The sequence below is a fragment of the Falco peregrinus genome, chromosome 4 (genome assembly GCF_023634155.1).
Source record: "Falco peregrinus isolate bFalPer1 chromosome 4, bFalPer1.pri, whole genome shotgun sequence".
In the NCBI taxonomy this organism is placed as follows: Eukaryota; Metazoa; Chordata; class Aves; order Falconiformes; family Falconidae; genus Falco; species Falco peregrinus.
In genome coordinates this window covers 42,221,536-42,363,458 of record NC_073724.1, presented here as the reverse complement: position 1 = coordinate 42,363,458, position 141,923 = coordinate 42,221,536, and the positions used below count along the sequence as shown (strand labels likewise).

The 141,923-nt window shown below is 46.9% G+C and overlaps 4 protein-coding genes across 19 annotated transcripts; 1 reads left to right on the top strand and 3 right to left on the bottom strand.

Moving 5' to 3' along the window:
• Positions 1-6,222: 6,222 nt before the first annotated feature.
• LOC101917543 (cystathionine beta-synthase-like) lies at positions 6,223-30,421 on the bottom strand. The gene is made up of 16 exons (XM_013299070.3): positions 30,410-30,421; positions 28,564-28,718; positions 24,574-24,680; positions 22,110-22,244; positions 20,598-20,677; positions 19,218-19,349; positions 17,884-17,953; positions 16,527-16,618; positions 15,290-15,415; positions 14,166-14,250; positions 12,428-12,533; positions 11,759-11,830; positions 10,386-10,520; positions 9,712-9,820; positions 8,890-8,974; positions 6,223-6,380 (listed from the first exon to the last, which is right to left on the bottom strand). Exons 1-16 carry the CDS (start codon positions 30,419-30,421, stop codon positions 6,283-6,285), a joined length of 1,599 nt encoding a protein of 532 aa, XP_013154524.2. The 3' UTR covers positions 6,223-6,282.
• A 9,274-nt stretch (positions 30,422-39,695) lies between these two features.
• LOC101911367 (cystathionine beta-synthase-like protein) lies at positions 39,696-75,640 on the bottom strand. Of its 10 annotated transcripts, XM_055802909.1 has the most exons (21): positions 74,658-75,640; positions 71,442-71,589; positions 70,377-70,444; positions 64,427-64,574; positions 62,402-62,532; positions 61,141-61,349; positions 60,453-60,559; positions 59,404-59,538; positions 56,759-56,838; positions 55,341-55,475; positions 54,720-54,789; positions 53,044-53,135; positions 52,040-52,165; positions 51,319-51,403; positions 51,016-51,121; positions 50,116-50,193; positions 49,279-49,413; positions 48,281-48,389; positions 47,498-47,527; positions 45,469-45,553; positions 39,696-44,078 (listed from the first exon to the last, which is right to left on the bottom strand). In XM_055802909.1, exons 5-21 carry the CDS (start codon positions 62,441-62,443, stop codon positions 43,969-43,971), a joined length of 1,734 nt encoding a protein of 577 aa, XP_055658884.1. In that variant the 5' UTR covers positions 62,444-62,532; positions 64,427-64,574; positions 70,377-70,444; positions 71,442-71,589; positions 74,658-75,640; the 3' UTR covers positions 39,696-43,968. The 10 variants fall into 10 exon arrangements, 9 of the variants coding, with proteins under 9 accessions (XP_055658884.1, XP_055658883.1, XP_055658885.1 ...); XM_055802908.1 differs by lacking the exon at positions 64,427-64,574; XM_055802910.1 differs by lacking the exons at positions 64,427-64,574; positions 70,377-70,444.
• Positions 75,641-79,211: 3,571 nt separating this feature from the next.
• U2AF1 (U2 small nuclear RNA auxiliary factor 1) lies at positions 79,212-94,245 on the bottom strand. Of its 7 annotated transcripts, XM_055802913.1 has the most exons (11): positions 94,086-94,235; positions 92,731-93,264; positions 91,563-91,650; positions 91,271-91,327; positions 89,297-89,327; positions 88,639-88,705; positions 84,343-84,392; positions 83,656-83,754; positions 82,339-82,472; positions 81,928-82,020; positions 79,212-79,464 (listed from the first exon to the last, which is right to left on the bottom strand). In XM_055802913.1, the coding sequence occupies exons 3-11, from the start codon at positions 91,607-91,609 to the stop codon at positions 79,329-79,331; spliced, it is 714 nt and encodes a 237-aa protein (XP_055658888.1). In that variant the 5' UTR covers positions 91,610-91,650; positions 92,731-93,264; positions 94,086-94,235; the 3' UTR covers positions 79,212-79,328. The 7 variants fall into 7 exon arrangements, with proteins under 7 accessions (XP_055658888.1, XP_055658891.1, XP_055658890.1 ...); XM_055802916.1 differs by lacking the exons at positions 88,639-88,705; positions 89,297-89,327; positions 91,271-91,327 and adding an exon at positions 87,770-87,836 and having other exon boundaries at positions 94,086-94,230; XM_055802915.1 differs by lacking the exons at positions 89,297-89,327; positions 91,271-91,327; positions 92,731-93,264 and having other exon boundaries at positions 94,086-94,245.
• A 29,650-nt stretch (positions 94,246-123,895) lies between these two features.
• Positions 123,896-126,539, top strand: CRYAA (crystallin alpha A). The gene is made up of 3 exons (XM_005229461.3): positions 123,896-124,109; positions 125,047-125,169; positions 126,252-126,539. The coding sequence occupies exons 1-3, from the start codon at positions 123,921-123,923 to the stop codon at positions 126,459-126,461; spliced, it is 522 nt and encodes a 173-aa protein (XP_005229518.1). The 5' UTR covers positions 123,896-123,920; the 3' UTR covers positions 126,462-126,539.
• The last annotated feature ends 15,384 nt before the right edge of the window (positions 126,540-141,923 follow it).

Here is a 141,923-nt window from a genome sequence, read left to right as displayed (position 1 = left end):
AAGCCTTGCATCTCGCAATCGCTCTCCAGGTAGGGGGGGCAGGTGCAGGGTGGGGGGCAGGGGGGGCAGCAGCCCCCAGCTGTGGTGGTGGCCAGCTCTTCCACATCCCTCTCAGGGCACAGCGTGCAAGTCCTGGGGTCGCACATGGGTTTTGGAGCCACGCCGCAGAGAAGGAGGCAGACGAGCAAGAGGTGAAAAGCACCAGCAAGAGCCATGATTCTGGGGAGAGAAAGGGGGAGATGGGTGCAGGCATCACACTTGGCACAGGCATACCAAAACCCAAAGTCTGGACCCACCCCACCCCCACCCGCACCGACCTGAGGTTTGAAGCGAGGGGGATACAGCCGCCACTCCCTGACATGCTTTGGTTTGTAGCTTTGTAGTTTGTGGCTTTGGTTATCTGCGGATTCCTGGGACTAGGATGGTTTGCTCTAAAACATAAAATCTTGTGCCTGAACAGTCATCCTGGCTTGACCAAGGTGTCCTCCACCCACCGGCTGTTCAGATGGCTGCAACATGGGCACTGGGTCAGCAAAGTCCACATTGCAGCACACACCGAGCTTTGGCACAGCTGCCCTGGCTGGCAAACGGCACTTGTTCACCCCTATATAGATGCTAAAGTTTACGTTTCAGTGACTAAATGCTCCTGGCAGGCATTTGGCCACAGACACATGAAGGGCTCAGAGAAGCACTGTCTGCTTTGGTGGCTCACCCTGTGGCTATTACTGCAGTTGGGACCCTGCTCCTCCACAGACTGGGTCTGGGTGTCCTGCCTCTCCCAGCTGCCTCAGTCCCTCACGGGAAGCCAAGCGGGTCACCTCAGGCTTGTTTCAGCTTGTGAAGCTTTTGCTTCATAAGCAAGATGCTTCTGATGTTGGGCACTCCTGTGTGACTCTGCTCTTTGCCTCCTTCAGTTTTTTTTGGCCAGCCCGTTTTTAAGTGGAGAGTTGTTCATGGACATGAAATCCCCTCCCCGTGCCTGCTCTCTCCTCCACTTACACCTCCTAGGAGGCACAGCACTGCCTGGCAGCCTACGCTGACTCCCCTCTTTGTTTTATGGCTAAGGACCCTTTTTTTAGACTTCCACCTTTTCAAGACCCAACATTTTCCCTAAATGGTGTATTTGTTAACCCCGATTTCCTACTCTTGCAGACATGCAACTACTTGCAATTACTTCTTAACGTTTCTTTTAAACAAGAATATTTCCAAATTGCATAACTATAAAGAAAAAGCTTGAAAGCATGAACTCCATCCATCTTCAATTTGAAGAACTATGGACTTTAAAGCTTTCCTCTTTTTAAAGCAAACTCTTTGTTTGTTGAGAGTTCCTGGTAGCTGCTTGATTCATCCTTGTTGTAAGTTACTGTTCTGCCCCTTTGTTTCATTCACACATTTTAATCTACCATTACTTTACCACCGTTCCCAGCAGACTGGTCGCTGTGCCGAGCAGCACGGAGCCCAGACCCGCTCCTGGTGGAAAGCCTGTGCCATGCGAGGATGCCCCTTCCACAGCCCCCCCGAGAGCTCCCTCCCGGCTGCTCCAGCTTCAGCTGCCGGGTCCCTCTGGGCTTCGCACACAGACAGAGCAGGGCACCACTGCCAGGCACCATTAAATCAAAGGTTTTGCACACCTGAACCTCTGTCCAGCCCTGGTGGCCCCACTCACCGCCGAAACCCCTGACCCCCACCTAGCAATGAAATCAGGCTTCTTCAGCAGAGCCCATTTCCAGCAAAGCCACAACGTGGAGTTTGATGTTTAGCAGCTGCAGTGGCAACAGCCTCCTGCTTGCGCCAGGCCACTTGTCCTAGTGAAATGTTCGCCCTCGCCCTTAGCGCTGGAGAACCAGGCTGCAGGCTGGCCACGGTGCTCCCCTTCTGCCCCACGCCAGGTCCCGGCCGTGGCCGCGGCTCGAGGCGCGGCACAGCGCTGGTTACCTGCAGGGTGGCCGGGCAGCTGGGGTGGGTGCTGGGGTGGGTGCTGGGGTGCGGAGCAGGACCCGGCGCGGCAACTCCGGTCTTCGGTCTTCACCCTACAGACTGCCCGAGCCCTCTATTTATCTACTGCTGGTGGTGCGGTGCGGCTCCACCAGATGAAACACTGGCGGGGGGGGGGGGGGGGGGGGGGGGTAGGAGGTGGAGGGGGTGGAGGGGGTGGAGGGGGTGGAGGCGGGGAAGCCTCCCTAACACAAAAGGTGGCTGGGCAGGGCCAGCAAGATGCTTATCTTGCTAGGGTTGTTGCATTGGTCTGTCTGACCGCAGACTAATCCGGCATCTCCCAGCCGTCTGCAGGTCTGGCATCTCCCCACACACCCTTCTTTGCAGACTTCAGCCAGGGTTTCTGAAGCATCAGGTTCTCCCTGAGCTCTGCAGACTCAGGGGGACATGGAAGCTAGTGTCCAGAAGGAAAACAAAATTAGATAAAAGCTCTAGCACAGTAGCACAGGTGGAAGGACAGCCAGCTCTGGGGTAGTGCACCCCACAGTGCTCCCCCTCAGGATCCAGAGGCTGGCATGGACCTTCTCAGAGCACACATTTTATCCTTGTCTCCATGCAGCTTCCCAGGGCAGGGCAGCCCTCACACACCGCTTGACACACACCGTTTGAAGCACTTTGGGCCCTGCATGGCTGTTCTCCTCTGGATTAAGCTGCGGGGAGCCAAGGCCAATGTATCTTAGTGGGGGAGATAAATGTGAGCATAACCCCTGTGCCCTGACTGTCGTGGGCAGCCCAAGCTCCCCTGGGGCCATTTGCTCCCTGGTATGATAATGTCTTAGCCTGAAGTACTAATTGAGCTTGTTGGAAATGTGCCCCTCAGTCTTGCAGAGCAATGGGATGAAGAGCAAAGACATCTTGCAGCAGATGGGACTGTGGGGAGCAGCAAGAGTTTTGGAAACATGCACTCCCCCATATACGCGCGCACACACGCGTACCCCTCAGAGCAGGGGGTGTTTGGGAGAAGAGCATGGGTTGATGCTGCAGGACTGGGCTCCATCTCCTGCACCAGAGCTGGGCACTGCTGCCCGGCCCTTGGCCTCCTCCTGTGGCACCACCCCCCCCCCGCCCCCTCCCCCCCCAGCTCCTTAAGCCTGAAAATCCCCGTTCCTCTAGTAGGTATGTGGGAGCCCCGTACCCCACAGAGCCCAAGAGCACTGAGTTGGGTGGCCGCCTCTCCCTGGACACATGAAATACTGATATGGCCTTGGTATAGCCTGGATAGCACCAGCTGTCCCTCCTGCCACCCCGAATGCCCAACTCAGGGGTGCCAGTGGGGCAGTGCTCTGTCCTGCTGAGTGCTGCAGGCTGCATTTGCATCCTCAGGGTCACAGCTTATGGCAAACTACAGCAGATACCATTCTGACATCCCTGGCCAGGGCAATGCCACCACCATCAGATGTGCCTGCTGGAGGCAGCCCCCAGGGTCAGGGGCTGGAGGGCCTTGGGAGTGCACCCCGGTGAGCCTGGCTCCAGCCCAGGTGGTGCAACCCTGAAATGTCCAGAGCTCACACTCAACTTTATTAGTTGCCAGTTCATAGATAACATACAGAATCTATTGTAAATATTCATAGTTAATATTCAGCAGTTACTTCACCCCTGCTGGGATGCAGCTGCCTGTCCCGTAGCCTGCCTGCAGCTAGCAGCCACTGCCCCACATGCTGCTGCTGCTGCTGCTGCTGCTGCTGCTGCTGCTGCTGCTGCTGCTGGGAGCACTGGGGTTTGGGCTGAGCCGTAGGGGCCACGCAGACTGCAAAGAGGTTGAGAGCGGCAGAAGCCTGGGCTGTCATTACATGCTGCTGGCCTGTCTGTCATCTGGGGTTTCAGCTGGCTGTTTTTTGAGAGCTGCTGGATTTTGCCCACCCGGGTAAAAGCACAGCCCCCCACACTACATGCTCAGCACGCCGGGCAGCAGCCTGCTCTGCAAGCAAACATTCAGCTCAGATGCATCAAATACTGTATTTGTTCCTGTTCAAACTCACAGTAGTGGAACATCTTTTGCATAAACATACGCCGTTTCTGAGAGTCCAGCCCATTAGCATGGCTAGTCCCCCACAGTCTTGGGTACTTCCAGACCACTGAGAGAGCTGTCTTAGGCTCTGGTTTGCACACACACGCACATGCAGCAGCAGCAGCCTGGAGCTCTCATTCCAGCTGCAAAGCTCTCCGGTGTGACCCCAGGCACCCTAAAGCTTCCCTAACCCCCTGGGAGAGACCTGCTGTGCATGCAGGGACTTATTTCCGTGTGCACTTAAAGCAGCCTGTTCTGGGGCAGGGTGGCAGCAGTCTCCAGGCGCAGGCAGGTCACCCTCTTTGAAGGTGCCCACGTGTCTGGAGCAGCCCACGGACCTGTGTCACACCTAACCTTAAAACTCATGAGCCGCCTTCGGGGCAAGAGCTATCAGATTGGGGTGCTTGCTTAGGAGGTGGGGGATCTGGGAGCTGGAGAGGAGCATCCCAACCCCCAGTGACGGGGAGGTCCCTGTGGAGAGATGTGCCCTTGACTGTCGGGTGTAGGCAAATCTTCTCTATCAGTCAGGTCTACTGCATATTACAATCAGGGTTGTCAGGAAGGGTCTGGCATGTCCTGGGCTTCAAAGTGGTCCAGATTCAGACTCAGTTCTGGTCTTCATGGGGCACTTCAAGACTTCTTCATGTGAGTTTGGAATACCTGCGGGGACTAATATCCTTCAGTTTGCAACAGAGTTGCTAAAAGAAATACAATATAATGAGGTTGAGCTAATCAGTTTTTACTTTTTCTGGGCAAATGTGATTATTACTCAAGCAAAAACTTGCAGGTGGTCTGATACAGCTTGTGTCACTCAGGAAACAAAAGACAGCAGAGACACTCTTCCTGAAAATAAATACTTCAGCATTCTATAACCTAGTAACAGTCTCATACAAACTAGATTAGATGGAAAGTACGGACTAGCCACTTAACAGCAAGCCAAAACTGAGATTGGTTGTTGCAACCTTGGAGCAGCTCCTGAGACTTACGGAAAGACTGCAAAGCTTTTCACATCCTTTGAGAGCAACTCCCCCAAACCAGGTCTCAATGGCACTTCAGTTTGGTCCCACAGGCTGCCTTTCACATTTGCTTTCATTTATGTTTTTACGCAGCCATGGCAAATTGCTCTTCTGACCTTCATTATCACTCCTGAGACATAATACCCTGACAGCAAAATTAAGACCAACCCTGCCTTCCCCTCAGCCCCTCCATAATGAGCTCTCAGGATGCATATTCATGAGATGACTGTTCCAGGGTGCAGGGATGAAGCCATATCCCCTTTCCCAGTCACCATGTTGCGAGAATGAGTCTTCACTTCTTGAACGGGTTTGGTTCATTGTCGCCTCCTGTGGGACTGTGGGTGAGGCACCTGGTGCCACCAGCTCCCCCAGAGATGAGGAAGGTGCTTCCCAAAGGCCAGTTGCCACTGCAGGAGCGGTCATCCCACACCGGCTCAGCACCTCGTTTCCCTGCCCATCACAGCCCTCAGCTGTCCCTTCCCATCCCTCCTACCCAGCTCCCCACCTTTTGCACACTGGGGCGCTGCATCCCACCCATTCCCTGCTCCTCATCACTCCCCCAGGGTCCTGCCTCTCCTGCTGCCTCTCTGGCCCCCAGAGCCAGAGGTGAGGAGGAGGGTCTCCTGAACTTGGGGCCTCCAAAACCCACCGTGTGTAAATGAGGGGTGAACTGGGGCAGGCACGTGCAGCTGTGACGTAGCTTGTCCCTTGCCCTGCTTCTCTCAGGGCAGAGTCAGGCTCTGGCCCTGGTGGGACCAGAGAGGCTCATGGCACCTGCAACACCAGCAGTGCGTAGGAACTACTGCTAGCAAGCACACCAACCCTGCCCCTGCTAAAATCTGAGCAATAACATCCCCCCCCACGCATGCACACACACAGACACACACAGAGAGACACAGACACAGACACACGCAGACACACAGACACACTCTCTCTCTCTCTCTCTCTCTCTCTCTCTCTCTCTCTCTCTCTCACACACACACACACACACACTCTCTCTCTCTCTCTCCCTCTCCAGCCCTGGGAAGCTCCACATAACCACATATGGCTATTAAACGCAATTTCTTTAGTTATCTTCTCTTTAGTGATATTCTGGGTGGCATATAGCAGACAAATGGTTATTACATTACAATTTTCACCTAGTCATTTTGAGAAACTATCAGCTGGATGAGCCCAGAAGGTGCCCTGGGCCGGGGGGCTGGAGCTGGGGGCAGCTGCCTGTGCCGGGGGGTGGGGGGAGGTGGGTGCAGCCAAGCTACTGCGCTACTTCTTGTCATTTCTGCTGACAAAGTTGAGGAGGTCCATCGCTGTGACCACACCAAACACCATCTGCTTCATGAAGGAACTGCCATTTCCATTGACTGTAAGCACAGAAAATGCCAGTTTAGTGGGGGGAAAAAAAAAGAATACACACACCACCCCCCACCAGCTGTGCAGAGGTTGCTGTTGGTTTATTAAAAGAAAACCTTAACGGGGACAGCAGCTGGCTCCACTCTGCCTCAACAGAAATGACTGATGCAGCCTTGGGTGTGTTGCTGGGATCACATAAGGGAGGTTTTAGCTGCAAAAATTGCACATTTACCAGAGCAGGAAACTTAATTTCCCAGTTGTTTTCATCAAATCTCTGTTCCAGTCCTGCTTCTATCACCACAAAATTTTTCAGGCCAAACTAATGAGACTCTTTAAGAGCAGCAGCGAGACCCTTTCTACTCTGTTCTTATCCTACACCATCATTAATAAAACAGCATTGCAACAATTGCTTTAACTATCTGATAAATGTTTTCTTAAATAAAAGTAAAACTAGCCACCAGAGTCCAAACACGAGATAAAATGCAAGCTCCAGAGGTATGGGAAGAAAACTACAAATAAGTGGGTAACTGTGACAGTGTTAAGACAGCAGCTCTGGAAAAGAAAATGAGTGTTGTGTGAACAACAGAGCAAGAAGCACTGCATACAGCTGGCTGATAGTTTTTGGTGGGTATCATTTAATTTGAGCCTCCTATTTATTTTATATTGAAATGTGACACAAAACAGATTTTCATTATTTTATGGCAGCATGGCTGAGAAAGGGAATTCTGCCTAGCATTATTTTTGTAAGACAATTGGAAATGGACATCAAAGGCAGTTTTGAATGACAGACTTTTGTCTGCGACATTTTGTGGGAACGTGGCTGGGCTTGCAAGCCAGCTTTAGAGTTGATGGAGCTTCAGGGCAGCAGGCCACGGAGATACAAGCAGAGGGGCTGGGCTGTTTACACACGGTGGATTTCAGACACCCCGAGTTCAGCAGGCAGCCCTTTGATGGCAGTCAATACAGCGCAATATTGTATGCTGCTTACCATAGGAATGCTTTGCATGTTCAATGCATAATCCCATACAATCAGTATAATTACACCCTTCAGCTCTAATTTAGAAGAACTAAGCATGGGTCTTCTGACTGCTTTTTTTTTTAGTGTTGCTAACATCTTAAACAAAGCAACTCCCTCAAGATAAGGCCAAATTTGTACCTCTAGAAGTTCTACAGTATAATGGTACTGGAAAGGTGTGTTAGGTCAGATTTGCAGAACAGTGTCTGCCACCATACCTGTTTTGGTCAGAGGAGCAACAAGGCGTGATCCCTGCTGCCATGGATGTGTCAGCAACCCTCATGCTAATGCGGTCCTACGGCATGTGACTGTGACTCTATTGGGTCGGTTTGCTTCACAGAGGAGGGGGTGGCCGTACAGTGGTTTGAGAATAAGTCAAAGCTGCTGGTACGGCTGCTTTATTGGACTAGCCTAACGGTGCTCCCGAATTGGCAGAGCATTCATATACCCAGTCGGGGTCCAGGTAAGGCTCAAACACAGATGCCCCATGCTGCGTGCATCAGTGAGCATTGTGCCTCCCGACTCATGCCCCTGCCACAAGGCTTGCTTAGGATCCCACACATTTGTTCTCAGCTTTCTCAACTTACCCTGGGCCTCCAGGGTAGGTGTCTGATAGCACCCAGCAGGAAAGATCCCTTAGCATATCAATTTACCCAGACCCCTTGGGGCACACAGGCATAAGGACAGCTCTTGGCTGCACCTCCAGGGGTGGCGGGTGGGAATACGGGCATTCAGAGGAGATGGCGCAGCCTCTGGGCATGCACAGCAGGTCTTTAAGCAGTCAGATAAAGACTGTGTTGTCTGTTCCCTTACATTTTCATGCCTTAATTCCACCTAGGCATGATGTAATGTGCCCAAATGCTCCTTTCGACCTTGCCCTTGGGATACTAAGTCTATGAAGGTCCCAAACTTCCCCCTTGTTTCCTCTGTTGCCCACAACCAGCAAGGCACTGATTTGAATTCAAAGTCAAGAGATTAAACAAGTATTGGAGGCCTGAGCCTACAGCTGCACAGCAAAGGAACTGCACCCCAAGCTGCTTCCAGTCCACCTTGGCTGTCAGAGGGGACGAGATGAATTCCCACAATGAAAACATTCCCATCCCCAAAGGTGGGTTTCCACGGGAAACTATAAGGTGAGGGGAAGGGATGGAGCTGATGGGTGCTTCAGCATCACCCCTGCATGGGGGGACAGCACAGATCCCATGGCCATGATCTGGGAAGTACTCCTGCAGGACACACATCCAGAAGTGTGCTGGTCCCCGGCTCCTGGGGCTAAGGCTTCCTCCCTCTCCCCTCATCCCTGTGGTGTCAGGAAAGGAAGCGGGTGAAAAGCCAGCAGTTCCTGGGCTTTGCAGGGCCACGGGGCAGAAATCCTTCCTGCAAAGGCTCAGGGGCTGCGCGTGTGGAGCAGCTGCACTGATACCTGTCAAGCTCAGTTTGAGAATTTCCCTTTCCACTCTCAAACATTCGTACAAAGCCTGTACAGTGCTTCTGCAGATACCTACACTGCATTTGCTCGTGTACAACGATAGCAAAATGATCATTCTCCAGGATGCAGGAAAGCTTTCCAAGGCTGTCCTCCAGGCCAATCTAAACAGGATAAAAAGAGAGATTTTATGTTTCACTTCACATTTAGAGGACAGTGGTGCGAAGCCTGACTCCTGCCTCTGACTGTAGCAGCGAGCGGGCAGAGTGGCACCCGACTGGACCATGATCAGGTGTGCCTCACTCATCCGTGCTATTTCTGGAGAGATGGGAGGGGATGCAGGCAGCCTGAAAACCCAGCTTTGCTGTAGCTGAAATACAGCACTGTCTGCCTCCAGCCCAAAGGGCCTCCAGGGGCCAACAGGAGGTGATGGCTCCAGCTCCCCTAAAACACCATTCATTTACCTCACTCCATCTCTGGACAGGCACCCCTCCCCTGCGCGCCCACAGGACCTGCTCAGTGTCCTGGCAGTCCATGCCTGTTGCCCCAGCCCTGCTGAGCACTGGCAATGGCTGGGCTCTGATTTCAGAGGGTGTCGGTTCCCCAGCTGGATGAAATCCTCTGGCAATGTAAGATTGGGAGTGGACGGTCACACACTTTGCTCCTGGCAGGAAAACTCCCACCTCTGAACGCCACAGGCTCAGCAGCATTTTTGCAGGTGCCTGTCCTTATTCTCATTTCCATGACGTCACCATCACCTTCCCACCTCTCTCTCCCTTCACCTCTGTCTTTTCATTGACCTCTTCTCCCAGCTGTTGTCACACCTCAGGGTGGTGGTGCACCTCTCCCCCTCTCCCCATCCCTGGACAGTGGTTGTCACCAGCCACAGCCTTAGTGGTACCTTTGAGAACTGGTCATAGATGACCTTCGTAACAGGGTCTGAGAACTGTGCGTTTCCAGCCAGCACTGAGGTGAGGGTGTTGCTGAGGGTCACCATTCCCAAAATAAGTCTGTAAGGGAACAGGGAGTTTTCCAAAAGGTCAGACCTAAGCTAGGGCACATGCTTTATGTAGGGGCTGAACTGCTCCCCTTGAAGTCAGTGACTAAATTGCTGCTGCCATCAGCAGGAGGCACCAGATTTCTCCTCATCTGAGCAGGACAGGAAGATCATTGTCCTGACCAAACTGTTGGTTTGACAGTAGTTAAAGTCTGGCATTGTAGTCCAGGGCTCAGCAGCCGGGAGAAAGAAAAGTTGTGGGGTCTCCAGCTGCTTATTTGTATGGGTTTCCCACCCAGGCTTCACCTTTCCTCTGACCTCCTCTTGCCTGTGCACTGATCCAACCTCTGCTGAGTCTGATGGGCACTGGATTTGTCTTTCACTTTAACTAGCTCATTTACAGGGAGTTTTCTTAATGAATATTCACAAGGAAGCAGATGATATCTTAAAAATATGCGTTGCAGATTCCAATGCAAGAGCCCTGTTAATGGATCAGTAAACGGGACTTTCTCTTTAGCTTCATCATAGCTGCTTTGTCTATGTGAATGGCCATCTCTGTAATGAGTAAAAATAGTTACCCTGATTCAGCAACAACAGGAGCTTGGTCATATCCCTTCTCCTGGAGGATCTCGATTGCCTTTTGACAGCTGACTTCTGGGAGGAGAATGAGAGGGGCTGAGAGATTCAGTTTCTGCACCTTGATGTTCCACCACCTGTTGAAAGACAAATGTCAGCACTAAGCTGTTAACTTGCCGTGCTCAGGGAGGCAAGGCCAGGAGGGATGAGATCAACCACGCAGAGATATTCCGCCTGCCTGCAAAGCTCACCCCACTCCTGTCCCCAAAGCAGTAATGCTACAAGTCCATCATGGCCAGGTCTTGTTGCAGCCAAGCTCTTTCCCTACACCCAGTGTTCATGCAACTCCAGCAGTGGGACTGAGGCCAGAAGCTGGCAAGGTGCTGAGCTGTCCTGAATCCAAGCAAGTTGCTGAGGGCTTCATTTTGCAAGCCTGTGAGTGGGGCGGCCTACCAGTTCTGCCTCTTTGGTTTGCATCCTTGCTTCTCAAAATGCAGCATTTGCAGCCTCTCCAGGAAACGGCCTGGCAGAGATGCTCATGTGACTTATGAGGGACAAGCTATGCTTGTTTGCTGGGGACGATGGGCAATTCCCAACTCATCTCAGCCCTTCGTCCTTGCAGAAAAGGCAGGGCAACGCTACAGGCTGGAAGGGCCAAGAGCAATTCTAGCTGGGAACAAGAGGCCTTGGAAATGAAGTTTTTAGGAAATATTTTGGAATAACCATTGGTTATATTAACCCAAAGGACCAGTGACATCAGTAATAAATGCTGTCTTTAAGGTGAGACTAGGTGCTTTCTAAACAACTGGCATTTGCCCAGCCACGTGTCAACTGGCATCAGCAGTTTCCCTGCCTTGAAGGGACTCTTCCCATGGCATCCAAAAGATAGCTGAGTTGGTCATCTTTCCTGGCCCGCAGCTCTGGAAAATGAAAATCTACTGTTCCCTGTCCCTGGAAAGACCTCCAGACCTGTTTGAATGGGTGTTTGCTACATGAGGGACCCATCTCCCCACTGTCCTGATGTTCCTTTGCACATCAGCTGTGGAGTAGAGAGAGGAGGTTGTGAGTGGAGCTAGGTGTCCACCTTATCTGTTCTTCTCTGCAGGGTTTAGGTGGCCTGGACAGTAACTGCTATGTGGGAGCAGACTGGCAACTTTAGGATGGAGACTTGTCCTTTATAGACTTTGATTGGAGAACGGAGATACCTAACCACTCAAAAGAGAGGAGCTGCTATTGCAGCCTCCCCAGAGGAATCTGGACTTAATGGTGTTTTTTCTAAATACTAAAAGATCATACTTTCCTTTGAAGATAATAATTTCCAGACGCAGAAAGCTGATCCCCTTAGCACAGTTTATACCAGTGGAAGTTGTCTTACCAAGGCTTGTGCTCCTGGACGTCATTCAGGAAACCATTTTTTGTCATCCACTTATCATTCAAAAATTTGGACCTAGAAATCACCAACAAAGAGCGAGTCTGTGAGCCTTCCAGAAGAAGTCGTGCTTTGTTTCATGTACTAGACCACAGCACTGCCCTGGGGCTCCCATGATTTTTGCAGCTGGCTGCTCTTAGCCCCTTTTAAGGTCAATGGGAGCTGCGGGTGCTCAGTAACTCTTAGAAGCATGCCAGCTATTTGCCTTCCTAATTTTAGGCATGCAAGTTCAAAAACTGTAGCTTGACTGATTCCTGCTCCGTGCAGCAAGTCAGTGACAAGAGGAAATAAAACCCAAGTGTCCCAACACCCAGCCCTTGATGTTTGCCATAGCGGTATGAGATTTCTCCCTTTTGTTTTGGTTTTTTTTTTTTATTTATTCTTGTAAGCTGCTCAAGGGAGGCTCCCAGCTCTGGGCTCAGTCTGGGCACCATGGTACCAGAATTATCAGGGTGGTTCTCCAGCAGCCCACATCACCTGGGCTCAGCAGTGCTAAGCTCATGCCACTAAAAGACCCCATGGCCCCGACCCAGGCCATATGCAGAGAGTGAGGGGGAGGGCTATGGGAGCTCCCGTCATGATGCTGGAAAGCAGGCGAGGAAGCGAGAAACTCACATGTAGTTCCTGACAGAGTCGGGCAGGATGACGACACAACGCTGACCTTCCTTCAGGTCCTTGGCAGCCCGCACGGCGACCGACATGGCACTGCCCGAGCTGCCACCTGGGTGGATACGAAGAAGAGATAGAAAAGCGTTGGGGCTGCCCAGGGTGTAGGGCCACGGTCCTGACGTGTGGGGCACAGTGCTGCCCTGGCTAACGGCACAGGGGTGCCCAGGCAAAGCTGTAGCAGAGGTGGCACCTTGTACACCAGGGCAGCTCAAGACACTGGGAGAGGGAGGACAATCAGCTCCTCTGCCTTGTAGGCTTTAGGGTCAGGAAGATGCAGGGACTGAAGGGACGTGCTCATATGGTGGCTCTTGGTGACAGGCCTTTGAGGCGGCCTAAGAGTGACCTTATGAACTTCATGAACCACTTCTTGTGGTGGCTCTGCAGACTGGCTAAGTGCCATTCAATACAGGGACATTCATACCACTGCTGCCCATGCCGCACCCTTCCTCTGGGTGAGGAGAAGACCATGCCAAACCTGGAGCTTCTGGCTGACATATTTGACAATAAAAGATTGGCTTTAAATGCATTGTAAAGACTGAAAAAAACATAAACATTACATTCATGCTTGGAATACCAGGCCAACGTGATGCGAAGACTTAAACACTCCCTGTGTCTGTGTGCACGCATGTGGTTTGCTGCACGTAGGGAAAGCAGGTCCCTGCTTTACAGAGGCAATTCTTCCACCAGTAGTTTGAGTACTGGAAGTCAAACACATTCCACTATCTGTGTGCCAATTACACACTGCATTCAAGGCAGCACGTATTTTACAGCAGGTTAATTAGCACCAGGTCACATTTTTCAAACAAATGAGGAAAGGCCCTGAAAAATGCAGTTCAGGGAACATGAAGCTATTCACGAATCATAGTTGAGTTCAGCAAGTGGTTTCTGTTGAAACACAGTGACGCTGTGCCTGCGAGGTTAAACCAATGTTTAAGCATTTCATTACAAATGACCAGATCTTTTTCAAAACTCCTTCGATGTGAGTGCTCAGGACTTTTATCAGCTGTAACCACAAGCCTACATATTGTCTGTCTGGTCCTGGATGCAAACCTATAGCTATCTGCCTGGTGGCAGGGAAGGCTGAAAAAGTGCTGATGCTCTATAGAGGTTCTTAGGGTACAGGCAGGGCTTGTCTGAGGGCACCTGTTCATTTTGGAAAGTTGGTGGGATCACTTACAGCTTGTTGTCACAGGGAGAAATACCCAGTAAGAACACCTTACACTTTCTTGACTTTCAAACCTTCCTGGTCCAAACCTGGCACTTCTAGTGTGGCAACCGTTTAACAACAGAGTATAGCTTCACAGTGTTGTTAGCAGAATGACAGTTTTAGCCCACCCGTCCTGCCGTGAGTCCCATTAATCCTCTCTTTAGCCTGTGTAACACTACACTGCCAAGAAGAGGTCTTCGGCCTGAAGATCCAGTTCCATGTGCAAAAGTGCTCCAGTAAGAGGAGAGTTATTGCTTCTATAATTATTGTGGCCGATGAGTCAGATCCCAGACCACACGTCTACTGCCACACCTCTGAAGTCTACAGTGACCTACACACCAGCCTGAGGTTCGGCTACCCAGCCCTGTTAACTTAGCAGACACAAAATGCAGAGAGCACCTACCCTGAAGTGTTTTGATCCCAAAAAGATGAGGTTCAGAAAGTTTAAGAGAAGCAACTGTTGTCATTGGTACTTACCACACAACAATCCCTCCTCTCTGATCAGCCTGCGAGACATGAGGAACGAGTCTCTGTCATTGCATTTATACCACTGATCAACCACCTGAAGAGAAAGCAGGAAGGTAGGTTCTTGGCGATGTTATTTCAGGCTGTCCCGACCCTCTGAGGCATGCTGTGGTGCTGACGCCTATCACATCTGGCAGCTTTGAGCTGCTTTCCACACTTGTTGAAAGCAAATATATTTGTCAGGGCATCCTTGGTCTGGAGGATGTCTCCTTGCTTGCAGGCACCCACTCTAGCTTTTCCAGCCAGCGCTCTTTCCTTGGAGAGTTAGGGATGTCTGGCAGGTCCAGAGTCAGGATGAGGAGAGGGAATGGTGTTCATGATGTTCCGGGCTAAGCTACACCAATGGTCAAGATTTTGCTAGACAAAATCAGATCCAACTACAGAAAGAGTGTGGGGTTATTACAGGCCACAGCTCTAAAGCCACATGCCAACAGCAGAGGTGCAGTTAACATCTGAAAGCAAAATGAGTCTGGGGTCTGAGATTGTGGGGAACCTTTCTAACAATGAGGCCAGGGGAAACAGGCAGCTTGAATTAGGGCTTTAAAGCTCTGTGCCTGGTGGCAAGTGATACAATGAGAAGAAATTTGTCAAGAAGTGGTATGAGGTTCATTGTCTTATGCAGCTTGCATCTTGTCTTCCAGCCCATAAATGGCACAAGGTTTCTATTGTGTGCATGTGGTGCCTGCGGCAGCGAAGGCTTGGGAAATGCTAGCGTGATGAAGAGCAGCCTCAGCACTGACCGCTTCTGTCTTCTGCGTTAGCACAGTGAAAAAGGTGCGCTCCGAGCGTTGGTGAGGCTGAGCTGAGGAGGCTGGTACTCTGACATACTCCTCGCTTGCCCCTGTATTTGCCTTCTCCTTTTAGATCAGCCATACCCAGATCTACTCGGAGAGATGCTTTACTGCCAGTGTCCCAGTCCCCCCCCTCCAACAAGCTTATTCTGCACTAGCAAGGTTTACAAGTAGCCTTAGGGCTGGGCCACAGCCGGGTGCCAGAGCTGGTACCTCTGAACCTGGGAGTAGGCTGTATGCGAAGCTAAAGATGAGAGAGAGGCCACTCACCACACAGCTACTTACTGATCTGTCGAGGACAGTAGGGATGAAGTCATGCCCAATGCCCTCCACTTCGATGGTTGTGGTGTTTGTCCTATTCATCTCACTGGGCAGAGCGACGATGGAGCCATCGGGATCTACACCGATGATCTTTGATGGAAGGAATTTTTGTTAAACCACAAAGGGAGTTCAGAAATAGTCAAATATACAAGTCAAAGCAAAAATTACCCACACCCTTATCACCAATGTTTTTCTTCCCGTGATACTCATTGATATTCCTATCCACTGGCAGTATGGAGAGCTTCCAGGATAAAAGGGTACAGCTCCCCATTGGTTTTTCAGATAGATCCTAGGTAGTGCTCAGCTGCCGAAGAAGTGACCGGTGGCTTAAAATGTTATCACTCTCAAGGTGTTTGTCCGTGCCTCTTTGTCATCTGCTACTTCCAAACCTCAGCCCTTAGGACAGCGTGAGTGCTCCTTAATCCGCTCCAGTGCAAAGCCAGCCAGCTAGCTCAAACCTGTGGAAACTGGTGGCTACAGGCAAACTTTTGAATCTAGTTCTGCTGGCTGACAGTGACACCTCCCTGGTTGCTTATAACTTTATGTCTGGGCTGAGATTGCTTCCCTCAGCACACAGCTTAAGAAGGGGTGGTGAAACTGCCCCAGACAAAGCTTCAGCAGTCAGTGAGGTAATCCAATGCCCAGGTCCACACCATCTCGATTTGTGTTTGGTGGATCAGGGATCACTCGCACACTGGCTACACCAGAGAAGTGGTAACTGTCAAGTCTCCAGTCTGCCTCGAAGCACAAGCTCTGCAGAATGAGCATCTATGACTGGTGTCAACCATGAAGCATGGAGGTTCTTGCGACAGCAGATGAGGAGCACTTGCACAGTCTGCACTCTTCCCTTCAGAGCTGCCAGAGTGGAAACTTTCAGCAGGTGGATTAACTGGGAGCAGTAATGCTGTCACCTGGGCCAGCCACTTCTGCAGTGGATATCAGCAAAGACCACCAGGCAGGTGGGATCGTTAATGGGGCTGTGGAGCCTTTGACTTCTAAGGAGCTCAGATGGATCTAGGTCAAGCTGAGCGTAACACCAAATTGCTTCCAACAAAAGCCAAGCTTGCTGTGAAAAAACAAATAGGTGGAGACAACAACTGCTAGCTCAGGTGAGCCATGGGGTTAGGATTGATCAAAAGCACAGGCAGGAGAACCCAGGGGGACCATGGCTCCCAGTGGGCAGCCCTGCCTCCCAGCTTACCTTGCATTCTGGGCATTTCTCCTTCAGCTTCCTGGCCACGCCAGTGACAGTGCCTCCTGTGCCAGAACCAATCACCACCATGTGGACCTTGCCTGCAGGTCAGGGAAGAGAGAAGCTTGCAGGGACCCGGCATGGCCTCCAGCACAGTCTCCCCTTTATTCAGGGCCCCCGTGTCCCTCAGCCGCTAGAACCCCATGTGCAGGAAGGACAGGCAGAGGTTCTGCTAGCGGCCAAAGCATGGTCCTGCGGAGAAGCTCAGATAAGCTTGCAGGATCTGACCACAGTTAATCCTGCCTCAGCACAGAGGGCTGAAGATGGCCTGCAAATCTTCCACTGGTGTCCATGATTTTCACATCTTTAGCATCTACTGGCGTAAGGGGGAGGGAGTATCTCAGCACTTCCAGCCTTTTCGAACCACGCCACACTAAAGCGAACACACATGTGAATAGCAGCACCTATTAACAGGCACGAGTTTTCAGCTAGTGTTAACATTCACAGTGGAGAGATGGCAGAGCTCTGCCCCGGCACCTGTGCCGGTCAGATGTAGCCCCACTGGCAGCAACAAAATTATACTGATTTAGGACTGGTAGGAACAGAATCAGTCAGGCCTTCAGAGCCTTATGCTGCAACTGCATTGGGAAAAGGGGACTTGTAATTCACAGCTGGCAGCCAGTAGGAGCAAGTCTAAACACACTAGTGGAGGGAACACTGGGACTCTTTTGCTCCTGTTGCTACCCGACTGCTTTAGTGTTATGATAACTGTTCTCCAGTTAAAACCCCCAAGTCTTGTTTACATTTTGCAGTGCTCTCAGTACTGGCAACAGATTTCACTTCTATCAGCACAGACGTGGACTGGGATAGTCCTTTATCCTCCCCCAGCCATCACATCAAATGTCATTAGTCTGTGAAGTTTCAGTCTATTCTGATTTGCAAATGAGTGTGCTGGATCAGACACAGCCTGCCAGGCCCTGATGGATTTATATTCCCCCGTGAGGTCTCTTGGGCAATCTTGTGTTCTCAGCTGACAGGCTGCAGAGATGTTGTAGCCACCAAGAGACCTCATTCTTCCTCCTTGGGTAGAAACTGAATTTGTTAAGCCTCTGGTGTCCTCCCTCAGGCTTTTGAAATGGGAGGCTATAGCAGGGAAGCCCTGCAGGCTCAGGTGTGTCTGGAGTGGATTATGAGAGGTTGTAACACTCCGCGTGTCAACATTATTAAGGGTACCTTCACCTACAGAAGCCTTTTTGGCTGTTTTTCTAGACATTTAGGTCAATAAATGATGTCCAATGAGCCTCTGAGAGAGAGCTGTAGCCCTCTGCACATCCTCAGCACGTAGAAGCAACAGCGCAGACAGTACCTTCACACTGCTCCAGGATCTCCTCAGCTGTGGTGTCGTAATGAGCCAGGGGGTTGCTTGCATTTCGGTACTGTTTATTTCAACAGAGAACAGCATGAGTTACTGTGTGAAGCATAGGACAAATACCAAACTAGCAATAGCTCCCGATGAGCTTTACCCAAAGCATGCAACTTCCCCCTCCTCTCGCTGGCAAGGGGTGGACCGCAACCCAGCCAGGCCAGGTCACAGGTATTCCTCCTGGTTGTCACTTCGAGACAGATTTCCAAGGACATTTGGGATTTGACCACACTGGAAGATTAAATGTGCCCACAAACACTTGCTACCTGTCACTTGGTATCAATTCAGTATGAGAATGGTGCGGCTGTCCCATACGCTGCATTGCCAGGTTTTGTGGGATGTGGTTATTTTGTTAAAGCCCTAGCTGCCAGAGGGAAGAAAGCTACTTGGTATTTTAGCTATTGCTTAGCTAGAAGCATTTTGACCTTTACTGTCGCATTGGAAAAGTTGAAAACACCACCTCACAATACTCCCAAAACCAAAAAAAATCCCTTCTCAAAAGCCGTATTAGAAAACTTTTTTCAAGTATCCTATCTATTCCCATTTTTGAGAGCTGCTTTGTCCCTTAGGGGCATTTGTAGCTGGCAGTGCAGCAAGTCAGGTGGCTGGGAACTGTGGGCCAGAGCAGTTGTCCTACCTGTGCAGAGGGATTTACCACAGAAGGTACACAAGCACAGCACTGAAATGTGTGCAGCCCCATATTCACACCCATAGACCAGGCTGCTTCTGAAAAGCATATTCAGACACTGAGCTCCCTTTTTCTTAAAAGGAAGGAACTTCACTGACTTTTCTGCACTACCGGGGCTGCCTACCTGCCATGGGGATGCCTTCCTGCAGCAGGGTGAGACCCAGGGAGGAGGTGCCCTCCTGCACAAGACCCGGTGCTGCAAGAACCACTGGTGTGAAACAGCAGTGTTTGCCTTTTACAGAATAAGGCTTGTTTGTGAGGCAGGACAGAGGTTGCTAGCCAGGCATAAAAAAAATGATTTTTTTTCAGGTCAAAGTTAAATCTGAAGCAATTTGAGTTTTGAATTGTGCAAGAAAACCCAGCCTCACCCACATCCAGCTTTGGCAGAAACATTACGGGTTTGGAAGTGACCCTTATTTTGTTTCTGCCACTCCGTGCCTGACAGAAGAGTGCTTAAGTTTCAAACATCATAAAACACTGACAAAACCTGTCTCCGTCTCCAGTTTAAACAAAGCCCCCAAAGATTCACTCGGAGCACATGCCACAAACTGTGTTTGGAAAGAGAGTCAGTGGAGGATTGGCATTTTACCTGGTCCAGGATGTGAGAGTTTGGGATTTCACTTTTCAGCTTCCAGGCAACACGAATGTTAGACTCTGGGGCATCAAAACGAGTGCATGGGGTCCTCACAATTTCAACACCCAGCGCCTTCAGAATATCGACCTTTGGGAGGGAAGAAAGTAGATGTAACACAACCAATCCCACACAGAGATGGTAATCCAAACCTGCAGGCACAAGGCAGCGTCAGATGCCAGAGGAGCTTTGCATGCAGGAGACATTTGGCATTGGAGATACAATGTCTGATTCTCAGTTATACTATCTCTGACATTGTCCTGGCACCCAGGGCCTCCTGCCTGAAGCTGACACACAGACTCAAACCTGGCCACATGCCCTGTCCTACTCAGAGGGCAGGCTGGGGACACAGCAGAGGTTAACACTGTGCTGCTCCTTGGTGCACGGAGAAAGGGGCACAGGGGACTGTAGGGAAGAGCAGCATCTCCTGTGTGCTATGGTCTGAGCCCCTGCGTGCAAGGAGGAGGTCTTAAAGCTGTCTTTGCCCTATGTCCCTTCTCTCCCCTCACCAAGCACAGGGAAGGAGCAACTGCAAATCATCCCCAGAGTATTAATCTGCTGGGAGATGCGGCTGTCAGGGGGAGAGAGGGTCAAAAGAGAAGGGTGGGTGAGTGTTGGGGTGCCTGGAGATGAAGCCCATGGCAGCTGGAGGTGGCATCTGATCCAGACTGAGCTTAAGTGAGATTTAGATTGAAATGAGGGTGGAGCTTTGGAGAAGGGCTCAGCTCTGAGCCAAGTCAGGGTCCAGGTCTGGCTTTACTGGCATGAGTTCAGCTGAACAGCTTGTGAGGCTTCTGGCTCCCCAAGGTGGAGATTTCTGCCATCTCCAGGATAGCAGTTTCATCTGGTCATCAGCTGTCGTGCAAGCGACTTGACTCCACCATCTCAAGAAAGCGGCTCAGACAACTATAAGTGTCTCCAGGTTAAAGACAACTGCAGAGACACAGAGACACCAAATGACATGTGAAATGTCAGAGGGGAAGTTAGCAGGACCAGCAGCTGAGCCCTGGCACCTGCCTGCCTCCTCTCTGCTCCATCCAGCCCTTGCCCTCACAGACAGCAGGTATTGCTCCATTTCTCTGCACCCGTGCACCATGTTTGGCTAACATGTGAGCCCAGCTGCACTGCTGACGCTAGATGATCAGCCAGGCCATCACAGTGTGCTTTTTTTCATCAAGAGGAAGTCTTCTGAACAACTGCAAAGCTATGTCTGTGTGCTTGGCAAGGCTCATTACCCTTTAAAGGAGGGGGCACTCCATCTCTAGAAAGGGAAAGTCAGAGAGAGACAAGGAAGGAGATGTTCCCCGGCTGTGGGGCAATACCGTACAGAGCACTGACCTTCTCCATGCTCATTTTCTCCGGCAAGACAATGATGCAGCGGTAACCTTTCACTGCAGCTACCAGTGCCAGCCCGATTCCTAGGCGGTGAGGAGGAAAGGGAATTGGTTGACAACAGCATTTGGCAAGGCCAGCCGACGTGGGTTGTTTCCTACATTCCACTCTCCTGCCAGCGAACATAACCTAGAAATGTTCACCGATGAGCTATAGGTGAGGGTATCCTCCGCAAGCCTCTTGGGATGTGCCAAGAGCGTGGGAGGATGCACTAACAGGCGAGCCAAGCTGAAGTTTCCCTCTTGCTTGCAGGAGTCTGTTAGCGTGGCACAGAGCAAATGGCAAGGCTGGGGAGTGCTTTCTTCCCCTCACTGAGGCTCAGACCTCTTCCTTTGTTTTCCAAAACAGGAGAGAGGTGATTTTGCTCAGGAGTGCCTTCCCCTCCCCCTCAAATGCTCGCAGCTGGGGGGATGTACACACGAAGCTGCACATGTCACCCTGTGGTGAGCAAGCGAAGGGGACCTCTGCTCCAGTTTCACTGGGGATGATGGATGGAGCCAGCTGCTCCCCAGCTAGACAGGGAAGGTGAGGCTGGAGCAGCGTGTCCCCTCAAGTGGCTGTAGGGAGCGTGGTGCTGCCCAGCTGCCCCGGGTGGGCAGGGAGCCAGCACAAGCCACCTGGGGAACAGCCCTGGGGGCACACAGGTCCCCTCGCTCCAGTGTCTGGGGGAGGTGGGGGTGGGGGTGGCCAGGGCAAGAGGGGCTGTCTTTGGAGTTCCTGCAGCAACAAGCCAGTAAGGAGCAAAATTCCTAGAGATGAGTCCTGTTCTTCATGACTAGTGGGGGGGAGGCAGGGAGCACAGCGAGGGACACGGCCTCAACTCCATCCAGAGTGCCTTGACAGCCTCCGATGGGCCTTTTTGCAGGAAATCATGCTATGCACACATCCCTGCTGGGGCAGGGGCGCTGGTGAAGGGAGCAGCAAACAGACGTGGAAACTTGCTTCCGTGGTCCTGTGCAGGCTGCAAAACAGGGGGGGAGGCTTCTCTGTTGTCCCTCCTCATCTCACACCCCATACTAGACATACATTGTCTAGTGCTTGAGCAGGATGACAAGGAAAAAAAATAGATTATTTATCTTCTAGCCTGTCAGGGAAACTGTCTCTGGGAACCTCTGAATAGTCAAGAGCTTTCCAGCCTGAAAACACCTGGGGTTGCACCAGCTCCTCCAGCTGAAGCTGTTTGTCTTGCCACAAGGTAACCTGCTGGGCATGCCTGTGCAGGCATGGGACCCTTGCAGACCCTTGGGAATTTCAGCAATGAGGCACTTCAGCACCCCAGGATGCCCATGGCCACTATGAGGGGAGCCAAAGGGAGGATGGAGCCAGAGCTGCAGGGCCCCAAGCTGGCCTTGTAATTCCAAGTGCAAGAGCTCTTTGAATCCCTGCCCCTCCTGCAGCCCCTCAGAAATGCCACCCTGCCCAGTACCCAGGCAGAGAGAGCATCCCTGTACTTCCCACCTGTATTCCCTGAAGTGGGTTCAATCAGTGTGTCTCCTGGTTTTATAATCCCAGCTCTCTCTGCATCTTCCACCATCCTCAGGCTGATGCGGTCCTTCACACTGCCCCCCGCATTGAAGTACTCACATTTTGCCACTGGAAATTAAAAGGGGAACCTCTGTCAGGGACGAGCTGCACCCCGGGGGAGCATCAGCTCCTTGCTCCCCCCAGCCGTTGCTGCAGTTATTTGAGGACACACATTCCTGCCCTGCAGGATGGTCCTTTGTTTCAGGGCAGCCCATTCACCATCTGCTTACAGGGTGCCACCACTCGTCATGGTATTACCCATCATCATACCTGCCCATAGTCCATCTTTCCCCCATGTTTCGTCTACCTGCAGCACCCTGGAGGCAGCGGGCAGGCCTGGTAAATCCCGGGTGGGTTTAAAATCAACTGGACATACAGTGATTGCTAGGTGGAAGGTCCCACACCGGTATGATACACCTTGCTGCCCTGCTTTGAGGACTCTTCTCTGAGCAAGGCACTGTCAGGTTAACAGCAAGGTCTCAGCCTTTCCTGGGGCATGGCAGTTATTGGTAGGTAGCTAAAGAGGTGCCCTTCTGTAGGGATGATCTGTAGTCCTGGGTGGGGTGCCATAAAGAAAAACTGCAAGGCACACCTCGGCTCCTAACCAGGCCCTCCACACTGCTAACACCCGGGGCAGGACTCCTCTTACCAAGGTTTTGATGAGCAGCTACACCTGAACTGACAGTACTGAGCTCTGTTTTATGGGCAATAGGGAGAAATTACTAGTTTCAGGGTGTCTGTCGCTTAATTCTAGCAAAGACAGCTACTTGAAGCTGAGAAATCAACCCAGTACATGAGCAGCCAGAACAGGGAAAAAAATCTTGTGCTCATCATTACATTCTGTAATGGGAAGTGCCAAAACTTCAGCTACACAGAGATCCCTGGAGGCAAAGAGATTAGAAAGTAATCACATCTAACCGCAACTGCTTCCTTGATGCAGCAGCGCTGCAAGCGTTTGAATATTTGCTTGGTAAGAGGCTCTGTGCTGATCTGCAGCTCAGAGGGCCCTGCAGCTGCTGCCTGCCCTGCTCTCCTTCCCCTCCTGCACCAGGGGAGGGAGACACGATCCCAGCAAACAGGGTCTCTTCGGCTTCCCCGCAGCTGTTTGCACCAAACCCTCCCATGCCCCTAAGGTGCCTGCCCCAGCAAGACATCCTCCAAGGGACAGCCTGCTTCAGAGGTGGACCAGACATTGCAGACCTGTCCTCCTGCTTCTGCCACCTCTGTTCCACTGTCCCCTACGGTCCCCCGAGGTCTCGTTCAGGGAAGTGAGAAGCGGTGCAATGCAAGAGGTTGCAGGGTTAGGGGCCCAAAGATCCCAGATCCCACAAAGGGATCTGGTTGAAGCGCCCGGGGGAGGCTGGCTGCCGTGTGGATCCCCAGCTGCCAAACAGGACCACCAAGTCCCTCCTCCCTACCCAGCTATGCGACACTCGTGAATCTTACTGCCTCTGAGACACCCATCTTCCTGCCTATTTTGGCTGAAATTAATTAATAGGGTTAAAAGTTATAGGAAAGGAGACTGAAAAGTCCATATGCACAGAGGCAGCTTCATCTTGTCATCCTCGTGTCTGTGGGGAACCAGGCTAAACCCAGCCCTTACACAAGACAGCACTAACGCTGCGCTAACACTCCCTTGGAGGAGGACTTGGGTCCTGCTGGAAAACCTGGCCCTGCAGCCAGCGCCTTGGCCTGGCTTTTTAGCACCAGGGCCCAACACACATGTCTTTAATAAACCCAGCTGTCTGCAACCCTCGCTGCTCTAACCGGGGCTGTGTTTTGGGAAGGTCCTCAAGGGAAGTTGTCTGTTCCCCCCGGGACAGTGGTGCAGCAGACAGCAGTCCCTGGGCCAGCTCCAGCTGACCTGGCAGAGACGATGCCACGGCAGAGCAGAGTCCCCTCATGTGGGAGCTCTGCCTGGCATCTAGGGGCCACGGTGGTGTGTCCCTCCTGCAGCCTGAACTGCTCCCTCTGCCCGGGCAGGCTTTGGGAAGGGTCCTGCCATCCTCTTTGCCCTGTCCCAGACACCATGTTTCGGGAAGACTGGGCCAGTCTCTCCTGTGCATGCCACATGCTACCACGGGTGCTGCAGCATCCCTGCTCATCACCCATCCCTAAATTTAGCCCAGCTCTGCTCTGAGTTTATGCTGCAGTTATCTGGGAGGAGAGATGCCTCCACTACCATTAGCCCCCTGCTCATTGCAGCTTGAAACCACCTGTTTGGCCTGACAAATGACTGTCGTGTAACCCAATGAGTGGGAGCATTCAGCATGGGCTACATCTGGCCCTCCCCATCTGTGATTGCTCTCCACAAAGCCTCTTCTGAAGCTCCCCTCCAACACCGCCCCTCACCCTCACCTCATGGTATGGAAAAACCTGGTGGAAAGGGGACACTCACAGAGCTCACACTTGAGCCCATAGGACTTCCCAATCTTGTTGACTCGGACCATTGGGGTGCAGCCAATTTTCTTCAGGATGTTGGGCAAGATCTTCGTTTCTTCTGGCCTGAAATAATGCAAGGGGAAAAAAAGACAAAGTCACATCAAAGCAACTGTTGTGCAAAACGGACCAAGATAAAATGAGTGAGGTTTCAGCAACTTTAGAAAGGCCACCAAGAGACACCCCAACTCCAAGAGAAAAACTCCCTATGAACAATTAACAGCACCAGGAGCTAGTTATGGTTTTCTATCACTCTTACAATGACTTATTAATTCTTTTGCATAAAAAATAATGTAATTAATTTTCAGGGCTGTTCTGAAATATCTTGTTCTCCAAGACCCTAGGCAAGGCCTGTAACTGAGTGAAGTGAGAAGAACTGACAAGCCTCGGGATGTTATGTAGTGGGTGAGAAAACCAGAAGGCCGTGCACAACACAAGGCTCCTCCTCTTTCCTCTGTCCTACCCAGCACCACCTCCACTTTTCACATTTTCAGCTATCTCTGGGCCAACCGCTGCTTGCCTGGCCAAGATTCTCACACTTGCAAGGATGGCTCCAAGCAATCAGAAAAGCTCAAGCCACAGAGGACTCTGGAGGTTTTTTTGCAAATAATTAAACTGAGGTCTTGGATCAGTGCAATTCAGCCTCCTGGTTTTGCTAGTCTCTGGCAGACTCTGGCAGAAGCCAAGAACCAAGTCACAGAAATTGCAACCAGAATGAAAAAGACTTGCTCATCCAACACACAAGCAAACGCATCTGGCCATGCAGCCAGGGAACTCATGTCCTTGAACTTTTTAGAAGACAGAAGGAAAAGATCGATAAGGGTTATGTTTATTGGGGCCACAAATGCCTTGCATTGACAGCCAGCATGTCTCTCTCTGAGTGGGGTGACAAAGCCACACTCCCTCAATACTCAGCTCTCCTTTGCACAGCTCTCACTTACTATCATCCTTCGAACCTTGAACCCAAGTTATCCTTGTCTGCTACCACAGCCAGGCAGATGGCTGTCTGCTGACAGAAAGTTCATATGGTACAGTGATGACACACTGATTTACTTAGAGAGAGAGACACACACACACCTCCCCCTGGGTTTTGCAAGCATGATATAAACACTTGTTGCTTTGCAAGGGTACAGGGATAGTGGTTTAGTGTAGGTCTTTACTACCAAAAGCAGCCAGCCTCCTTACATCTCAAGCTCAGAAATGATGGAGCTTTATACGCATGCTGTTCCCTCTCCCTCCCTGGGAAGTGTTACCGTGCACACCACAAGCTCTGTTGAGTGCTGGTAAATGTGAGGCAATAACTCAATGAATGAGCTTTCTGCACAGCTGCAGCCATTTTCCATCTGCTCTAAAAGCCACCAAAATGCCCAGGGATTTCAGTGGGGCTGAGCCATGGCACAAGGAGGCTGCAGCTGCAGCTGAGGCATTTAACTAGAGCCTGGCTTTCAAGTGAGCAACCTGCATATTACATCTAGATTGCAGAAAGTCAGCTCAGGAGAAGCAAGCAAGGCCATTTATTTACCTGCAGCTCATAATTGTGGTAAATGAGATGCTACCATGCCCTTTGAACCTCAGCAGGGCATGATGTGGTGTGGTGAGGTGCTGCGCAGCCCCGGGGTCTGCAGCGGTGGACCCTGGCAAGGGGAAGGGTGAGGCAGCCTGTGCTGCCCTGAATGCTGGGACGAGCCTTGCTGGGAGGGCAAAGGTGGGAACCAGAAACCAGACTGCTCTTTTGCATTGCTACCAGCTAGCATCCCCTAAAAAGAAGAGCCTTTCTCTCACTCTGGGGCAAATTTTCTGCAGTTCCTATCAAATTCCTTACCTAATCACTACCATATTTTACTACAAAAACAATAGTAATATGGTCAGCCTCCATCCCCAGCTGGTGCCTGTGCCTGAGGGCAGCAGGTCTGTGGGGAATACAAGGTTTTGTGCAAAATGCCTTTGGTGCTCCTAAAGGATGTGGTGGGGACACTCTAGTCCTACAGCTGCTGGTGTCAGTTCAAGATGGCAGTAGACAAGGATGTTTGCTCTCCAGGATTCCTGTTTTTACTCATGGTATGTTATTCTGTAAGATGTCCAGGGGAAAACCAGTCCTTGCAAACCAAGTGATTCTTGCTGAGGTTATGGTGGGTCACAATTGGCTCAAGGGATATCAGAACTAGTCTACCTCTGTATCTTTGGAAAGATTTAAATAGTTAATATTCTTAATTAAAATAACACCTTGTTTTCTCCCTCTGCCCCCATCCTCTGCTTCTACCCCCAAAACCCAATCAAGGTTTCACATGAGAATCTCAGAAAGTCCAGAGATTTTTGCTTCGTTGGCTGCCAACTGTGGTTTACCCAGAACAAGGAAACCAACAAGCCCTTCCATGCACTGCTGCAAAGTCAGAGAAACTCTGTGATGTTTCCCAGTGTACTTTCTTCACTGCTGTACAGTGCGTTATGTTTCAATCCCAGTCCCAGCGATGTTGCATAGGCCCCTTCAGCCAGACCCCCTCGCCAGGGAGCTGCCTTGTGCCCAGGTCTGGGGCTGCCCCAATGCCCCCCTCAGCTGCCCATCTGGCTGCAGGGTAGGATGGGTCCTGGCACTTGCTCTGCCTTGCTGCCCTGTGGCACCCTGATGCTAAACTGCTAAAAACCAATAGTAACCTGCTCAGCAATAACTGAGAAAAAACCCGGAACAGTTTGACTGAATAGAGCTGACCCTCTTCTTGGGCGCTCGCTGCAGGGATTGCACTGGGTGGACACCTGGATGCACATTTGCTGGATCAGCTCTGAGGCTGTGGAGACCACTCCTCCTTCCTTCATGGGTCAGGCCCAGAGGCAGTTCTGGGCTTCACACATGCCAGCTGGTGGCTGTGCTCTGGCCATGTCCTGCCTGGCATGCCATCTGAAGCTCCCTCAGCCACTCCTGGTTAGCAGGCGTCCACGCAGAGCAGTGCTGCACCTCCTGTGGGTTCCACTGCCTCACATGCCAAGCTGAGTTCACATTTTACATCTTTGGCACAGCCTGGGCTTGGCCTCAGTTCCCCTGATATTTATAGGACAGCCTCACCTTTAATAGCTTGCCTGGGTCTGGTTTGCTGGGCCGTTAAAGCACCTCCTGTTGAGTCTAGTCTGGGAACTTTAGCAGCTTACCTCACCCTGGGAGGACACCCATGGCTGTGAGGACAGGAACCACTCGCAGCAACCACTTCGCTTTGCACTGAGCTCTTGGGCAGCTTATAGAGAGGGGCCAACCTCTGTGTGAGCCATTTTCTGCTTATTTAAAAGCCCAGGCACTGGTAATCTCTTTTCATTAAGGTCTCTTACCCATTGGTAAAGACGTTGTTAGTACTTTGAAATGTCCTTACGCACAGCTTCCAACTGCTTGAATGAACAAAGGCAGCCAAGCTGCAGCCCTTCGACTGGTGACCGCACGGCTCTCACTGACTGTGCTGTACAATGGGATGGGTGCAACAACTCTGGGATGTACGCAAGCATTCCGCTACAGGCAGGAGAGCCATTGCTGCATCTCTGCGAGTGCCTAGCTGTTGGGAGTGCCTTCACTTCTGCTGTGCAGCACCACATCTCATGGAGTCCCTTTTGCAGAAGTGTACAAGTCCCTCGTTGAACTGTACCTCTGAAACATGTTCACCTTAATTCTTCTAAAACAAGATGCCCCAAACTAGCAGATGCTTATAAATCTGTGCTGGAAAACACAGAGCTGAGTCTTGAGCCAGCTACATCTTTCTGCAAGATTAAAGGGAGTGAGAAAGTTCTTCCTGGAAAGGAGATACTAGATGAGTGTTGCCTTCTGGAAGATAAACCATCATTAACATAACGTATTGTCTAACTACTGACTTCTGGTCGTAACCATCCTGTATGTAACAATAGTCCCTCATCTTCAGAAAAAGACACCGAGCTGTCTGCACTCTGAAATAACCAGCATGAAAGAATTACTTACAAGGGCATACAGGAGTGTGGAGACTTGGTGGCAGGCGTTGCAGCTGTCCACGTGCACTTACTGGGCAAGTTGGGAAGAATCCATGTGCTGTCAGCTTTGCTTTCCTGACTTCCCACACAACTGCCATTCACAAGCAGGCACGTCTTGGTCAGCTCCTGTGTCGTGGAAACAGAGACTCAGCCTCCTGGTAGGAAAAGCGGGCAGGCAGGCATCTGGGCAATGATTGTCAAAGGCAAGAAAGGACGTTTGTGTGTGAAAGCAGGGCAGCCAGCCTGCATGGGGCACCCCTACCAGCATGTCAAAAATTCTGTTCTAACAGAAAGAGCATAAAATTGCTCTTTCAGAGTGGTACGCTAGACCACGTACATGGTAAACCATCATCTGGCCACCACCTCTGGTAAATCTTCCCCTGCTCTAATGTACATTGAAGCATCCCCTCCACTAGAAAATTTGGTGCGCTGTATTTAATTGTTTGGTCAAGAGCAGTATTTTCCACCCTAGCAGTGAAGAAACTGCAGATGAGTCTGCCCAGCAATAAGTTGAGAATATTTGTACAGTGGTAGTGGGCCTTAAAGGGCCAGAGGATACCTCTACTCTGGCATTCAAGTGTATTAAAAATGAAAAAAAAAATGATAAAAACAAAACATCAGGGAAAGGCAGCAAAGGTGCTCAGAGGTACAGAGCAAGTTCCACAGTAAAACAGCTTAAATAGAGGAAAATTCATCAGACTGGAAATGAGACAGATAGATGGCTGGTGGTGAGAGCGGGCTGTAAATCCTGGGGGATCTGGCAAAGGTGACTGACACACACTTTGTATCTCAGCATCAAATAGTATGGCAAAATGAAATTATCAGGAACAACTATAGGAGCAGAGCAGGAAAAAGTGGAACCAGAAAAGGGTTAAACAGGTCTTCAATGGTTGAGTTCATTAGTGGCTTTCAAACACACTGGCCCTAATGGTACCTATGCTCTGTGAACATGGCAATGTGCTGAGCTGGTTTCTCTGTATTGCTGGTGCATATACAGAGAAAAAGAGGAGTCTGGTTTTATAGTCTCTTCTTGGCATCTGCTACTGACCAACAGCAGAAACGAGGGTTACATGGAGCTTTGGTGTCACCCTCTCTGCAATTCACCAGCCACCCTTTGGCACCAAGGAAACCAGCTGCATGGACAAAAGACACATGATTTTGGTAAATGGAAGTTTCCTTTCTGGCTTGTTCACAGAATTAATTTGCTTCAATTTGGACTTTGTGGAATTAAAGGGACCTTGCAGCTAAGTAGAGTCGTGGTTGGAGACCTGTGTCTGTCTTTGGTTGGTGAAGAAAGTTGATGTTAACCTGCTTGTTGTAGCATAGCCTGCCCTACCTTCCTGCACTACTGCAGTGGTGTGTTCTGCAATTACAGCAAGTGTAATGCTCTCATTAACGTTACCGTACTAGAAATTCTCAAGGGCACGGTGTTGGACCGTCCTTCTACATTTAAGTTCAAAGACATAATTTTGAAATTTGACAGAACCAAACCAGTGACACAAATGCAGAGGGCTGCCTGCAGAAGGGCAGGGGATGTGGGAAGCCCACTCTAGCTACTGCCCCGGGGTGGGAATCCAGGCCGATGACCGATGACCGGAGGAGGCTGGAGCCGACATGCGCAGCACAGATAGCGGCGGCCGACGTGTCTGCAGAGCACCACCTTCATCCCAGGCCATACAGCCACCGCTCCACCTCCCCAGACTGCCCCAGCTGACTCACAGCGGCCAGGCAAGCAGCCAGCACACTGTTATGGCTGGGTCCTGATAATCTAATTAATTTGTGGCTCAACATGTGAGCCCAATGGCAACCTTAATTACCATTTCTGCCATCCTCCTGCTTGCTTGTTCGTTTCACCCACTCGTTGGGAGCTTCTCTGAAGCAGCGCGGCAGGACTACCTGAGATCAGCGCCGTGCTTCCCTGGTGCTTTCCCCACTAGCCGGGAGGATGGGGCTGCGGTTTGCTCCCTGAAACACAAAAATACACCACACCATTATTCTAGCAACGGCAGAGTGCTGAAATAGCCCGTGGTGTGCAGCCAAGCTTTCTTCTCAGCCAGAGGCCCTAGGGCACCTCTGAAGATGGAGGTCAACAGCCTTGTGTCGCTGCCTGGCCCTGTGACCAAGGCTTGAGGCAGCAGGGCAGGCAGGGGACAGCGAGCTGCCCCCGCATCAGGCACTGAGCTGCCTTTTCTTCCTCCGGAGACACCAACCCCAGCCTCACAAATCAGCAAGAGACCACGAGGGTGCAGGGCGGTCATGCCAACATGGCTCCAGCCCTGCAGTTGACAAAAACTCTCCTGGCAGACTTTGCCTCCCAGTGCTCTTGCCCATCACCGCCAAATCTGTTGCTTCTTGGAAGGGATTAAAGGAAAAAAAAATAAATTCATTTCCTTGCAAGCCAGGATTTGTGTTGGCCTTGAGTGTATCTTCCCAAGCAAATCCCTGTTTACCTAATGAATTAACTGGGAAGGAGCAAAAGTCACTTGTGGATAAAGAAGAGATAAGCCACAGCATATCAGAGGCAATTAGCATGCTTTCACAACTGAGGTCACCGTTTAGTAACCAAAATGCTGGCAAACTAGATTTTACGAGTATTTTTTTTTTTTTTTCCTTTTTTTCTGGTGATCCCCATCTCAACCATTTTGTGGTGGGGTGGAGAGAGAGGAGAGGGCTGAAATTATTAGGGCTGCTTTTGCCAGTCTTTTCCCTCTTTGCTGGCATGTGGCTCCCTGCCTGGTGGGTGCCAGCCCCGAGAGAGGCCGGCATTGGCTGCAGGGCCCCATGCAAGCCCCCTCTCGCCCCCAGCCCCTGCTGCATGGGCAGGCTGCCTGTGCCCAGTCTTTCCCTGTGGAGGCAGCTTGGCAGAGCTGCAGGAATCGATGGAGAGGGGCCGGTGCCACTGGCCAACCTCCAGGCGGGGGTTTGCACCCCCACTTTAGGGCAGAGGGCCCAGAGCCACTTCACATTTCAGTTAAGCAGAGGGGGAACCCACACCACGTGTCTGGCTGCAGGGACAGCCACCTGCCAACACCTGGGTGAAGGTGGATGACCTCCCCAGGGGCTCAGGAGCAGCCTGATGCCCTCAGGCACCCACTTGGGAACAGCAGGCTCCAAGCACCTCCCTTGCCACCACTGAGAAGTGCCACAGCCCCAGCATCACCCCTGCCAGGAGCAGCCAACCCTGCCTGAAAGCCAAGGGTGGGAGGCAGTGTGTGCCATGCTGAGGTGGCTGGTACAGGAGGACTTCATGGAAGGAAGAGCATTACTGGCTTTCCACCTTCTCAAATACGGTTGCATTCCGCTCATTGTGTTCAGTTCCCTTAACATCTGATACAAAAAAATGGCAAGAATGGGGTTTTCATTTGTTCACTCATTTAAATGGATACAGGTTTATTTTCTAGATGCCCAGAGAACAAAGAAACAAGATCTGGCCCTTGACTAGGTCAACATCTACATTCATCTCTGCTGGAGGATTTTTCATGTACCTCCTCAAGGGTTGGTTAAGTCTTGGCATGGTGCCTGCAGAACTGCACAGATGTCCCTCTGGTTATGAATCACTAAAATCTCTGCATCACTATGCCCATGGTCTGGATTCATATTTAAATTAAGGTATGTCTAAACCACAGTAGTTCTGAAGGTAACCTTAAAAATCACCTGAAGTATAGGAACCCCAATAGTGTCTACGTGAGGGGGCAGATGACCTGAAATAGTACCAAAGGCTGGGAGGAATCTGACCTTCCCGTATCTTTCAGAAGCCTTGACACGACACCCGCAAGCTGCTCCCCTGCTGACAGTCTGAGCGGTCACATCCCTTGAACACACAGGCTGGATGGGAAGTGCGGGCAGAAAGGGACATGGGGCCACTGTGGACAGTCTGACTGCAGCCAAAGATGGCTGGGAGGAGCAATGTCCAGTGCAAACTTCTCCCCGTGCTGCCTCCAGTGCAGTTTTAAGTCACCTTATATCACAAAATGAAGACACATCCTCTTTTAGTTACCAAACCCCTTACCTTGTGCCGGGACTGCTCCCCAAGCCCTGCCTGAAGCTGCAACTATCATCTGATCAGCTGGTGAATACACCTGACCTATTGCAGGTGTCCTGCAACGGTCCCGTTACTCTCTTCTAAACAGAGAAGCTCGAGACGGCACAAGGCCGGACAAAGGATAAATGGCAATATCCTCTGGAGCTGGCAGGCAAGCCAAGAGACCGGGCATGCTAACATGCAGTTCTGCAGCTGCTGCCACTTACAGAAAACGTATGACAAAGATCATAGGCCAACATTTATAGAGTACTTTGCAGGTAGATTACCGTTATTAGGTTATCAGACTGCACTGATAGGGAAGGGAAGAAGATCAAGACGCTCATTAAGTAGACCGAGAGAAAAGAAGATTAATTCAGCAGGGCAGAGTTACATGTGAACTTGCCAGTTCAAAGCAAAGTGCCATTTTTTTTGCTTTATTTTAAAAAAAATGGTATTTCTGTCACTAAACAAGACAAATGCAGTATCAGTTTAACAGAATCACAGAGTGACCCAGGCTGGAAGGGGCCTCGGGAGGTCCCCAGTCCAGCCTCTTGCTCAAAGCTGGGTCAGCACTATGTCCAGCCTGGGCTGCTCAGGGCTTTGTCCTCCTGGGTCTTGAAAGCCTCCAAGGATGGAGAATGCACAAGCTCTCCAGACAACCCGCTCCACCGCCCAGCTGACCTCGTAGCATAAAGCCAGAACCTCCCCAGTTTTTGGATTTATTCAGATCCTGCCAAAAGTGCAGACACTCCCCAGATCAGAGTCAGCCTTTGAACAGGCTGAGCAGCAGACACTACCAGATTCCTCCTCTTTTCAAGCCTCTCCACGACAACAAAGTTACCTGGTTAGCAGGCATGGCTCCCACGCAGTCTGCCATTAGAAAAGCAGCACGTTTGGTAATAGATAAGCCATACTTACCACCTTCAGCTTTTCAGCTGGGTGCCTTGGCTTGTACTCCAGTGCTGAGCTTTATATGTACCTGGTGGCAGGGGACACCAATGAGCAGCAGCAAGCGCTCCGTGGAGGGACGCTGATTGGGTCCTGCCCCACACCTAATTATGCCCAGCACCTGATTGCTCTCCAAGCGTAAATGAGTGGGGTATAAAAAAAGATAAGCAATTTATTGTTCGCTTTAATTCATACTTTCTTCACAAGTGCTCTCGACCCATCCCCCAGCAATTTTGTGGTGATTTTAGAATTTTGTTTCTGATCTGATTCTGTGTCTCTTACTTAACCCGCTACTTAAACCCGCTGGTCTGTGACAGCATGTGCCTTGCTGAATCAGGCAAAAGCAATGAGAGAAATGACATATTTTGTTAGGTGCTGTCTGATATGGACTCTCAGTGTCCTCTGGGAACCTAAGGTTAGTCTCCGTATCGCATCCAGCCCTAAACCCCTTTCTCATGACGGCTCCAGCTCCTCATGCAGCTGCTTTACTATCAAATCAGCCGAGAGCAGTGAACAGCTTCTGCTTTATGGTGATTCTCATTCCCAAACACCATCTGGGCAATTAGCAAATTATCTGGGTGCAGATTTACTGGAAGAGGAAGAGCCCACGGGAATTTTGGTCTCTCCTTTCCCTGCTCCTTCACACAGCCAGGGCAGTGCACAGAGATGCCTGGCCCAGGCTGGGGCTGTGCTCCCCCAAAACACGGTCGGCAAAGGAGACTTCATCTCTATTCAGATGATCAGGGGAGAATAAGGCTGATTGGAGCGCTTATTTTGGAATTAAATCTTTCAAAGATCTGACTGGTGTAGGTATTAGCACAGGAATTACATTACCTTTGGTCTTTTTGCAATAAATGAACTCTCTGGAAAACATTGCCAGAGGTAATCCATCGTAGAAAAATCTTGCGGGCTATCTGATGTGACGCAGAGCATGCAGGTCTTTTGTAAAGAGGCTGCAAATAACCCTAACCACAGCAAGAATTGTGTTTTCTGGGCATTGCAGTTACAGAGTAACCCAGCCACCCATTTCCGGCTGCCTCCTAAAGCAGCATGTGCTCGAAGTGAAGCCACATTAAAAAATGAGATTCTTCCCTTTCAGTGAGCAAACTGGAAGAAAGGAGGATTTTTTCCAACCTAAAAGGAAACTGAGATTTAGATGGGTCTTGGAGAGACAGAAGATAATTTTGAAATAAAATAATTTGCTTAGAGATATTTTTATCTTTTTTTTAAATGAAATATGTTCTTCAGGAAAGTTCTAAAGGTTAAGTTTGGGGCCATTGAAAAAAAATCCTCCCCCCCATGTCCCCTTTTTTAGGGCAAGGTAAAAGCTGTTAGCTATACCTGATCAGAATGCTTAAGTAATTTGCCCACCAACAGCTGTGCCCAGAGCTGCTGTGCCCAGAGCTGCTATGCTGTCTGACTGTTCGGCACCGCCAGCCGTACAGGCATGCACACAACTGGGATTGCCCCCGGCAGGTGAGGATGGCAGGCATTTTGCCCTGGGTTTTCCTGCTTTGCCTGTGCTAGGTTCAGAGCAGAGGAGGAGCTGGGCTGCGGCGGGCTGGCTGGAGTCTGCACTGCCGTCCTTGCTGTGCTTCCACTCCACACAGATGCACCAGGCACATCACGGCCTGTGCACGTAACAAAACCACGTCCCATGGGTACCTAATCCTATCTTGCCATTCTGCAGTGCTTGTGTTTAAGGTTACGAAGTTGAGAATGACACGCGAGCACATCGCACAGCTGTTTATCCCACAGCAGGCTTGCACTGCCCTGTCCTTCATCTGAACAGTTACGGTGCAGCTTTTACCCTGCAGGTCCCGCTGACTGAACGGCAGCGTCCTCAGGCCAGGCAGCAACAACCGGAGCGAACCGGCCAGCCGGCCATAAAAACTGAGAGGTACAGGGAGTGACAGAGGTGGCCAAGAACACTGGGATGGCTCCTTGCTCTCACAAGGTGTGACAGGAGAGTTCGTGCCCATGCGCAGGGAGAGGGCCTCTGCTTTTACAGCACCGTTGAAAAGCCTCTTTGCAGAGGTAGTTTCATGGTTCTCACCTCAGCGGGGTCAGACGGGACACAGCACTCGGCTTTTACTTCTGGGCTCTTGGGAGGAGAGCTCTTTCGTGACCACAGAGCCACCCCCGCAGTGAATTTTTCTCCTAGAGGAGACAATCCGGTTTTAACATGTTCCTGATTCCGCTGTACCGAGTGGGAAGAAATCCACATTTTTCTCTCCCATGTAATGTAATGTAATAATCAAAATGGCTTTCTCAAAGCAGTTGAAGCTCCATAGTAGGGCTTGATAGGATGTCAGGAGAAGAAGAGTTAGCAGTGTGCTGGGAAGGCCCAGCAGGTAATTCAGGGCAGAACAGGCTTCCCTTGGCTCTTGACTTATCATCAGCTGCCAGAGAAAGCCATTTTCCTGTGAGTTTAACATGGCTGTAAAACTACTACCGGTCAAGCTGAGTGGGACTGTGAGTTGGAATACCAGTGATAATACCCACTATCTGAATTGTGTGGGTAAACTGGGAAAAAAGGTGGATGCTACTTGCTGTTAAACATATTTTGCACCTGTTCAATACACTTGGTGTAAAAGCCTTATTTTATTGCAGAACTATTCCCGCTGAAACACGGCATGTGCCCTCTGTCCAAAATACAGATTTTATGCAGCCCTCCTCGCCATAATTTAAGTCTTACCAAGAACAGATGAAGAATGTAATTGCTCATGGCTAGACCCCATTGACCCTTCTGAGCAGCGCTGCGTTTCGTGACTAGCCCCACCTCAGCAGGGAAGCATACAACAGAGCGAGGTACTTGGTGTAAGGTGCACTAGCCCAAGCCTGTCACAGTCCAAGGCAGAAATGGGTCAGAAAAGTTGTATTTTTGTCACTGCGTTGAAGAAGCCATTCACACGCAGGAGTGTGAACCATTGAGTGAAGAAGCCATTCACACGCATTCACATTTCAGGAGAGGTCAGAATTTGCCCATGCAACCCACAGATGTTTTCAACGCATCCGATGTGCTTCCTTTGATGGTGTATCTGCTGCTGGTGGCTGTAGGGAGAGCTACGCTCCAGAGACAGGCAGGGGAAGAGCAGACCCGCTAGCTTTTGTTAGGAGGACACTGGAAGGAACCCAAGGCACAAGCAGCTCCAAACACGCTGGGTTTCCCACCCTTCACGGGTCAGACATGCTGTGCTTGCCCCATGGGCCCATATCCTGATATGGATATGGGATATGGACCCATATCCTGATGGGTCCAAAAGGCAGAGGTCTCACTGTGACTCAGCACATTGCCTTCACTCCCGTTTCCCCATGGACACAAAGTGTCTGTTACATACCACACCACGCAGGGAATGCAGGGGCGGTTTGTGCATGCGGGCCACTCGCCCTGTTTCTTTGGGCACACAAATCCAGCTGGTTACCACTAGAAGAGGCAGCGACTTTTCAAAGCCTGAGAGTTGGCAGGTGTGAAAGAAGAAGGTGCATTTGTTTGAAGAAGCTATAGCATATTTTTAGCTACCGAAAGAAAATGCAACCTGCAGTGTAAACAGCACTTGGCTTTTCCCCTAAATAGAGGTAGATTTTTTTCTCAAAACTAAGGCAAGGGTGCACAGGTGGTGGCCGGGGAGTTGCCTGTTCTTCTTACTGCTACACCACAGGTCAGGTCCTCCAGGCTCTCCCCTCGCTCACCGCCTTCCAGCACTGCAGCCGGCATTTGGCACCTAACAAAGCAGTGGGTGCACACAACCATGATGATGTGGCTCCCCATCGTTCCCCTGACCTTGAGGAAGGCATGGGGGTGGTTCAGCTTTGCAGGAGCCGCTGTTCGATGCGGCAGCCATGCCCAGCTCAGCAACATTTGCCTGCAGTCCTCCTTTCCACCCCCCTTCAGCCATCCCTCTCATGCATTGCCCTCTCCATTACAGACACCTAGAAAAACAAACCAGAAAACTGGTTTCAGTGGTGAGGTAATGTGGCATGGTGGGAAAGCTGCAGTTCAGCTGGATGTGGCCTGCAGTGCAGTTCACTAGGCAGAGCTGGGGCAGCGCTGAGGCCAACCTGGGGCCCTGGCAGGCAAGACAGCAGTGTAGCTGGCTGGGTGCAAGGCTGGGCACAGGCACGGCTGCAGCACAGCTTCGGCAGGGGCTGAGGGAGAGGACCCGGGCTCTGCAGGACCCACATGCACACAGAGTACACGTCCCTGCCGTATGCATTTAACCCCACAGCAAGCGGGGCCAGCACCCTGGTGCAGGCTGGGCTCCTTGTGCCTTGGCAGGGGCTGTGCCTCCACGTGCCCATGCACAGCCACTTCCCTCTCCAAAGCTCTGTCTCCAATAAACACATAAAGAATGCCTTCCAGAATATTTCACAAGAAAACCTCAAACGCATCTGCCTTTAACTTGGGAGTGGCAAAAGGTAGCAGCGCTTCCACCAGCACCACAAGTGAGGCTTGGTGTGGTTTTCTTTTTTCCCCCCAAAGGGCATTTATTGCTCTTGTAAGGTAGCTTTCTGGACTGAAGTCCTCTGTTTATCTCCAGAGCCAGTACAGCAGATTGTACCCAGTAATTTTCCCTGTATTGGTGACCCACGAGGATGAACACCTCCACCACTGGGGCCAGTTCAGTCCTAGCAGTTCCATCAGGCAGCGCCTTGGCTGTCAGGAAAGATCTTGCTTCCTTCTGCAAAAATGGGACGTGCGCAGCGCCTGCACACAGCACTGAAAGCCTGGGGGCTGCTGCTAACGGGACGCCCCTGGGGCATGCCAAGGAGCCCTCAATTTTTCTCTCAATAGCTGCACTGGCTAAACCCACTCCTGATCGACCTGGCTAGGGTATTTTTTAACTGGTCCTGCTCCTTGACTGGGACGGTGGCTGCAGCCCGGTGGCAGAGGCAGCAGCACAGAGCAGGGGCCGCAGCTGGGGCAGGCATGCCCTCAGCCTGCTCACAGGTGGAACTTGATCCTGCACGCTGCCGCTGCCCTCCGTGCCTGGTAGGTTAGACTTTGGCCTTTCTGCTGGAAGGCTCTTTCCCTGCAAGGGTAAGCCTAGGAGCAACATCAGCCTGCTGCGTGTCAGACTGCAGTATCAGGAACGCTTTTGCCTCCAAGTAGAACACCAAAAGGTAAGTGACAATTGATTGGCAATTGCTGCTGGCAACATTTCAACTATAACATGAAGAAGTGGTTTAAGGCAAAGCAAGCTTAGCATATTGTCTGCCTGCTGTGTCAGTCAGCCCACACTGCTGGAGAGCAAACTGGATCAGAAGAAAAATAAAGCTGAGGACAGAGCACTCTGCTTGCGTGAGGAGGTAGATGAACACCTTGGATGCAGGTGAGTGAGCAAGCAAGGAGTTCCTGCCATGCGTCCACAGGACTAGCTCCAGCACCCAAGGCAGGCAGAGGAAGCCCCCCTGCACCCCTCTACCCACTGGCCTTTCCCCATGTTTCTGAGATGGCCACTCACTGGAATGTTGTTCCAACAGGGTCCTAAGCTATTTAGACAGGGCTGAGCAAGGAGTGACTGCGTAAGAAAACGGAGACAAAAAAAAAAAATAAAATCAAAGGATGAGGGGTTTACACACTTGCCTAGCAGATATAAACCACCTTCACTGTGGTTTAACTTGAGCAGTTGACCAAGATGCTGAGTGACAACGCAAACACATAGCTCTGAAATAACACAGCCAGCCCCTTTGGTTTCTCCCAGCCACTCCTTATCCACTGAACATCACCCATGCGCCTCATGATACTGCCTTCCCACAGAAACACAGCCTGGCCTGTTCCCCTTGCATTAATGCAGAAGCATCTGTCCAACTGACCACACGGGCACCTGTTGCTGTAGGAACTTCAACAGAGGCATCCGAGCCCCAGCTCTACATCCCTCCTCTCCTACCCTGTACAGAAACACCAGGGCTGTACTAGAGCCAGGCATGAGCAGCAGATGGTGGGCTGGCTCATCAACAGCTGCCATACCAGCAGCTCTGGAGACAGAAGAGCTGCAGTGTCTTGCAGTCCACACATTGAAAGAGAGAGGTCTTCTGCAGCCAACAGGAATTTCTCACAGGCTACAGTCTAATACACTTTCAATTTTTCAAATTTTGTCGATTTCAACAGCCGTTAAAAAACACCCGGGTCATTTTGCAATCAAACAGCTTTTATTCAGCTCTTTATATTGTACATTTGTGAACATTTGTGCAACAAATACAGCACATAGTATTGATTTTCCCCAGCTCCATAAAGCATAAGAAGTCTTCCCTTTGTCTTACTGCGTAGTGTGTTGACACTACGCAGTAAGAAAGGCTGTTGGATGACAGTGGCAATGCTAGGCAGCTCCTGACAGTGAGCACGTTGTGTGAAATTCATAGCAGCAAACAGAAGTTTTCAGAAACCATTTAGCAACAAGCTTAGTGGGCAGATGAGACTGGTCTGGCTGCTTAGAGGAACCTCAGCTAGACAGAGTTCCGGAGTCAGCCACAACTTGTGTGAGAGGTGGGAAATAACACTGGACGGGATGACTTCAAAATGATCCTTAAGTTATTACTGGATTAACTGCTTACACATTTTATTGGATAATTGTCTTCAGGTGCAAAAATTAGTATTTTTGCAGACCCAACATTAGAGCAAAAAGACTGATATTCTCTTACAGCAACAAACAAATACAGCATAAATTGTTGATATAAATACCCATGTGCAAAATAGTTTTCAGGCTTAGTCAGCACTTACGTAATGAGCACAGGTAAACAGAAGATGCAGGCACTTGTTCAGAAAAAAAACCAGTTTCATTCAAGCTCTGGACTTGAACTTCAGGTTTAAAGACCAAACAAACTACAATGTCTTCTTGGTCCTCACAGTATTTGGAACAGAGAGACGAGTCCAGCATTATACAGCCCTACTGCTACTAAATAGGGCCAGGCTAGTAACAACATTCTCACACACACAAAAAAGCATTACATTCACAAGCTTTGAATCAGAGGAACTTTAAACCTGCAGGATTCCCTGCCCCCTTCTTCTGCTGCCTTCATCCCTACTATGGGAAAGAGCTCTGGAAAGTTTTTCAGCGATTCAGCAACTCCATTTATTTACCCAATTCCTCTGGTCAAACAGGGTTGCTACTGTAGAAAAGAGAGCATCTGGTGGTCACCATTTCCTCCTTGTGCCAGTGCAGAACAGGAGACAGCTCCTGCTCTTAAACTGCACAGGAAGGGTGGCACAGGTGGATTTCTTTGGATATTTTTCTCCTTATTTGGATTGCTTTAGATTCACGTTCCCTCTTCCCTACCAGCTCTAACCACTCCTTCTTTCATAGCCACCAACACCGCCTGTTTCCATGACACTACAGAGATTAACATATGACCAGTAAACTGAAAAAAAACCCCCAACCTGAAATCTTTACACTTTTCTCTATGCCACAGGTAAACCTACCCACTAATCTGCTGCCCCAACTAACTTCTCTCCTGTACTGCTGTTCTGAAAAGAAGTTTGGAAACCTCCTACGCTCCTCATACTTCTTCCTGAATGCAGTTAGGCTGGAGCCTAATTGAATGAAGCCTCATATAAGGCTTTTACATGCACAAAAAGAAAACTGAAAAAACCCAACTACTTAAGCACCCCTCTCCCTACCACTGTCAGCAAGGGTCAGATGGAAAATGGGGAAGAAAAAAAAAAAAAAAGAAATCAGATAAAAGTACATTTTCGAAATCAACAGTAATGCCAAAATTTAGCAGCAGTGATGGCTATGATTGCAGCAAACACTTCAGTTTGTAGCATCTAGTGAAGTACACATTTTAGAAGTGTGGGCATTAAAGGAGGCAGTGAAAATATAAGAAATCAAAGAAGTCTCTCTCAGCCTTCCCCGTAAACTAAGAATAGATATGAAAATACATCTGACAACAGTATTTGAAATAATTCAGAAAGGAGTTCAGAAGCTCGGCTGAAATACTGATGTCTCAAGAGGTACAACTGACTGTTCACACTCTGCACTAAGAAACGTCAAGGATGTTAGAAGTGGTAAGATCAAAGATTGTGCCTTTAACTGTGCAAAGTTATTTATGACCCTTTGGGAAGTAGCTCAAGAATATGGTTTGAAAGATGAGTTATTAGGCTCTGCCAAGCAGCAACAAACCTAAGACAGAGCTGTTCAGCCTAGAACAGCTAATACAGATTTGAAGACAGTGTCTTTAACACAGATACGTGCATCTGATACACTAGCTCAGCTTTCCACTAGTCAGAGCACTCAAGCTGGGGTTGCTACTACAGCAAGGGGCAACAATAAGAAAGGAAGCACTGCACATCATAAGGGTAACAAAAAAAAAAATATTTAAAAATTCAACCATCCTTTAGAACAAAAGTTGCACATTTTTAGGCTTTATAGTAGTTTATTCCAGAGACTTAGGGAAAGTTGTCTTGGATCTTAAAGAACTATATGAACTTAATGGTTAAACCATAGCTTAATGTAAGCAGGGGTCACATTACTTCAGTAATAGCCCTAATCTGAAGGGACAGCCAATGTCTGAAGAAATAAACCAAACAAGGGCAGAATAAACTTAGCATTCACCAGCATGGCATTAAAGAGTTAATAAAAAGCCTCAGACTGATTTTTGATATTAGAACAAAGTTCTTCACATTCACAAGTCTAAGGTGAGAGAGAAGCAGCTAGAAAACAAATGGGGCTGTCACACTGCTGGCTGGCAGGCAGGCATGATCTCTGCTGTCATTCCTTTGTCTTCTGAGCTCTTACACTGACATGGGACAGGACAGCTTCCACCACTGCTCTCCTCTGAGCATGCATTTCCAAAACGTACAGCAAATCCCACTGCCATGGGGAGGCCAACAAGGTAGAAAGAAATCTATACACAGGAGGTAGTAATTCTGATTTTTAAATAACCCCTTTGTTTTCTCTTAGCTTGCAACTCCCTTCAGCTTTTCTTTTTTTCTAAAAACAAAACCCAAGAACACTAACAAAACAAGTCAAAGCCAACAACTTTGCTATCCTACCAGCAACAGCCCCAGCCCAAATAGTATTTTTCTACTTCATTGGAGAGACAAGCTAAGAAAAAATGTCACTCTTGCCGATCAAAAACTATTCTTGGCAAAAGGCCAGTCAGAAGACAGTTAGAGCAGTCTTTTATAAAAAAAGATGAACAACAACTATTTTTCTCCTGTAGCTATATTCTCATTCCACTCATCATTACCACCAACAGCAGCCAGTAGCATGAGCACAGCAGTGTACAGATGAGGCCGCTAGTGCCAACGGTGCCACGGCTATGCAAGTCGAACATTACTAAGAATCCACAGCTACAGATGTGGTGAAAAGCTGTAGCTGCACACACCTATGGCGCATTACTCTTACCTTCCCTTGAAAGTACCAGTCCACACCTTGTTGCCAGTTACTTCTAAACTTGGCTACAGTGAATTCAGTTAACAGTAGGGTTTTTCTCCTGGACTAAGATGCTATAGTGTAAGCAGCATGAACAGGATTTGAAAGAGTTTACAGCTCTTCACAGCTCACCTTTGGCTCTTCTAAAACAGGTATAAAAAGAAGCATTTTAAGATTAGTAAGAGGGTGGGGAGGTAAAGGGAAGGTACTAGATGAAAGAGCATGATTTTCAAAAACCTTCAGGCAAAGAGCTTGATCTCACCTTTTAATCTTTTCACTTGTGCTTAGTTATCAGGGTACAATTGGAAAAAAAGGAAATTAGGTCTGTCTTCACAGCAAAAGCTGGTGCACTGCATAAAACAAAGTCACTAATTTGCGTTTGTTACTTCACTGTCAGACTTCCACTTAAGTCAGTTTTTCCTCAGAGCAGCTGGCTGAAATAAGCCTCAACTCCAACTGTCAGAATTTCCTCTCATTCTACTCTGATGCCACCCCAAAAGGCAAACCCCCTTTCTTCTCTTCATGCCCCTGTCCCACTTTTGTCTCCAAACAAATATTAGCTAACTTAACACCCTTGCATGGGAAACTAAAAAAAAAAACCCAAACAAAAAAACCAAAAAATCCAAAAACTTTCCAGAACTCTTTTGGGTCTCCACTTCAGTAACTCTGTTTCAGATTCATAAAATGTGTTGAAATAAAATGTTTTGGAAATCTAGACCTTGGACATAACAAGCAATGAACATACCAGTTAATTTAGGCAGTATTTTTCACACATACATATATATAGCTAAAAAAATAAATTGTCTTGATAAGAAATATTGTGTAACCTGATTAAGAAACAAGTCCCCAGAAGCTGTGCAGTACAGCAAAATGCATTGGTTGTATAGCTGACACCAGGATAGCTAACTGCTTATTTTCAGAATTTTAAAAATAAACAACCTTAAAGACAGACCAATCTACCTAAGCAATGAACCTGATTCTTTGTTGGAGATTGCAAAGTGTTGTTGAATAGGCTCCACTTTGTTACTCGATTTTAGTTGGACTTTCTTTCCCGTTCTCGTGCAGTCACGAAGTTAAGCAGGTCGATGGCTGTAACGATGCCGAATACCATTTGCCGCTTACTGGAGGAACCATCAGTGTGATCTACGCAGAAACAAAGAGGGCATTCTGGCTTTAGGCGGCTCAGAGACACGCCATCCCACTTGGTTTTAACGGCAGTGCTTGTAAGGCAGATGCCAAGCCATTCCAGCTCCATGTGTCAGGGCCTGTTGGCGGAGCTGGTTATCCCCACTGACCCTTGTTGTACATTGAGGGGGAACCCAAACAGCATCTTGACCAGTAGTCACACAGGAAGTGGCAAGGACTTTAATTTCTGAAAAGCTCCTCAATAAGAGGTATATATAAACTCAAACATTATGGAAGGAAGGATAAGGGTCCATCAGATTTGTTTGGGGTTTTTTTACATGAAGATTCAAACCAAATCCTGTTACAAAGCGCATGTTCCTTATGCATTAGTTTCTGTGGCTCTACTTGAAACAGCTGCAAATTGCTATCACCCCATCTGAACCAGGGGCCACTAGAGGACAACATGTGACACTACCATCTTCCTACATCGCTGTCAAATACAGAGTTAGTATAAAACCCACAATTGAACATTTTCTCATTTATATCAAAAACACTTATTAACTATGTAATCATTGCTGCACTGAGAGCACAGACTCAAGTGATTTTTCATTGTGAGTATAAGCCTTTGACCTGGGAACCAAGAGGCCAAGTGACCTCTGACCCTTTATCTATGGTCTAAGTTCCCTGTTCCTAAAGCCTGGCTGTACTGAGATGTTTAGCCTACCTATACACTCAGTTTGTTCAGCCAGCTAGATTGTCCTGGACTTTTCATTTACCCAATCTTTGTTCCATTGCAAGCTTCCAGTGAGAGTCTATGTTTATATAGTTAGTCATCACAGACTCAAGAGCACATCCCTATGGAGATTATCAGGAACAAGCCCCAATTTGACAACTATTCTTCATTTACTTATAATTGAGATAGCTGTGAGATAAATTTGGTGAGTCTTAATATTGCCTTTAGTCTAGTCTCTCAGTGTTCGTGATTTTGCAAGTTGCTTGCTATAAGGAAGATAAAACAAGGGGGAAAAAAAAAGTATTACTCATGTATAACAGTGATATCCCCTAGCTCTGAAGATTTGTTCAGTCATTTCCAGTTCATAAAGAAGGCAGTGTAAAGGGTTGAGAAGAAAGAAAAGTAGAGTTTGGAGGAAAAACACGAAGTGAGTGGGAGTAATTTAAACAAAATGAACAGGAAAAAGAAACATTAAGCTGTCTTGAGACAGTGATGTCAGTGTTGACATCTAGATCTTACTAAGCTTTACAAAGTCATAATAAAGGCTTTGCTTTAGAAAGGCAAAAAAATTAAGTGCAGTTAACCCGAGAGGCTCACTGTAATGGAATCTGATTACTGCTACTAACAAAGCCACCCAGAGATTACCTTTTGTAAGGCACACTACATCATACTCACACTGAATTTGTTCATGAACCACTAGAGCAAAGTGGTCTATTTCCAGGATATGAGAGAGTTTCCCCAAGTTGTCTTTCAGGTTAATCTGAGGAAAGAGTTACAAAACTTAAATAAACACAGTCCTTTATATGTTTAGTGGTCAATAATCCCCACATACTTCATGCAGTATTAAAACCAGTATATCAGCATTTATATACTGCTCCCATCTGAAGCATTGTAAAACACTAACAAATCAAGGCCAACTGCAGAGTTTTCTTTCTAATTTCCAACAAAACAGAACCAAAAAAAAATAATGAAGCACTACATGAAGTTATTCATTCTGTAAACATAATGAATACACTGAAAAATGTGAATAATTGAAGAAGGTCAAGTGTTCCATGTGTCTAACAAGAAGTTACCATGAAAGTCATTATACTTTGTGATTTTACTCTAGCAAGACTGGGAAAAAGTGTACGAATCAGGCTGCAAATCACTGTGGAAGTGAATACAATCTGCAAGGGCAGCAGGGGAACAGAATAGCCCAAACAAGCCAAAAAAAAAACCCAAAAGTGAAGATTGCTCAGCTAATGCTGTATTCAGGTGCATATCAAGGAACTGAGATTAAGAATTAATTTTTAGTGAAGTTCAACTTTGCTATGACTAAAACAAGAAAGCACCCTGTGTTGACTCCCCAGAAAGAATAAAGATCCTTGTGAAACACTTAGCTAATCACCTGCTGGAACCATCTGAAAGAATGCATAAAACTGTTCTTCCTACATGCTTTAACATATTGAGCAGCAGCAACAGGTCCATCACCTAGGTGACTCTCCCCAGGTAACAGCAGCACCCACCATCTGACAGTTTCATTAAAGGGGATTAAATGAATTTACAGGAAAGCAGAGTCTTGCACTGCAGGTTAAAAAAGCCTTTATCCTGCAGTGAGCTCAGCTTGTGACTGAGAAATAAATGAATAAATGCCACAGCATAACAGTTGGGCTGCACTGGAACACAGAGCTCTCATCTCCATACTGTGAATTACAAGAGATCAAAAGTATTCCCAGCAGCCTGTGTTTAAGGGACCAGCAGGCTACAGTGCCTACTGAAGCATCAATCTTTAAACCTGTGAGCCAGGCAAGGGGTGGGGGGAAATCTGGACCTACTGCCACATCGAGTCAGCGATCAGTCACTACCACTGACAAGCAGTTTTGTGCAAATGTACGTGCAAAGCCTAACTTTTGAACCTAAGTTCAAAGCTCACTGAAGGGGTAGAGCCCCTTGCCATCTGATTGTGTACAACCCATGGACTTGTTAGGCTAAAGATAACCAGGACAAGCAGCCCACAGGCAGCACTGGGACAACTGTGAAGACATAAACATGTTTTGAAACGCTTAATAGAAATTTAACAGAACTCCCATGGAGTTTTCACCTGTCTCACTACTGCTCGTTCAAGCCCCCTAAAAATTTTGCCCATGAGTTTTCCCACATTCAGGTTGGGATTTTTTTTAAACCTATTAAGGCAATTAGCCTATGCACAAGTTGCTACACCACACATGACTGTGCCTACTTGACTGGCACTAAGGGCAAATGACATGACACCGCTCAGATAATCAGTTTTCCCAATTTCACCAGTAAACAAGCCAAATAAGCTTTAACTGAAGTGGTAAGTGCAGCAAAATCCACCATACTTCTGAGCTTATATGCATTTACCTGTGTTTCTCTGTTAAATCATCAATTCAAATGGAAAATAACCAATGAATGATGCTTTTAGTTAGCATGTTAGCAACACCAGCACTTTTGTGTCACTCCCATCCTCCACCAAGAAAAAGTCAGAACTAAAGACAAAAAAAAATGGTTAAGCTGTTCTTTACTGAAGAAACATGAGAAACTTAAAGCTGCCCATGGAAAAAAGCCACAACCTCTAAAGCACAGAGAATTAGCTACTACCACTAACACCAGTGTAGCTACAGAAACGATTGCACACCACCAGCCCCAGAAACTCTTAAGGTGTCTAAGTGAGGGAGAACATGAACTAAGCAGTTTTGTTACGCACCACATTTCCACCTGATGCTCGATTATCTGTCTGGGAAGGAAAAAGTATATTTACATGTGTCCATAAAGAACTAGCATCCTTTCCCAACCTCAAAGACTTGGTAGTTTGTAGATCAAACGGAAGCATTACATATACTTCTAGAATACACCCCCTCATCTACTATAAGACAGTATTGAAACTAAAAGTCTGATGAAAACTAGGTCAACCTTTCCATGTTTTCTTGCAAGAGAAGCAAAGCAACAGCAACAACACTCATTTTAGAAAAGCGCCCATACAGCTGGGAAGTTGTGGTATCTTGGCATGCTACATTGAATGGACAAATAAAAGTGGCTAACATCAAAATTCACCTATCTTGAGAACATCAGCTTTCAGCAGCCATCCTCTTATATCAGCAAGGCCTCTCATACAAACAGCAAACAGTTGCTTGTTTTTAGCAGATATAGAAATTATTTATTTGAAAGAGCTGCTTCAACATGTCCTTGTTTCTTCCCCTGGTTAGTTACATTGCCCAGATTTGTGCCAGGGTTTTGAGGGAAGGAGGAAATGACAAGTATACTAGAAGAAAGCCCACTGAAGTAACAGAACAGCACAATATAGAGCCACAACACAAACCTGGGAGCTATTCAGTGACCTAAGACAGTTTAGAGCATGCCTGTGCTCAGTAACGGCTGCTCTGTACAGTCCCAGGCAAACCTTACCCAACCTGATGCCACTGTAGTATTAGTACACCTACAGCAGTACTTTAAACCAGAGAACTAGGAGTTGTAGAATACACCTGCTTACCTGTTTAAATTGCTTGTAGATTACTTTTCTGACTTCATCAGAAGGCTGAACTTTTCCAGCAAGCAGTGAAGAAAGCATATTACCCAGGGTAACCATGCCCAAAATCACCCTGAGGAGGGAGAGAAGATAGGACTAAACACCACAAAAGACTCTCAGCCAGCCTGGAAAAGTCAGTTCAACTGCTTCATGGTATAAAGCCCCATTATTGATGGTATACTTAGATTCTGTGTCTCTGCAGGAAACAGAATCCAGTTTCCAGAACTTCTGGAGACTCACACAGAAGTTAAGAGGTGCTGTGTGTGCCTGGCCCTTCTAAGCATCAGGCTCTTCATATCTCTAGTCCTGGCAACTGGAGAGCTTCTTGCTATCTGAAAGAGCTTTTAAAGCACTTCATTGCTTTATGCCCTCACCTGTCCTTTTGAAAAGCGTGACATGCTCACCTCAGTTTTGCTCATTCCCTTTCTCCCTACAAGGATTGGCAAAAATTAATCCCGAGTTAGCACTGTAACTGCAGAGTAACTGAGCAACTCTTCATTATCTAGCCTGTCCTACAGGGGACCTACAGGGTAATAAAGCATACCAGCTTGCTGGGGACACCCTGTTCATAGGGGTTACTACAACACTGCACTATAATGCAGTGTTCTGAAGAAACTGGGTGAAAGCTGTGATGCAGATGGGTTTGGGGTTTTTTGTTTGAAATAATGAATTTTTGCTTTAAGTTAAACAACAAAATTATCCTGCAGAGACTCATTGAGTAAGTATATCATAATAATCATTAGAAGCCGAATATGTGAAGGGTGGGACAGTCCTGGCGTGACAACATACTAAGTCCAGCATTGGTGTGTTTCAATATAACATTTCTGAACTGTATTATAACTGCAGAAAGATGAGCGAGAGGATATTACACTTCTAGTAAGCATTTAGAAGACATCCCTTGGGACCTGGTGAGGGAAGTGATACATATGGATGAATAGTGATATATACATATGTGGACATACCCAGATTCATCAACAACTGGTACCTGGTCGAATCCCTTCTCCCGGAGAATTTCAACAGTTTTTGCACAGGTAACAGTTGGAAGCACAGTCAGGGGAGCAGAGAGGCTTAGTTCCTGAACGCTGATGTTCCACCACCTGGGGGTGAAATGAAAAGCAAACCCATGCAAGTCTTACAGAGAGAACAGAACCAGTTGTTCAGGTACAGTGGCCTTCAACACTACAGGAATGACAAAAGGCTGCAAGGAAGAGTCAGGGTTCAGAGTCAGTAAAGCTTCAAGGCTTTCGAGCTTTCTCTCTAGTATCAGAAAGTTACTGAAGTGCAAGAAGGCTTTAAGTCCAAAACTCTTTTCCTTATTTCACCTACTTTCTAGGATTACAGATATTTAGTGAAGAGTACTAACCTCCCCGATTTCATTGCTTGTATCTTACACAGAAAATTTTGTGCTCCTAAAGAGCCAGCCATATTTACAGTCATTACAAGTAGCAATTTTGGGAAGATCCCTTCCACCTATGTAGACTTGCAGTGCTTGCACTCAAGAACTCTGATCTCAGAAAGGTTCTCTGCATACTACCTTCTCATTTCAGAAACAACCCTTTTCATTAAAAAAAAAAGAAAATTCCATCATTAAATATCAAGTTTTCTTCTGCTGCCATGCAAGCTGAAGGACAAACTAACTTAAGTAGATTGGATGAACAGCTGCAATTATACATCAACACAACAGCATGAAAAATTAGCTAAATCAAAGTACTGTAAACTGAAGTGATCTTTAAATTAGCAGCTGCCATAAAGACAATTGAATAGACTCACGAAAATCCAAATGGATCTGACATGCTTACCAAGGCTTTTTGACAAGGTCATCATCTTCTTTCATGAACCCTTTCTGAATCATCCATTTGTCGCTCAAGAACTTGGACCTGGAAAGCATCAGGAAATGAAAAGTTTGTTAGCAGGCTGAACATCTGAAAGCAAACTTAACAGCACAGGGGCAACTGTTTACAGCTCACTACCACTATTGAAAGTATACTGCCATTTGCCACCCAAGCCTACCAGCCAGGGACACTGAGAAGAAATATTCACAGGACGAAAAGAGAACCCCATAGAAAACAAAGTTTCAACTACATCAGTCCCTTGCAATATGATAGCGACACAGCCTGGAATGGAGGAGTGCCAACCTGTACTCAGGCAAGGTCTGTCTGCAGTTTCTAGTTGTCATGTATTGTGTTGCACAACAGAAGTCAGGAAAACATAGCTGAAAACACCATGGCTTGGGATATGTTTTAGTGTGGCTGGAGGGCAACAACTTCTCAGCACAGCTCAAAGGCCTCAGGCTTCCACCTGTAAACTCACCCCAACACTGGCTGCTGCTACAGTAGTGCTGTGTTCTGCTGCGGACAAATGCAGAGGGAGCAGACAGCCTTACAGGGACCCCTCCAGGAATGGGATACCAATGGTCCCCAACAAAACAGTGAAAGTAAGTCTTCTCCTGTGAAAGACGCTAACCAGTGACGGTTATATACTGAAGTCTGACACAAGGAGGAGCTCAGCATTCAGAGAGCTGAGCTCCTTTCTACTCCATGTCAGACCCTTTCTAGATACCTCAGAAGCTGTGCTCCAAACACATCTTGCTTTGGTAACTGGGTGCTACAACAAATATGTATTCAACTTGCCACTGCTGTAAAGGAGGTTTGAGGGACTGCCTCACCCTTTTCCCGGAGAGAAAACAAGCAGGTTCTTACATGTAGTTCCTGATAGAGTCAGGGAGGATAACAACACAGCGCTGACCTTCCTTCAGTTCTTTGGCTGCCTTCAGAGCTACAGACATGGCACTGCCTGAGCTGCCACCTGCCAAAATGCAGATCAGAGGCAAGACTGTGAAACTGTAAGTGAAATAAGAATGAAATAGGGAAGGAGAGACTGTAGAGGAGCCCAGGCTGAGGAAGACAGCTCCTGAAGTGGAAGGAGGTCTCCCTGACCTGCATATGGCTTCAGTCTCCCACATATTATTGAGAGAAACCCACAGGATTCACATCTGCTCTTACCACACAGCAGTCCTTCCTCTCGGATCAGCATGCGTGCTAAAGCAAATGACTCCTCATCATTGCTCTTGTACCACTGGTCAACTGCCTGGAAAGGGGCAGGAAGACAGAAAGAAGGGTCTATTTAAATGAATCGGGCTAGAGAAGCTACACAACTAGTGTGAATTCAACCTCTGCGGTAACAGCTGCCCTGCTGTGCCATGTGCCTGGGTTTCATACTCCAAATGCCAAGTGGGGTTTTTTTTGCCAAGATAAGACGATCACATTAGCACAACAGGCTCCTTATTGAAACCTTGGTGTAAGAACAGGCTGTTGTGAGACTACAACAGAGGGCATCAGTGTCCTTCCCTCTTGGAGGGCTTCCTAGGGACACAGGTTCTGCTCAGGACAGTCATACCGCTTTTGGCCAGGATGGGTTGGGGTGCTTTGTTGGGTTTGAATTTTGGTTTGTTTTGTGGGACCCCACTAATCAACCAGAGTACTGTGCTCTAGGAGAAAGTTCCTTCTTCACAGCATTTTGACCTAGCATTGTAAAACAAATGTAGTCAGTGCAGGAGCCTTCCAAGGACTGCTTTTGCTGATGGAAAGAACAGGAACAGTTCTGTCTGCTAGCCTTCCCCTTCCAGCTCAAAGAAATACTTCCCCAAGTTTTTCTTCCACCTTTCACCTCACTTCTGCATTGCAACAGAGGGCAAAGAGCAGTAAACCAAGAAGTGTGACTTACAGATCTATCCAGCACTGTGGGGACAAAATCATATCCAATTCCTTCCACTTCATACATTGTTTTGTCAGTCTTGTTCAGTTCTTCCGGCATAGCAAGGATGGAGCCTTCAGGATCAACACCTATAATCTGGAGAAGCAGTTTCCACTTTGGCTACCACAACACACTGCTTTTGAGAACACAGCTATTTATTCATGAGTGCTGGCCTTATTACAGCTGTTAGTGTCACACTGGCTGCACATACAGCCAAGCTAACAGCAAGCTAGCCTCCTATTCACTTCTTCCTGGCAACACTCAACTCCCCTGTGAGCAAACTCCCCTTTGCTGCTCTGGGCCTCTTGGCAACCCATTCTGTCTCTTCAGGCTGCAGACACTAGGTGAGGGGCACCCCCCGTCCTATATGGGTTTTGCTTGGTTTAAACAGAACACAGGGTTTCCCCTTTCTGTGAGGCAAGATCGTCCTCATTCACGTGACAGGCATCATTACAGCCAACACATTTTGTACCAAGTGTAAGCAGCTAAGTTTTATTTTGTTTACCCCTCCCTGACTACATAGGAAAATATTCACAATTGAAACATGATACCAGCTTCTGTGATGAAATCTAACACAGCACACTGGTAGGCACACAGGTTGGTGTGTGCAGAGAGAATTTTCACGGAGTAAAACCTCAGCAGCTCCAAAAAACAAAAATCAGTGAAAGCACAGTCAGAGAGGAAACACAAGGCTGCAGTACACATCAGAGAAAGAAGTTTCTCAGACAGCCCTTGAAGGGACTTGAGGGCCAGTTTTCATTTGCTGAGCCAAACCTGAACTCTGGTCACCAGTGGGAGCAAAGCACGATGGCTTCAGTCTGAAAACCTTTGCTGCTCAGAACTACCTTCTAACTGAGAACATCCAAGAGCTTCCCATAGAGAAACAGGACAGGCTTGCAAGGAATGGGATGTGCCAAGTGGAGCAGTTTGAGGTTCACCCTGCTAAAGAGAAATGCTTTAGGCTTGCCACTTACTTTGCAACCTGGACACTTTTCCTTTAGCTTTCTGGAGATGCCGGTGATAGTACCTCCAGTGCCAGCCGCAGCCACCAGCATGTCTATTTTTCCTGTTTAAGGGTAAGGGATAGAAGGAAGCTGTGAAATCTCCCCCCTAAAGATGGATTAAAAACCCACTTACACTTAAGTATGGCCTTCCTTCAACAAAAAGGCTGGAAGTGGCAGAAAAGGGTAAGATTAGGCTCTTCACTTCCCAAGAGCTGTTACAAGACTTACCTTGAGACCACCTTGCTCAATCCTCATTTACTTCAACAATGGTTTTGAAATGTCTATCCAGTAGCCTGGCAAGGCACCAATTTGTGGTACTTTGGACACAGCTGGAGGCTTGCCCATATTGCTGACACCTGCAGTTTCCTGTTACAGACTAATTCATTCTCTAACTTAAAATGAGCAGCCAATTATATTAGTTAATTTACTAAATGAATGCCAAGAGCATGGGATAGGCATCCATTGAGAAAACTTAGCACAGCTACTCTCTCATTTTCATGTGAAAAAGACTGTTTTGGGTCACAAGCACTCAGAGTGAGTGCAGGTGCGATAGTTCATCCTTCTGTCACCACTTACAGTTTCCCTGGTGCATCCATCTGACAGCATTGTTAATTAAAAAGATTTTTAAAAGGTCACTGATTCACAAAAGCAAATGCTTACCAGTCAAAAGAATAGCTAACACCTCACCAAGCAGGGGTAACTGAATAGTGCCTGGCCTATAAGACAAAGTAAATACAAACAAGAAGCCTGAAGCTAGAACTCATCTAGATTCTCAGCTTACAGGATGGCAGCTTGTTAAAGTATTCTTATTTTAACTCAAACCTAAATAAAGTTTCCCACAGAAAGACGAGCCAAATCCTGTGAACAGCTAGAGTTACTTTTGCAGGGGGAGGAGGAGGGGAACCCTTCACCTTACCTCAATAAGAAGGAATTCAATAGCTGATTTTCCTATTAGAGGGTCCCACTACAAACTTCTGTTTTAATAAGGCAGGTCAGTAGTTTCTTGACTTCCTCCTACCACCAGTGGCAAATGCCTTAGGCTGCCACATCCCACTGAATGCCTCCAACAGCTCTGAAGACAGCTCCAGCTGGGTGAGTTAGCCCAGCTAAAACTCTCTGCTGCCACAGCTCAGCCACTTCTGGTACTCCAACTCAGCTGCCTACAGCTAATATTGAAGCAAACCCTGCAGAGTGAAAACGTCTTACTAGTGACAATTGCAACACGGAGCAGTTTGTACTCCTGAGGACTCCTGAGTGAAGAAGCTGCCAGTGTATTGGAGTATTTGTTCTGAGAATGTAAGAATACCTAGTTCTATACTTGTGATCAGAGAAAAGTGACCCTATTCTTCCATGCCACTTACCTATGTCTTTTTTTTTAAAAAAAGCTAACAAGCATCACTGCTTTTTCCATCTGATCAAAAGCAGAGAAGTCTAAAAACTAAAGCATCCTTCTTTAATGGAAAAAAAACCCATTACTATAACTACTGAAATAAGGTAATTCTCTAATGACACACAGCGTACGTATGGGATTTGCTGCATCAAAATCCATGCGTTTCTCATTTACCTCAGGCCCCATTCTCAAAGTACTAAAATAAGAGACTACCAGGGACTCACTGAAGGGGGGGTTAGCAGTAGAGCAAACTTACCGTCACATTGCTGCAGGATCTCCTCAGCTGTGGTGTCATAGTGCGTCAGGGGGTTGCTGGCATTACGGTACTATATTGAGACAGAACAGCCATTAAGTAGACCAGAAAGACAAAATTCACATTGTAAGGCATTTCAAGAACATGACAAACATTCTCCAAGCCCCACGACAGCTACATATGCTCTTTTCAGACTGTTTCCTTATCTATTACGTGGACCTAGGCAGAACGCCCAACAGAAGATAAATCAGGTCACTTAGGAAGGTTGTAAGAGTAGTTCTAAGGCGTCATCACCCTCCAATGCCAAATCAGTCCCGTCTGTGGGACAGTTTCTTTTAGGGACATGACCCTTGTACTCAGTCTTCCACCCAGGAGTGCCAACTCAGTGGCAAAAGCCACCCACGTGCTGCAGTTGCTGCAAACAGGCTCGTTGCTGCCGTCTAGTGACTACAAAAACTTGCTACCCTACAGCAGGTGATCACTCAACTACAGTTCCACACCTGGGACAACTTTTCCTCCAGAGACACATATAGGGTGTTGAACAGTCAATCAAAGACACTAAGGAACAAGGCTGAAGTACCTCTTCTCATGCTATGCCTGCACCTCTGACACCTTGGCTCTTACCTGGTCTAATATGTGTGCATTGGGGATTTCATTTTTCAGTCTCCATGCTACTCCCACATGAGATTCAGGAGAATCAAATCTGGCAGTAGTTGGTGTCCTCACGATCTCAGCACCCAGAGCTCTCAGAACATCCACCTGCAGCAAATAAAGTTGGTCACAAAACCCCAAAACGCACTGCCAGCACAGAGACTTCATTGGGATGCAGGGAAATTAAAAAGTCTTCCCTTTTACCTGGTCTGCAATAGCCTCCTTGGTGGTTCTCCAAAACCCCAGCCTCACATCATCACTGACCCAAATCCCTAATGACATGTGGTCTTAACTGAGTTTTACTTGGGAGCTAGATTCAAATTCCAGTTTCTATTCTAGGCTTCCAGGGACTATTACTACACTAAGAAACCCCATTCAGGCAAAACACCATCTCTTCTCCCACCAGTCACGTATGTTCTGTGCTCCAACAGTGCTATAGAGCACTGTTTTATGTTTAAGTGCAAATTATGTATGTTTACCACCTCCTGTGGACACAGGAAGCAAAAGAGATCCACCGAGGCCCTATGCACCATTCAACTGCTACAAGGGCAAGAAAGTTTGACACTGAGCTAAGGCAAAGCCTGTCTTCAAAGGGGAGGGGGAGGCCTTTGGTGCTGTGTGGCACATGGCAATGGCCATGCAGTTCCTCTTCCTCCACAAGAGGCAACAGCAAACAACGGGTATAGGCCTTCAGAGGACATGGGTTTATTTGTGCCACTGCCTTTCAGCTGGAACACTGAAGAGTTTGAACTGGAGTAAGCAGTTTTGCTGACAGCAATTTGTTGCCTTTGTGAAACAAAGAGGGGATCTCTTCTTTTGGCTGGAGGTACGGCACCACAGGGCAGGGCTTGCTCTAGACCTAGATGTTTTGTGCTTTCCACAGTGAAGGTAAGTGGATATTACCCAGGTGGCTTTTCCTTCTCCTGTGTTGTGGTGACACAACTCAGATCCTTGCCAGTACTCCCCAGCGTAACTCAAGCAGCTCAGCAGGCTCCCTCACAGCCTTGCTCAGCCCAGTGCAGAACAGGATATTCAAAGCTTCAGCTTCGCCTTCCTTTGTCCTCCTCTGCTCAGTGAGGGACAGGCAGTCACTTCAATATGCTAGTTGAATCTCAAGTTCCCTTGACACTTGTATTTAAAACAGTTATGACAGTTTTCCAAGTGAATGCTGTGGGGATGGGCCTTGAAGACCTCTTCTGCCCATGTCTAGCCAGCCCAAATTTCTCTGGGCACTGGCAACAGCCCCTCAGCACAGATCTGCCTGGCCAATGACTTGGAGACCAAGAGCCTACCACCTTCATTCCTAAAGCCACAGCACTCATCTGCACCAGGAGCTCTGCAAGTGTGAACATGCTCATTTGTAAATTCTGGAAAATAAAAGCAGATCTGACCTTCTCCATGCTCATTTTCTCTGGCATCACGATGATACAGCGGTAACCCTTCACTGCTGCAGCCAAGGCCAACCCAATTCCTGGAAGCAAGCAAAGGCATGTAGAGCATACAGTGAGCAGCAACAAAGAACAAAACCCACAATGCTAGCTTTGGCATGCCTTGGCTTTAATCAGCTTTTCACCAGAGGCTTCAGTAGAGTGTCTCTAAAGGGGTGGCAAAGGGAACATTTCTGGCTACTGGGGAGAACTGCATTTACAGATGCTGCCAGTTCTTCGAGAATCACAGCTAACAAAGTTTAGCCAAGGGTGGGGAAACATAGCATGTGCCAACTGCTACCTTTACCACATGCACATCACCTTCCTCCTGTCCCACCCGCTTCATTTTAAAAGTAGTAATTTGGGAAAGGAACAAGACTACAGCAATCATTTTGATACTGTCAGAAGAGCTTTACATCCTCTGTTGACTCATTTCTGCATTAAAGCCCTACTTTGTAATATGCTGAAACTAAGCCCTTTCTAAAAAGGCCGATTTTAGATGATGTTTGCGATTGAGGTTCTAATGCACTATGTCACCTTGCTACCACAGTGAAATACCTTGACTGTTAGACACCTCATTTCTACATTAAAAATCTGTACTTCCAGCCCAGTTTCTGCCTTCCAGCTCATCACTGTCTGCCCGCCTGAGGAGTTAAGCTCAGAAGTGCCTTCCCTATAGAAGAGAAGCTTTCACCTATTATCAAATCACTTCTCTGCTGGATAAGCTAAACAGATCAAGTTAGTGCCTGAGGTCAGACTGCATGGCAGCTCCCCTGCTGTTTTGGGTACCAGGCACAGTACCAGCACATGCCCATAACAATGCCTCACAAGCAGTTTACCCTATACAGAGACTTGCTTGTTCAAAGCTGGCTGTTTCTACATGGTGCTGGATTGTGTAGGGGTAGGAAAAAAAAATTTGAAAAAAATATCTTTAACTGTTTCTGTAAGAAAAGCATAGCTCATACCTCAGGTAATTCAAGTAGTATTTAAGCATTGGGGGGGGGGGGGGCAACAAAAACTTTTCCCAGTACTACCGATAAACAGGATGCCCAACTAAAATAATATTAAATAAAAAAAAGATGACAAAGGCCTCACTAAGGCCAAAGGCTGAAGGGAAGCCATCCAGCACTCTCCCTTATGGTCTGTGATAAAGAAAGCATTTTGAGACTTGAACTCTTAACACTTTGTACTTACTGCTACTAACCTGGAAACACAAACATCAAAACAAGGTGTTTGCTGAGGGAGAAGCGGGATGCAGAGAGGACAAAAATGTAACACATTAGCTCTCACATTTAACACACTCAGCAATTCTCTCAGGTTACTGTCTGCCCTGGTCTTTGCTTTTACGTGGAGAAAGACATCTTTCTGAAGTAATTGTCCCGTATCTCCTTCGGTTCTGCCTTCTTTATCTTTCGGATTCTGTGGCAAGGAGGATCATTTATCAGATGCTGACCCAGAAAGCAGGATGTCATAGTATGACTTCATATAGTGGAGGAATGCAATACATAGGTGTTTTCCACTACATGCCATTGCTCACACAAGAGGCATAGCCACAGTCACAAGGGCTTCAGTTGCCCCCACACACACAGAGCAGCTGCTGAGCAAACGGCAACAGATAAAACTTCCCAGTTTTCTGCTGAAAGCAGGGGAACTGGTCACAGATCACCTTATAATCCCAGCCCCTCCATTAAACAAGGCTAGACGGGATCAGAAGAACAGAAGATCTGCCTGGCCTGCATCTATCACACGGCAACAGCAGATAAATGCCCAGGAAAGAGTTAAAGAACAGGACAAGACATCTCTGCAGAATACTCAGGCAGCAGAGTAGCTTCTAGCTCAGCTCAGGAACCTCCTCAGAGGTGGCAGTATATTTTATATTTAGCTAGCTCAAGGGGGAGCATTCCAGGTATGTTTACTCCCCACCAGTAGAGCAGCTTAACAGAAGTACGACAGCTCTGACAGAGGAGCCCAGAGTCAACTCCAGTCTGCTCAGATCATCAGGTGCTCTGCCCTGGCCCCTGACTAGCAGGACTGTTCCTTTCTTCAGCCCTTCAAGGAAGAGATGCTGGCTGAAATGGAGTCTGTCAAAAATCTAGGTGTGCAAAGGCTATGTCAGCAGAGTGCTGTAGGGATGCAGCTCATCTCCCATCTCAACTGCACCAACATGGGAAAGGCTGTTTCTCAAACCAGGCCCACCTCACCTGACAGAGGGACCATAGGACTTCCCAAACAGAAGGGGAAGATCCAGATTCACACCAGTCTTCTGGGGCTTTCCCCCCACCCCAATAATTTCAGTCAGACTTTAATTCCTGAATAGGACCTAAAGATCCTAGTGAAACTGGCCTAACACTTCTCCTCTTTTAAAGCAAAGAGCCCCTGCAAATTTAGCAGACCCCCTCCCCAGCTGTTCTGGTTGGCATAGGACACTGTAGAATTGTTCCTTGCGTGAGGCAGAAGAGGCACTGCTCCCTAAACCATGCGGGCAGGAAGAGATCCCCTTTCTTCCTTGCACAGGCAGCCTCCATGCTCCAGTCTCAAGACTGCCTCTTCCAGGAAAACCACCACAGCATTTTCCTCCCACACTTTGCTAGGGTCTTCTCATCCCCTACCTGTGTTGCCAGAGGTTGGCTCTATGATTGTGTCCCCAGGCTTCAAGATCCCAGCCTTCTCAGCATCCTCTACCATCCTCAGGCTGATGCGGTCCTTCACACTGCCTCCAGCATTGAAGAACTCACATTTTGCCACTGCAAACAAAGAAACCAAGCAGTGTTCTTAAAGAGCAGTCATTTGCCAAACAGGCTGCTAGCGTATCTGCAAGAGCAACTCTATTAAAGTGTCTTCCCAATTCACCTCCCTATTTTACAACACCAGAAATGGGTATTCAGCTCACAACAATCTCCACTATTACAGATCACAATAACATAGCAACAGAAGCCATACTCTATCCATCTCCTCAAAATGTTACCTCTCCCTCCATCTTTCCTCTTCATTAAAGCCCAGTCATTCAGATAAAAAGCCCCAGGACTCTTCCAGTGCAAGAGCATGGGGGGAAAGAATTTACCAACATGTCTTGCCTCTTCCCTGCTACATTCTCCAGCCAAAGAGTTTCTGATCAAACTGGAAGTTTCTCCCCCTTGTTCAGCCTATGCTTTTATTTCAGTACTCCCAGCATTAATCCCTTCAGTGGTGTTAAAACATCAACTTTCAGGACTCTGATCAGAGCCTCCAGATATCTCCAGTATGGTTGGGTTTAAAACAAACAAAATTCACCGATTACAATTAATCATTTTCAGTGGTCTCTAGTGGTAACTGCGGATCTGCATTTTACACACACCGATGAATACCCTGAATGTGAGAAGCAGTCAAAAAAATTATGTAAAAGTTTTAAAAATATTTTCTATGAAAAAAGTTTTACTTTTTCTACAAAAACAGAAGTGGCAGGAAATATGCTCAGGAAGTAAAAATTGAAAGATGTTTTAGATGACTAAATTCTAAAAAACTGGAAATCTGCTAAAGAAAGAGAGGAACTTTTCCTCACCATTTTCTGCAGGGCACCTGCACTCCTACAACCAGGTTACATGATACTACTAACCAGGACTACCCAAGTTTCTGAAACAGTGTTTTCTTATTTCAATTTTCTTCCTGCAGCAGTACTCACAGAGTTCACACTTCAGCCCATACTGCTTCCCAATCTTGTTGATTCGCACCAAAGGTGTATCGCCAACTTTATCCAGGATGCTTGGCAGGATTTTCAGAGGCTCTGGCCTGGTACACATACAAACAAAGTCAATGTATTGACAGAAGGGGCCACAGGCAGGTCATACAAAAGTAACACAGTACTTCTGATGCTTTTTAATTCAATCAGCTTTCTCCGTCCCCTTTATCAGGCTAAAATATTTTAAAGTAATCAGGCTAAAAGAATGCACATCAGTTACAAATTCACAAAACATCAAGTCCTTGATCCAAAACAAGGATTAATCAGATATCAACCCAAAGACTGAGGCAAGAATTAAGTGTTCTGCACTTCCTTCTGACGTGAAGTAGCTTAGCACTGCTCAAAGTCAGCTATTTTGCAAGCAAAAAGCATTAATAGCGTAATCTTTCATCTAGTCAGGGAACTGCTTGCCAGGTTACATGAACTTAGTTGCACCAAAAATGTGAAACTACATGGCTGGAAGGCCCCCGCATGTTTAATCTGGATTCTTAGCTTTGCTTATGCGTGGAAACTAAGAACCGTCAGCACATCTACAGCATCAATTTAGATTGGTCATCTTTTGTTAAATCTACATGGCTCTGAGGAAACCGGGATTAGTACTGTACTTAATCAGCAAATAAAAAATACTTACAGAGTGGTATGACGATGAGGGGAGGCAGAGAGGGGTTTCCCAAGCTTCCATGTGCATCTGCTAGGTGTATCAGGACGGATCCACTCCCTTTCCTTTTCATTACCCTTGCAGTTCTCATTGTCCACCCCACCAGGGAGAAAATATTTGCCAGGTGCATGAGGGCATGAGTTCATATCTGGTTTCTGGGAAGGAAGTGTAGGCATTCCATCCTTGGGAGAGGGGGAAGGAAAAGAAAAAAAGGAAAAAAGGTGGCAGGGAGAGACAATGTGCTTTGCATGCCCCTCTAACAGGATCAGACCATCTTTTGACACTCAAGTTCTGCACTGCATCAGCCATTCGTGTCACTGCTCCCTGGTAAAACAGCTAAAAACCATGTTACTAATAAAGAGCCCTTATTCTCTTATGGAGAATAAGGGACAGAGACATGTCGGTGAAGGGATAAATAGATATGTGTGTCTATTTCCAGTCTAGAGTTTCAGCACACAGTTTTTCTGAGGGAAGATGAACACCAACTACCTTGGTGGCAATTTTCAGGAAAGCAGTATTGCCCATAAGCTAAAAGCTGCAATCGCGACAAGTAGCTTTTAACACCCAAGAACAGGTTCTGCCACTGACTACAAGAGACCCAGGTATTACAAGAGAAAGCATAGCCTCTCTCTGTTAAATGAATCCCATCCTCAAATGTCCCAGTCTTGTTTTTCCCTTTATATGAAAAAGGTCACAACACATGGATGTTTTAACAGTCAGTTGATGTTTCCGTAGCACTGTGAAGATGGGAAAGCAGTTCAACATAATTTTGATTTGCTAAATCCTTATCACCAAGGTAAGAACCTTGCATTGCAATGCTGAGTGCAAAGACTCAATACAGTGCCCTACACAAAGATAATTTAAAACATACTGAAGCATGTGCTTATTATAACTAGCCTCCATAAATATAAAGAATACAGGGCTAGTCTTATGGGAGACACCCACACACCCCCAAAAAACTTCTCTCTGAAATGAAACCTCCCCATTCCAAGCAGAACAACAGAGTAAGACTACTTGCTGGCTAATTAGGAAATGGTACCAAAAGACTCTGCATTACTACTTGTGGTCATGATGGAGAATTCTTCCAGAAAGGCCACTGGTTTCAATAGCACCTACCTCTACAGCATTTCAGAAAAAAAAAAAAAAAAATAGAAATCCCCCCAAAAGCAGATAGGGCTCTCCCAAATTCTCGTGACAGAAAGAAGGAAATTGGTCCCCAAAGACCAATGAGTACCTTAGACACAGAAACAGGCCCTTCTAATATCAATTTCTCCATGCTCTTTGGTGAAGATGACAGCACAGTAGACTGGACTTTCTTCAGGAGACCAAGTACTATGGGTCACGAGACTGGGACAGCCTTCAAAGCTGCAGATTGTGCAAGTTAGGAAAACAAACAAAAAAACCAAAACTATCAGGAAACAGTCTCTTGTAGGGGCAAAACACAAATCCCATGATCACAGGTAAAAAAAGAAGCTGCAAAACAAAGTGAAGATGACTTGTATAAACAGGATTAAAACCAAAAATAATAACACGGCAGAGATATTGTGCAAGATCAATGGAAGGTCTCCTGAATCTGTTCTTCCCTCCACAACTCAGATCCAATAAAGCAAGCAGAAAACATCTCTATTGTGCTGTCTGTAAATCTGTAAGCTTGAAAGCCACACAAAGTAGTATGAAATACTCAGTTTTTCACAGGATATATACTTCTAGAGACACTGAGATGAAAGGGCTTCATGGTGCCATCACCAAAAGACCCTGCACACAACTTGGAAAAAGGCTTTATACAGGAACATTTGCAGAAGCCTCTTGACCCTTGAGGAGACAAAAATCTCAAGTTCCAGCCCAAACTGAATTAGTGTTGCATACACAACTATAGTGATGCTTGATATGCAGCAAACACTTCAACCACAAGGAAGCAACGAAGCCGTCTAGGAGACTTTTTGTTTCAGAAATTAATGAGTATAAAACTGAAACCATAGTTCTTTTCTCCTACTCCAGCCAGTTGTTCATAGAGCCTGCCTGCTTCCTTCCCACTTGAGACAAAAGTCTGGGTTGGTTGGGTTTCCCCCCCCCCCCCCCCCAGTATTTGTTTTTCTCATCACCGTTTTGTAGCAAGATTCAGCTCATTCCACTACTGAGTTGTGCTAGGCCCAGAAAGGGTCCCTGGCCTCATCCTCCTCCTTCTGACAAATGCACACAGAACAGATACAGCTTAGTTCAGGCAGAATTAATGGTCTGGTGACACACTGGAAGAAAATCTGAATCACAGGATCAGTGAACTTTAACATTTGATCCTGCAGGTTAACATGCACCACAAACCACTACTGCCTTGCACACAGCAAGCAATTCTTTTCTTGCATGCTGTTTCAAAGAAAACACCTAATGCATTTAAACTGCCTTCCTTTAGGAAAAAAAGCCTCTGAAAGCACCAGCTGTCCAGACTAAGGCTTAAAATAATTCTCCTTCTGGATATAAAGACTTCCATGCCACCAAAATGATATGACTCTACTTTATTTAGGTTAATACATGCAAAAGAGCCAAGATGGACTACATCCCATCCTAGACTAATGACCAGGACTAGACTGAGAGACAGCAGTCCAAGAAAGATAACATTCCATAAACATATACAATCTAACACCAACTAGTTTTTGTTACTAGAAATTAGTATACTTCCAGTTCCAGAGTGAAACCCAGCCTTTATTTTTATTTCTGGAAGGTGCCATTCAGAGTATCAGCACTTTTTAAAAAAACAAAAACAAGAACTGAAGAAGTTTCAAGGTTTCCCATAAGCCACATCCACATGCTCCTTCAGACAGCTGGCAGGCAATACTGGACATAGACACCAACTGCCTCTGCTCACAGGTAACTGACAATATTTACAATGTCCATCTAATACAAGTACCTTGCTGCCAAAAGATTAAACCATTTCAGCATGCAGGAAGAAAGCAGCAAGGGGCTATAGACAGGAAACAGGTTTTGTTCATCTGCTAGGCTCTCATAAAACAGGAGTGCAAAAGCTTTAAATCATCAATTCTCAGTGTTCTTCAAGAAGGTGCTAAAATTGAGGAGAAAGGGAGAAAAATTTTTGGCAATAAGTTTCAGAGGTTAAAAAAAATAAGGACTTGTTCTTTGTATTAACAGCAGGAAAGAAATTAATGTGGCTCTCTGAAAGCTGCTTTTTGGAAGATTCCCTCTAAATTGGGCAAGACAATCTCACTTCCTCCACTGTAAGGCAAAAGAAATCTACCAATGCACTTACAGCAACACCCATCACCTCTTGAACTAGAAACAGCAGAAACTGAGGAAAAGCTGTACTTATTGCCTTCAATTAAGCTGTGAGGTTCTCATGTGTTTAGAATGGCAATACTCTGCTGTTTGATCAAGTCTTCGATAACGGGGCTAGAACTCTGAACAAAAACAAGGAGAGAGAAAGAAAAAAAGCTAAATCACAAGCACTGCCAACAAAAATCCTGTTGCCAAATACTAACCTTAAGCAACATCTCTCATTGGAAGGAACACAAGCTCCAGTTCAATAAGTCCCTTCAAATCATTTTATTAGGCATTATTTTACATAACCCCATACCCACCCAGCCTAAAGTAAATAGATATGCATATATACAGTCAATTTCTAATCATGCTAGTAGTAGAGAATCAGTCCCAGCTATGGTCAACCTAATATCTTAGCGTTTTGAAGAAGGACAAAATCCTAGGATGGACTTGGTTGTCCTCCAATGGCAATTCTTACTACACACTCAGAGACATAAAAGCAGCTGTGATGTCTTACAGTTATACCTAAGAAACAGGTCAAGGGCCTACAAGTGACTTGTCACGTTCAGAACCAACAGAAACACCTCATATCTACAAGCTCCTTCAGTGATACCGATTATCTTCCTGACACACCACCCAGAACATCCAACCAATGCTTACAGCCCTAGATCATGCATCTTCAGCAAAATAGGGGGCAGAGGTGGTCAGTTTAGGACACCCCCATGATCCCACCTACAAGCCCAAATCAGGCCTCAGGAAGCTGGTGCATCTTTCTACTGGCAAGATCTCTGGGGAACAAAGGAAAGGGGGCGAGCAGAAAATGACCAAAACAGAGGATGACAGCAACTTCTTTGCCAACCTGACCCCATTCTCAAGTCTTTCTTCTAGGAATGCAGGCTAGGGAGACAGGACAGGAGAATGGCAACTCTGCTTCTCTAACTGCAACTGAACACTGCTCTGAAGAGTCTGAGGGAGATAAGTAATAGGAAGAGTTGCCCATCTTCAAGAAAGGAATTCTGGTAGCTTGAATGTATGTTTGCTGTAAAAGGAAACGCTCCCGTAACTAGCTGGGGTTGTGGGTAGAGTCTAACTAGAAAAGCCTAACTTCTGTCATACTTGCAGAGCACGAGGCAGAAAATTCGGAAACAATTTACAAGTCACTTAAACCTAAGACACAAAGGGGACTGGGACACAGACAGAGGTATGAGATCCAGAAAGCCTCACAGGCAAGGCTCACATCTCTAGATCAACCTCCACAGGGAACCCAAGACCTAAACTATTTCTCAACTCCTACAGAACAGGATTGAAGGCCAGTGAGTGAAATTAATCCCCAGACAGCCTGAGCTGAACTCACTCCATAGATATGTTAGAAGCTACAGTTTCTAAGGCCGTTTACAGTATGTGTCAGCACTCATGTAGATATTTAAAGAGTATCATGCATGCAAGAATCTAATTAACTTGAGTCTTGTCTGAAGCAGAAATGAAGCTAAAAGGCAGGTGTGAGGTGGATCAGAGAGAGATGCCCCAAGGGCTGACTACTCAGCAAGAGCTGAGATACAGGATACCATTATGCTGCAGCCCGAGAATGGAAAATTTTGATGTTAATCAGGTACTCTACTCTGTGAACAAGTAAACTACCACAAACCAGCTGTCCTGCTCACTCCAAGTATACACAGGGTCTTAGAGAGCTTTAGGATCTTTACAGGTTACCAGATGCAGCAGTACCCATCCAGTCTTTGGAAGCTGTTTGGAAACACCACGGCTGTAAGTGATTCAGGAGACAGACAGCCATCTGGGTTTGGGGTAGGTGTGTGTCCCCTTGCTACTTCTTCAATAGCAGACAGCCACCACTCCTGTATCAGGAGACATCAAATGACCTGAAGTAACTGGAATATGAGTTAACAATACTGTGGCTCTAGCAAGAGATCCTTTAAGAAACGAAAGTCTCATTTCCATTTTCTTCTACGGAACAGATGAGCACATGCGCGTCCCCTCAATGATCACTCGTTCTTTCAAGGCCAGACTGGCATACTCATAACCTTCCCGATAGGAAATGGGTAGTTTAATGCCCCCATCTTTGTAACATTGCAATGATATTAAAACTTCAACAGCAAAGCAGATCAGCCAGTGAAAACATGAAAGTGTTCAGTCTGCCTTCCACCCACAGAAGGGAAGCTGTGCGTGCAGCCCTACGGCAGCTGTCTTCCGACATCTCCATTTCCTGAGTTCACTCCAGCCCCGTCTGGACTCACCTAGTAAGTCTTCTGACCAAGTGCTGATGTCTTCAAGGAGCTCAACAGCATAAAAGACTGGAGAATGCCCTATCTGCATTTTTACCTGCTGCAGTCAGAAGCTTTCATTACCTCTTTCCCTGCTGCTAGTTCCCCCTCCTTAGTGCACAAAGATGGACCAACACTACAGCCTTAACAATGCTCTTGATCTGCCAAACCCACCAAGTACAGGGAGAGCAACATTACAGGTACAGTAAGAGAGGCTCAGAGATTAAGCAAATTGCCCAGCATGACAAAAAGAGGGAGTTAAGAGCTCTGCTCTCAGTTTCTGACCAGGTCTGTAGAACAGGGAGAAGCACAGCTCCCCTTCCCCAGTATCATACAATCATAGAATCATTTAGGTTGGAAAAGACCTTTAAAATGACCCAAGTCCAACTGTTAATGCAGCACTGCCAAGTCCACCACTACACCATGCCCTTAAGTGCCACATCTACATGTCTTTTTAATACCTCCAGGGATGGTGACTCAATCACTTCCTTGGGCAGCCTGTTCTGGTGCTTGACAACCTTATGGTGCCACCCTGAAAGGCATCACATCTTTTGTTTGACCACGGATCTCTTATAAAGGCTGGCAGAGAACCCCTGGTCACCACTGCCTGGGCAGGAAGACAGCTTTTTGGCTGATGCGTGTTTTGTGAGAAAGACCAGCTGCCACCCACTTTCGGGACACCAATAGAGCTTTTGGCAGGCATCCACAGTGCAACCGTGATCATGGTACATCCTGATGTCTACCTAGTTCCTATGGATCTCATATACAGACAGCATGACACCTGCCAATAGCCACAGGCCAGCCCATCCCAGCCATCCTGGCAGCCTGCTATGCTGCCAGTGCTAGATTAGTGATGTACTTGAACCAGCAAGCAAGCTCCAGGATACACCCCCCCCCCCCCCACCCCCCCCACCCCCCCCCATGATTCTGGCTACCAACCACAATTTTTAGAAGTACTGGTCTGGCTTCAGGAAAGCAGGCTGGTTAACTCCCATGCAGAGTATCATAATAGGATGCTAAAGAGCCACCAACTACTATAGAAAAGGATGACTTGTCCAAACAATCCAAGCACTGGGCCTAACCTAGCACCCAAACTGTAATTCATCAGTAGTGATCTCACTACAGCCATTCTCCTGCCAAGAAATAGCAGGTTCTGCACAGGTCTCAGTTTCTTAGAGGAAAGTGTCCTTTCCTCTCAGACATAAAATCCCCAGATTTCACTTATCTCCATACTCAAGTTTTCCTTCTTTTCTGCAGCACAAGTTTAGCAGGACACAGAGCTCTCATGCCTCAAATCAGTAAACAGACTCATTGAAAGGGTAAACAGTCTAAGCAACTTTGCTGGAACAGGGCCCTGCACTCCAGAAACCTCCATGGTCAAAGGCTTCAGGATTAGAGAGATACGCAGACTCCAGACAATCAAACAGGAACAGAAGAAGAACAGCTTGTCTTTCAAGTAGTGTGCCAGCAGCATTGCTAGCACTGAAGTAACTCTGTCAGGTTTTAGTCAAGTTCAGACCCTTCCCAAGAGGGGAAGGGCAACGTATGAAATAAAACATAAGAAAAGAAGCTTCTCAGTACACTGCGTTAGCCATACTTGCCGAAAAACACTAGCAAGAGAGCACGAGAACAACGGATGGCATGCCAAGAACGGCTACAGAGCCGGTGCCATACCCAGAGAGAAAAACAAAAGGCACAACCTCATCTTGCAAGCCTGTGTAAAAAGCGGAAAGCCCGTCTCCCTTCCTCCGGTTCCCTGCTCAGAGAGGGCTCCTCACTGGCACCCTCCGGCCCGCCCACAGCATCCCCAGCAGCCGGCACACACACCCCACCACCCCCCCCGCCCGCCGGCACCAGGGCTGGCTCCCGGCCTCCACTCGCCCAGCACAGCCCGAAGCTGCCCGTCCTCTTCTACCGTCTTAATTACTACGAGAAAATCGAAGCCCGACGGCGCAGCACAAACGTTAGCCCACCAGCCCTCCATCCCTCCCCGCCGGCCAGGGCCACAGCGCGAGAGGCGCCCCTGAGGCAGCCCCCACCCCCCACAACCACCACAACGACCGTTTAACGGCCGACCCCGCTGAGGCGACGCGCGGCGCGTCCCCCCCCCGCCAGGAGTGTGAAAAGGGCGGGCACGGCTACCCCCGGCCCTCCTCCCCCACCCCACGGCCGCGGATGATGCAACGGGCGGCAAGAGGCACGCAGCCGCCGGCCCCGCCGCTACGGCGGCCGCCACCTCACCCACGCGAGCCGGGCGCTGCCGACGACACCGGACGCACCGCGCAAGACGCGGGCAGGGAGCGGCGCGGCGGCGGTTAAGAACAGCCCGCGAGCCGCGTGGCCCCGCCCCCGCCCCATCCGCCCTCCCGAGGGGCGGGAGCGGGGGCGCGCGCGGCGATTGGGCGCCACGGGGGCGGTGGCGAGTCAGAGGCTCGGGGGATACCGAAGGGAACGGGGAGAGCGCGGCGGCCGCAGCTGGGGGACGGCCCGGCGCTGCCCGGCCGGTGCTGTGAGGGAAAGCGACGGCCAAGGGCCGGCTTTCTCCACGTGGCCTGCGCGCAGCCCGGGGCGAGGCCTGTGTCGGGGCCGCGGGCCGGAGGGGGCGTGACCAGGCCCCGGCCTTCGGAGGCGACGTTTAGCGGTGCGCCAGCGGGCACCGCCCGGGGGGATGCGACGCACACAGGCGGCTAGTAGTAACGGCCAAGCGCTGCATGTGCGGCTAGCTGCTTGTCTAATTTGGGGGGAAAAAAATAACAAAAAAACCCACCCACCGCATCAGAGAGGGCTGCTGTGAGGCAGTTTCGCGGCTGGGCCTGCAGCCAGGCGCTCCCTGGCACCTGGAACCCCTGGAAAGGCTTCGGGTTGTGCTGTGTCAGGGCAGCCGGCCTCATGGCATGGTGGGCTGCCCTGGCTTGCCCGGATAGACATGGGGGGGGGGGTGAGGGAGAGGGCCCAGGCATCTCTCGGTCTGGTGTCAAAGCCTGGCAGTACCCAGCCAGGGGCAGGGAGGGGCTGGTGAATCCCCCAGCTGGGAGCCACAGGCTGGAAATGGTGCTGCAGAAAGCAAGCACAAGCATCTCGCTGGAACTAACTCACACGGGTCATTTCAGTAGAAAAGCTGGGCCACAAGTCAGGAAATGGGTTTATCCCAAAAGGTGCCAAGCCCTAAGCATGACTCTGGAAAACACCTAAACACTTCACCTGTTTGAAGCTCCCAAGCTGCCTACAATTTGGCACTCACCTGTCCGCTGGTGCACTTGCTGGCTCAGAGGCAAGCTGTGTGCTGCTTGTGAGAAGCAGCCATCTCATGGGAGGCTGTGTCCTAGCCAGATTGGCTTTGTCTCCCTAAGTTCTTACGGCACCAGTGCAATGGGTAGTTATTTCGCTTTGATGTAATTATTACTCTTCTGATGGTGTCTGAGAACGTGACAATGAGATATTTGCCTGGGAAGTTTCTCAGTGCCACAATGTCTGCATCTGCACTGTTGTGAACGGAGCTTTATAATGTATAACACAGGGTGCAGGTGAATTTAATCTACTCAGTGCAAATTGTCTCATAATAATTCTTGACAACCACAAGGTGCTCCAGATTGTTCAGAAAGTTAAAAAATAAAAGACCAATCCTTTCATGAAAGTATGAGCTACTGGAAAGGCTTACCTTACCAGAATGAAACAGTCTCAAGAACATAGCTTATGGCTGGAGAAAGTCCAAGCAGCAATTTCTTCTGTATCTTTAAAAAATACCAATAAAGAGAAAAGCAATTCAAGGTAGCTTTATTTTAGAACATGATTCACCCTGAAGTGTTCCATGTGTTTTAGGTTTTAGGTAATCCAAGGAGTGGAGACAATGGTATGTCTCCATCTGTACATAGAGATACTATGTCGTATAGCTATTTAGAGGGTATTGCATACTGTATAAAAATAACATATAAGGAACAGGATGTTTTAATCAAGTCGTAAAAAATACAGGAGAGACTTTACAACTGGATGTGACTGGTCTGAAGCTGAATGACTAGTCTTAGTTCCAAAGCCAAGGGTCTCTCTAGTACAAAAATGGACCATGACTAGAATGTGGAGTGAAATGTATGAAAAAACACAGGAAAAACAAACCAAGAGAAGAGCCAGGTATTTTATATTTGCCTTAAATAAATAGACACTGAGGCAGCTGTTTCATTACATATGCTAAAAATCCATAAAAATTATAGGGAAAAATTCATGTTGATGACAAATTACATTGCTTTTTCCCTGCCCCTTTCTGGACCAATGTAGATATAAACCTACTTTGAATCCCACATTGATATTCTCATTTTCCTAAGGAAAGATTTACTAGAAAATCCTGCTGTTAAACATGACAATAATTTACTTTAAATCACAGCTTGCCTCACTAATTATGTCTGAAATATGCATATAAAGTGAGGTTTGCACAAGTAACCATTAACCCCACTGGAAAAACATCAATTGGAAGAGCAGGTGGGATCAGATTCTAGCTTGCCTTTCGTGCAGCTAAATTACAGAATGGCATAAGAGGAATGCAGTGTGAAAATGGTGATGTTAATTACAGCTGGCTTTTGAAATGGGTATCAGAAAAACTGTAAGATACCAGGGCACACGTGAGGCCCAGCCGCAAAGCACAGTGAAAAAAAAATACATGAATATTTGGAACAGGGTGCAAGTGTTTGAAAACTGCAGTCGTACCCAGAGAGGATAGATAAGGAGGCATAACCATACCTTTTGTGCCTTCCAGAAGGGACTGAGGGAAGAGGCACTGAGTCAGCTGTTCTGTCTGCAGAAGTGCCAGCCTTGCAGCAACCACTGCAACTTCAGGCAGATGGGTGTCAAGATATGAAATCGGCAGCACAGATGGATTTGCCAGATCCTGTAAAATGTAAAACAGATACCTCTGAGGAGACTTGTACGACCAAGTAGCAGCACTAGGCGTGTTGGAAACTATCCGAACATAATGTGTGAGGCTAATGAGAGGGATTGCACCACAGCTCTGCACTCGAAATTCAGTCTCCTTCACCATGGCAGCAGACAGGTGAAGGTAAACTGGCAACACTTGCATGAAAATGGCAGTTTTGATGTAAAGAAAAACCCCTGCCTTAAAAGATTTCCACAGCCACAGCGACCCACCTGTGCCATTGGCATTAATTATTATTAAAATCGGTCATAGTGACTGGGAATGAATACACAAACCTCTTCTCCACCCCACGATTAGATCCATTATGGCCGAGCCCAGTCAGTGGGACACTGGGGCACTTAGATTGGTCTTCAACCCAGCCTTGTGAATAACTCCCATAAATCAGCACATCACTACCAATTGCATAAGTGGAGCCACTTCATCTATTTCCTGTGATGTGACAAAGTTTAAGATTATTTTTCACCCAAGGAACAAGAGGAGTTGCAGTGAAGGTTGGTATACAATAAAAACTATTTGATCATTGTAGTGGCAATGTGACGCTGAGTGGAATATTAGCACAGAAATAAACAGCATGTTTAAGATCAGCAAGCAGAGAATGTTGTTTCTTGTATCCGTGATGACTAGACATGCTGAAGACTGAAAGGTCGAGGAGTGAGATCCCTTGGACAAGTGCAATCACTGATCAAAGGGAGGGAGAAAAAAAGTAAATGCTGTTGTAGGATCTCTGAAGCAGGAACATCAGGTGGAGGAGGCTTTTTGTGTGCAACTAATGAAGTTGCCCAAAGAACCAATGGTGCTTTGGTGGCAGCCAGAGCCCTTTTGGGAAGGGAGAGCACAAGGCTATGGCACAAGCTCCCAAGGCAGAAAAAGCAGCCCAAGAAGAGCCACTCCATATTTTAATTGCATGGCAGAGACTGCAAACAATTTGGAGGACAGAATCATAGTTCAGAATGATCTTTGACAGACTGGAGAAATAAGGAAGTAAAATAGGAAGCTGGTCAATAAGGACATGCAAAATTTTACAGCCAGGCAGGCGCAGTTCACTGGTCGAGTAGCCACTACCTGGACAGTAGTTGTGTAGAGTGGAAGGTATGACTATAGTGCCGTGCAAACTCAGTGTGAGTCAACAAGGCCCTGCTGTTGTGAAAAAAGCAAACATCGTACAGGGTCATGCAAACAGGAATACAGCCTGCAGGACACATGGCACTCTTGGCACTGGTGCACTTTTTTGAGGTACCACATCCCATCTGGAATGCTGTATTTCAAAAAAGATGTGGCCCACGTCGGACATGGCCTGAGTAATACAAGGTGTAGAGAGAAACATGGCCCAGGAGTAAAGACTGAAAGAAGTGGAGTTTTTTGGAGAAGAGAAAACTGAAAAAAGGCAGAACTCTCTTCATTTAGCTGAAGGGCAGTGAAGAAGGGGATAAACCATTTTTCATGTTCCTTTAGAGAAGGAGAAAGTGGAAAAGGTCAAAGTTACAGCAATGAGGATTTAGGCTAAACATCTACACCACAATATTGCTCAGGCTGGAAGGGACCTTGGGACATCTGCAGCCCAGTCTCCTGCTCAAAGCAGCGTTCACCTAGAGGTCAGCCCAGGTTGCTCAGGCCTTGTCCAGTCAGGTCTCCAGGAAGGCCTCCCAGGAGACAGACTGTGCAGCTAGTCCAGTGCCTGACTATCCTCAAAGGGAAAATGTTTTCCCTAGACCCAGCTGGAACTTCACCTCTTTCAGTTTATGACCTGAGTAAAGATCCTGACTTTTCGTCTTGCTGACCTCCCTGTAGGCACAGGGAGGTGTCTATTAGATTCCCCCAAAGTCACCCCTCTCCCAGGCTAAGCAAGCCCTCCTCACCTGGCTTGTCCTCACAGGGCCACCACTCCAGCCCCTGATTGTCTTGGAGGCCCTCTCCCCCACCCTGAGCTCACTTCCAACTTCCCAATGTCTTTTCCATACTGGGGGCCCAGAACAATAGCCAGTATTGGATGTGATCTAATGGGTGCCAAGTAGAGGAGGATAATCACTTCCCTCAGTGTGTTCATTGTCCCTGCTCATCCCACCAAGGATGCAGTTGGCCCTCTTTGCTCCCAGGATAATTGTGGCCTCATGTCCAACATGCTGCCCACCATGACTCCCAGGGCCTTACCTGCAGAGCTACTCCCCTACCTCGCAGTCCCCAGCCCATGCCCTGCCCAGGGTTGGTCCACCCAAGAAGTAGGACTTTGTCCTTGCTGAATTTCATGATGTTCCTTCTGGCCCATCTCTCCAGCTTGTCCAGGTCATTGTGGATGACTATCTCACCCTCTTGTGTGTCAGGTGCACCACCCCAGTTTAGCATCATCCACAAACTTGAGGAGGACACACTCGTTTTCTCCTCTAAGTCATGGATAAAAATATTAAAACAGGACAGATACCAGCACAGACCCATATGGTACTCCCAGCTGGTCTCCAGGGAGGGTATGAACCGTCTGCCCTCTTAAGCCCAGTGGTCACTGCCCTCTTAAGCCCAGTGATGCAGGCAGTTTTTCTTCCATCTGACAAGCCACCTATGCAGACTGTAATAACCCAGCTTGGATACCAGGGTGGAGTGAGAGACTGTCAGAAATCTTGCTTGAGTCATCTACTAGTACTACAAGGAGGATGTAATCTGCTGCTCCCTCTTCACTACAGAGCTATTCCCTTTGCTGAAGATATTTTTTCCTGTAAGGTGTTACAGCTAACACCACACATGTTTAAGAATCACAGAATTCTCCCAAAGACCATAGGCTTGCCTCCTTGGAGGCAGATCAAGAAGGGCAATTAAATGTCTCTGTTGTGGTCAACATGGTCACATGAAAGGATCAAAAATAATGAGTCAAACCCCTCTGAAATGACAAGACTAGCCCAGGCATTAATGAGACTATTACTTGGTCAGATTTTGGCCTCTCTTAGACTTTGGAATTTCCCTCGCCCATCCCCAGTCCCGCAATGCAACAATTAATGTTGCATGCAATCCCAAAATCAGTAAGGCAATCTGCTCACTTTCCACTTGTGCTTTATCCAGAAATCGGTTCTTTGTTTCCTGCCTCAGAGTTCCTTTATCAAGTCTCTTCCTCCTACTGCTCCAGGACTTGCCTCCACAACACAAGAAGCAGTAGAGGAAGCATCCTTTGTGATCACTAGAGAGGAAAGAAATGATGGAAGATGCAGGACTGTCTTGATCCGTGAAGCTTTCTCTCATCTTTCCCTTGACATGAGCAGTATTAGCTCTCAAGGGAAATGGGTGGGTAGAAAAGGGAGGAGCGGTTGCTCCCGCTGGCTCTTCCCAAAAGCTCTCAGCCCAGGAGGCAGACTGGTGCACAGACAGCTCCCTCCCTCCCTCTGCCTGGCAGGAATCCCAGACAGCTCCAGGAAGAAAGATCTGAAACACGTCCAATGTTCAGCTGCATAGGTAGCAAGACTTGAAATCAAGCCAGGTGCTGGCAAAAGCACAGCAGGCCCAAGCCTGGTAGACTATAGGCTTCCCTGTGAAAAACAAAGAGGCAGGAAAACCAGCTTGATCGCTGTCTGCTACCTTTCTCCCAACTTATCTTGCAGCTCACTGAAACCAGAGCAGAAACTATTTCCCACCACCACCCCCCTCCAGACCTAACCAACATGCAATTTTGGAAACCAAGAGCTGGAAGTGGCCTACAGCACACTGATTTCACAGTGCTCAGGAAAAAAAGTGCTGTACATACCTTTGTCAAAAATGCATGGGTTTGTCCCAAATGGAACACCTGAATTGTATTAATTTTCTCTTCCTAGCGGGAACAACTTGTATAGCTCTGAATATTTTTAAGGTACTGGATCAAATGGGCAACCATACTCACGCAAGCTGCTACAGGGCTCCGGCTCACCCGAGAAGTTGCTGCCCCCTGCCTCACTTGCATCCCACCATTTCATCAGGAGTTACCGCCTTTCTGCTCTGCTGATGTATGAATGCAAGCAACTTGCCTTTGGTCCTGTCAAAACAATCTGTCAGAAAGCAAACACCAACACTGAAATTATGAAAAAGTAGTGAACCTGGTGGCTATCAGAGCACCGCTAAGCAGCAGGCATTTGCATCTCTAACAGATACATGCAAACTGGGAAGGGGAAGGGTGTGCTTATGTTGAAATGAAGCCACTAGCTACTGGAGCTGGTCTGTTGGCAGCAGGTCTGGTTTCTTACATTCCATTATTCAACCCGATTCCACAAATCCAATTTACAGTTGAAACTTTAGATCAATTAAATTAACACTTTTTTTTGGCAGTAACCTCCAGCAGGAGAACAGGAGCCTCCTGAAGTGGTTCTGCCACTGCCGCTGACATACTACAGGGACTGCGGTATAGGTTCTTCTTGCTGAAGGTTATAATTTTATAAGGAATAAAACGTGAAATGCATTAACAGGGGATTAGATGTTTGTGACTGATAAGCACATCGCTGACAAGAAAGGACTGTCCACAGAGTTCAGGAGACACGCTCCATTTTCCATTCATGTGGATTTAACAAAATGAGTATCGCAAAAAGTAAAATAATTTGGAGACATTTGTGAAAAAAGTTACATTGGCTGATTGGATGAATTCAGAAATACCTGTGCATAGTTTTAGAATGAATCATGGGGTGGTGGGGTTTTTTTAGTTGAAGACTTACTCCACCAGCTCTACATATACAGAAGGCAAGGAATCACTCCCAAAATAGCTCAAGACAAGAGCTAAGAATTTGAAATTCGCAGTCTACATCCTCATTAGTCATTTAGAAAAACAGCATCCAATCTAAAGGAAAGGGATAATTTTTGTCAGATTCTTATAAAAAAAGGCTTTATTTTGAACAAGTTTTCTCCATTTGGTTTTACAGTCTCAACATACATCATATTAATGGACAAGCAGCATTTTCACAGAATAAGAGCCTAATACAAAGAAGAGGAAGCCACTTGGGATTAACAGTTTCAACCAAATTGACTCAGACTTCAGAAAATACTGTATGCTGTCACTTATTTGAGGTAAAGGAATTCCATAAATTAAGATCCACTGTTTAACAGAAGAGTCAACGATGAAATATTTGTGAGAAGTAGGTACCTTGGGGAGGAGGGGAAAAAAACCTCAAACCTTACTCTTAAGACATCGTGAGCAACAGAAGGGGGAGGTAGGATTTTTCACGTGGTTTGTATCAGTCACCCAATACAGTTGACTACCATGTTTAAATGTTCAACCAAGTTTGTACAGTTTAATTTCAAATTTGATGAATTTTACTGCTAGTATACAGTCTTAAAAGGTGGACCTAACTGAAGATATGTCATGAGCTTAGTTTATATGCTGAATGCTGTCACTAAGTAATCATTACACAATCAGGTAACGATCAATGCACGAGTTTTTTTCCTTCAATGATCCAGTAAAATCCATTACTTTCAGTGCCCATTATGACATATTCCAGTTACATGGTTAATTTTTGTGCAGCTGTGCAATCAGACCACAAGATGATGCATGTGGTGGAATTCAAGGGTGCTTTCTTAAGAAAAATTGCACTGGGGGGAGGGGGGAAATCAACATTCTGCTATGTGTTCACACAAAACTATACCTGCAGTTTAAGAGGCTTTAGATAAAACAGATGAAAGCTATTACAGGGACACATTTATACTAGTTTAAAACTGACTTGTTTATGGAACGTATCAGTTTGTGTCATTAATCTGTGTAAAAATGATCTTAAACCTTTTAAAACAGCATCCACATTGTACTAGATCCCTTTTTTAAAAAAATAAACGGGAAGACTAGCCTCACCTTTTTTGATCTAGAGCTTGAAATTAGCTCACTAACAATCCTAAATCTCACTGAAGAGGAAATGGAACTGGATTAATACCCTGTAAACTGCAAGAACTAAATAATCAATGTTAAATTCCTAATGCCTAGCAGAAATACCACAGGTTTCAATTCAGCCATTTATTGCCACGCACTGCTCAATTTCTTCCAGTGAAAAGAAAGCATACTTTGATTTATGTACTTGCAACAAAACCTAAGCAGTGAAGCCATCTTCACATAGAGTGATGCATTTTTTCAAAAAGCTTACTGGCAAAGTTCCACAGTCTGGTTGGCTAAACCATCCAGTGCCATTAAATTGGTGCAAGAATTTAGTTGTAAGAAGCAAAGCAGACTCATTTAGAAAAGCTAATTTTTCAGTGCTGTTTGCCCACTCCAAGTTCCAGTGAGCAAAATGGTTTTACACTTATTTTGGAGGCAGAGAAGCTGGTTTGTTAATCTAGGTATGTAATGCTTCCATATTCTTTTATTTCTTTTTTTTTTTTTTTTAATAATAGAGATTTAAATAATCACATTTATCATTTAGCAAGTTACCCGACTTGGAACTAAAAAAGCAATAGTGAATTCTCTCCCCCATTGGAAAGCTATATAGTATTATGTAGCTCACATACATGAAGTTGTATCTTGCAGAAATACAACCACTGACCAAAATTTCTTACAGCTACACTTTAAATAAAAGCAGACATGAATGAAGTTAAACTGCAAGTCAGCCATTGTACAAATTGCCTCTCAAGATGTTCTAGCAATGCTTCAATTAGAGCTTTAACTCCTTAAGGGATGCACAACCTACGATACATAGCTATCGTGCAATTAACTCAGACAAAAAAATATAGTTTATGAAGAAACTGCCATCTATCCATGAGCTTTTATTGCACAACAGACTATCAAAAAGCAAGTAAAGGTGGGAAAAAAAATATTTTCCACTAGCATCTGATTAGTTTCCTATGACCTTGAACACTAACAAAATGCTTTTCAATAAATGACAGCTAAGATAACATGGGGTAGAGGGTAGGAAATCAGTCTGTTAAGAAATTTGGTCCTTGTATTTAGGACCTTGCGTTTCCTTCAATAAATCCTATGTATCATGTTGCACGGGGCATAAGGTTTCTTTAAAAAACTCACTTGCCTAGTATGAATTGCAATAAAAATACTACTTTTTTTCCACACTGCAATAGGCAACTTTCTTTCCAGCCAAAGACAAGGAATTTAGTCAACAATCATAAAAAAAATATTGAACTATCAACTCTGGCACAGCCAGGAGTAGCAATTCAACTACTCCAGAGTGCTTAGAAAAAAGGCTTTAGATTTTACACCAAGAAATTGGATTTATTGTAAATGCCACAGTCACATTGATAGACAGAGCACAGACTTCTGGTAACAAACAAACATACATTTTTGTAACTAAGCGTTTCTACTTGGTAAATAAATGCATTTTGCACAGCCTTCCTTTTAAATGTGCCTAAACTAACCTAAATAAGCAGACAGCATAGCAGAAAAGGGAAACTTATGTGAGTAACTGTTTCTTAAGCAGTATATTATTTTTACTATGTATATAATATTTTATATTATATACACACACATTTTCATCAACAGTTCAAATTATACCCGAATAAAAGAAAAAAACCAAAAACAAAACCAAAACTGGCGCTCCTCCAATACATTTACCAGCTTTCCCTCAGGCATAGTTAATCCAGGTATTTGTCAAGGTAGAGGAATGACAGTTAAAAAGACTCCCCCCACAAGAAACAAGTTACACAAAGAATACTGTATCACTACAAATTTTTTATTCAGAAGCCCATCTTTAAAAAAAATCTCATTATGAACTTGTTTGGTCAAACTACAACACTTTCTAGCAGACATACAGTAAAAATGGCATGGCTCAGAATCGACCAGATCTTTCACGATCTCTTGACCGCCTCCTATCACGTTCACGTCCTCCTCCTCCTCCACCACCTCCACGACCACGATCTCTGGATCTAGATCGACGTTCACGGGACCTCGACCTGGATCTATGCCTTCAAAGAAAGTTTGAACATTTTATTGTTTCATTACACTCCGCAATTTACTTGTAGTACCACACAGTGGAACTCTTAAGCACGTAAGTAATGAGGCAGAAGAAAGACAACGTGGCATTAGAAGGATTGGCAGATTGGTACTCAGGCTGCAAAACCATGTATTTACAAACTGAACAAACTCAGTACTGGGGAGTCAACACATGCTGTTAAAAGGCTCCACTATTCGCTGCCAGTCACCCATTAGAACAGATGTGCAAAACTCAAGGAAAGGCATGTAGAGGAACCAAATGCACTGTTACACAGCTATTAAAGAAGCAAGAGAAGGGGACACCTGCTTTTGCAATTATGACTAGCTCTTAACAACACACAGCAAAATCCTACAGCTGTTTGTAAGTCCACTCCTATTAAATCAACTGCATTAATTCGTAATTGCAACTCAGTTATCTTTCTTTTCTATTTTTTTTTCCTATCTCTCCCCCCTTCCAGAAGCCATCAGCATTTGTAAATAATCTTCCCTGCCACTGAGGTCAATGACTTAAATTCGGGAAGAAAGCTAAAACCACCGAGAACGTACTGCTAACACAGCTACTATGCATTTACTGCTTATACGGCACTTGCCAAGGAAAAGAGTGGTTTGAACGTTTTTAAGCATTTTAGAAAAGTCAATTCTATAAAACAGGTAAACAGTACAGTTTTAAATAGGTGTAGAAATTACAAGAGAGCTAAAAAGCTCACGGAAACAAATGCCACAAGTCTTAAGTTTGCAGAATACTGTTCCACGGCAAGATGTCTTGGGGTTGGAGTGTGTGTGGCAACAAATTTTACTGTAACAAGAGACACATACGTAACTCTTGCATACCACTGAGCTGTCCAGAATTACTAGATTAACCTATTGCTCAAAAATTCTGGTTTACCCTCCTTTTTTCTACTCAAAAGACTACGATGTATTTCATTCTGTGTAGAAATACTTTCAGCTCAGTCTAGTTTATACAATCTACTTGTAAAACCCCACTGACATGAGAACTGAATATTATTTTTTTTTATACCAAGCCCTACTGCTAACCTGTGACAGCTTTAGCTGCACGAAGAGTTTAAACAGGGCCAATAAACACAGAATGGATGGAGGATTCAGCTATTTTATTTGTGTTACCACAGACTGAAATTGGACTATGAGTAAAACAATCATAGTCCAAAGCCAAACACACAAGTCTGATCTTTCTTGCAGTAAAAGGTAGTAACTTTTAATTAGCGTTACTAAGTCAGATATCCAGATTCAGATTCATAAAAATGATGAAAAGGCTAATACAAGAGCATACTTTGTCTTTTTCATAAATCATTCAGACATCTTAAAAGCTTACATTTAAGTTTAAATTAATATTAATTGGGATATCTTAGGAAAGTATTTAGGCACAAATACATGTGCCTAAGCAACACAATCTGTATTTTCCCAAGTTCAGTTCATCCTCACAAATTCTAAGACACTGCCAATTAGAGACATTTGTAGGAAAAACATGTTCATAATCTCAGGCTCCTTCTGTGATGGGAAGAAACCTACAAAATTATGCTCTATATAAAAGGAAGCTCAAAAATGTTATATGCCTAGCCTGAATAGCAAGGTCCTAAAAGCAAGCAGATTGAATCCAGCTCAAAGTGGCCCATCCACAAGACAGGTATCACAGTAACAACGATATACGCCCTTCTACAAGGTACCTTAATAAATGTAAAAAAAATACATAATAAAATGTATTTATCACAATCTTTTTTTGCCATTAAGCAAAATTACTATTCCTTTGCCCTAGTAAGAATTCCTATCAAGGGTCACATTGTGAGGCTAGTGTTAATAAAAAGTGAGCTCAATACAGTGACTGCCTGTTACTAAGGAATGAATACAGGCTAGAAAAATCAGCTATTAACTGTTAAAAACAAATAAGGTTGGGTCTTGAATATAATCTACAGATACGCTTGATTGTGCATAATATGCTGGAAGTGGCCAATCTGATCCTGCCAAAATGCCCAATAGCCAAGTACCCTGCTTCTAAAAGAGGCCATAAGCAAATACATTTAGAAGAGAATAAAATAGAGAAGAGGCGTAAAGCAGTACTTCTCCCACATAATGGCCACCTGTAACAGTTTGCAGCTTGGAGATCTGAACCACAGGTAGGTCCTATGCACTTAGTAACTCAGTGAATATTCTTCTTGAACCCTGCCTTCTCTTAAAGCCACATCAACTTTCAGCATACACAGCGCTGCACAGCAAGAATCACTGTAACTTTTTTTTTAAACAAAGACCTATTCCTTTGTTCTAAACTGGCCAACTCCTAGCTTTACTTGATGCCTTTTCATTGGTGTGTCAGAACTGCATTAGAAAAAACAAGAGGACTTTTGTTTAAAGATTTGCCTTCAGAATTTTCACCAATTAATCCTCAATTTCCCTGTTTCAATTTTACTTAAAAGCAAACTTACTTTTTACGACGACGTCCATACAACTCACGCCTTAACTCTCGAGAAATGGGCTTCAAATGCATAAAGTTGCAGAAACCTCCTCGTGTACACTCTCTGCAACAGAATTAAAGAGGCACAGTTAAAATTCTGAGCTCTACACTCTGTCCTAAGCCCTAGTGAACCTCTAGCCATCTAAAAGTTAATCACCTCCAACATTAAAACCAGTATACTGGTACTGACTCATTTCTAGATCAAAATCCTAAATAGATGGCAAAAGTAGAGAGGGTCACTGCAGGCCCTCCATATTAACATTACCTGAAGTGGTTTTCTTCTCACACTAAGCTACACATAAAAGCCACACCTAAGCAACCACCCGGTCTGTGCAAACATGTCAAAGATACTGTCATAGGCAAAGAGGAAGCCACTTTTTACCCCATTTCATATTGACGGCAACAGGCCTCTCTGAAGTCAGTCACAGGTGAAAGCTCAGCATGAATGGGCTGTCCATTAAACCAGCGATTGTTCAGGTCAATCACAGCCTTTTCCGCATCTTCTTCACGGCGAAACTAAAAGCAAAATTAACATTTTCTCATGTTACAGAGAAGCAACAGAAGGAGACTGAAGATTCCCATCAAATCAGTTGTGTGGCATCTGAGGCTTAGACTCATAATCAAGCTAGAAGCTACTTCAGAGTTCCTAGGACAGTCTATCAAAGCAAGGAAAAAAGTGCCAGCTTTTCATTAATCAAGACTCTGAGCTAATCAAAACATTGCTATTTTCTCTTCAGAGAAAGACCTATTTGGTCTTCCAGGTCAGAAAGTTAGTCAATAGAAGATACTGTGTTTTCTTAGTACAGCTGTAAAAGAATGCTTAAGAGTACTTTCTAGAACACTAATGGCTCCAGATTAAGGATTTTTTCAAACATTTGAAAGAAATCTGCAGGAGAACTGAAGCTCTTACTCATTTAGATTAGAATTCACAAAAAACTGATCCTGTTTTATGATGAATGTAAAACTTAAATTTGAAATTCCTTTTCACAGCCAACAACTTGAAAATTTTTAAAAACAACTTTTATTTCTGATTATGACATTACAGTTGAGAATTTTAGTGTAAAAAATATACTTTCCAGTTAAGGGAATGTAGAGGAAAAATATTCATATTCTCTCACATCACAACACTGTGTACACGCAACAAAATTTCTGCAGGTGACAACTCTGTACTCGTTATTCAAGAGATACCAATGACTTAAGAGCTAAACCTAAGTGTTCCAGTTTGTACCTTACACCATCCAGCTAATGCTAGAAGTAACTTGGTTACAAGATGTTCTGTTTAGCTGTGAAGTTAGAAAATAAATGCACCTAATGAAAATAAACACACCTGTTGCAAATAAACCTCTACTCATAACGATGTGTTTAAAAGCAATTGTGATGGGAAGGCAGATCCCAAATTAATCCTGGTAAACAAAAGAGTCCAGGAGTGCTGACTGTGTTTATAAGACTGTACAAACCCAAAGTGCTAATCTTTTAAAAAACGACACAGACTTTGACTATCAAGAAAGCTTATATTCTCTTAAAATTTCTTTCAGACTCCATTCACATTCTCACTCTTTCTACTTTGTATTATGAAGTTTGATATAAGTTTATATCCTGAAGAGCTACTCTTGCAAAAATCTACAAGCATAGTAGCTTTTGAAGTTACAAATCAACAAACACCATCCCTACTGTTTATACAAACATGTGTCTATCCTACCTTTACATATACATTTCCAACTAGATGATCTCCAAGGTTATCACAAACGTTCATCTCCTCAACTTCACCGTATTTTTCTTCCATTTCTGTGAAGACCTCCTAAGCACAAAGCAACCAAATAAAAGTTTGCAGCACGTTAGTTATAAGTACAAGTACTGCATTTAGCTGTAAGCACAAAAGAAGGCTTTCCTTAAAAAAAGGAAAACAAAAGCCCTTTTACAGTTTTGATTTTAAGATTAGTACTTGCTTGGCCTGTACTGTGTCCATCTGCAAGGACAGCACTAACAGGATACCATAAAAAGCTATGGGAAACATACAGTATTATAGAATACATAGAATACATAAGATGCACTGAAAACACTACAAGTAAGCCTTGATGCTATAGTTTCACTTAATTTGCTTCTATACAAGTAATAAAGTGTATTTTAAATTTACAGAAAAGAAGGTAATTATGGAATCAAAATGCTACATCACTTAGGTTGTTGATTTAAGCCTATTATAAAGTTAAAGCTGAACTAACCACAGGTTATACCAGAAAATATTTAGCACTGAAAGTTTTTAGTTTTAGATGAACACCTGAGGAAAAAAGCGCTTTTCTCTGAATCCATCTAATTGTGCTATATACTGAATCCACTTAACTCATATGAGCTGACAAATCCATGAACACTTTAATGCATTTTTACATACCTCAAAGAATTCATCATAATGTTCCTGCATCTCAACATCGCTCACAGCACCTGTAAAAAAAATAATCAAGAGTCATGTCGATTAGAGCCTACAAATAAGGAAGAAAAGATTTTGATCATACTAAAAAATAATCTAGAGAGGCCACCTGGAGCGTAAAAGACACCATATAGCATGGAGCTAACTAATAGGAATATTAAAAATAAGTATGTGTGAAGAGCTTTGAATCCCCAAAGTATATGTCAAAACGTTATATTGACATGATCAAATCAAAGCAAGTTTTAATCAGAGCCAAACTTGTATGAGACAAATTTAAAGGAAGGGGGAAGGAATTACTTTGAAATATCACTTAAATTTAATGTACAGTCCCACCCTACATCTACTAAAACTTTTACCTAAACAGAAGGCAAGTGCTTTGTTACATTTTCATTATTTTAAAGCATGATTACAATTTAGTGTTCCTCTTCCTACAGGCAGAATTTAATTTTTACAGGTCCACCTCTCCAGCATATACACTACAATTTGAAAGTTCACAACGTAGCATAGCTCAGAATTATTCTTTTTTAAAAATTTTCTCGAAATAGTTATTAAAATGACAGTTTTCTCAGTGCCCTCAAAGAAGGGTACCATAATGCTTTGCAATGGAGAGCAAATTTCTAGCTTAATTTTGAGTATCACTTCATTTTTTATGTAGTCCTGCAGAACACTTTTAGTGCAAGACAAGCCAGCCTTATTTTCAGGTTGGATCATTTTCATGCTCCAAGTTGGACTCTACAAATGAGCGCTGCTTGCCTGCTGCTATAAAAAACAACGTTAAGTTTGGTTGATTTTTCAAAGCATTGAGAATATAAAAAAGAATTTCATTTATTTCTTCCAGTCTACAGCATTTTTAAACTACATTAAGCTGTATACATTAAAGCCTAATGCATCAGCTCTTTAGCAGTTAGAGTGGTTTATTAAGATCAAGCAGAAGAGTTTTAAAATAAACCCTGCATTTTACGCTAGAAAAATATTCTAGCCTTCAAATTACAAACACTACTGTTTTAGTTCACAGAATGTGAAAGACCAGAAACTGAGCCAACAAAGCTGAGTTTATTCACTTCAGGCTGCTATGAAAAAAGACACTCTTTGGGCTCAGCCATTTTTGGCTAGTATTACCATTTGGATGAACTTTTAAGTTTTTCTTCAAAGGCTCTATACACTTTCTGGAACTATCATTACTTTTCTTCCACCCAGCTCACCTCCTGAAGAAGGCTAAGGGGCTTACATATATTATAACTTACATTATAATATTATAAATATAATATAATTTATATTATAGTTAGGCTAACAATGCTTCTGCATTTGAAACATGTTTGCTTTTAAGAACTTTCTTCCCCATGGTCATATAGCAAATTAAGGAATATCAAACATTAAACCGGTATTTCTAGACAGTTTAATACTTAACTGTATTCCCACAGTTCTGCCAACACCACTGATAACAGCTTACTACCTAAGGATATTTTTTTTTTTAAAAAAAGATTAGACAGGGGCTCAGTGAGCCACACTGGAATAACTACTTTTTACCAGATGGACAAGTGCTAAAAACTTATAAGGAGATTCCATTGTCAAATCAGATCACAAGTAACAGTTAATGACTACTTGATTGTCCTTCTAAAGTGGGAAACATACATATGCATACACTTTACAAGCATTCATATTTCAGGGCTACTGGTATCTGAACCTTGAGAAGCCCATTTACTAATTAAAATACTCAATAAAACTAGTGCTGTTCAAAACTAAGGTTAATCCTCTACGACGGCAATAGAAAGGAAGACAGTTAAGCAACAACAACAAAAGCATTAAATAGCTACCCAAGTTACCCATTTAAAATACATGCAGTACTTAAGTAGGGACAAGTATCAAAAAACCAGGGAGCCAGGAGTTTCAGCAAACCTACTGATAACAGAGCTCCAGCTCTACCGCAGCAGGTACAGTTAGGCTCTGTTAAATAGCTACCCACTTGTCAAGGCAAACTAGAGTTGGATACCAGCATTTAGAACACTACAGAATCTGTTCCACTCTTGCAGCTGTACAATCTAAACAGCTCCACAGACCAAACTGCTGTAACTCTGTGCAAATTAGTTACCAGCGCATTGAGAATTTAGGGACAGAGCAGAAATACCCAACAGCAAATTTTTTTGGTTTACTGAAACAGTGTTAACTACCAAGCATCTGCAACAAGAAAGCCTACAAACCAATAGATCCATTTAAGCATCCAGACAAACTTACACAGCTCATTATGTATCTAGCTTGATTGTGTGACAAAACTCTCAAGTTACTTAATTGGGCCATTATTACTTTTAGAAGCAAAAAAGACAATGTTGACTTTTAAGTTAGTGGCTGATTTCACAAAGCATGTCTAATCAAATGCTGGTAACTAATCTGAACTAGTCTATAATCCAACAGTCAAAAAAAAGGAACAGCCAGACAAAGCTTTATTACCACACAGTCAATATCCACTTCAACAAGAAATATTAGTGAGAAAATAACACCGATCCTTTTTGGTTCTAGAACTTTTTTTTTTTTTAAATTGTATTCTAATATTGATGATTCAATCATATTGATATATCAGTAATCGCCGATCATCAATCCTGGTCATTTAACTTCTGCCAGTCTCACAGTAGGTGTGTTTTCTTATGCCCATTCCTACCTCATGAGGAGTCATTAAATTAGTTCATGACCATACCCAAATGCCTTCCCCCTCTCAAAGTACTTTTAAAAATGTGTTTTCCTATGTAAGTATGCAACTTGGTTTTGGAATTTGAATTTTCAAAGCATGGAAAGAATTTTAGGCATGCATCTGTCCAAAAAAGGACAGCTGCCAGAACGGAAAAGTTTGTCAGTGTATTCTTCCAATGTACACTCTAAATGGAAGCTGCATTAACCTAGGACAAATTTCTGCATGCAAAATGAAAAGTTTCCAATTCAAGTTCTCTTAAAATTTACAGAGCAGGAGATTTGTTCTGGATGAAGTCAATGTGTCATTATCCTGCTCTTTTAGACAGCGGACCCTAACTGATAGCACAAAACATACAGAAAAGCATTCCTAGGATGCAGGCAACTGGCAGGGAGAAAGGCAGAGGGAAGACAGCAGTGCAACCAAGACTGCTTTACAGGGGAAGTACAATTTCAACTCTTTTTGATTTGATAGATGGTATTCAGATTCCCCTCATAGTTTTGGGAGTAGGGAGGAAGGTGAGTGGGACAAAAAAAGGGATTTCTTTTTGTTTGGGGTTGGGTTTTTTTTGTGTGTGTGTTTGTTTTGGACACATTTAATGAAACGTGGTCAGTTTGATCTGTTAAACTAAAATGGTAGACCAGCTTAAGTCGACACTGAGCTCTGACAATCAAGCCCAGGGAACCAGTGAAGGAACTTGTATGAACTTACAGCGCAAACCGTCAGCAGACTGGGAAGAGTTTTGAGGGTTACGGTAAATGTTCAAGAGGGCAATGGTCTGAAATACAAAACGCAACAACTTTATATTATGGAAAATAATTTTAACAAGAAACCGGTTTCCTTTAGGGTCGCTTTAGCCGAGTCTGTGCTGAAAGAGAGGTGGTTATTCTCTCCCAAGAAGGAGAACTTAGCTGGTGACCTTTCTGAATCAACCTAACACTGTAAAGTAATAGAGATCTCATGATACTGCATTATTGTATTTTTATTTATTTTACTCACCAATATTACTATAGAGGGGTTTCACATGATTTCAGGCAGATGTGTTAACAGATGGCATCCAAACACAGTATTCAAATTACAAGCATAATAATTTGTTTGAATTTGGTTTTACCAAATGTTTTTTTAGTAGCAAAATCCCAGGAAAGGAAGTAATACAATATTTACAGCATGACATGAAATCTCCATTTTCCTAAAAAAGTTAAGATGAAAGAAAACCCAGTTTTGGGAAACTTACCGTGTATCACATATATACCTATTCTTATTGTTATTTTTTTGTTAAATCAAGAATTTGAGAAATGTCTGCAGTTTAACCCTTTAAGAATGCAGTGTTACTGAGCAATCAAGTTCCACTTTGCAGTGCCAAAGAGAACCTGCATCAGTCCAATTTATGCAGTCAATTTGCATTCTGAATTGCACACATTTGACAAGTTCTTGATCTATGCGCAAGAAGAGTTCCGTCACTTGTCCTGTTTGCAACAGCTTTATGTCAGCAGCTCAGAAGCCAACATTATTTTCTCATAATTAGGAGTGGGCTCTTTAACACCATTCTTTAAAAAAATTTCTCCAACTGTGGGACTTACAGTGTGAGCCGTCAGCCGTCTGTGCACTGTTTTGGGGGTTACGATAGATGTTTTGAATCAAGATGGTCTGCGGGGAAAAAAAATAAAAAGGGGAATTCTACTGGCTGCTGTGCATATAATAGACAATTGCAAAGAGACAACTTGTTTGCAAACAGCTAAAAGTAATATCTTATTTTTAATACTTTCTTTTGTATTTGCAGAGTATCTTCCAAAATTGCATCCAGACCATCATATTATGAAAACAGTTTTAATTAACCACCAAGAAAGAGCTGCATTTGTCTCAACAGCTATCCTCAAAATGGGAGTTGTCAGGCACGGTAACCTAAAACATCAAACTACACGGTATTATGGAGATGCCTAGCGTTCAAGACCAGATTCATTATTTAAGTCTAGGGAGGTGGGGTGGGGGGGAAAAAAAGTTGTGCACAGCATATAATACATAATGTCACAGAGTCTAAAATGTTACACCAGACAGTAAGGTTTAGGCAAGAGCTATGTCTCATTTTGTGCATCAGGAATTTCTTGGTGGAATTTCTGTTTAAATAATATAATAGCATCATAGGTTCACATGTTTCCGATCCTTCAAATAAGGACAATATCCTTTTAGCCCTTCTGCTTTTTACTTGAAGAATTAGCCCAGGCAGACTTGAAACCTTACATTTGTACCGTTCTTCTTAAAATCAAGTTGTCTGAAAAAACAAACCATGTTTAAGTTAGTAAACTAATATTACAAAAAAATTCCAAACGTCCATATCACTGTAAGCAGCTCAAAAATTGAAATCTGATTACTTAAAATACAAGCTCAATGTTAGTTAGTATGAATCGCAATCCCCAAATAATTTTAGCTTACACATTATTATTAGTCACAGTAAGAATTCAGAGTTTAAAGAAGTCACAGGATCAGCAATGTCATACCTACACATGCTGCCCACTTAACGTGTAAAAAAAAAAAACCACAACTGTAACATCACATTTAAAAATCACACACTTGTTTTATAATGGATATGGTAATACCAACCAAGGCTTTGTGCTTCCATGGCCCAGGTTTAAAATAACTATGTTTTAGCCTACAATTGGAGAGAGCCAGAAACATGCATATAGTTACAGTGTTTCTGCTGATTTGCGGTAATTTGATCACCCTGGATTGCACGACCTTTCCTAACACAGCTCTTCCATAAAGTAGCTGTACCAGCAATAGCACACAAGATAAAAATATTGTGCTAGTTACTTCCCATTAGGATGATATCTGCTCTATTTTCTATCACAGCTGATTATCAATCTGCATACAAATAGTTTTCTGTAGCAAACCCTACACATCTGCCAGGCATGTCAGAGAAGTTACAATGCAGCACGTCTACCAGGTGCAATGCTACAGCAGCCCCAGACACAACCAGATGAATCTGATATGCCCTGCTGACCTGCTTCAGCAGGCTTTGCTAATCACGGTTTCTAATGCAAAGCTACAGGCTGCACTGACAGAGGAAGCCATTGCTGCACACCAAGTTTTTTTTGTAAAACAAAGCAAACAAAAAAGTAGAGGTTTATTGTTTTGGTGGTTTTTTTCTTTTTTTTTTTTCTTTTTTATTTTTTTTAAAGACAGCTACTGTGAAGTTGTTCGATTTAGAAATATTTTCTAGTAGCCAACGACCTAAATTCAGGTCTCTAGGTAACCAAGTACATTTCAGCATGCTCTCCATGTAGGTCAGTAACACGGCAGTAGTTTTGAAAATGAATGATATTATTTTTGAGATACAATATTTACATTAAAAATTATTATATTCCCAGAGGCAGAAAACTTTTTATAGATGAAGTACCAGGAGTGGTTCCTATTGCTCAGTAACCTAGACAGTCCTCCCTAGAGCTCCCCCTGCCCACTCACACACTTGCAAAGTTTAACTTCACAAGAACCATCACTGAACTCCAGTCACGTGGCTAGTACTTCCCTCCCTAATTCTCCCCAAACCAACACCAGCCCACCATACTCATCAATTCTGCTCCAAGTCAGCTAAAATGAACCTGCAGAGGACTCCACCGCTACGTGAACTTTACCTTTGTGAGTAAAAGTGCTGATAATGCAAGAACTTTCATGGGCAGTACTTATCCTATACAGTACTCCCAAAGAGATCTGTTTACCTGTATACCTTGACAATCAGCAGTGATAGAAAGAGGCAAAGCGTACAATTTTCCAGGACTTTAATTTCTAAAACCTATAAAGGTCATAATAATAATAAACCTATCACCCACTGGATCTTTTCTTTTTTTCTCTCCTCTCTTTCTGGCAGACATACACACATCACGTCTCTAACAATATTCACATAGCCAAAGATTAAATATCTGTCAAGTCATCTGACATATATATACACCCTCAGCAACCAGGCAAGTTGTTTTCAAGAAAGTCTTTCACATTCAAAGGAAGTACGCAAGTTACTCTTGAAACTTAAGAGCCTGGGTCAGAGAGCAAATGTAATGACAGAGGAGTCACTTGTATTTATTAATTAGTTTTCTTCTATTATATGCATGAAAGACTTAAGTTCACACCTTTGAGACAGGTGGAACATGCTGCCATTGTCTGTGATTAAAAAAAACCTGGGATCGTTTAAGTGCCTAAACACCACTGAGAAGGCACACTCACCTGAAAGTTAGCACTGGTTGGTCTCTACTACAGGCAAGCTTACAACAGCATCGCTTCCTGCAGCCATTAAGGGTGACAGGAGATAATTAGAAATGCTGGGAGAAGTAAATGGAATACCCCCAAAAAGAAAAAACCCATATAAACTGGGGCCAAAAGTGAACTAGTTAATCTGGAGCTCGGTAATTATTCACTTGTATCTGAGAATCTATTGTAATTATTCACTTGTATCTGAGAATTTTAAAGAAGCTAAAATATACTTCTACAAGAAAGAGAAAACAAAAGGAAAACAAACCTGGCTAAATGTTGGTTTGTTGTGCAACCGAGAACATCTGTCTCCATGACGACAAGCTCCAATTTTGAAATAAAATGAACAGTTGACTCTGCAAGTAAAAAAAACCCAAGCAGTTACATATTGGCAGAGAAAACATTAATATGCAATTCCTATAAAACATATACCCTAAATGCCTTTATCTTGATGTGGAAAAGTAACATAGGGGAAAAAATCAAAACAGTATTACAACAAACCTGTTTATATTCATTCCTCTTTACCCCTAATTTACAGTAAGTAACCTAATCACTTTCACCCACTACTCACACCCAAAGTGCATTCATGACACCACCACGGACAGAAGCGATCACTACCGTTTTACCCTTCTGGTTCTCCATTCATTCTAGCCTTTATATGAGTTTCACTGGGTCATGGGAAATAGTGTGAGAAACAGTCTGAAAAGCTACACCATGAGCTATATGGTTGTGTCTTAGTTCATGCAACTACCTAGTTTCGGCAACATAACCTGGCTTTAAAGCTGACACAATTGCACCTACGTAATGTTTATTAACCACCTGTTTAAAGTTATACTGTAAGGATAACTCAGACTGCTGCCAACACAGTACTTTAAAAAATTCAGGTAAGATAAAAACCACGTTACAGAGAGAATACACATAAGCAAATCAAATTCATTTATTTAAGCCATTTCCATGAATGTAATTAATAATTTAAAAAGAAGCATTTATTTTTTTCTTTAAACCACAAGCTTTTCTTAAATCATCATCTCGTGACACCTTTGAAACTGTGCTGGTTTAAAAATGCCAGTAAGATTCTCACATAGAAGTGTAATTCACATGGAACGATGAAATAAAACCATAAGGAGTTTAGTTACCTTTACTGGGAAAACAATGCAAAATTCTGACGGGCAACAAAACTATTATGGGCTATATATGGGTAAGTGAAATGTAAGAATTCTCCTGGAAGAAAGATTATTATTCCCATGCTCATAGTTAACAACAATTCTTTCCATAATCCTTTGTAACCAACGTCAACTCATAGAAGGGAGAAATATTAAAGTACTAAAGCACATCCGATCACTAGCAAAAAACCCCACATTCTAATGTAAAACTGTAACACGCTTACTCTTCATCATGTTTTTGGAAATATATACTTAGCATTACAATATACTTACTGTATTTTTTGAACTTTGCCCTGAAACAAAAAAAATACCTAACTAAAATTTCCAATAGCGCCTCCAACTTCACACTTTCTGGAGAGTTCTGCTTGCTTTTTCAATAGAAAATAAGGCCAGTACAAAAATTTCACGCCTGCTCTATTGGCATATACTAGTACTATTAAATTGCAATGCATCACATCAGGAAGGACGCTACAGTAACAGAGCTCAAGAGAGGCTGCCGATATTGTTTTTCTGACAGATGAGCGAATTGGAACTGGCATGTAGCGCTACAAAGTAGAAGGAAAACAGAAGCCTCACGGCCTGGGGATGACAAGAGTAATTTAGTCCAGCAGCACATCGATGCCCCCTTTCATTTTTACGAGTGGAAAAACACGCTGGTTTGGTCAGGCCGACGGTGACCAAATTTTCGTTAGGAGGGCTTTGTAAGTACGCTTCCAACAACCAAACTAGAGGCGTTCCCGACGCGTGGAAGGCTGCAGGCAGAAGCCTGAGGATCAGGATGCAGCAGTCGGGCAAATCCTCCGCACCCTGGGGAGGGGGGAGAAATAACCAGTCGCTGTCCTTGCAGCAGAGCGGAAGCGCCGGGGCTGCTGCGAGGCGCAGGGACGCGAACAAAAGGGGAAGCAGAGGCCCTCCATGGCAGGCGGCGGCGGGAAGCTCGGCACCCGGCGGCCCGGCCGCTCCCGGCCGCCGCCAGAACGGCGCTGCCGCCGGGGGGAGGGCGGACGGGGACGGCCACGCGCCACGAGGCGCCGGCACACCCGCGGGGCGGGGGGAGTCCCCGAGGAGCGCAGTCCCGGCCCGGGGCGGGGGGGGATGGGGGGGGGGCGGGGGAGGGGAAGCGCATGGGCGGGGCCGGCGGCGCGGGCACGCGCAGGCCCCACGCGGCGAGAGGCGCGCGCGCCCCCTCCCTGTCCCTGGCGGCGCGCGCACGCGCGCTCCAGCGAAGGGGGGGGAGGGGAACAGGGCCGCAGCCGCGGGCCTGGGGGAGGCGGGGTGGGGGTGGGGGTGAGGGAGCGCGCCCGCCTCGCTTCCTCTTCCCTCCGCGGCCGCGCGCCGCCACGTTCCAGCGCGCGGCGGGGGAGGGGATCTCCCGGGCGCGCGCTCCGGCCCCGGGGGTGCCGCAGGCCCCTAAGGCGTGAGTGGAAGAAACGGGCCGGGTCCCCCCGCGGGGGAGGAAGGAAGGGCTGACCGCCACGGCCGGGACAGGCCACCCGGGCGGGCGCCGCGCGTCCCCGCGCCCCCGCGCCCCGCGGAACCCGCTACCGGCCTCCGGCCTCCCTCGAGCTCCCCCCCCCAGGGCGCCGAGGTCGCGGGAGCGGCACGGGAAGGGGGGATGGGCCACTCACTTGTCTTTCTCTGTTCCGAAGATGGAGGCCAGATACTCCGCCATCTCCCACCGCCCGCCCGCCCGCCGGACAGCCCGGCGCCGATCGCGGACGTCACAGCCGCCGCGCCGGAAACACTTCTACCGAGCCCAGCGGGCGGGGGTGGGGGGCACGGCCCTGTGCGCCTGCGCGCGGCGCCGCCGGCCCCTCATTGGGGGAGCGGCGTGGGCCTCTGCCCCTCGCCCCCTCCGGCAGGGCGGGCCGGGCGCGCGGGGCCCGCTCGCGCCACGCGGTGCCGCTACTGCTGCGCATGCGCAGGGCCCGCCGCAGTGGCGGCGGGGCGGGCTCGAACGCGGCACGAGCCCCGGGCCCGGCCCCCGGGCGCGAGCGCTGCCTCGGCCGGGGTCGGGGGCGGAGCGGTGCCCCTCGCCCTCCGCGGGTGCCCGCCGGCGGCTGAGCGGCCTGCGGCGGGACGGGGGCGGCCCTGGGGGCCGCAGGCCTCGGCAGCGGCTGGCGTGTGGCTCGTCAGGAGCGTCGCGTCAGGCGTAACGCACGTTGTGCTGCCAGCGGCTCAGCTGGGGGGGTTGCTGAAGCGTGCTGTGCCTCCGTGTGTGCCCAGGTGGCCTGTTCACCCACACCCATCCCGTTCTGCAGTGTGGTGTGGCCATCGAGGTGTTATACCCCAACTTCTGAGCCAGTCTGAGCGCCGCCAGAGTTAGCTCAGAGCGGAAGAAAGGCGGCTTAAGCAGTGGCTTGAGGGAATTGAGAAGCCTCTGACTGTTACTGAAGCACATGGCCAAAGGCTGTGACAACTGAAGAGGTGGCAGTCTGAGAAAAAAAATAATGATCGAACATGGGGAGGAAGGGCTTGCCGGGGCACTGCGTTAAGAGAAGTTTGTATGACACTAGAGGAGATAAGGATCCTGCTTAGAAGCTAGAGTCTTCCTGCAATTAGTCATCAGTATAAAGGATGCTGACAAGAAACCTGAATTAGACCTCTGTTACCATGTTTTCAAGTGCTGGAATAAAACTAATTCCTCAAAGGCAGGATGGTGCAGGTTTTGAATGAGTTTAAATAAAAGCTGGATAAGCTGCAAAGAAAAACGTACATTTTAATTAAAAGCAGAGTGGAGGGTAGGACTGAATTGTTTCTCATTGTTTTGGGAATTATGGGCCAAAACCTGTAAATTTGAACAAAGTAAACTAAAATTTTTGAAATGGAATAGTAATGCATGGAGAAGACTATGCTGCTACATAGCCAGATCAACATTTGCAACAAAAAAAGGTATTCCAGTCTGAAAACAATGGCAGGAAAGCTAACTTACTCATTTTGTTGATGCAGAAAACAAGATGAACACTTGGTGTACTACAAGTAACATTTGTCTCTTAGATGTTTTGGAATTCCCTGAAACATTTACAGACATGCTTTATTTCACATAATGTTCACAGCCCCAGCTGTAGTCTATAGGACTGTTTGCAAGCACAAGTACTTGCTGTGTTGTGCCCTAACACAATACAGCTGAAACTTAACAGCAAGTCCAGTTCTGAGGAAGTAAGCTGAATGTTTATTTTTCTGTCAGATTCCAAAAGATTTTTAAAATGCATGTGTTTTAAGAATGGAATGATAATTTTAGTAACGTTTCACTACTTTTGACAATAGTTATACCCAATGAAGGGAGTCTAGTTGCTTTCTATGATACCCTGGGATTCCTCGGTTAGTCTGAGCTGATTAAAAGGTGCTGTGACCTGTCACAGGACAAGGACAGTCCTCTTGGCACGGCTGTATGTCCTGCCATGTTCTTTCCATATGTATTCTGCTCTCCACTGCTCCTTACTGAGATGACAAAAACTTTCCGCTAGAACTTCTGCCACATACAGACAGATTAACTTCACTCCTTCTTCCTGCACTCCCTGACTTCACTTCAAATTCACAACTGTGATCCAGGTGTTAGAAGCAAAAATTCCTGGCAAAGTCATAAGGTCTTGTTACCACAGAACAGGTGCTGCTGCTTAGCTTTGCCTTGCATCGTATGTGTTGTGTTAGAGGATGCACTTTCTTTGCCCCAGTTGCTCACTGATTGTCTGCCTCCCACTTAGACTTACCACTGTGGTTTAAACTCAGTAAACCAGCAGAAGCCAAACCCTGCGAATAAAAGTGATTTGCTGCTCATCTCGTGAACTCAACTGGCTCACTGAGCAGTTCGATGAGTCCCAGAGCTAGCATGAGGGAAGATCAGGACTGCTGTAGCTTGGAGCAAGGCTGATGAAGGAATGGGACAGCCCCTTTCAATAGCAGCATGCTGCTGGATCAGCTCAGTCACCTGGTGGGAACTTGCTGTGAGTCTTGACCTAGCCCAAGTCATCAAGGGAATGAACAGCTGCGCTGAAGTCTGCTGGTCTTGGGATCCATGGTTCACAGACAATAGGTTGACCTGGAGATGCTATTAGAAAATTATCAGAAAACCAAAACAGTTGCCTCCATGTTGGAAATACACCTTTGTACGTGCCAAGCAGAAATATTATGTTGCCTCCAGTGGAAGTAGATGCCTAAACTCGCTAGGAGTACAAGCTGAAAGAGAAAATTGCATGTAGCTCTGCTTTGTGGCTTCTGTAATCATTACGGTGCTGGTAATGGTTGGCTGGGTAAAAAGTGCTTGACTAACAATATCTTTTCTCAGTTTTGTGAGACAGTAGTCCTAGGACCAGGTCTACACCTTACAGGTCATAGAACTACTGAAAAATAAACCCACTCATATTTTGCTTTTCATTTTCTATGCAGTTTTCTGTAATGGGGGGGGGGGGGGCTTACACTGAGGACAGTGGAGTCCATCCCCACCAGAACTTTATAATCCTCTGCCTGGCTGTGCATGTGCCGACAAGACTGTCACCTCAGCACACCAGAGCAGGAGGGTGCTGAGCCTGCACGGTACCTGCAGTGTGTCAGGGGGAGGGATCTCTGTGCTTTGCATAGTAATAGCAGCCAGTCTTTTCACACATTTTTCCTTCCAGGTATCTAGGAATGAATGGAGAAATGAAACAAAACGTCTTTGTGTGTGTGAGTTCATGAGGCGTCAATGAGCTTGTAATTAATCCAGCGTCAAAGAGGGGTTAGCAGATTGTGACTGATTATCTGAGAAGTGGGATATCTTCCCCTTGTGTCAATGTAACCAAACCGTTGTTGGAAGAAAGAGATGCTGCAGTGCATCTGCCTAAGGGAAGGGCAGCAGGGTGGACAGAGCCTACAGACCCTGGAGACAGCATCCTGTGGACATGTCACGGTGAGGATAAAAGGCTCCTTCTCAGCTTCCTTACATACAGGGCCAAGCTCAGAAGAAAGAAGGGACCTGGGACAGAAACTAGGGACTGTGAGAAGAGAGGGAAGAAGACCCATTGAAATTAATCTTGACAACACAGTTAGAAAAGCCGGAGGGAAGACGGGAACCAGCAAAGTAAAGGAAACATGAAGGAAAGGTCTCCAGAGAAAAGCAGGAATCAAAGACAGAGTTCCATGTAACTAATTATTACTGCATATTTTATTTTTCCCAAATCTAGTTGAGGACACTTGCAGGACTCAAGAGTGAGAAACACAGCCTGGATGCACTCCTGGGCTTTACACACGCTCTGCCACTACAGGTTACTCCTCCACCCCAACTTGCTTAGATCTATTGGGTCAAGTACTGCCACAAACCCTCTTCTATTTTGGTCTGCCTCTTAAGCCCAGTGTCATCACTGGATACCAGCTAACACATGGTGAGGAGAAAATGGTGCCACCCAGATTTGGTTTGGTGATAAAGAGGTGAGAGAAAAAATAAGGTGGTAGGGAAGCAGCAAGTTTTAAGAGAGGCAGAGCAAGGAGGAAAGGGGAAGAAAAATTGGTTCTGAAACAAAAGACAGCAATGCTTGGATATGGAAAAAAGAGATTAAAACAAACAGAAACATCCTGGGGGTCAGTACATAAAGTGCTTAATGCATTCAATGGAAAATAGCACTCTCTTGTTTGCTTGTGTTAATTAAAGAAGTACTTGGAGTTCCAGGCCAGTGCACAGGTCTTGGTTTCTCAGGTTAAAGGTTTCTCAGGTATTTTGCTAACAGTGCGTGTGTAGGAATAATTAGTAACCCACAGCCTGCAAGCCCTTTGAACAATTTTACCAGCTCTCTGCTTGACACATCTTGGAACAAGACACAACTGTGAGGAAAGAGAACCAATTTAAGATGTAACATCAAAATATTAATCAGAAAAGGCAACTCATGTACATGAACAGAGCTGCAGCTAGTAATCTCATCTAATCTACTTCCATGCCTATATTTCACTAATCACCATGGTTATGTAAGCAGGTCTTATCAAAGATCCTTAATTATAGCAACCCCAGTGAACTGCTACACAGTACAGCAGAGAAAGGCGAGGTCTTCATAGCCGTATTCTCCATATGGGTCTGGGGGAGGAGTGCGTCTGTGTGAACTGGCTTTGGCTTTGGTGCATCTGTTGGGGTGACATACACAGGCATGAAGGACCCTGCCCCTGAGTGCGTGGGGACAGACTCTCTCAGGCCTCCAGGTCACTCACAGTTGAGCGCTAATCACCATCAGTGATGTGAGGGCACTGCTTTGATGCTGTGAGTGAAGGTAACTTTAAGTAGTCTGATATGAGGGGCAGTCAGTGGGGTAGGGTGAGTGGCAAGAGGAGAGGAAATGCTGAGTTGAGGAACGATATTAGAGAAGCAACGGTGCAGGGACTACAGAGCATGATGAAAGATTTGGGTCTTATGGAAGCTTTTCCTTGGAGCATTTTTGAAACCCAACTCCTTATTAGAAGCACTGCTGATTTGTTAGCTATTGCTATTAGGGAATGTCTTACAATTGAAAAACAGGAAAATTAATAAAGCTGTAGGACTTTTAAGTTCAACACATTATTTGATGTTGTGTTTAGCACTTTGGTCCAGCAAGCTGCTGTGCTGTCTGGGGTCAAGACCCTAATTATGCTGGTTCTTTAGTATAAAGGGCCCTCTCTCCCTGCCCAGAGGAGCTTACAAGCTAGACAAAAATGCCACCCTCCTTCCTTTACAGAGGAGGTATAGAAATCAGGTGATTTTCCAAACAGCAAGATGGACAGGAGATGTTCAGGAGTCAGGATAAGAATTTAGGAACAGCCTTGGAGGTCCAGATGGAGGGTCCACCAAGGTCAGGCTCACAGGGAGGGAGGTTTTACATCCAGCCCCTCCATCTCCAAAGGGTGCTGTGAAGGCATTCTCCACACTCACGCTGCACTCACTCTGTCTCCTCACTCACACACAGAGGGGCAAGACCTCTTAGATGGCAGTGAGGGTGAAGTACCCTGGCAAGGGGCACAGACCTGGCCCCACGGGCTAGGGGCAAAGGGGGGAACATTCTGCACACAGCGGTGAGCACCGGTGTGTTTGTGGCCGCCCTCATTCATCCAAGAGGGAGACCTCAGCACACAAGTACATCCAGTGCCCAAGGCTGCAGCCTCACCTCTGGCTCCTCCAGAGTGATGTACCCCACCGTTTACACTCTCCTTATCTGCATGCAAACCACTTGGTTTCTCCCTGTTTTCTTTCCCCATAGCCCTCTAGCCCCACCCCCACTCCCCCCACCCCCCACCCTCGCTAGGCGGGGATTCATGGTTTTTTCAGGTGTCCTAGCCTGACCCTGAAGAGAAGTCAATAGAGACAGTAGCAGTACTGACCTGGCAGGAGAGCTCTATGGCCAGGAGGGTGGTTTTTCCAGGGTGAGCCTTATCCCTTGTGCTCTCGCTGCACTGGCTCCCATGCTTTCCCCAAGAAAAAGGAGTAGAGAAACTTTTCTCTTCCACTTTCAGTGCCTGCCCCTGTAAGTGTAATCCTGGCTCACACCTCTTTTCCCAACTTTGTGAAGTGCTGCCCCAGGGATGTCCCTGATCCACTCGCCCCTTTCACACATTCCAAGGGCCAAAAGGATTGACTAGAAAGTAATCAAAATCCACCTGACAAGCAAATCCAGCTGCCCCTTTGAGGGAAATTCCTCTCTGTGCTTTCCTGGGCAGTTTGGATGGAGCATTTTGTAGGAGAAGCTGATCTCTTTGGAGTACTCTTGGAAAACCTCTCCAGGTATTGCTTGCTCGATGCCCTAAGTACTTTGCAGCAGTCAGAGGACTGGGAGGACAGCAAGGCAGTGAAAGCAGAGTTTGGTGGAAACCTTGGCAAATTTGGAGGGAGCCCAGCCAGTCATGCTGCTGTGGTCTGTGGTGGGGAGCCCACCACAACAGTTGGCTGATCTGGCCTTGGCTGGAGCACTGGGGGCCCTACCAGCTGCCTGGCTGTTGGAAGCAGTCCATTGAGGTGACGCACTTGGGTGTGCAGCACGAGCTTGCCGATAAGGCCTTGGGGACTGATGTGTACATGTTCAGAGGCTGCTTCCAGCTCAGTGTGGGTGCCTGTGCTGCCAGCAGCAGCAGAGAAACGTCTGCTGGTCCCCCTGCCAGTAGCTGTTGCAGCGTGGTGTCTGGTGCACGCTCTTCTGTGGCTGCATGGTTATCAGGAGGGATAGGTCAGTCTGCTTTGAAAATGGTCAGAATCCCTTCCCCGTCTGGAGGAGGACGTGCTGCCTTCTGGCGGGAGAGAGCAGATCACTAGGCAGTGTGTCTGCCCAGTGAAGGAAAAGGCATATCCAGGAGAAAGAGGAAGAGCAGGGTATGCATATATGAGCTGCCCTGTCTCCCCAGGTACATTCCCAGCACCAACTTTTTTTCAGCTCAAGGGACCTCCTGAGCCTTTAGGGGGTCAGTTTAGCACCCGTTACTATGTCTCTCCTCCAAGGACTTGTCTAGGGCCTCTTGAGCCTATGCAAGTTCCTTGCATATGCTGTCCTCTGGAAAGCAGCTTGCAGATCTGCTATCCCCATTGCATCATTTTGTTTGTTTTCAGCCTGGCTCCAGCTGGCTTCGTTTGATTATGGTTTCCTGATACAGCAGGAGCTTAGCTAACATTAGCTCAGCCACAGTGTGAGGGGCAGGTTTCCCTCCACCCCTCCCAGTGCTTGTTTTGTCATTGCATCTCTCATACTTGCCTAACTGCATGGTGAGCGGATTGAACTTGCTCAAATGGCTGGGTTAATAAGCTGAATCATTTTATCTTGCAGTCAGAATTTGCAAGGGGAAATGAGGCTGCACTGCACAGATGGGAGCGCAAGGTGGGAGGAGGGAAGGACAGCAGGAAGGATAGGGTAGAAGGAAGAAGACAGCGTGTAAGGCTTCTCCCTTTCTGTAGCAGCAAAGTTGTTCAGCTCATGTCTGTCATGGGACTGTACCCGCACAGTGGAGCTTTTTTATCAGCAAACACTAGACCTAAAAATAGCAGGTATTTCTACTAGTGAACTAGAGCAGGAATATCAGAGCAAGCTGTTGTAGGTGTGAGGGGGGGAACCTCCTGCACATTCCCTTTGCTATCTGCAGCTCAACTCTGCTCACGGCTCCACATTCACAAAAAAAGGAGTGTGCCTGATTTACCCTGAAATACATTTATGGAAGATGTTTTGTTTAGGAAAAGAGACCAGTCATAACAGCCTGCAGAAAGGCAAAGCACTGTACACCTACAACAAGCTTCATGCTGCTTCCTTGAGTCAGACAAACCTCCCACAAAATCCAGTGGGAGTTGGGAGTTCTCCTGGGCCACACGTGGGTAAGAAGTGCAGGTGAACAGGCTGTTCCCATTACCCTGTGGTACATGTCCTCATGGGTGCTCTAGGGCTTTTCTGCGCCACCGTGCCCTGTGGTCTAGTAAAGAAGCAGACTGATGTGTGGTGATGGACACCTCCTGACAGCAGACGAGATGTTCTCCGTTTGCTTTCTGTGACACGCCTCCCGCCCCCGCCCCCCCCCAAAAAAAAAAAAATCCTCTGAGTTCAAAGGGCCTGGGGATGACCTGGTGAAAGCAAGCCACGGCTCTAGGTGATGGATGCAGAAGCTCCTGCGAGCCTTCATTTGCTTTGCTGGGGCTCCCTCCGGTGGCCTTCAGCTAGAAGAGCTCACCCCACCCGGCGCCGCAGACCCTCGGCAGAGGTTGAGCTGGATGTAATCCAGGGCAGCGTTTCCCACGAAGACCCTGCGGACGGCATGGCTCGGGATGGGCGTCGAGGGGCCGGCAGAGCATGTCACTTGGCCCAGCGCAGGTTGGCGAGTGACCCCTGCGCGCCAGATGCAGGAGAGTTGCTTCAACCAGGTGGTGGGCCCCTCCTGCAAGACCCAGCAGCCTGGGCAGGAGACCCAGGCAGCCCCAGCACTACCACAATAAGCATGCAGGTTGTTGGAAGGAGGGTTCGCTGGAGTCAAGAAGACGCTCAATATGAGTTATGCATCTTGCTCAACTTTATTAAGTTTCTAACACTACTTATATAGAACCGATACACATGCATATTCGTAAAGCAGAAATATAATTGGTTAGTAGTCTCTAAACGCGCGCGGTTCTCACACCCCTAATTATCATGACTAAAATAAGCACTCTATCCATGTAGCTAATTGTGTTGCTGTGCTTCAGCCTTGTAGTTTGTTACTCCCTGTTTTCCCATACCGGTCCCTATGTTTCTTGGCCCTGCACCTGCTTTCCCAGCAGCTGTATCTTGTTACAGCCACAGCCTGTTGGCACAACATAATTACTTGGTCTCAGGATTCAAGAATAGCTCAAGGCTACCTTTCTTGTTAACTTCAGCACAGCAACTTCAGTACAATTCTAATTGCAGGCCTATTCTAATACCAGGCCTGGATTGTGCAGATCTTCAGAGATTCTAAGGCCATGCTTCTGCAGCCATTCTTCTACAATTCCCCCTTTTTCTTTTGCACAAGCCGGGCCTGATTGGTTATGTTAAAAACTACTCTCTTTAAACAAGAAAAAACACAGCTAAAAACTAAAAGCGTTACAATAATGATTATAACAAAGCGTATTCCTTCCATCAATAATGTCTTTAACCAACCTGTTATGCCCAATCCTCTCAACCATTCATCAAAGGGTTTATCATCAACAAGAATATATGCTTCATGTTTCCCTGCAGTTGTGACAGCTTCTTGTGGATAGATATGGAATGATCGGAAAGGTCCACACAACACATCCCTTCAAAATCCTCACAACCGTGTCCATGTGCTAATAACAAAAAAACTACTGCAGCTCTATTTTATAATGTAGCATGCCTAACACTATCTACGTCAAGTGATAACGAACTTAAAATCTGTGATGTAAGATTAAATTGCTTCTCTCCCCAACACGCTAACCTTCGTATATTCTTAGCGTTTAATGCAGTCATTGCTCCTGGCATAAATATGGAGGCTAAGACATTTGTTGTTACAGACTGCAGATCGACTCGGTCATTACATGTTTCATCAAAGGTGCGCAGTGCCCTCCGTGATCTATGAAATTGTGGAGTCACTTTCAATAAGTCTTTCATACGTGGAGCAAAGTTAAACGCCCTAAATAACATGGTCCACCGACAGGATTCAATGGAGTCCCTGGCCATGCTCTATCTCCACGTATCAAAAAGACTCCTGGTGGCAACTGATAGCCCCCTGATACATTTACATGTAAGCCTCCAGCTTTCAGTTCACCCCAATTAGGTGAACGGGTTAAATTTTGAAACTTTGTATCAAACTCCGATTCACCTTGTCGTGCTAGCCACAATCGCCACGGTTCACCAAACCAAATTACTCCAGTGCCATTTACAGGTTGAAGTGGTGGTACCGTGTCCTTGCATACTGGCATTCCCATTGCAGTCATGTTAATGTATTTAACGGGCATAAGGCTACCTAATAGGTCTAACTCCTGCAATGGCAAATTATATGGTCGCTTCAAATTCTCAATAACCGTTTTCTGCCACACTGCATTACGCATAGAAGGCCAAACAAATTGCCCATTCGGACTCATAAATGTACCATTCTGATTGGAAGTCAGATCCACTGTTTTAACATTTCAAAAAAACATCAAAATTTGTTTCATTCTCTTGCAGGGGAATACCAATTAAACAAGTTCTAAAGGGGTTGTCTGCTTGCTGCAAACATAAACAAAAGTCTGTTACCCCCGTGATATTTGCCCATGTCACCCATATGTTTGTTCTAGGCAAGATGTCAAAAATACTTTGGCCAATGGGTAAAAAATTCATCAAGACCGTAAACCAAGTCCACCAGTTAAACATGTTTAGTCCTACAATTTCTACCTTTTTTTTTTTTTCTTTTCATTCCACCCCACAAATCTGTGCTTTCACTGATTCTGATGATGTATACTGTCTCCAATCAGCATGGTATTACACTAGTCGTATGCTTTCTCTTGTTTCATGCCCAGTTACTAATCAAACACATACTCTTTACACCATTTACATTTAAGCTTTGGCTTACAGAACCGTTTTACCCCACATAGCATACATTGGCACAATACCCACGGGTTAGATCCCTTACAACATAGACAGTTTATTCCATCTGCTCGCTCTGAGTCTTCTCTTCTGTCTTCTGATCTTGACATACAGGTCACACAAACTTGCTAGGGACCCATATAGATCCTTTATCTGTGGAGATACAAAAATAACCTCTACTGATAAATAACACTGGATTAGGTCCTTCCCATACACCTGAAGCCATATTTTTATACGGAACATTCAAAGCAGGAACTGTAGTTGTTTGGTTCCCTCGTGCTGTTTGGTGATGTATAACAACAGGTGGTCCCTCTCTATCCTCCGTAAGGGAGAGATAGTTTAAGGTAAACAACACCTTAGTCAACCGTTCAGTTACATCTATGTCCTGCGATACTTTCTGTCTCTGAAGATAATCCTTCAGGGTAGGGTTTGCCCTTTCAACAACTGCTTTCAGTTCTAAGGTTTGAAGGTTGTCCCGTGGTTCACCGGTGATCACTTGTTTCTGCCATTGATTATCGGATTGCCAAACACACGCAGCCTTCTTCATCTTTCGTCCTGCATCTGCAAACACCGTTGGCCCTTCAGCTGGTCTTTTTGAGCGTAACGGTCTTGCAATCCACTGATAATGTTCTAACATCTTCCAGAGAGGTCCTTTTGTCCAGTTGTTGTGTACAACACCTGTATAACCCATCAAGGCTTCCTGTATGGCTGTTGAATGTCTCAGAAGCCATTCATAATCATCACCACGGACTGGAATACTGATATCTGCTGGTTCAGTCCCATCAATTTCAACAATCCTGTGTCTTCCTTTTCTCACCAAGGCCGCTACTGCTTCAGGGTGACTTAAAATACGATGTCTGGGTTGCAATGACAAAAACAACCACTCTAAAATGATCTCCGTATTTCCCCCCTTTTTCTTTTGCCATTGCAAAATAAGGGCAAAAGGTGAAGTGGCAACATTACAAACCAAAAGAAGATAACGGATGATTTGGCATTCGGTGACCACACCAGCCAGTCTGAATCTTGCGGGATACAACTTTCAGGGCTGCCCGCTGTTCTGGTGAACAAGTTCAAGGACTGTTGGCTTCGGTGCCATGCAACCAGGATCGGAACGGTTGCAAATCATCATTAGTGAGTCTCTTTGTGTGTCATCAGGGTGTAAGGGAATCGTGAAAAAGACAGAACAGTCTTTCAAGTCTATCACAACAATTTGCCAAATCTGAGGGATCATCATAAAAGGTGGAAGAGCAGGTTGCAACACTCCCATTGCTAAAAACTGATCATTAATCTTCCATAAATCATGTCCCAATTATGTGCATCAAGATTATTAATCAGTACTAGACAAGCTGACGAGCTTGGTCACCTGCCATTCTCCCTCCAAAATGGCATCACGAATAACACCAGACCAACACTGTAGAATTGGATCTTTTCTCGAGTTCAGCATTGGTGGGGTAGTTGGGCTAACTGGAGGAATTACAGGTATTGAAGTAGTAGGCAGGTTCATTTTAACTCGCTTTTCCAGGTTTCTTAATTTATCTATTACCTCCTGTAAGGATTTCTCTGTATTGTTATCACAAGGTTTCTCCCCGCCTTCTTCCTCAAACCTGTCCGATGATGTTTCAGGACGAGGAGGAACTTTTGGTTTGTCCGCTGTCTTATCTAAAAGCTCCGGCACTGTCGAACATGCAGGGGCGGACATACCCTTCATAGGACGAGTATGCCCAACTCCGAAAAGTAGAAGGCTTAGGTGAATCACCCTTCTGCTCCACTGGCTTTTCTACACATCTCTCCCCAAGCTTCTATGGCTGCCGCCGCTACTTTTTTTTTTTTTTTTTTCCCCCCGCTTTCATAATTTCCAGAGTGTTAACTATCGACCGCCACCCCAGAGGCAATTTCCCACTTCTCTCCATTCCGCAATACTAAACAATAACGCGGGCTCAGGGATCTTATCCTTTTTTCGTGCCCAGCGAACTAAGGTCTCCACTTCTGTCTCTTTAACGCCCTCCCCTCTCTTAAGGAGGATGCCAGTTAACAGTTTAATTGCCGCGTCTAATTCCATCGCGGTCTTCTCAGAGCTCTCCCCTTTCACAGAAAGGATATCAGCGTGGAGAAGCCCTGCCGCGATTTACTCGTCATGGCCTTCTGTAGTGCCCCCCCCCTCCTCTCACAGAGAGGAATTTAGCATAGAGTCCTGCTGCAATTTACTCTACGCGGTCTTACCACCGGCAGGGGTGCGATCTGCAGCTCCACACCGAACTCTGGACTCCCCTTTTCGCCAGCAGCTGGGGGGATCCGTGGCGGTGGGTGGGCGGGCGAGTGGGGGGAGCCGCGGGGCACGGCACGGCACGGCACGCTGGCGGGGCGTGGGGAACTGTGCTGGTGTAAGAAGCAATCTGGCTAGCGAGGTACAGTCACTGGTTGTCATGATTTCAGAGTCAAACAGATAAGTCAACAAGTGTTTGGTTCAGATTGTAATCCATATCATGTAACGGCTTGTCGCAGCTGCTGCATAAATTTCCAATCAAAAGGTTTCCACAGAGCGGCTGCTGAACCAGCAGGTAAAGCAGTAGTCCGCACTGGACAAGCAACAGCAGAAGCAGCTTCCCACTCTCCCTCCAATATAGCGTCTCTTACAACCCCAGACCAACGACTTTCGGGAGCGGCAGGGTGGAGGATAACACCTTCCTGGGTCAGGATCTGAACATCACGACCGGCAGTAGGCAGATGGCATTCAGTCAATTGCTGCTGCAAGCAGTTTAGGGTCTGGTCGGAGGGTTTGGTTCGGAGACGGGGGATCGGGGCAGGTGCAGGTGGGGTGGGTTCATTTTCTTTATCAGACTCTGCATTCTCATTCAGAGGCGCAGTCGGACCCGCCGTAGTACCCTCATCCTCATCTAACAGGGGGGGCGGCTCTCGGTAGCTGTCAGGGCGGCGTGGAGCACCCGTTGCGGTGGCACCCTCCGGCGGGTGTAATAGCTCTGTCGCAGATTTTTTAATGGGAACAATTATGCCTTTTGCAGATGGAGCGCCGAGACCAAATAATTGGGTAGACTGCGACTCGGTTTCCTGACCGAGGAGGTCTGAGGCATCCATAGCCATTTTTTTCTCCGCAACCAGGGATCGTAAATGGTTTATGACCTCCCGGCAGGCAGTCCCCAAGTCCTTGGCCGACTTGCTACCGCTAAGGATCGCATCGCAAAGGGAATCCCCGACCTCTCGCCACTCAGTTACACTAAACAGCAGTTGCGGGTCTTTTAAGTGTCTGTTTTCAGCCACCCACCTACAGAGCTCATGGAGCTTCTTAGTGCTCACGCTAGCCTCTCGCTTAGCAAGAATATCAGTTAATAGCGTGAGTGCCGCTTCTCTTTCCATCATCGAGGAAAAAATGGTCTTACCGGTGCAGGTCCGCGCACAACGTCAATGACGGATTCAGATGCCTTTACTCCTTACGGACGCCTTCCTGCTCGAACTCTTCACAGCGACTCTCAATTTTGCAAAGCCCACCATTGCGATGCAAAGGCAGAGTTTTTCCAGCAATTACCAGCTTTCCCGTCGTTCGGGCGCCAATTGTTGGAAGAAGGGTTCGCCAGAGTCAGGAAGACACTCAATATGAGTTATGCATCTTGCTCAACTTTATTAAGTTTCTAACACTACTTATATAGAACCGATACACATGCATATTCGTAAAGCAGAAATATAGTTGGTTAGTAGTCTCTAAACGCGCGCGGTTCTCACACCCCTAATTATCATGACTAAAATAAGCACTCTATCCATGTAGCTAATTGTGTTGCTGTGCTTCAGCCTTGTAGTTTGTTACTCCCTGTTTTCCCATACCGGTCCCTATGTTTCTTGGCCCTGCACCTGCTTTCCCAGCAGCTGTATCTTGTTACAGCCACAGCCTGTTGGCACAACATAATTACTTGGTCTCAGGATTCAAGAATAGCTCAAGGCTACCTTTCTTGTTAACTTCAGCACAGTTCTGATTACAGGCCTATTCTAATACCAGGCCTGGATTGTGCAGATCTTCAGAGATTCTAAGGCCATGCTTCTGCAGCCATTCTTCTACAGCAGGTCACTCCTTTGGAGTCTGCTTCTCCCTCTCCTGCAGCATGGCCTCTCCCCAGTGTGGCTGCAATGCTGGTGCTGCTGCCCTGTCCCCACCTGGGACACTGAGCGGCTGGGAGCCCCCAGCAATGTGTGGCACACGGCAGAGGTTCCCTTCCCTTCCCTTCCCTTCCCTTCCCTTCCCTTCCCTTCCCTTCCCTTCCCTTCCCTTCCCTTCCCTTCCCTTCCCTTCCCTTCCCTTCCCTTCCCTTCCCTTCCCTTCCCTTCCCTTCCCTTCCCTTCCCTTCCCTTCCCTTCCCTTCCCTTCCCTTCCCTTCCCTTCCCTTCCCTTCCCTTCCCTTCCCTTCCCCCTTACCTTACCTTACCGTCCCAGCTCTGCTGATGTGTGAAACAAGGTGCCAAGGGCTGTGTCGCCTGCATTCACCTGAGTACATAGTTGCAGGGTGATGGCAGGGGAGCCTGATGTATCATTTGGGAGGCGTGGAGATCTTGGGGGAACAGAAAGATGCCTGTGAGGGGACTCAAATGTGGGATCCGCTTTGGGAGAGAGAGGGGTAATTTGGGAAAGGCTGCCTGATGTTACAACGGCATGGGAGGACTTAGGAAAATGTTACTGGACCAGCTTGACTTGTGAGGTGACATCTCTGGGGAAGCTGTTGGTGCAGAGAGAGGCGCAGGACATTGCAGGGAGGCCTTGAGAAGGGCTGCAGATATGACACCTGAGGAGCTCATGGGAGAAAAACAGGAGCCCCTTGCCTTGTGCAGTGTGCCTGGCCAAAAGAGGCTGTGGTGTGTGAGCTCTGCTTGCCCAGCTCCCTGCAGAGTCTTGCGGCAGCAGGCAGCCCCCCCAGAGGCCAGTGGACTGCAATGAGCCTGCTTGCAACCCCTCTTGCCTCCCCAGGGGGCCAGAGCTGGGCAAGGGAGGCTGTGGGTTTGCCATGAGGTTTTGCTCAGCTCCCAGGGGTTTGCTTTGCCCTACACAGCTGCACTGTCCGGGTATCCATGCTGTGGTGTGCCCATCCTGCCTTCACACAAATTGTTGCCTGATGTGAGCCAGAGGTGGAAGCCAACCCTGGTCAGTCTGTCCCTGTCTGAAGTGAATGTGTGGGTATGTCATGTGGAAGGCAGACAAGCCTGCATGTGGGGCTGTGTTTGTGGCCTTCATCAGAGAGCCCTAATTACTATAGGTGAAGAGGCACAGGAGGAGAAACACCCTGCAAAAGCAATTGCAGTAGAAACCTGCCAGCCAGCAGGTTCAGAGATGCAGTGTGAAGTGAAGCCCGAGCCCAAACTATCATTTCTCCACTGCCACCATCACCCTTCAGAGGCCAGGTAAGCTGCCACGGGTCTGATGACCTGTGCTGAAATTGGGCTCTGCTTTTTGCATCATATAGGTGCCTTGGAAAATTTTACACAAAGCCAAGCTGCTTATTTTCAAAGCAAAGAAGCTCTAATCCTGTGAAAATATTATTTTCCGATTATGACTTGCAGAATGGCTGATGCAGATCTAATCGATCTGTTTAATCAGTCCTGTGAAAGCACAAGCATCAAAGCTGCTGGCTTTGATGCAGCTGAAGAGCTGTGTTGCCTCGTGTGAATTCTTCTCATTGTTGTTTTAGCCCTTAATTTCAGGGCAGTAACTGCAACAGCAGACTTCTCTGCTACCACCTGACTAAGGAACCAATGAGGTTTAGAAAAAAAGGTCAGTATTGTTAATGCAAAGCTATATGCTCTTAAAGAATTTCCCTGGAGCTTAGCAAGAAATAGATGTTCACAACATCCAGCAGAACTGGATTTTTTCAGGCCAGGATCGATAGTATTTACAGTGCTACTTTTAGCACTGTAAAGTGGCTTTAGCTGAAAAAACACTAGCTCAGTTGCACTGGGGGTATACATCTGCTGCAGGAAAGCTATGTAACACTGGATAGCTGTTGGAAGGTCCTTTGGCTGTAGCACAACCAGAATCATGGAAAGGACCCACCTTCTCTTCTTGGATTAGCAAAAGACAAAGGGAGCTTCCCAGGAGGCCAGGTTTAGAGTTAATTTTCAGAGCTGAGTGATACTGAATGCTGGAGTAATACTAGACAACTATTTTCCCACAATATTAAAATCTATTTAAAACAACCACAGCAAGAACATCAGTTTTTGCTAACTTTGTTGGTACGGGCTAGTAAAGAGAGCTGGGAGGTGACAGTGTCATGACCTCTGCTAGGACAGGGCAGCTGAAGCTATGGTATAGCTCAGTAGCTCCTCAACTGGCACGAGGCTACTCAGGCATTTAGCTGATCTTAAATTAAAGAGGCTTCCCTATCCCTTCACTGATGCTGCTGAAAAGTTTTTTACCAGTGCACCTCCTGTCACCTGGAACAGCTTCCCTGCAGTCCCTGGCATTTGTTAGGCTCAGATGTATGCTGCTACTTTCAGTTCTCTAGCCCGTATTGCCTCTTGTCCTGAAGAGCTAAAAGCCTCCCTGTGGACCTGGCAGAGGAGCCCGGGCAGCTGCTGGCGGTGGACTGGCAGCTGCAAAGGGACCTTGGGTGTCCCTCACCTCAGCCACCCATGCCTTGCTCCCCCCAGCTTCCAATCTGCCCATACCCTCCAGCCTGATCTCAGAGAGACTGCAGAGGTGGGCCAGGAGCACACTGCAGCCCTCAGGAGACTTTACAGCCATGGTGTTGCAGTCTCAATGAGCTGGTCTCACAGGCCCCAGTGATTTTCTGCGTCTCACCTGCTACAAAAAAGACCTGAATTATATTCCTTTACTCTGCTTAAGAAAACAAGAGAAAAAAATCACTGTTCATGCTTGAAGATGTCCCTAGATTGGAGGGAGCCTACAGCAAGGGGCTCACAGGCTCCACCTGACTCCTTGGCTCTGCCTGGGACCCCTCTGTGGGCCTGATGCACCTCTAGGGAAGAGGTTATTATCCAGAGGTTGAAAGTGGTTGGCTGTAACCCAACCTGACGTGGGACATTTGAAATTATTTGAAAATGGCTGAATTGTTGGCCCAAGAAGTGCACACACTTGCTACAGTTTTTGAAATAACAGTGTGAAAAAAGTTATTTATTTTGAAGCAAATGGCATTTGTGGTGTGTAATCAGGGTGTTCACCACCTTGAAGTGGATGTTGAGGGAGGCATCTCCATGAGATGAAGACGGATTACTGGTCTACCTTTGTAACAGTCATTTAAATGGACCACTGCCATCTTTGCAGTGCCCGAAAGGCAGCAGATACCCATCCAAGCCCATCTCTGTGCACTTTTTCATGCATGCTCTCTCTGCCCTTTGTCTCTCTCAACGAATCAGCAGCTACAATGAGCACCCTAAGGCAAGATACATGGCACTTTAATCAGCATGCCAATGCCTACAAAAGAGCCTGCTTGTGTTTTTCCCCCTATAAAGTGCTTTCCTAAGCAGTTGTCTTCACTGGAATGTCATGGGAATTTTGCTGCACTGTGTTTCTAGACCAGAAATGGTTTTAAAGTCACAGCTGTAAAAAATGTCCTGTTAGCAGTGCTTGCTTATTGAGCAGGTATATTGATGCAGGCTCAATAACAGCTGCTACTGACTTCTACGTTCTACTAAATAGCTGGATTAGCAAGGTCAAATCATACAGCTGTCATTCTTCACTCTGTTTTGATGTGGTAGATATTGAGCACTCCTACAGTCCAGCTAAAGCTGGGGAAGAAAATAGAAATTGCTTCTCAGTTCATCTTTCCTGGTGATTCCCCATCCTCAGTCTATCACTAACCGCGACAAGTCAAGCACAGAGTGCCATCTCCAGCATGTGTCACTGGGTGGGGGTGGAGCAGACTTGCAAATATAGGTCTCTTATTAGGGGTTTTTCTGATTATGGTATGCCAGTCCCTCTTCCAGCACCGAGTCCCTGGCGCATTGCCCAAAAGTGCACTCCTTGCCTGTAGACAGTAGAAGTCTGTGCAGCAATGAAGAGCTGATACAGCCCCCTTCATGCAAAGGCACGATGCTGGATACAGCACGGGGCATGTGTGCTGCTTCTGGGCTAGCGGAGGACTTGGTGCAAAGGTCAGGAGATGCCACATGAGAGGCCAGGAGAACAGGAGCCTCCCTGGCCATGGATGCAGCAGCTGTGCCTGGAGAGCTGAGGAGGGCTCAAGCTACACACTTCAGCTCTGGATTTTATACAACGTAGGGCCTTTATACTGAGGGCCACATAACATGGCCTTGCTCTGGCGTCAAGCTTCCCTTTGCAGTTGGAAGGGTTTCTCTTTGGCTGTTTGGGCCAGGGAAATACACTCAGCTTGAGAAGTAGGTATGCAGAGGCAAGTGCTTACCTCCAAAGACTACTGTTATCTGGAAGATAGCAAGCTAAAGAGGTGTGAAACTAGGCAGCAGCAGCTGTGAAGCCTCAGCAGTTTCCTTTGCACCTTCTTTTGTCTGGCTGGTAACACCACTTCCCTCCTCTTGCCTATCTGTGTAGGCCAGATATTAGTTGAATATGACACACTGCCTAGGGGCTGCTTGGGAAAATCTAGTTTTCTGTGGCCCAGAATGAGCTGGAGAAAACTTTGAAAATTAACTTTAAAAATCAGATCCTGGTTTAAGGGTGAAAATGAAAGCTAATCTCATTTGAAAATGAGCATCTCTGTCTGTTGTTAGAGCAAGCTGATGGGATGGATGAGATTCCTGACTCAGGTAATCTTGTAGGCAGTTTGGGTGTTGGTACTTTTCAGAGGTTCAAAAAAGTCTTTTACATGTGGCTGGGAACAGTAACAATGACCCTGTTCAACCCCTTCCAGAGTTGCTCAAATTTTCAGACCCTAGAGCACGTTTTTGCCAAAGTGCTTTGTAAAGGAAAAGCCAACCTTGCAGTGTGGCAACCTATGGGAATAGATGTTAAATGGATGTAGGCACATTGTGATCTCAACTGAAGACTGCACATTGCTTCAGATATGCTGTGAAGACACTGGAAAAATTGCCAGCGCTATAGTTTATGGAGATGAAAAGCACTTGCCAACTACAGCAAGCCACAGAGCGGCCACGTCAAAACCCTTGCAGTAACATTCACTGAAGAAGGGCAGTTTTTTTCAGGGCAAAGTCTCTTCTGCTTTGTATGAAGACATTTATTACATGGTGTTACAAGGCCTGCACTTTTACTTAACATGGCCTGAAATTCTTGGGCTCTGGGAATCCCAAAGAGGAGGAGCAGTTTTCAGGAAAGCTGTCCTCATTTTCTCATATATATATGCCAATCTTTTTTCATGCCTTTATTGATTACAGCAGGTAGTCTCTTTTCTGATTGTTTACTTCTTCAACCAAGCTGGGTCCTTGCAGGTCAAGATAATCCAGCCCCCTGGATCAGGGCAGGGGGGTTGAAACGAAGTGGCGCAACCGCAGCAGCGCGCAGTGGCTGAAGGACTGGCCTGTTCACAGCTGCAGCCTCTTGAAACTCTTGTCTTCAGGAAAAAGAAATGCCCACATTCCAGAAGAAGTAGTGCAAGGGAGGAGGAGCAGAGTGCACAGGGACTGGCATGATGGCTGGTGTAGTGGTATGGGTTGGAAGAACAGGGGGAAGGGTGCTATGTGCCAGGCTCTTGGAAACACTTTTCACTGAAGGGAACATCCCTTTGCCTTCTGCGGATACTTTCTTTACACCCATTCGGGGGTGGGGGTGGAGGGGAGCACAGTGGGCCGTAAGCAGGTCCAGTCCTACAGCCAATGTGGTTGTGCGTGGTTCCCCATTTTCCCTTTCCAGGGTAATTAGTGCTGATATCTGCATGTCTCTTTGCAGGTAAGGCCCTCCCAGCTGGGAAGTATGGCCCATCCTAGACAGGAGCAAGCTGATGGAGCCCCCAGGACCACATTTTGTCACCACAGAGATTTAGTGTCTGCCTCTTGCTCTTATCCCTCTTATCCTCAGGTCATCCCTGGGCTGGGAGCAAGCTTCCAACCATAGGCTGGGACACTGAAAGAGGAATGGCCACAACAGGGCTGTAAAAGCACTCAGATCCTCATGCCCTTCAGAGGATGATGGCCTGCTTTTTGCTGAGGTGTTGTGAAGAGCAAGCAGCTCTTTGGAAGTAACAACTTTTTTAGGTACCCTGGAACAGGACTGTAAAGCAACACAGATCCAGAGGAAGACTGAACATCATTGACAGAAGGTTGTAATCACTCAGCAGCACAGGAATACACAGAGGTATCCTGATGAATAAAACTGGGGAGTCAGAGAGGAAAGCTGGACAAGACTTCAGAGTGAGAAGGAAAGGTTGGATGCACTCAGTCAGCAGCAAAACAGCACGTAGCACTGGAAGAGGCACTTTTCAGGTAGCTCAGAGAAGTTAGAAAGCATTCCTCTTGTCATGCAGTAGGTGGGGAAAGAACACCAAGTGTTGGGCAGCATTACTTAGTGCTATTTTCTATTTCTTCATCTGCCCGAATGCTATCAGAAGCCTCCAGAACTGCTCTCCTACATCCACAGCTGCTCATAAAGGGCATTATTAAACATTTATGGCTGAGAGCACCCTCACTGGGTCACAGAAAAGCTCCTCTGTGATCTACAGGTCATTGTGTCACCCTTGTAAGTGAGAAATGTTATGCAAGGACTTCTGTGTTTGCATGCTGTGAGTTTAGATTTGAGGCCCTGCATTTAAAAATTATTGCTCTAAATTTCCCTCCTATTATTGCAGCCACAGCTGCAGCTCCCCTTCTCTGCACCGCTCTTCCCAGCTGTAACATGCAAAATTCTGCATTTCTTTTACTCAACAGCTGCAGCAAGGATTTTTCTGTTTGCTTGTTTTCCCTCACTGTATTCGGTCCCCTAGCTATGAACTTTTGGCAAAATATGAAGAGAAAAAGAAGAAAGGGAAAAGAGGCGTTGTTTTAGGCTGGAGATGCTGTGACAGATCTTTGTCATTTAACCTTAATTATACACAGCAGAGCCACTGTTGTCAGTGTTGCATCAACTATCTGAAGTCTTACCCCATCTGCTGCACCTGAGCTTAACACGTCGCTATGGGCTAAAGTCTGGGAAATGCGATGCTCTTCAGCTTGATTATCCCTTAGTTTGTGGTCTTCTCCCCAAGTGTGTGCTCTAGTCCCCAGCCTGTGTGCTCTATTTACCTTGCAAGATAAGAGACATCAAGGGGATGGCTGGCTCACACTGCCTCCTTCCCCTCCTCTGGTGATGCAACGCAGCCATAAACCTGCCGTGCGTAACAGCAGAGAAGAACTGCTGAGAGCAGGCCCTGGCGTTGTTAGTGCGTACACACAGTGACGCACGCAGAGCCAGTCTCAGCATTTTGTTCGCCAGCCTATTGCGCTAATCTTTTTGCCGCTAACCTCCACCACCCTCATACTAATGCTCATCCTCACATGAGTGCACATAAACCCAGCAAGAGGATTTGGGAGCAGCTTAGACAAATGGTTTATTAGGGTCTTTCTCTGCCAAGTGATGTTTTTTCCTAAGGTTCCCATCACCAAGCTACTGTAAAAATAAATTCTCCAAGTCACCAGACAGCTGCCACCGTAACAGACTCATCTGGCATCCAGGCATAAGGGACGGGGACCATTATCCCATCAAGAGCTAGCTTTTTTTCTCTCAGTGAGGCTGCTGGATGAACAGAGTGGATCCTTTTGAGCCAGATGAAAGCTGTGATTATTTTGTGTTTCTCCTCAGCACAGGGAGATTTGTAGGTCCTGTGGTGCTGCACAGGTACTTCTGAGCCCAGTGGAGGTTCAGAGAGGATCACCCCCGTGGTTGCCAGTTGAAGGACGGGCTCCCTGCAGTAGGATCTGGATGCTGTTTGTGTTGTGCAGTTGCGGTAGGCTATCTAGGTTAAATTTAAATAACCTAATTGTACAGGTAGCCTGTGTACACACAGTACCTGTTGGAGAATTGTGCTTGTTTCAGCCTCTGCAGTACCAACAGGTCCCTCAATGCCTCTTACTCTCTAAACTGAATCGATAATGTGACTTGTCTGCCCAAACCCCCTTTCATCAGTGTCCCTTTTACATCTGATACTGCCTTCTTGTCCTGTCAACCTCCTGTCTTCTCCATGAGCCAACCTCCACGGTCGCTCTAACACCAACAAACAACTCAATTCCCAGTGCCGTGTTACACCTGAGCACTAAACAACTACTGCAGCATCACCTGCAATTAGGCACTTTTCTGAGCTTTCCTGGGTGGTTTAACAATTCATGCAATGACATCTGCCTTCAGTGTCTGGTGTTTTCTCCCCAAGCCCTGCTCAGACAGCGAGAGGCAGACTCGAACCAGGACTGTGTACTTCACTGCAGAATTACCAAGTGGCTGCAGGGTTTATAAATGCCCTTTACAGAGCTGCTTGTCCTGATCAGACCACCTTCCTTCCATGAGATCATCTTTTCTCTGCTGTTTTCTTCCAGTGCTCCTACAGACCTCCTCCTCCTGCCTCTCCTTCCCCGCTACATCAGCACCGCTCGTTCAGTTTCCCTCTTTCCCTGGACCAGCTGATAAAGCCACTTTTCTTCCTGGCTAACCCCTCTTGCAATCACTTTTCCCCTCTCCAGACACTGCCCCTAGTCTTGTCTGCTCCCCAAGCCTTCCACATTGCCTGTTTGCCAAGTGAATATCCACGGTAGAGCATTCCCCGTGATACCCCTGCTCCTCCCGCTGTTCCATACCTTCCCAGTGCAGAGGCTGGGTATCAGTCCTCTGGAGAAAAAAAAAAAATCTACAGGGTCATTCTGCTATAGGCTCTGTAGGATGATCTGCCCAATGCAGGAATGCTCATGTTGGCCATGCAGAAATAACTCACATCTAAACTGTCAAGAGTAAAAAATTGTATATAGTCAAAGAACCATATAGCAAGATTTTATTTTTTTAAAAAAGGTCTCAATCTGAAGATATCTCTTATTTATTTATTTATTTATTTATTTGGTAGAAGTTCATACCAAAAAGCAATGGACATAATTTCTCCTTTTCTCTGAAAAGTAGTCAAGGTTTTAATTCCTCAAACTGTTATAGCGCTTAGCATAATTATTTGTTTTAGATGAGTAAATATCATGTCACAAAACAACTCTACCCTCTCAAATTCTCTGGTCTGAAAAAAATGGGTGTAATTTCCAGAGCAAAGGGAATATTTTATACTGCAGGAAGAGGGGCCAATGGAAAGCCCATGGAGATGAGATCTGATTGCAAAGTAGCGGGACTCTCAGCAGCAAGCTCTGTGGAGTTGCGAGAGAAGGGGTTTTATTCACAGAAAAGGCTAGGGGAGTGAAAAGGGCTCAAATTGCACCTCTGCCTTTCTGGGTGAGAGGTTATTTTACTTGTTCCCAGTCACCATGATGATACCTACCTCCTCTGGAAAGTGCTCTGAGATCTACAGATGGGGAGAAGCATCATTGCTGTAAATTTCCAAACCTGCTCCTCTTCTAGTTCTCCCGCTCTCCAGGCGTGCTAGATGCTCTCCTCACATCTCCCACTCTCTGGGTGTGCTGCTGCAGACTGGGAAGCAGAGAGCATCTCTCATTCCCTATGCAAATCCATTGATGAATACATAAAATGCATTGTGCTGCTAAAACTTGCTGAGCTTGTTTGAAAAAATGCCAAGGATTAACAGCACGTAAATTCACCATTGATTTGACAACAATGATGTTATGTGCCCTAAACACTGATGGGATTTGTTCAGTGTTTAGGATGTGGGCTCTGAGGTGGAAAAAAGGGATTGCTAGTAATTTTTTAAGCCTCTTTGGCTGCACCAAGGCAGACTGTTGGTATTATATAAATACTTTAGATAAAATAAATATCAGTGTTTGTATGAGGAGAGTGGATATTTAACTTTTCCAGTATACAGCTGAATAATAAATCTGACTGTGGATCGCTATAAGCCAAGAAATAAAAATTGCCCCATCCCTCTAAAACAGGGAGGAAGGAGATGTTGGAGTGGAAAAAGAATCCCAAAGGCCAGCAGTAGAACAGAGGGGTGTGCCTTAAAAGCAATGGGACACAGAGTTATAAAATAAAATTAGGTAGAAAACATCACCTCCACAACTTGTTCTGTCTGTGATTGCTCTCTCCCTGCCTCTGGTGTTCTGCAACATTACAACCACGGTCCCTGTGAGACAAAAAACTGTTGTGACCAAAAGTGGGGGCCACCTGGGACAAAACTTGTGGTACAGGGATTGACCATTCATTAAGCAAGAGTTGCAGAGGCGAGGGAAGAGACTGTGTGATGACTTACACCAGGAAAGGCTCGGTCCCTCACTCTCTAAGCCAGGCTGTTGGGAGTTGCATTGGCTTACCTGCTCCCAGCTGGGCAGGTGATGGCTGTTTGGGAGGCACGGGAATTTGCATAATTCTGTAGGGGCATGCTGACCTCTCTTTAAAAGAAAAGCAAACCAAGTTGGTGTGGGTTGTTGGGTTTTTTTTGATACACTTGCTGTAAGTTAGGCTCCCAGATCTATATTTAAACTTGTTAATACATGGCCTGATTTTCAAAGGTGCTCAGCATGTATCAACCCTCCCACTAACAGGCTTCCTTCTTGCTATGAACTATCCTCAAAGAGGGGTTTTCAAGTGTTTTCTTTGCTTTTAACAAGAAACACTTATTCATCTAATAAAAAAAATATAACATCTGCCTTCTTTCATGTCAGCCCTCCCACAGCGTTAGCCCTGCAGCCCCAGCCACAGTTAAGCCTGGTGTGCAAATGGCGCTGGTCCTCACCTCCCATGCATGATAAACTTTAGCAAGATATCAACAGCATTCAAAATCGGCAGAAATCACTACTTCAGTGCTTCCTGTGATGTTCGGTGGGCGTTGAGTGCAGAACAAAATGCTTCTAGCTGCAGTTATAATCAGTTGCTCCTTCCGCCATCAGAATCCCAGACATGGTGGAAAGGTTTGGAGCTCCTGGCCATGGCACTGCCCTGGGTGGTTTTGCTGTTTGAGGAACAGATAATGAGTCTTCTGAAGAAAGGACTCTGCCCTTAAAAGGAAAGAAATAAGTGCTCTGTGTTCATTTCTCGGGAGAGCTTTTAGTAAGTGCTTAGCAGCTCAGGAGCCAAAACTGATAATGCTGGCTCCCCAGTGAGCCTGCCCCTTTAGCTTGACTGCTTGCGTACTGTGTCGACTTCTTTCGTCCTTTCCAAAGCTAGGTCTGTGTGAGATTAGGAAAAGCAGGGTCGTTTTTTCTCCCTCACCAGTTTCCTCACACCCGTTACTTACTATTTTCCACTACAGCAAGGCTGATAGGAAGAAAACTTGCAACAAAATCATGTTATTACCTGTCCTGGCTCTGTGCGACTGTCATAAACTTTTTGTACCTCATAGAAATGTCCCTTAAATGAAGCCTTAGTCTGATTAGCATGCTGCAATAATTTTATTATTAAATTTTTTAATTGGAATTGTTGGAAGTTGGAAGAGATTATTCCTTCCCTTATATTTGCACTAAATAGTTTACATCTAAATGCTGAGGACCATCTAAATGAGTACAGTTGTACCTTTTTGGGTTGACGGGTCTAGTGGAAAGAAAAAGCACCAGAACTCATTCCTGTTTTCTGTAAGAACTCTCCGAAGAGTTGCACCCTCTGCCCATTAACAGAGACCACCTGGCTCCACAGACATGCAGACCAGAGCAGAGAGGCTGCCTTTCTTGGCTCTCCTGGGGCTGCGACACAGTAATCCCACTTACAATAGCCGTTCAGAATCCTATACTAACAGTTACACCTGACCACTGGAGCACTTGCTTTTCTCTTTACATTGGGCTTGTACATAGCTTGGCAGGGGGGTTGGAAACAGTGCTGGACTCGCCTGGAAATTGGCAGGTGAGAGTCATTCCTGTGAACAGAGTAGCAGCTAAGTACAAGCAAGGGCTGTGCTTGATCACTGGTGCCCGCTTGACTCGGAAATATGGTCTAGGATTTATGCAGCTTGTTCTGTGTGACATCCTTCACTAAATGTCTCATGTGCTGGCAATTGTGCATGACAGTTTAGGAAAGGGGCTCTTTCAAAGGTAAGCTAGAGAGCAGATCCTACTGGAAGGCCTTTTGGGTTGGACTTGCATTCTAAATTTGCAGTGAGGCACTGGGAAAACCTGCCTGGATTCATTGCTTATGGGTGTGCTCGTGAGCATGTGTGCTAATTTTTCTTCCTTTTGTAGGAACACCAACATATCTCACTGCTTTTGCCCAGTAGGTGATAATGATGCCCAAATGTTGTGCATCCAGTGAGAAGTCTGGTCCCCTGAACTGGTGCAAAATGATTGCTTTCTCCTCTCATACTGATATCCCACTGTATGGGATTCATCTCACCAGCTCTGCTTGTCCAGAAGGAGGTTAGAATTAGAATCGCCTCCCTTAAGGCAGCAGTTCAGGCTCCCTCCTTAGTCAGTCAAGGTGTAGGTACTGCTGAAAGGGGTCTCATTTCACCTTTCCTACCCACCTACATCATAACGTGAGCCATCTGGAGGCATCTGTCTCCCCCCACTGACTGGACAGGGAGTCTGGACAACTCATTTGGACTGGACAGCTAAATTTTAGACTGTTGGAAATCAGATGTGATGACTCTCAGGAGACTGTTTGTTGCCCAGACGCATGCAGGCAGTGTGAAGTCTGTATCAGAAAAAACCCTTCTGTAAATAGAATTTACATTTCAGTGAAATATTTTGCCCATAAAAGACAAAAATTTCTGTCACAGATAAAATGGTTATGATTAATTTTAGGGAGAGCCATGAAAATGTGAGTCCAGAGGAAACTAAAGTATAAAACCATAAAGTCAGCTGCCACTTTTCAAGTATTTGAATGTGTATAACTATACATTATTTTAGATTAATTTCAGGTGAAGGCATATCAGATGAAGGCATATTTGTTGTTTTTCTCTCAGCAGCCCATTCCCATCATCCCACTGAACATACAGGGTGCTCTGATCACATGTTGAACACAGACATGCTCGGATCTGGGAGCAAGCTTCAGGCTGTGGGTAGATAATGGATTTTGTTGGGCTTCCCTTTGAGAGAAGTGGTGGGTGTGTGGGCAAGCGTCTGCTTTCCTGGTGCCTAAGAGCATCTATGTGCTGCTGGTCAGTGTAGCTGAGAGAGGTATGACCCACCTGGGATCTTTTCTTCCTCCTCACCCCAATAACCCACCCCCATTCCTGCACAGGGAACACGTTGGAGGTCAGGGCTCAAGGATTTGGCAGTTTCTTAAAGACTGAAAGATGCCCAGAGAGGTGCCTGCCATTGTGTGCATTGCTCCCTGTGCTCCTGGCATAACCCTTGGCTTGGGAAACAGAAAGGGGATGTTCCCAACACACTGCAGGGATTGCATCCACCCCTCATGCATGGCTGGGGCCCAAACGGTATGTCAGACCCCCAAATCTGTCTCGCACTCTGTGTCAGGGCACAGTTCCCATCTTCTCCTCTACCAGCCAAATAGTTTGCTTTATGTGCTCCAGTGAGTGGCTTGGGATTTGAACCTCTTCTTGTATCTCTCCTTTTGTTCTCCATGTGTCAGGTCACTGCTGCCATCTGGTTAAATACAGGTTAGCAGGTCTCTGGTACTGGGTGGCTGAAGAGACATTTTCTTCTGTCCTGGGGCAAAGACCCAAATTTCATAGAGCTCTTGAAAAAATATCTTTGAGTTCTTTATGACTTTTGTTTGCTTCCCCTTCATTTTCTCAAGCAGAGATGACAGATTTGGGAAAAATGACAGATTTAGGACAGTAGGACTGAGTTAGGGGTTAGATCTGTTGTGCTTTTTCCCTCCACGTCTTCAGGAGGGATTGATCTCATTTTGGCAGCTGGTTTTAAAAAAGCCTTCGTGCTGGAGAGCCATGGCCAGACCACAGGGCCTTTTATTGCTGGAATTAGATGAGGTTGAACCTAAACTCCTGTCTGTCTTCTTTGTGGTCTCTACTGCCTTTCTGGGTGTTTTTCTGCTCAACCTTTTGCTTTCCATGAAGGAAAGTCTCTGTAATGGTTCCCTTTTTTCCTTCCCTGCCTCCATGCAGTGTGGGGAGGAGTCATGTGTGGGAGTCAAGGCCAAGGATTTTCCAAGACCACGTAGCACCTAGATGCCAGGTGATGTTCAGCTGAATGTTAGTTTGCCTCAGTGCTTTTCTTTTTCCCTCTGGCCTGGCCTGATCCCATTTCTCCCAAAGCATGGATGCCAGAATCTCAGCCACCCTCGGTTTATTTAATCCCTGGCACCATGAGAGGATAATTCAGCCCCTCAGCTCTGAAGTGCCTTTTGGAGGTGCCCTCTCCTCTCTCTCCCTCACTCTGCTGACTGCAGAAGGTGCTGAGATGCGCAAGACTCCTGATGTAGGTGCTTCTGCTGGCCAGAAGGCCCCTAGAAAGCAGTCCATGCATCACTGGCTCCAGTGGAACTGGGGTTTTGGCTGTCACCGCAGCCTCGTGCCGAGCCTTGCTGTGGAGCTGGGCAGCCTCACTGCCCTTTTGCCGCCCAGTGCCCTCAGGTCCCTAGCAGAGTTTGCTGTCCACGTGCCCCTTCCCCAGTCTGTCCAGGCCGGCAGATGACCCCTAAAAAGTGGCTTTAAGTCAAACAGAAATGCAAAACAGCTGTAACCATAAATGCATGTTATGCAGGATCTGTGTCATGACACCGGGAAATAAATGAATCTCCCATAACACGCCTAAATCAAAACAGGGACACGCTCAAGAGCAGCTTTGGGATTGCTGTTACAGTCAGTGATCAAACTTATTTTTCCTTCTTTCTTTTGGCAAAGTATTTGTTTGTTAAAAACATTTGTTTTGTCAAACCCATGTTCATGCTCTGCATCATGCGTTAGTCCTGCTTCCCTGTCAGTCCCACCAGGATCCCTGTGCCCGGGGTGTCAGGCCCCTCTCAAGTGGTGGAGACACTTTACAGCATGTCACAAAAAAGGCATCCCTTTCTTCAACCTGAATCAAACTCTTTTTTCCTCACTTGGAAGAAGGCTGTTTCATTTATTTGGAAGAGATTTTGTGTCTCTGTTTCAAGGAGAGGCAGAAACAGAAGCAAATTATCAAAAAGACAAGGGCGGGTTACAAAGACCCACAGAGCAGACCTCCTTCACAGGCATCCTTGAGATGCTCAGTGGGGTGTCCTGTTGAGCCATCTTGACCCCGTTGAAGATCTGCCAGTACCACTGGGCACCCTGTGCCTCACAGCCTGCAGCCTGGCATTGTCCCTCTGGGAGATCTGGCACCAATTCCAACCAGACTGTCATTTCCAGGTCAGTCTCCGCATTTCTGCTGACCACGTTGCCTCCATCATGAGATCATGTCTTTCCAGAGAAATCCCGCTAATGCCTTCATTCTGCGAGACCAGTATATATAGGGGGAGCTTCCCTGGGGCTGCACTGCGCAGTCCAGCCAAGGCATCGCTGTCTTCCCAGCGACTGCACTGTCCCCACTGCTCTCCCCTTGCAGCCACAGGTCGCAGCAGCAGCAAGCATGGACATTACCATCCAGCACCCCTGGTTCAAGCGTGCTCTGGGACCCCTCATTCCAAGCCGTTTGTTTGACCAGTTTTTTGGAGAGGGTCTCCTTGAGTATGATCTCCTGCCTTTGTTCTCTTCCACTATCAGCCCCTACTACAGGCAGTCCCTCTTCCGCAGCGTGCTGGAGTCGGGCATTTCAGAGGTAAGGGACCTTTGGCTTCCTTTCTTATCCTTCCTCTCCCTCCTTACACCTCCACCTGCTCCTCCCCACCCACAGCTCGCTGGTGGGGGCTGGTGGCTGTAGCCCCATGCTGGGGTGCAAGGAGGACCTCCAACCCACTGCTGAGCACAGCCCGTCTGCCTCTTCTTGAGCATGGAGGGAAACCCTCACTAAGGAGGAGGCTTCCCTTTGAGAAACTGAAACCATTCTGGCTCCTGACGGTTGTTGCTGACATGTAAAAGGCTGCCTTTGCTGCCCTTGCACCCGCTGGCCATATGACAAGGGAAGAGCTAGGGCTGCTCTTGGAGCCAGAGCCTGAGAGGGCAGCTCGGCGTGGGAGAGGACCCCGGTGAGCGGGAGCTTCCTCTGGCCTCGGGAGCTTGGTGGGTTTTGCAAGTCCACACTGGAAGACCCAGGAGCAGTTCTGTGAAGGCAGTGTGTAGGAAGAGTGCATAGCCATGGGGGCTGTGGTCCAAATTCAGGGACCGGTGTTTTCTCTAGCCCTCTCTTAGTGGCTTCCTCCCAGAGCTGAGACCACAAAAAAACCCCATAAATTGCTGAAAGGACAAAACGTGTGCTGTCAGAGAATATCATACTGGTTTCCATCCCCTCTGGCTGCTGAGTATAAATGCCCGGTGCATCTGGCAGATTGCTGAGTGCAAAGGGGTCCCCAGCACAAAAGTGGCGGTGAGAAGTGATGCCTCAGAGCAATAGCAATGGTGCAGACATCTGCCGTGGTCTCCCGGTGTCCCTGGGTCCCTGTGACTGGGAAGAAGACCCCAGCTGAGGCCCATAGTCACAGAAGGAGAAACTGTGCCACTGCTAGGCCACCCCGTCTCCGGCTTTTAAGCTGCCTTGACGCTGGTGCTGCCTCCACGCTTAGAGCTTGGGTCTTACTGTCTAACAATGCTTGTTTCAGGTGAGGTCTGACCGGGACAAGTTTACAATCATGCTGGATGTAAAACACTTCTCTCCCGAAGACCTGAGTGTGAAGATTATCGATGACTTTGTGGAAATCCATGGCAAGCACAGTGAAAGACAGGTAAGTGGAAGTGATGGTGAAGCAACTGAGGAGTCGAGCTCTATTTTCTTTCTTTCCAATGGTCCTCATCTGAAGGAAAAAAAAAAAAAAGAATATATCAGAAGAAGGGGTTATTTATCGATTGTCATTATTGGCATGGCCTGTTCCCATAGAGCCTCAACCTGCTATCTGACAATGAGCTAATCCACTCGTCTTTTGCTTATTTTCAATCATCATTTTCCATAACCATCAGATGACGATGTCCATTGTTCACTAATAACACTGGACCAGACAAAGAACATCATCTGGCGCTGCCGAAGCATGGCTGAGTTTTCATAAGCCAGAATTGTTAGTGAAAACAGAGTTTTCATATGCTGATCTGGGAGAGAAAAGCAAGAGCAAACAAAACAAAAGAAAACCAACTGAGTGCCTTAGGCTTGGAAACTTTTAACGCGTATGTCATGGAAATATCTGTGGGGGTCAAAAAGTGAATTATACCAGCAGGGGTTTAATTCTTCTCATACACTTTTTTGGCCAGACAAAGCTCTAGCCTGGAAGCAGTATGTATTTTTTAATATAGCTATTTTATCCAGAGGAAGAAAGCAGCCATTTTCATGGCTGACTTAAAAAAAAATAATTGTGTTTTTCATTCTTTTGGCCAAAAAATAAGGGGGCCAGGTTTGTGTACTTTGGCTGACACTGCATCGCTGCCTAGTAAGGGAATACATGGGTGCACACACACACATTGCTTATACCTTCACAGAACCCCAGACTTTCCAAGCATCCTTTGAAACTGGAAGCTGAGGCAGGGCACCCATCCAAATCAGTTCCCAATGTATAATACAGCCAAAATCACACCCTGCTGCTCTGCTTAGCTCTTGCAGCCTCAGGGGCATTGTGGGGGGACACCTGCCCCTACAGATCTGTAAAATAGAATAAAAAAGCAGAGATGCACCTGGCCATACTGGCAGCACAGTGTCACGATAAGCCAGGGGGAATGTCGACCCCACTCCAACGGATCCGGGGGATCACGTGGAGGGAGGCATAGCGTGGTGCCAGGGGAGTTCTGACGGGCCTTCTCCCCTTTCCCCACTGCCTCTCAGGACGACCACGGCTACATCTCCCGTGAATTTCACCGCCGGTACCGTCTGCCTGCCAATGTGGACCAGGCTGCCATCACCTGCTCCCTATCCAATGACGGCATGCTGACCTTCTCAGGCCCCAAGGTCCCCTCCAACATGGACGCCGGCCACAGCGAGCGGCCCATCCCCGTGTCCCGGGAGGAGAAGCCCACCTCTGCGCCTTCCTCCTAAGCCCGCCTGCTGCTGCAGTATGTGGGCTGCCACCGTCTGCAGGTCTCATTCCCAGAGCCATTGCATAGATATCACTGAATATCTAGAGGGGTTTATTTTGTTGGTTCCCCCCCCTCCCCACCCTTTGTTTCTCTTTTTCTCCCTTTTCCCTTGGATGGGACGAAGGGGCTGGGTGAGCAGCTGGTGGACTCTGAAGCTTAAACCTGTGAGCTGTGCTGTGGGGATGGCATGGATGGCACATGCTGCCATGCCGTTGTACTTGCTGAAAGTGTCTTTGCCTGGTGCTGTAGTCCATAGCCACCATCAGGCAGGAGGGAGTGCACAAGTAACACTGGCTCCTAGTGCACCAAGTCTTGAGGCCAGGCTTGGAGCAGGGGAAAAGCCCTGCAGACTTGCTCTACCCCACTCCGAGTTAAACTGGTTACTCTTAAAAAAAAGCAACAGGGCCAAGCCCCACGCCTGAGACCCTGCATATGTGTGATGAATGTGCCACGAATTTCTTGCAACCTAGGAGAAATAACAATATCTTACCTTCGGGGGTTGCAACATATATTTTTTTTCAGCAAAGTGTTTAAGTGTCTCTGTTCACACCACTACCCTGTCATTTCCCTTAGGGACAACTGACACAAGGACAAGCACGTCTTTCCACTGTCTTAGTAGGCCCTCGGGGGAGAGAAGGGGGCTCACCGCTGTGCAGAGGCTTCACATCCCCAGCCAGCTCTCCCCAGCCTGTGTGTAACACACCGTCTCCCTTGCTCTCGCTGTAATTGTAGGGTAGCTCCACCTCTTCCACTGATATCTGGCACTCAACCTGAGAATGTGGTCAGTGGCGGTCAATAAAGAGATATAGGAAACACGCAATTGGCTTTGGGGGTTTCATTTGTTCCTTTCTAAAGCTTTTGAAGTTGGAAGATTAGCGCGGTGCATCTCACCGCCTGGAGGACACAGTTTCCACCGCTGGAAGTACATCTTGTGATGATGATTTGTCCTTTCTGTCACGTTCCTGTTATCCTTCATGCAAGCAAAACAAAAGGATCGAAAAAGAACAAAATTCAACAGCCCAACTACCACGCCATTTCTTAAGCTTGTTGCGTCAGTAACGACAGCGATGCAGACCTCATTTGTGTGATACGATGTGAAGGATTTAATCTGAAATGAATGATTAAAGCTGTTTGATGGCAGGGTGGGTAGGGCGTAGGTACTAGCTGTCCCTGCAGCTGCCACACATGAAATCCATGTCTTCCAAGCCTGTGTAGATGTGAGCACTCAAGACTGAAGGTTTCAGCACTCATGCTTAACTCAAGTAGTTTTCCACACAGATGGAAATCCAGGGTGTTTAGCAAAAGGATAGCGTCACTGATAACCCCACATCCCCATAATTAACCCCATAGGTAAAATCAGCTTGGACAGTGAGTGCTTTTCCTCTTGGTAGAGATCTTCATATCCAAGACCTGCAGTTGTGAGTTGGAGCTTCTGAGGTCCACCTTGGGTCTTAAGTAGAGAAGCTCTCTGCTTCCCCAGAAGCAGACTTAAGTTTGTCTCAATCAACACGTCTCTGGATGCTCCCAGGTCATGCCTACAAAACAAGGCAGGGTGACAACAAAACAAGCGCATCCTTCCCAGGAAAGAGCACAGATCTGTGCCCTCATTGTGGGGTGAGGACAGTGGGAGAAAGAGTGTTTGCTCTGCCAAAAAGATAAGTGCATATCCCTTTGCTGCTGATTAGCTGTGAAAAAGTGAAAAAATATATGCAGGCGTTTTTTTTTCTCATGGCATGGGTTTAAATATTAATATGAACCATAAACACAGAAGCTCTAGGCCTATTTAAAATTAAAAAGCACTTTCTTCAGCCACATCTAGTCCAAACCCCAGGGAGGCTTGGCAGTTAGGAGCAAGGACATGGCCCCTTATCTGGAGAAAGCATGTGCCCCAGGGCTCAGCCCTGTCCCCAGCCTGACCCCCCTGTGGCCAGGGGGGCTGGGAGTTACTGGGACCAACATCGCAGGGTCTGCAAAGGAGCCTGTGGGTACAGGGCGGCTGGGGGAGAGCCAGGGAGATGGGCAAGGCTGCAGGAGGGGAGGAGTGCTGCAGAAGCAGGGGTGAGAGGGAAAGGAAGGAAATTACTCTCTGGTAATTAGAAAGCAAGGAATCCCCTCGGCGCCTGACACTATTTTAAACCTATTTTGTACTGAGATTAATTATTGGGCAATCCCAAAGCTTTCTACCAAAAAATGTGCAGCCTGTTGCATTTTCATCTCCAGGGGAAAGGAGTGAATGAGCGTGTTTGGGGAAAGGGCAATTCCGTACCAGGAGGGAGCTGTTACTACAGGCATGGAAAGGGCATTTTGACAGAGGCTGTCTCTTGCTGTTTTGCCTGGCGCTAACAGGCCCCTGGCCTCTGCCCCTTTCCCCTTGGAGGCATCTCTTCGCTGGAGCCTAGTCGCCTCCCCACCACGTGCTGACATCTCTCCTGACACAAACTTGGCAAAGCCAGGAGGAAAAAAAAACCCCAAACCCAGCCCCAAACATTCAGCCCCCGTTCAAACCTCTTAGAGATTTGAAAACAGGGAAACAGATTTTGAGCGTGATCTATGTGAAGATGTTACCTGCAGGTGTTGGAGCAGTGTGTGTTTCTGTCTGTCCCATGAAATGACAGGTGAAGCATTTTTGGGCCCCTTTTCCTGTCTGGATGGCAGAAAGTGAAAGTTTTAATGATAGAAAATCAGGGCAAGTTTGGGGTAAGCCAGGAGCCATGCTGAGGGGGCAGCAGCTCTTGCAGCAGCTTTGGTGCTGCAATGCAGCAGGTGCCGAAGGACCCCACAGCCCCTTGCTTCTGGGGCAAATTCTCGGGACACCAGACCTTGACAGTCTTGCTGCCCTGAGAAGGGCTGATTTTAAAAGTCCTTTGCAATCCATCAGCTAATTAAAAACATAAGCTGCTGCTAAAAGCCTCTGTGTGAGGACACTCCGGGCAGCTGGTGGTGTTTTGTGTGTGAGAGGGAACGTGTTGCTGAAGGCTTCCCTGCCTGTCCCCGGGCCCAGAGACACCCCGGCCCCGGGGGTTTTGTCCGCTTGCAAAAGAGCTTAAGCATGGGCAATCACCCACCCTGCTTATCAGTGTCTGTGTGTCACTCAAAATATTTCACATTTTTCACCCTGAAGTCTTCCTAGTCACATTGCTCTGGGATACTCCTCCTCTTCTGTGCGCTTGGCTCTGCAAAAATTGTTTCCCTTTGCTGAGGTTAATTTTCATTTAAAGAAAGCCTTGTCATTCATAGCCTGTGATCACAGTTTCAAGAAGGAGCTCTTCACCACAGCTTTCCGCAAAATTCACCTGTTAATAAGGTCCTGTTAACATTCTTCAAGGATTAAAAAATTTTCTTGGATGTCTTTTGGTTAGCAACTCGGTCGATTTTATCGTGGAGAGAGGTCCCTGCCCACAGGGCACTGATGGTACTTCCAGCATCTGGGCAGTTTGTGACCAGGGGGTTTTGCTCAGGCTGACTATTCACCCTTCTTGCACTGTGTTTTTATTACCTGCTGTCTGTTTTCACTCAGAGTGCTAACCTTGCTTGCCTACAGCAAAGCAGAAATTACTTTAGCTTCCCCTCTGGGGAAATTGTTAAAGGGTTCTGAGGGGGATGCATCAGATGGTGGTCCAGGGACATGCATCCTTCTGAGGCACTACAAGTCCCAGTGACTGTGGTGGTGGCAGCAACATGGGGGATACCATCAGCTCCTGGTGCTGTACCTGCCCCCTCCTGTCCTCAGCACTGCACTGCTTGGGCAGGGTATGTCACCTCTGCTGGGATCCCATTTCCTCCAAGAAAAAGCTGGGAGCAAAGTCTGGCAGGATCTGACCTGCAGGCCACCAGCCGGGAAGCTGTCCCTGAGCATCTTGGGCCAGGGATGTCCCCTTGTCAACTCGTGGCAGGTGGATAAAGAGGACCCTCCTCATCCTTTTCAGGAAAAGGCACACGGAGTTCACACAGCCCTTGCTGCAAGGGCTCCGGCAATCAGCACATGCCACGTTCCCCTCTCTCACCCCCAGTTTATCCATTAGTTTTGGACTTTTGTCCCCTGGCTTCTGGCAGAAGGACAGCCCGAAAGAGGGGGAGGAATTTCCCAGCAAAGCCATGTCCCCATAGGGCCTTTCCTGCCCTCTGGCACACCAAAGGACTCCCTTCCCCCGCAGCTGAGTTTTGGCATCTCCCCAGGGAGATGGGAACCCAGGGCACAAGGCAAGCAGGCACATGGACCCAATGCGGATTGCACAACTCCAGCATTTCTTGTCTTCTGATGAATTTGCAAGTTAGCCAGCATTACAAAAAGATTGGGAGTAGTCTGAAAGTTTATTAGCAAATCCCCCTTTTTTTTTCTTAAAGCAAATTCTGTTACGTGCAACCACTATAACCCCTCATCTCCTTGGCATCATCATCATCATCAAGATCTGGGCTCTGTCACAGAGGTCTCTTATGATCTCAGGCTAAAAAAAGCAGTAACTGCTCCTGTTGGCAACAAAAAGGGCTCCAAACACATCCAACCCCCCCCCCCCCCCCCCCCCATTCTCTCAAAAGTGTGTAGCACTGGTACAGTGGGCACACCTCTGCAGTTTATCACCGCTGTGTCAGGCGCATAGATTTGGGAGACAGAGGAGACTGCGATGACATGGGCTCTGCTCCCCCATAACCCAGAACTTGTGTCCCTGGTGTGACCTCTTGTCAGGACTGGCTTGGAAAACCACCAGCTCGCATGAGAAGAGCAGGTAACTGCCACGTCCCTCACTTCCCATCCTGATCCAGCTGTGGGGCTTCTCCCAGGGGAAGCGCAGTCGGGTTTGTACACAGCCCACACAGCAGGGCTGGAGCTGGGTTACGTGGCTGGCACTTAGCTTGTAATTAACTAGCACTTTTAAGGACAAATGTGAGGCTGGGATATGGCACAGATGTTTGTGGTATATCTCAGAGCGCAGCACAAGTGGGGTAAAAATGAAATCTCAGTCAGAGGCTGAGGCAAGATGATGGAGTGATGTAAGTTGACCAAAACTCAGAGGACTTGTCTCTGTCTCAAAGGCCATCCTCCAGCTACCTTGCAGAGATCTACCACGTGCCATCAGGGCCTCAGCAGAGGTGCTGGCGGCTGGGCAGGGTCTCGGCAAAACCTGGTGCTGCTGGGGAATCCCTGCCAGCCGCCACGCGTCGCCCCGTGGCTCTGCCTGACGCCCTGCTCAGCTTGCCCTTTTGCAGCCCACATTCGCCTGGATCGCTGCGGGGATGGGGTGCCAGCAGTGCCGGGGAGCCTGTAAATCGGGGCAGTGCCACTGCGGGAGGGGGCAGGCTGGGGGCCACACACCACCCACCAGTTCAAGGCCACTGGGAGAACCATTGGCCACTTCCTACAGATGTCTGGCATGCCTGGTGGGGTGGCTGCCACCTCCAGCGTGCTGTGGAGCACACAGCTATAGGAGATGTATCTCCTTGGCCGGGCAGGCGCAGAAATTGAGGGAGGCTTTAGCACAGGAGCAATTTGAGATCTGACACAAAGGAGCAGTGCTTCCTGCTGTGCCCATTCCTCGCTCTCAAACCACAGCGTGCAACGAGGTGGTCTGCCCAAACTGCAGTGACAGTAATGATGCGATCCGTGGGCTAGTGCATGTCAGGCGGCTGCTTTGGGGCCATGGGAGAGACACAGCTAGCCCCGGGGCACAGGCAGAGGCTGATCTGCAAGGCCCTGGGGACAAGCGCAGGGACTTTGTCCTCCTTGCAAAGCACTCATTGCTTCGAGTGTGCTGCCATATCTTGCTGGGGCTATTTTGGGATGGTTACTCAGCCTGTGTAAGGGCCCAGAGGCAGGGAGGCTGTGGGTGTGGGGTAGGTTCAGCACGAGACCTCTTGAGGGGCTCATGCACAGCATGCCATTGCCTGGGGTGGACTGGTATGTCCCAGGGGAGCCAGTGGCCCAGCTGGCAGTTGGCTTCCTGTTGGGAAAAAGGGAATTTCATGCTTTCCTTGCAGTGCTTTCCCTGGGAGGAGTTCATAGCTGATCCATCATTTTATTAGGGTCTCATCAGGGAAAAAAACATGCAGCTTAATTCGGAGTCTCTGCTCTGCCTTTAAGGACGTCAATGTAGTAATCTAAACACATATGTATATCAGCATACACAAAACTTTGCATACCTACCATAACATTTGCACACAGACCGTTTTATGTCCTTGACACTTCGAAGGCTGTGCTCAGAGGTGCCCGTACCAAAGGGTTTGCGCATACTCATCCAACCATCCCTGCTCGCTTTCAAAAAACCGGCGCTGGCCTCGCATCTCGGCCCTTCCTCGGCGGGCTGATGCTCTCCCTCCCTCTCGGTACCGGGCCCCGCTCCGCGCCCCGGCGCGCCGGGAGGTGGCAGCAGCCCCTCGGCTGTGGGACCGAACGTGTCCCCCCGGGAGCACCCAGACGAACGGTCACGCTCGGTGTTCTGCTGAGCGTCTCCTGCATGTTCCTCCAGAGATTTTTTTTTTTTTTTCTTTTTCTCTCCCCCCCATCCCAGCAGTAATTATTTCAATTTTCTTTTTCCTTTCTTCTTTGACAATGAGCTCAAAAGGAAGCAAAGCAGCACCGTTGTCCACGCTGTCTCGGTTTTCCACCCACTCAAGCTGATGTCAGCCCCTCACCACAGGACTTAATGCACCACTGTCTGCCCTCCAAATTGCTAATTGCAACGCGGGTTGGTTTTTTTTTTTCGTTTGGTTTTTTTTTGTTGTTGTTGGTTTTTTTTGAGAAGTTGCTTAGAGCCAAAGTCCTGCTGCCACCTTTAACAGTCCTTTTCCTCCCTGTGCCGAGCCATGCCAGCGCCTGGAGGATGGGGTGGCCCTGCCACCGAGCCACCAGTGTGGAAACAAGGGGGAGCCAAGGGGAAAAATGCCCCCCAAAGTGTTTTGCTCTTCCCCCCAAACATTTTGGAGGCCATCGGGGGTCCCTGGTCAAAAGGGTCCCTTTCAGTCCACCCTTGTCCCTTGCATGAGCCTGGGATGCCTGGCTGAGGTCTCACACCAGAGCGGCGTTTGGCACTGATGGTGTTTATGTTGAGATAACTCACTAGGCGTCTGTCGCCAGAGCTCAGAGCTGGGCTATAAAGACCTTCGAAAGAAGCCTGCTTCATAGTTTTCTCTGCTGAGTAAGGAAGGTCTGGGGTTTAATTTCCTGCTTTTTTTGTTGTTGTTTGTTTTTACTTAAGGAGAAATATTTGGGATGGCTAGCCTTGTCTTCGCTGGTTTTGCTGGAAGGCTCCTTGGGTGTTTCAGAGGATTTGTATGTTGAACTCTCTCTCACTGTAAACAAAGCGTGTCAAATCCTTCCCAAAGATGCTGATTTTCCAAAGCAGTCATTAAGAGCCTGACCTTTCTTCTGCAATAATTTATGAACTACTTCCAAATGGTCCACAAAACAGTAATGCAAAATGCCTGACTTATTTATGTGCTTCAGCAGGCCATAGGGGTAAGAAAAGCTATACATAGCTTTGTTTCAGTCTCTGGATATGTCATTATTTCCTTTGCGAGGTTCACGACTCCAGAATATATGACCCTGTCCAGGGGACTGAAACCAGGAAGCCCAACAAGCTGATGCAGCCTCTGTAGCATTTTGGCTTCCCCTGATGATTTCTGCTTCTCAATGTTTTTCAGCATCAGCTCAAAGTTTCACCTGAATTTAATGCAAAACAAATACCCTGTCACATCAACACAGAGAAAGTGGAATACAATGAACTTAATTAACAATGGCAGGTTGATTCAGTGGAGCCTGGGAAAGGACTTTGTAAAGGAAAGCGATGGTTCACAATTTTTTGTTAGGCGGTAGTTTATCTAGCAGTACACGCCAGAGATGACTTGTAAGCCTGCCAGACTGGCTTTTGTCTTCCAGGCACTACTAATTCCCTGTCATTTTAACTTATTAAGAAAGTGAGCATGGAGTAAGAAAAGTATAGATTGGGATGCATGGAAGACCCAAACAAGAAATGGTACTGATGAGTGAACCGGTGAAGTTAGCTGTAACAAAGATTTCGATCTTCCTCGGAAACAGCAGCTCAGCCACACTCTGGCTTCTTCCCTGGGGAGCAGGCTGGTAACTCAGAGGAAAAGTCTCTGGCTAAAGTACTAAGTATAGATCAACTCATTTATGGTTCAGTAACACAAACTTTTTAAAAAAACAGAACCACAACACAGGCTATATACGCATTTTTCATCTGGTTCCTCCTTTGATAGGATAAAGTGCAGGAGCCACCCCAGCATCTGAAATACTTGTAAATGGTCTCCAGCAGAGTACAGCAGAAATCAGAGGCAAGTTGCAGAAGGTAGCTTGACCATGCAACTTGCATATTTAGATCATTAACCAAGCAGCTGAAAATTTAACTGAGAGATTAAAAAATCCAAAACCCCCAAACCAAAACATAAAACCAAGACAGCAGAGTCTGACAGCATTTTACCTGTAAATTTAGGAGTAAGACCGCGTGAATGGAAGGAAAACTCCATATCCATAGCATTTGTGGTTTCGTTTGTACTGGCCTTTCATCACCAGCCCTTGCAGGAGAGGTTTGTATGCAGGGATGCTTTGGCAAGAGGGAGTCAATCTGAGCTGAGCAGTTACTGTGGCAAAACCCCCTCTCCCTGTGACCCCCACAGCACTCAGGGCACCAAGGAGTTACTCACCATGTGTTTACAGCACAGACTAAACTCCCCCAATAAATTAGATGTGAACTCACGTTTCTCTAGTTTTTGAGGTGAAATGCTCTCTTTACCTTGGAAGAGAACCAGACTCCAAGATCTCCAGCATATTTTGCTGTAGCTGCAATGTCTCAGGATACAGCCAGGTCAAAGGGTTGTAGACAGAGGGAATATTTTTCATTATATCTGCTAGCAGAGCTGGAAAAATTACAGGAGGTTTTGGGTGCTATAGCCGATCAATAAGCCAGTGAAGGCTTTGAGAGATGAGTCTTGACCACGGTTGTTACAGTGGATTAGGCATTACCCGTTTCCACTGTTGCACCCTCTGGTCTGCAGCACTTGCCTCTGCAGAGGGCAGAGTGGCACGTGGAGGGACAGCCAGAGCAGTGAGATTTGCCAGGCTATCTGCCAAATTTTTCCTGTGCAATGCCTACACTTCAGCTCTTCCATGGTTTCAGAAGCACTGTCGTCACTCAGGTAACACAAGGTAAACTCCACCAGTAAAGGGGAGCAGAATTCGAAGGCGGTGCACCAGTAGCAAAAATCTGGTTGAATATCTTCTTCTTTGATAAGCTCACTTCTCTGACAAATCTTAAGGAAAGAGAAGATGTAAGTCTGGAGAATACAGAGGGGAAAAAACCACTGCTATGATACACTTAAACTGCGTTATTTCTTATCATAAGATAAGCATGAAAATTAGGTGTCATTTTTCATATTAAAAAGTGCCTTGTAGATTTACAGTATACAGGTGCTGGAGAGGAAATTCTTCTTGTACATGGGGTTGCTTTAAACCTGAGTGCTCTGGGTACAGAAACTGCATGAAGTGCTTCTGCTCAGGTGGCTCTGGGCAGAGAGATTAGAGGAGTTCAGGCAGCTGCAAGGCAGGGGCGAGCTGGGGAGAGGGGATTATTGAGCCCCTTGACAGCAGGGACCAAAGCTTAAGCGCGACAAGATTTAAGAAGCCAGTGGAGGGGTGGAAGAGGAGTTGCATGAACAAGAACATGGGAAGTGCAGGGGCTCCTGGCAGCTGCGTTTTCTTTTACAGGGCCAATCTGCGAGTTAGCTCTTGCCAAGGGCACCCAGTGCCCAGGAAGGTACCAGAGATGGGAAACAGTGATTTGGTTACCAGGACCCAGGAGGATATTAAGGAAAAAGACCAGCTGCGCTGAAGTTCCTCCGATTACCTTCATTAGCACCAAGTGCAGCTGGCAATGCTTGCAGGGGTTTGCTGTGCCTACATGAGCCAGGCACATCTGTGCCCGGAGGATGGCTTTCATGGTGTTTTGGACCTGGTGGGTGAGTGCCCCGGGTGAAAGTGTGGGTGTTGTTACTCCCGTTACAGTTAGCCTTTTGGCAGCATCTGCTCACACAAGGTGGGAAAAATTCAGACATGTCCTGATGAGGAGAAAAAGTTCCCAGAGAAAGTCCCTGTGGCCAGCAATTCAGACGCTCCCTGGGAAAACCCCAAACTATCCCTAGCGTGAGGCGGTGGTGAAGACGCCTCAGGGGAGAAGGCAAAGTTGTGCATCGGTGGAAACCCCCCTACCCACCCCAAGGGAAGGGCCCAGGGCCTGACTTTGGGCTGGGTTTGCAGGTGAGGGTACAGTGATGCTACCTGGGGCATCTCTGGGGCATTAGCTGGGCTCCGCTAGAAAGAGCACAACGAGAGGGAACAACAGCCACTTTTTTATTATTATGTGCTGTGTGCTCCATAGCAAAGCACCAACTTCACCTGCTCCAGAGACGCTCAGAGGGTTTTTTTACTGGGTTCCCTTTGAACCTTTCTACTGGCCAGTGTCTTCCCCCTAAGGGACACTGCCTTATGATCCGCTCACCAGTCCCTGGTACTGCCCTGCACCCAGACCGGTGCAGCCTTTCTGACTCCAGCTCTCACTCTGCCTCCGCATCACCTCCCTTCTTGCAGCCAGCTCCCAGCTGCTCTCCAGCAGCTCACTCCTCCTCACCTGGTGGTATTAATTCCTGATGTTGCACCCCTGGGGCGACTGCTCCACAGGATGAATTCAACAGCAGTGCTTTCAAAAAACTAGAGCCTTTCCTTCTGAGCTGGGAAGGAAAGATGGCAAGCAATGAACAGACACATCTGCTGTGTATAATGGAAGGCACTAATCTGTATGTTGTACACATGCAGTGGGGAGGCTACAGAAGTCACAGAAATAGCATGAATGTACCTACATGTGTATGCAATACATTTCCATTCTGCATTGGTGGCCATCAGGGTTGCATCTCCAGGGGAAACCCATGGTCTTGCCTCCCTCTGGCCCGCCAAGGGCTCACATTCTGCCCGGCCATGATTGCTTTGTGCCTATGCAGCAGATCACTTATAAATCACTGCCAGGTCCAGGAGGCAAGGCTAGCTTTAGCCATGTATTTGTCCTTCTGCAGAGCCCTGCCCAGCCCTAGTTTCTCCAGGCATTCCTTGCAATGCCTTTGCAGGTCCCCTGAGCACCTCTGTCAGACCAGAGCTCACACAAAAAGCCTGCCTGCAAGTGCAGCCAGGGCTCCAGCTCTCTGCACATGGGGTTAACACGGTACCCGTGGTGGGACCACCCTGCCAGGACAGAGGCACACACTGATGGGGTGAAGGAGTACAGAAGAGATGCAAAATAGGAGGATGGTGAATAGCAGCAGGCCTCGTGTTAATCCAAACTGAGTCAAGGCAAGAAAACAGACCTGCAGACAGTGTGGTTTATTAAAGGCTCCAATATAGAAGAAATTCTTTCAGGTTGCAAATAGAAACTAAGAAACATGTCCCCTCTAGGAAGAAGAGTGATACGGTGGTCTTTTAGAGGGCCATTTTGATATGCCTGTCAGATTAAAATCTTGCTTGTTGTTGGCCATTAACCATACAAGGCATCCAGCTCTTCCTTTTCCTTGCATCTTAGAGACAGTATCTCTCCGTCAAACCAATAAGGAGTTTTCCCCCCCGTTTCTTTCCTCTCTCCAAGTCACTGGGCTCAGCGGGTTCTCAGGATGCATCCCTGCCGACTGTGGAAGAACAACAAAGCCGTATTGTATTTCAGCTGAGGAAAGAGCAAAGACTGCACCTACACCAAGTGCCAGACTGCTGACATTCATCAAGCTATCACTTTACCCTTGTTTGTGTGGACGTAGTGACACTACCACGCCGGGAGGACTGTGGGAACCAGCAGGCATGGGCAATTCAGCTAAGCCTTGCAAATGCCAGAGCCTCTGTTCAGAGTTCCCCCTTTTCAGCTAAAATCCACTGCTGAAAATAACCCTCCCTTCCAAAGGGTGGCCCTGTTTGAGTACTTGGTGTGCCCATGGTGCATGACAAGGGGGTTATTTATTGCCAGCATGCTGAGAATAGGAGTTTACAGGAAGAGGGAGGGTGGCAACGCCTATTCCTGAGCAAGCCGGGACTTTTTAACACCTGTTACTGAGGTAACCGTTGCATACATGTGCAGCAGAGATGTCCGGAGTCATCAAGGTCTTTTGTAACACTTGCAAGCAGCATCCTTCCCAAGCCTGCAAACTCACTGTCTGCCACCGACACACTGGCTGGCATTTAGTGCTCCCCTTGGACCCTGGCTGTACATTTATTCTGCTTGCAGTCCGTTCTTGCTTGCAACAAAGCTCCCCCATGCTTAGAGGAGGCCATCAGTAACATGAAATTTCCCTTGCTTGTCCTTTAAGAATCAAAGCCAGAGGCAAAACCCAGGAGTTAGTTGCATGTCAATAGGGCAGGCAAACTGGAGGTTGCCAAGATGCTGACCTGTCCTACTGGTGCACTAAGGAATGTTGGTGGGGAAGTGACCACCTGGGTCACCCCATCCAGTCCCCTGCTGTTACAAGCAACCACATAAAAGCCTGTCCTGCCCAGCACAATTCACAAAACATTTTCTTCCCATGCCACAATGTACCCTAGACCACGAAGCACTTTCTGACCATCCTTCAGCCAGCTTAGATCGATATGGCAAAAGATCAAAAGCCACAAACTCTGCTGCACTACAGGGGGATGACAGGCAAACTTAAGGGCCTTGCCAGCATCCCAGCATCTTGGCAGGAGAGGGATGCTTGTGAGATGAGAACGCAGCGAGGAGTCTGCAGAGGAAGAATCCTGGGAAACTTGCTTTCAGCTTGCTCACTCTTTTAGGAAGTCTGTAGGAAGTGTGGAGAAGCTCGGACTGCATGTGCAATACACAGCTGAGAAAGGGCTTGGGGTCAGGTTGTGAATGGGAAGCCCTGCCACCCATCCAATTCCCAACGCTATTGCTTGCTCTTCTTTAAGCTGCAGGGATAGGATTCAGCTCACCTAACTTCAGAGGCCTGTCTACAGAGCAGACATCTCAGTCTGAGCTCATTGTCCTTTTCTCCCTGGGTAAACAATGGAAAGAAACAGACTCCATGGGCACATGCCATCTAATTCATCTCCGTCAGAGAGGTATTGCTGTCAGAATGAGCTGTGTCCATTGGCTGAGCAAGCTCAGAAGAAGACATATAATTTTAAGTCTACGTCTAAGCAGATGAATCTTATTCAAAACACCCGCCTTGTGCTTGGGAAGAACTGAGTTTAGAAGACCTGCTAGAGGACTGGGCTGGAGCATACTTTGCTGAACCCCTTGAACCCTTCCTGTGGATTGAGGGAGAGCTGGGCTCTCCCTTTCATCCCTTAGCATCCTGGAGCTCAGCCGAAAAGTGTATCCAAACATAGCCTCATGTGGAGCCCATGTGACGGTAGACAAAGTTGTGATAGAAATGTAGAGACTGCTATGAAAGGAGAATGAATGGGAATATAGGTATGCAAAACTCCAAAAGGAGTAACTGACAGGAGGGGGACAGGAGGGATGGCAGCTGTTGGCACCACCTGGGCTAGCAGGTCTTTGAGAAGTTCATCTAGGCGCAGCTTCCCAGAACACCCAGATAAGGAGACAAAGGACTTAGCAGACAAAATCCTGATGACTCACTGAGAGGTGTGGCAGGATGGAGAGACTCATCGTTGTCAGCTCTGAGTAAGTAAAAAACAGCATATCTGAACCTGGACAGTGTCACTCAGGAGACTTAGTGGGGACTGGGTAGCCAGTGTTCTTGGTCCCCTGTACCAGCATGAAGAATCCTGGCCAGATCAGGAGGATACACACTTCTCAGTGCTCAGGGTTATGTGGGTATGACAGTATGAGGGAGTGACATTTTGTTTTAAAATAAATCGTTCTTCTTCTTTTATCAGGTCTGGTATTGAACTTTGATGCATTTTTATTCATATTGCAGCACTATTTCCTACAGCAGAGAAACAAGTCTGGACTTGGAAATGGTGTGGGACACATTCTTCTGGTCTTGAAAGGGTCTCAAAGCAACCTGGTGGATTTGGACTTATAATGCCTCTTTTGTTAGCTCTATCGAGTCTAAGGTTACCCTGCAGTTTCCAAGTGAAAGGCATTGGCTCAGGTTTGCTTGAGACTTGGCCTTGGCTTGACTGAAAGATCTGTGAACCTCCACAAACCATCAGTTTTGACTCACTCATTTTATAGGCTTATGATGAAGTACAAGATATTCACTGCTGCATTGATGTGCATGCTCATGTATGCCAGCACAGTTGTTGCAAGAGTGGATTTCCAATGCTTGGGCTGTTGTGGAAGTATTGTACAGCCCATTTGTCTGTGATGCCCGTCCCTATGGAGAGCCTGGCTCTGAGTTTCCAGTTTTTACTTGAATCTCTTTTTCCTTGAGAGTTTAAAGCACAAATTTCCATAGGAAAGTTGCCTCCCTTCTTTGATCTGAAGCTGGCTCAACTTTTTCTATGGGATGACCTGGACACAAACCCACAGTTTCCCAAGGTAGAAAAGAGAGGGGAACTGTGGGAAACTGGATTAGACCAACTACAGTTCTCTTCAAGGAAGCAAAGAGCAGATTGGAAGCTGAGGGCAATGCAGCTGAACACACAGCTGGGACCCTGTGTCCATGGAGAATTTGTTCAGGGGAGGATGGGAGACATTTGTACTTTTGAGGGGAGCTCTGGATCCTGCCACCACAGGACAACTCAGAGTAACTCCTGCGTTTGCAGTCAATGCCAGGGCACAGGAATTAGTTTCTCCCAGGGGATATACTTAACCAGCGTGTCCTTGACCAGGAGTGCTCATTTTCAAAGTCCTGCTGAAGGGCATCCTGTAAAGGTTTCAGATGCTCTTGGCTTATTGATATTGCCAGGGTCTCTGCAAGATGGGATGAACAAGCCGGTGTAATTTATGCTCAGTATGTACTCCATGGCTGAAGTTTCTGTTTCAGTGGTCTATTAAAATCCTGCCCAATTAGTTGCACACCTTTATTATTAACAGTGTTGCCATATTTTAAACAGCATTCTCCATATGGGGTTATAAGAAACCTCTAAGTTTCTGAGTATTCCCCAAGCGTTTCTCAATTTTTTAACACACATGCACTTTAAAAGTGGAGAAAAGAGGCCCAGAGTGATCAGACCTAGACTGGCTGCACCACTTAGGCATTCAGTTCAACACAACCTTTATGTGCAAAGACCAGGCACAAAGACGGGTTTGCAAAAATCTTATCAAACAAAACCTCAAAGCAGTAGGATTAGTTTCCAGACTTTGTTCTTGCTTGTTCACCTCACCTGCCACATGGTGCAAGGATCAAAGACTTTTGATATATCTCAGTCATACCTGGAAACAGGCTTAAAGGGTGGTGAGTCTTGGTTCTTGTAAAGCCTGAAAACCAGAGGGCTCTTTGATCAGGGCTCTTTTCACCCAACTGCTGGCAAGAT

Bases quoted from the DNA above. Each gene is read 5' to 3' on its own strand.
- LOC101917543 (XM_013299070.3), bottom strand. The intron at 22,245-24,573 runs GTGAGTGTCCCC...TTTAATTTCCAG, and splicing joins TGGGCTCAAGTGTGAGCTCT to TGGCAAAATGTGAGTACTTC. The intron at 12,534-14,165 runs GTAAGTACCAAT...GTATCCACCCAG, and splicing joins AGAGGAGGGATTGTTGTGTG to GTGGCAGCTCGGGCAGTGCC.
- LOC101911367 (XM_055802905.1), bottom strand. From the start codon at position 69,071: ATGGGGCGGGGGCGGGGCCACGCGGCTCGCGGGCTGTTCTTAACCGCC. The intron at 60,560-61,140 runs GTAAGTATTTTT...TATGTGTACCAG, and splicing joins CCTCATCGTCATACCACTCT to GCCAGAGCCTCTGAAAATCC. The intron at 51,122-51,318 runs GTAAGAGCAGAT...GCATTTTGGCAG, and splicing joins AGAGGAAGGACTGCTGTGTG to GTGGCAGCTCAGGCAGTGCC.
- U2AF1 (XM_055802913.1), bottom strand. From the start codon at position 91,609: ATGGAGACAGATGTTCTCGGTTGCACAACAAACCAACATTTAGCCAG. The intron at 83,755-84,342 runs GTATGTAAAAAT...CTTTGTGCTTAG, and splicing joins ATTATGATGAATTCTTTGAG to GAGGTCTTCACAGAAATGGA. The intron at 82,021-82,338 runs GTAAAAAGTGGC...ATTCTGTTGCAG, and splicing joins TGCCGTCAATATGAAATGGG to AGAGTGTACACGAGGAGGTT.
- CRYAA (XM_005229461.3), top strand. From the start codon at position 123,921: ATGGACATTACCATCCAGCACCCCTGGTTCAAGCGTGCTCTGGGACCC. The intron at 124,110-125,046 runs GTAAGGGACCTT...TGCTTGTTTCAG, and splicing joins TGGAGTCGGGCATTTCAGAG to GTGAGGTCTGACCGGGACAA. The intron at 125,170-126,251 runs GTAAGTGGAAGT...ACTGCCTCTCAG, and splicing joins GCAAGCACAGTGAAAGACAG to GACGACCACGGCTACATCTC.